A 144,179-nucleotide genomic window follows, 5' to 3' on the forward strand; every position below is an offset into this window, starting at 1 on the left:
AGGTGCCAGTGATGATGACAGACAGACAGCAGCCATACCAATGCTGAGGTCCCTCTAATGGGACAGTGATAGCTGGTGTGTTGCTGCTGAGCTGAGAGAAGGAATGGTTCCCTTCCTCTCACACAATCTGAGGCCCTCCCAGTGATCTTCTTCATTTGGGGTGCACCCCTCCACGTGGTGCACCCTGGGTTACGCAAAAGAGCCTGGACCAACCAACTATCCATCACTCAAGGTAAGTCTAAATGCTTCTTGCTTTGTGTCAGAATGATGTGGAGCTAGGTGTGGTCCACTGCTTCTCTTGTTTGAGAGTTGTGTTGTTTGGGGCATGGCTGGAGAGTTGGCATCTGTAGACTGCATGTTCTGTGGCTGGGAAGCTGGCATCTAGATGAGAGACCCAGAACCAGCATGCTTGTTGTGCTTGGCCAGCTCTCCCCACATTGCTTGGGGCAGGGCTGGAGAGCTGGCATCTGGGTTTGCTGCAGCCAGGTCTGCAGAGCAGACCTTGAGCAAATTGTGTTTTGTGTGGCAGTGACATTGGCAACTGGGTTTAAATTGGTTCCAGGCCAGCAGGGTTCATAGAGTAGATAGATGGATGAAGTGCATTTGGGTCCTGTAGAGATTCTCTAATGTGAAGTTAGGTATGGCTTTGGCTGCCCCAGGAATTGGACCCCTGGTCCAATTTTTTTTTTTTGCGCCTTTTGGGTTTTGTGTGGGACAGTGCCCTGAAGCTGCACAGCAGTTTGAGTGGCTCTGCTCAAAAACCCCTGCTCCTCAGAGCCACTTTTCCCACGATAATTACAGTGGGGGAAGTGGCTCTAATTGGTTTTTTCTCACCATTGGGAACAGTGTTCCTTTCGGGGTGCCCACAGATGGGTGCAGTCTTTTGGGGCCAGGGGGGTTGCATGTGGGGGAGTCCCCTGAAGCTGCCCTGCAGTTTTGGGACCTCTCCCTCAAACCCCCCTCCGGCAAGAGCCACTTTTCCCACAGCAATTATAGTGGAGGAAGTGGCTAATTGGCTTTCCCCAGCATTGGTGGCAATGGGCCTTTTGGGGAGCTCAAAGACAGGGACCCCCTGGCCCAATCTTGAGGGTTTTGTATGGGAGAGTCCCCTGCAGGTTCCATGCAGTTTTGGGGGCTCTCTTTCAAATCCCCTGCCCCCCAGTAGCCTCTGGTTATGCCCTATGTTGCCATTGAGTTCAATGGCCCATAGGGTATAATTGTGCGGAATGGAATGAGAACCCCTGGCCCAATCTATCCGGAACATGGGAACTTCATAGGGGAGAGTCCCCTGCAGGTCTCCTGCAAATCTGGGGGCTCTCCCTCAAACCCCGTCCCCTCCAGGCAGCTTCCAATATACCCTATTTTGCCATTTATTTCAGTGGCCCATAGGGTATAATGGGGCCGTATATTCGGAAATAGCCGTATAACTCCAGAATATATGGCTATTCCGAATATCGGTATTTGGAAATATACAGTATTCCGAATATTTTGGCCCCGTATATTTCCGAATCTGATTAATTCTGATTTTTTATCTCCAGTATATACAGCTATTCCGAATACCGGTATTCGGAAATATAAGGTATTCTGAATATTTTGGCCCCGTATATTTCTGAATCCAATTAATTCCGGATTTTTTTTTTTGCACACACTTCTACTGACTACATCAATGTCTGGAAATACCCAAAGATTTAAATAGATAAGTGAGAGAAAGAAGCTCCAAAATCACTTGATTGGCTTACAGCCATGGAACAATAATTCAAACTGACAAACCACAAGGACAACAAAAACCAATTCAATTGCCCTTATCGCTGAGCCCAGAAAAGAGCTGTAGATCTGGGTAGCATATGGAGGGGTGGGAGAGAAAGAAGCACAAACTGAAGTACATGGAAACAAGATAGGAAAAAAATGCTTGGCATCAGCTGGAGAAAAGCATTGCATGTATTTAAAGACTTGAGTCTTAACATGATCACCATCCTCTTTTTTAAAGTGCCTTAATGTTCTGAAATGAATGGATAATCAGTTAATGGATATTGCACTAGGAAAATCTCCTTGTATGAGATGATTAAGAGGCTGGTGTGACCACTGGAACATTATCCTTCCTAGTACTTCCCACATCATGTTTCCCTTCCTTAATAGCATTAAGACTCCACAGATGGGATCCAGTTTCTAACAGTGCAACCCTAGTATTACTATAGTCTAAGCCAATTGATTTGAGATTTTTTAGGGTTAATCAAAAAGTCCAGATCAAGGTGTGTGCATGTGTGCGCGTGCGCACTGTTTTCTTGTTTGTATTTGGAGGATATGATTTCACTGGAAAACAGGGCGACTCCCCTCTACAATAACATATCTTTGGTTTAGAAAATGTGTGTAATTCAAAGGTAGATTTTTGCTGCCCTCTGCTGTGCACTGTTAGTAAAATTCCCATGGAAAGCAATTATTAATTAGCCTTATGAATAACAAAATTGCTTTTTAATTACTGCTCAGGCTATAATAAAGTGTATAATACGAGGTGACATAATTAGAATTTCAGCTGGTTTGTTGTTTCAGCTAACACTGCAATGCTTTGCACAATACCTCTGAAGTTTATATAGACACTGTTACCAGGATCATTTTATGAGGCACAAGAAGTGGATTATGAAAGAACACTCCTTGAAATATGCTCTGTTTCCTCTGTGGAAAGCTGTACAGCTGTAGTGGGTTACACACAGCTCTTCTTGGTATACCTTTTCTGCTTCTTTTATGTGTCTTTGGCTGCAGTCAACACAGTTATTATGGAGTCAGTTCCACTGAACTCAAAGAGAAATATTTCTGGGTATACATGTTAGGATTGCACTATTTATCTGGGAATAAGTCACCACTCAGCTAGACTTCACTCCCCTCAAGATGGCTTATCACGGTAACATGCATAGCCTTGATGCTGGAGAAACAAATGAACACCAGTTCTGTCAAACAACTGAGTAACAATTTAAAGACCAAGCTGTATTTTTGTATATTTGTTAATATTTTTAATTTTAAAATTGACAGACTGTATTATTTGGCCTGTATGTTTCTATTTTCTTAACTTTCAATTACTTAATTCAAATCCGCACTTGTCATGAAGCTCACTGTAATACAGTATAACTCTCATAGGGACTATGAGGAGCATATTGCAAAAAAACATAAAGGCCAACAATAAAAATTTCTTCAAATATATTAGAAGCAGGAAACCAGCCAGGGAAGCAGTGGGGCCCTTGGATGACCAAGGGGTCAAAGGATTACTGAATGAGGATAGGGAAATGGCTGAGAAGCTGAATGCATTTTTTGCTTCAGTCTTTACTGTGGAAGATGAGAAGTGTTTGCCTGTTCCAGAACCACTAATTTTGGAAGGGGTGTTGAAAGACCTGAGTCAAATTGAGGTGACAAGAGAGGCGGTCCTACAACTGATTGATGAATTAAAAACTAATAACTCACCAGATCCGGATGGCATACATCCAAGAGTTCTGAAAGAACTTGTGGAACTCCTGACAAAAATATGTACTCTTTAATTGAAATCTGCCTCCGTTCCTGAGGACTGGAAGGTAGCAAATGTCACCCCCATCTTTAAAAAGGGTTCCAGAGAAGATCCAGGAAATTACGGGCCAGTCAGTCTGACTTCAATACCAGGAAAGTTGGTAGAAAGCATTAGCAAGGACAGAATGAGTAGGCACACTGATGAACACAAGTTATTGAGGAAGACTCAGCATGGGTTCTGTAAGGGAAGATCTTGCCTCAATAACCTGTTACAGACCTTTGAGGGGGTGAACAAACAGGAGGACAAAGGGGACCCAATAGATGTTGTTTACCTTGACTTCCAGAAAGCTTTTGATAAAGTTCCTCATCAAAAGCACCTTAGTAAGCTCGAGAGTCATGGAGTAAAAGGACAGGTCCTCTTGTGGATCAAAAACTGGCCAATTAATAGGAAGCAGAGAGTGAGTATAAATGGGCAGTCTTCACAGTGGAGGACAGTAAGCAGTGGGATGCCGCAGGGCTCAGTACTGGGTCCCATGCTCTTTAACTTGTTCATTAATGATCTGGAGTTGGGAGTAAGCAGTGAAGTGGCCAAGTTTGCAGATGACACTAAATTGCTCAGTGTGGTGAGAACCAGAGAGGATTGTAAGGCAGATCCAAAGGGATCTGTTGAGGCTGGGTGAGTGGGCGTCAACGTGGCAGATGAGGTTCAATGTGACCAAGTGCAAAGTAATGCACATTGGGGCCAAGAATCCCAGCTACAAATACAAGTTGATTTGGTGTGAACTGGCAGAGACTGACCAAGAGAGAGATCTTGGGGTCATAGTAGATAACTCACTGAAAATGTCAAGACAGTGTGTGATTGCAATAAAAAAGGCCAACGCCATGCTGGGAATTATTAGGAAGGGAATTGAAAACAAATCAGCCAGTATCATAATGCCCCTGTATAAATCGATGGTGCAGTCTCATTTGAAATACTGTGTGCAATTCTGGTCACCGCACCTCAAAAAGGATATTATAGCACTGGAAAAAGTGCAGAAAAGGGCAACTAGAATGATTAAAGGTTTGGAACACTTTCCCTATAAAGAAAGGTTAAAACGCTTGGGGCACTTTAGCTTGGAGAAACATCGACTGCGGGGTGACATGATAAAGGTTTACAAGATTATGCATGGGATGGAGAAAGTAGAGAAAGAAGTACTTTTCTTTCTTTCTCACAATACAAGAACTTGTGGGCATTCAATGAAATTGCTGAGCAGTCAGGTTAAAACTGATAAAAGGAAGTACCGTATTTTTCGCTCCATAAGACGCGCCTGAGCATAAGACGCACCTAGTTTTTAGAGCCGTTTGTGTGAATTTAGAGGCATTTGTGTGAATTTTTTGCAGTATTCGCTCCTTAAGACGCACACACTTTTCCCTCCACTTTTTTTGGGGGGGGAAAGTGAGTCTTATGGTGCAAAAAATACTGTACTTCTTCACCCAAAGGGGTGGTGGCGGCTACAAGCATAGCCAGCTTTAAGAGGGGATTGGATTAACATATGGAGCAGAGGTCCATCAGTGGCTATTAGCCACAGTATACACACACACATACATATATTGGCCACTGTGTGACACAGAGTGTTGGACTGGATGGGCCATTGGCCTGATCCAACATGCCTTCTCTTATGCTCTTATGTTGTGTGATTTTGCTTGATTATTTTGCTGTTGCCAATACAATATGGTACTGTGCATAATAAACTGGTTTGATTTGTAAATCTATCCAGTTGTGACCTACTAGAAGCTTTGATCTTGCTAGAATCTTGAAAAGAACTTAGGGCGCTGTGACCTACTGGAGCACACTGTAACAATAGAGTAGATGCTCTATATTACTATTATTAATACTACATGCTTTTTCTTCTCCATTTTTATCCAGTTTGGTGTAGTGGTTAAGTGTGCAGACTGTTATCTGGGAGAACCGGGTTTGATTCCCCACTCCTCCACTTGTACCTGCTGGAATGGCCTGGGGTCAGCCATAGCTTTGGCAGAGGTTGTCCTTGAAAGGGCAGCTGCTGTGAGAGCCGTCTCAGCCCCACCCACCTAACAGGGTGTCTGTTGTGGGGGAGGAAGGTAAAGGAGATTGTGAGCCACTCTGAGACTCTGAAATTTGGAGTGGAGAGCGGGATATAAATCCAATATCATCTTCTTCCTCTTCATCCTCACAAAAAATCCCACAATATAGGTTAGTTGGAGAGGGTGATTAGCCCAAGGGCAACCAATGGGTTCAAGGTTGTGCAGGGATTTGAAGCTGGGACTCCATGGTCATAAGGCTGCATCTTAATCATACCCCATTGGCTCTTATAGCATGAACTCTTGTTAAAATTTAAGAATATCGAATAGGTTTTCATTAAATCTAAAACTCCAGTGTTATGAGGCTCAAATAAGGATGTATACTACCAAAAATTAATATTATTTGGATTCAGATTTTGGGAATCAGTTCCATTTCAGTATTCCAGAATATTCAGGTTCCCCACCCCATCCCATCCCATTGTGGAATTCTGATTCTGGTTTTTTTTCCCCTGCATCATGTCAAAATGTATGGGGTCTGTTGGAAGAACAAATTCTAGGGGGCAGGAGTTGTCCCCCCCCCCCCGCCCAGACAAATGACACCAAAATTGCAGGGAAATTAATCCTTCCTGTCCACTCAATATCCACAAGTTTCAAGGGAATTAGATCAAGGAGTGTATTTCTACAGACCCCTGAACAGGGTGGGCAATCCTACTTGTCTCCACTGTTTCCTATAGGGAAAGAGGAGGGAATTACGCTTTCTCCAGGGCAAAGGCCAAATAAACAAGAGCAACCACCATCCAAAAGCCTCCAAATGCAAACAGAACCAACAAGCCCAACAGAACTAATGTCAATGCAGATAATCCCGGCAGAATCATGCATCAATCATGGGCCAGTGTGGCAAGTCCAACACAACCAATGTCAAACCAGAAAATCCAAGCCAAACAATTTTAAGCAAGGGACTTTGCTGCAATCCCAATGTAACCAATGTCAAACCAGAGAATCCAATTTGGAAACTCTCCCCCAAACACAATCCCTTTAAAAATTAAATTTCAAACCAGTTAAAAATTCTAAAACAAGCCAAAAAAAGAACCCCGCAAAACAGCACAAGAATTCAAACCCTGTTAAAAACAGTACAAAACAAAAACAAGGGAAACTATTTTTAAAACACCACAAAAAAAACATCCCCTCCACAGATCCCCCAGGGAAAAAAAATTAAAAGCACACAAAACCCCAAAATGTTTAAAACAAAGGGCAAACCCATCCTGGCCCTTTCCTGGCAAAGAACAAGAAGGTCTTCCGAGGGAGCTAGTAGAATAAATCCTAGACAGAGACAAACTAGAGCAGTAAGAGGCACACTAACATTTCAGAAAATATCTCCCTGAAATGGAATCAAGCTGCATTCAGGCTTGCTTTTTATCATCGTTCCCCATGCTCAGAAAGCTATAGGCTATGAGAGAATCACTGTGATCCAGCAGACAGTTGTACCCTAAAATGCATACTCATTGCCTGAGAATGCTGCCGTCTTCTCATTACCTGGGAAACCTGTTATACAGGGAGATAAAGGCCTGGGAGCCTTGGAAATCTAGCCCCAGATATTCCAGAATGTTTCCAGAAATATTTAGGGCCTGGATACTGGCACTGTAAAGAATCCTGAATATTAGCCCAGATAACCAAATATACAAAGATATTTTCCAGGTATTTTCCAGACCAGAAATATCCGAATGCACATCCATATGCTTGAAACAATGTTCTCTGGCATCTTTTCTGACTTCCTATCTCCTTAGTTACTCAGTGATTTTATTAGAGAAATGTCATTTCTCTCATAATATCTTCTAATGTTTAATGAAAATGGAGGAAATGGCCTGTGAAGCATCATCATCTCTCTCACATCAGAAAAATACTGTTGGCATTCAGTTGCACTACGCTGTGTTGGCTCTCAGTCTTGGTTTAATTTAAAGGAAAGGAAATGGAGCTGAAGGATAGCTGAAAGATCCTTAAGTAATATTTGCAATCACATCAATTTTCATTGAACAATATTTATTTATTTATTACTTTCAATTTATATCCCGCCCTCTCCGCAAGCGGACTCAGGGCGGGATATATAGCTCAGCTCAACTAATAGTATAATTTTGTAATGAAGGCTTGCAGGAGAATAAAGGCCCCTATATAGCTAGGGTGTATAATGCCTGCTACAAATTTAATGAAATTCTAAAATATTGATTTGTCCTCCCTCCCCCATGGTGTCCCTAAGTGGAGAAGTCCCTAAGTGGAGAAGGTGTCTCTTGCAAGATTATTTCCCTTTAGAGGAGAGAGCAACAAAGGCAGAGGGCAAGTTCTGAGTTTAATGGCATGTTTGACCAAAGTTTATTCCACTAGCATAATAAAAGAAGTTCCCAACTCGGTTCAGTGAAAGAAGCAATTAAATCATATCTGTCTTGGAAACACTGTCTCATATTCTCTTTCTCATGGCTATTTCAGTTTTTGTGTAGTAACTTCAAGTTTGGCTATCATATAGGGCAGCATATTTTTCAAAACAAAATAGAACTTTTTTCAGATGTTTGGGCATACTAATATAGTCAGGGCAGAGGCCTAATCAAATTGCTGAGTAGCTTGCCTAGTCCTGAATACTTTAATCAAATAAATTACAGGGTAGCTTTATCCAGTGTTGAAAGAGTTAATCAGATTGCTGGGCAGTTTAGCCAGCCTTTCCTCTTAATCCCTGCCCCCTCTGAAATTACAACTTTTGTGCAACCACCACAGTAGCTGAGTCACACCCCTTTTTATGAATGCCACTGTCTGTCACTCCAATTAGATATAACAAGAAGCCAAACAGCTAGCCTCAGCTATATATTTAGAAAGTAACAGTTCTAGTGCCAATAAAGGTTTCAATCCTAAAAATACATTCCTGGGATTAAGCCCCATTGGATAAAACAGGACTTGCTTCTGAGTAGACCTGTTTAGGATTGCTCCCAAAGTGTCTACAAGAAGTGAGTGCAGTGCCAACCTCTCAGGTAGAATAACCACGTTCAGTTTTGTAATGAGAAAGCTTTAAGACTTGGTGGACTATGAAGACAGGAAGTCAGCAACACAATGGGGACTATCTAGTGTATTTCACAATGTTCTTTCTATGTTTCTCTCCTTTCTGTACAAAAGTTGTATAATCATATCTTAGCAGTCAGGGAGTATGTTCTGTCCCTTGATAGGGATACACTGAGCAAGGAAATGAATAACAGTGATTAGTGTTTCTGGGGCCTGATACAGCCATCCCATTTCCATGCTGATGCCTCATCTGTCGTAGAGAGATTCCTGCTTTCCCTTTAACAAAGCCTAAAATGGTGGTTTCCTTATTTCCTATGGATTTTAGTCATAAGGCTACAGACAGGGGGCACTAGAGGCACTTGCAGTAGATGGGCATCTCCATTCTCCCCTGCCTTGGTGATCCCTGAGGCTTCCATTGTGATAAACTTTCTTGGCTGGCAGGTGATGGGAGTGGAAGGGCAAGTGGACAAAAAGCCAGCCCATGCTTTCCTCTTCAAGCCCTTCCTTCAGCTGGCTGGCAATGGTGGGGAAACTTGGAGTGGAAAGCCTGCCAGACTTGTTTTCTTGTCCAAGCTGCTCACCTCACTGCCTGGATTGGGGAGATTTGGAGCAAAAAGTACACAGAATGTGCTTTGTGCTCCAAACCTGTCTCTCCTCTGGCTACCACTAGTCAGTTTTCTACTTTATGCCATGACACTCTATCAGCTGGCTAGCAGTGAGAAGGCTAGGAAGCATATCCTGCATGCTTTCTGCTCCAAAACATTACTGTCACTACTGGCTAGCTAATGGGAGGTTTAGGGAAGAAAATGCACCAAATACACTGGGGTCCCTGCTTCCTCTCCATACCACTTTCCTTCCTGTTCCACAACTACCATCTCCCTCTCCTTCCTGCTGTTCTTATCATCACCATTGTTGTCATCTCTCCTTCTCCATAACTCCTGCCACCTTTTTCTCTTGCCATCCCTTCCTCCCCCTCACCCATTTGCAGAAACATATTCCATCTAGCTCTGGCCTCATTGCACAATTTTTCTTTTGATCCACACTCTTTGGCCAGGTTCAGAATCAGGGCTAGTTTGGTGTAGTGGTTAAGTGCACGGACTCTTCTCTGGGAGAACCAGGTTTGATTCCCCACTCCTCCACTTACAGCTGCTGGAATGCCCTTGGGTTAGCCATAGCTCTCATAGGAGTTGTCCTTGAAAGGGCAGCTGCTGTGAAAGCCTTCTTAGTCCCACCCACCTCACAGGGTGTCTGTTGCTGGAAGACAAGATATAGGAGATTGTAGGCCCCTCTGAGTCTCTGATTCAGAGAGATGGGCAGGGTATAAATCTGCAGTTTTCTTCTTCTAGATGCCAATTTCCTGGAATGTTATATCTAGAGTTTTGAGTTTGCCCAACTGCTTGTCCATCTATGAACAATTTATGATGTGGTGATTGCCTTCCACTGACAAATTAATCTGAAACAAAAATAGTAATCTTCAGATACTAAAAAAAAAACCCAACATAAAACACAGTAGGCATCTGAGGCTGTTTTTTTTTTTTTTAAAGCACTGGAAATTAGCACCATTTTATCTCTGTGTTAAAAGAATGGAGATCTTATAGGTCTAACTTGTAATTTACTTCCTGCTTGTTAAGATGTTATTTTATTACTTAATAAACAACACTAGTATACTTAACTTGTGGTAGCAATCTCTTTTGCAATACCACAAGCACTGATATTCCCAATTTAATATGTATAATTGAATTGGCATATACAGGTTGAACCAGGATCAGAATTGTCATAGATTTTTTGCAGTAATTACTAGCCTAGCCATAATTTATTGACTAGTTCACACAAGCAATTCATTGCTGGACATCAGATGATGGCATGCATGTATGAATTTCTTGTTAAAGACACCACCTCAAATACAATGCTTTCCCATTCATCACCATCATCATTATTAGGGCAGAGCAATATGTGATGAGACAAAAATGGGGATAAAGTAAATAAATAAATATAGATGGGGGTCTGAAAGCAACATTTAGGTTATAATCATAAAGAGGAGCCTGAGGAGGTGCATTGCATCCAGTGTCCAGCATCTGGAATAGATGGATTGGTTGACAGTTTCGTACTTAGAAGCTCATCTAGAAACCATTGAGTCAATGCAATCGAAATTACTCAGCATTGCAGCCTGGATGAATATGGGCCTCTCATTCATTTTGCAGTACATCTGTCAGTGCACATGTGCTACATTGCTTGGTCATTGCCCACAGAATCCTGGCATAGTTCTCACTAAGGGCTAGGGTAAATGTAATGGATGTACATGTTAAAATACAGAAGTGCCTTAATCATGTACAAAGTGTAGATATGCATCTCGGATTTTAAAAGAAAGAAGGGCAAACAAATAAGAAGTGCAGTACCTTTTCCACACAGGTAATATGCCTCAGGTTCAATGCTGTTGAGAAGTGGGTTTTCCCCCTACTTTCCCACAGCATTGCAGTTCATCTATGCACCTCCCAGGTTTCCCCATTTTCTCCAATCTCTCACAAGCCTGCTTTGCTGCAAAGTTTTGGGAAAGATCAACGAAGCCTAGATGGCTCCTGTGCAGGCATGAAAATCTGGATTTTTTCAGTCCTGCCTCATAGAGCAGCCATTTTCCTTGCCACAGTTCTCACACCAGCTAGCCCTCTCTTTCACAAACACACCCAAAGGACTTTTTAATTGGCCACTGACTAGCAATGTTTCTTCCATGAATTCTCTAGATGCTTTTCTTGCAAAGATATGCCTCTTCCTTAATTTTCTGTAACAAAAGCAACTAGAGACTTACCTTTAAAAATTAGAGGTGGAAATTCAGAGAACCTAGTTCATGTATTACTATGATGGGGACGGCTTGGACGGGGCTTGAATTGGAGCTGTGGTGTGTGCTCCTGCCAAGGGGACCTCAGTGCCTGGGGAGCACGGAGGAGTTCTCTCTGCACTTTGTGCTCACCGGGGCTGTTGATTAGTAGAACAGGCTTGGCTCAGCTCTGAAGAAGGTCTATATACAGACTGCACGCAGGCATATACTGTAGCACTTTAATTACAAGCACTTTATTCCTATTATTATCCTATTATTATTCTACACTATTGCCTATTGCTGATAACTAGCTATTTATTAACTATTTTTATGGCATAGCTGCTAAATTTAACGGAACCTAATTTATTAGTGGTTGATTGATGTGGGATGAATAAAATTGGGGGGATGCATTAATCTGGGGGAATCAAATCTAGGTATAATTTATTAACATTGAATTAATTAGCTATTAGGAAATTGATTTATTGGCTGACTGAGTTAGGAGTACAAATTGGAAGTAAAGATGTTTCAGAATTTAACTAGCTTAAGGGATAATCACTAGCTAATTGATTATCCCTTAATTAAGGGTTTTAGAATTAATCGGCCATTTGGGGGAGGTTAAATTGGCAGGGTTGATAAAGTGACTGGGGGAGGGGCTCTTAGTTAGCAAGGGCAGTGGTGACAGAGACAGAACTAGTACAGGATTACTACAGGTCATCTGACATTGGTTGGAAGTGATTGTGGAGACCAGTGGGGGGATGACCGGCCTGGGGATTCTAGTACTCCTGGGGCGGGGAAGATATGATGGTGGGAACAGACAGAAATGTAATTAAGGCGGCAGAGACATGTGGGTGCTCGGCCCCCTTCCAGTCTGTGTCCCATCCCAAGGGTGACAGGGGGTGGGGACAGGTTGAACTACCCACCTCCGTCACTGGTGTTATGTAATGCCAGGTCCATAAATAATAAGACCGCGATCCTTCGGGACTTCCTGTGTGAACAGGATATGGACCTGGCATGCATGACTGAGACCTGGGTACACGATGGGGAGATGGTAGCCCTCTCCCAGGTAGCCCCACCAGGATACTCAGTCTTTCACCAGTCACGGACTAGTGGGCGGGAGGAAGGAGTGGCATTATTCATATGGGAGGCTTACTCCTTCTGGGTGCTACCGACGCCAGAGATTGACGGCATTGAATGTGCGGGTCTGAAGTGGGATGTGGGAGAGGGTTTGGTGATCTGGCTGGTGTACCGAGTGCCTAACTCACTAGCCAGCGCCTTACCGTCCCTGATGGAGGCTGCAACAGGCTGGGCATTGGAACACCCAAGGCTTCTAATCCTGGGTGATTTCAACGTCCATGCCGATGATGCGAACTCCAATCAGGCGATGGACCTAGTGTCATCCATGGCTACGCTAGGACTCTCACAATTTGTAGCCACACCCACACATCAGGCCAGGCACATGCTGGATTTGATCTTTGCGTCGGGGGTTACAGTGACCTGAATTACTGCGGATGCAGTGCCATGGTCGGACCACTATGCCCTGAAGGCCCGCATGGATGTGCCACCCCAAACCTGTTTAGGCGACGAGCATATTTTAGCTCACCCAAGGAACCTAATGGACCGAATACGGTTCCAGAGGGAACTGCGAGATCCCTGGCCCCCTGGCGACTCGCTTGATGACATGGTTGAGCTATGGCAAAATCGGCTCACCATGGCCATTGATGAGGTCGCTCCTCGGTGCCCTCTGCACCCCTGTGAAAAGATGGCATCGTGGTATAATGTGGATTTGCGATCGATGAAACGGAGGCTCAGACGACTAGAGAGGCAATGGCGACGAAGCAACCAGAGCATCTTATAGAGAGTATATGAGATCCTATGAGATGGCAGTCAAGGCCACAAAGAAAGTTTACTTTGCAGCCAAGATTGCATCCGTGAATTCACGCCCGGCACAATTATTTAGTATTATTCAGACTCTTACAACTCTGCCACAAGGCAGACCAAACTATAGGGAATTGGAAATAGGCTGTGAGGCTTTTGCAACAATTTTCACGGATAAAGTCTCGTTGCTCTGCCGTGACCTCCCTGCAATAGTTGAAACAGTAAGTGAACTCGAGGCTCCATGCCTGTTTTCGGGATCGACTTTAGACAGCTTTACAACACTCAGCTTGGAGGAAGTTGACAGAATCCTCACAATTGTATGCCCAACAACATGGGATTTGAACCCTTGCCCATCCTGGCTGATTAAAGCTTGCCGGATGGAGCTTCAATATCCTGTACGGGATATTGTAAAAAGGTCCCTCTCAGATGGGCTTTTCCCAACACCTCTTAAAGAGGCAATAGTCGATCCCCTCTTAAAAAACCAACATTAGACCCGGCCGAATTGGCGCACTATCGGCTGATCTCAAATTTACCCTTTTGGGGTAAAATTATTGAGAGGGCAGTAGCGCTACAGTTGCAGAGCTTCCTGGAGGATGCTTCCATCCTAGACCCACACCAGTCCGGCTTTTGCCTGGGCCATGGGACACCTTAGTAGATGATCTCCAGTGACAACTGGATCGAGGCGGGTCAGCAATACTGTTGCTGTTGGACCTGTTGGTGGCATTCGACATGGTCGACCATCAGTTGCTGGTTCACCGTCTCGCTGATGCGGGGATTCAGGGGTTGGCCTTACAATGGCTTTCCTCCTTTCTCTGTGATCAAGGACAAAGGGTGGCAATCGGGGGACGATCATCCCAGAGGTATCCGCTTAATTGTGGGGTGCCTCAGGGGGCGGTGCTTTCCCTGATGTTGTTTAATATCTGTTTGCGCCCCCTTGCCCAGATTGTCAGGAGGTTTGGGCTGGGTTGCCATCAGTATGCAGATGACACCCAGCTTTATCTGCTGATGGATGGCCAGCCTGCCTCCATCCCAGAAAAACTGGCCCTGGTGTTACAAGCCATGGCAGAGTGGCTCAGGCTGAGTCCTCTGAAGCTGAATCCAACAAAGACGGAAGTCCTTTGTCTGAGTCACGGTGGCCTGGGAAGGGAAATCCCTCTTCCAGCCTTTGATGGGGCGCCACTGATATCGGCGCCTAAAGTCAAGAGCTTGGGGGTGCTACTGGAGCCCACATTGGCTATGGAGGCCCAGATAGCAGCTACTACTACGCCTTTTTCCATCTTAGGCAGGCACGACAGTTGGCACCCTTCCTAAAGCACAGCGACTTAGCAACAGTGATTCATGCAACAGTCACCTCGAGACTGGACTACTGTAATGCCCTCTACATGGGGCTGCCCATGTCTCAAATCCGGAAGCTGCAGCTGGTGCAGAATGCTGCAGCCAGGCTGTTACTGGGTCTCTCTATTTGGGATCATGAACAGCCAGGGCTGCGGAGGCTGCATTGGCTGCCAATATCGTTCTGGATTCGCTACAAGGTGATGGTTATTACCTTTAAAGCCCTATATGGCCGAGGACCTGTCTACCTTAGGGACCGTCTCTCCCCATACATTCCCCAGAGAGTACTTAGATCTGGATCACAAAACCTATTAGAAATCCCCGGGCCAAGGGAGGTGAGATTGAAGGCTACCAGAGAACGAGCCTTCTCTATTGCAGCCCCCCACTGGTGGAACCAACTCCCTGATGATGTTAGAGCCTTGCGGGACCTTGCCCAATTCCGCAAGGCCTGCAAAACAACATTATTTCAAATGGCCTTCAACTAAAGCACAGAGCTGCTCAACATCATGGTATGGAACTTAGCACAAAAACTGTTGTTTATAATTGTTTAGTATTTTAAATTGCAATTGTTTAATTTTAACTGATGTTATTGTAACTGTTTTTTACTGCTTTATGGTTTTACTGTTTTATTGTTGATATTCAATGCTGATAGCCACCCTGAGCCTGCTTTGGCGGGGAGGGCGGGATATAAATACAAAAAATAATTAAATAAATAAATACAGTTATAGTATAATGATATTCAATGTAAGTTTTTAGAAAACCTGAAAAAAACCTCAGTGGTGATGGGAGTAGCTGCCAAGAGGCAAGGAAAATGTAGGGAAACTTGGCCACGTGGAAGCCCTCTTGATGCTGTGCTGTACCAAAATCTGAAGCAGCAATTGGGGGATTCATTCAAGCCTGTCCTCATATCATATGTAAAATACCCTCAACTCCTCAGTCTGTGGCCTCCATCCTTGCTATAATGTACTCAGAGACGAGACGTGCAGAAGGCAACATACTTTATTAGAAGGTACATCACAGAACAGGGCAACGCGGGCCAGGACCCGCTTTATATACACTTTACCCAGAACAGCCCTCTAGCTGGCCCAGTCCAATCCTGGCCAGTCAAACTTCCAGCCACAGATCGTGATTGGCAGGGTCCTTTCGCGCGCTGCGCTAGGTGACCAGGGGACTTCCCCTGGTCGCCACGGTGGCATGGCTGCGCTGTGCTTTATTTCAGCACAAGACGCTACACTCCTCCCCCCTTAGTTAATGTATATAGTCTCGTAAGTAGGCTGGAGCCCTGCGCTCATGAGTCGATCTCCTTGGGGTCGCTTGTGGTGTCGGAGCGGCCCCTGTGGAGGGGATCTCCTCCTGTGGAGTCGTCTCCGGTAGCAGGTGGGCTGGTTCGGCTTGTAGTTCTGGATCGGCCGGCCTCGGGGGATCATACGTTGGCAGGGGCAGCTCGGGCGATGCCGGTACTGGTGTGTCCGTTGATGGCTCTTCCCCGCGTCCCGCTTCCTCCGCTCCGGCCAGTTCCTCCGGCAAGGTGCGGCAGCGCATCTGATCAATGTGCCGCCTTAAGATCTGGCCCCCCTTGGTCGCTACCTCGTATGATCGAGACCCCGTCACCCTCAGTACCCGACTGGCTACCCACTCCGGACCATTAGCGAAGTTCTTCGTGTACACCGGGTCCCCTGGAAAGAACCCCCACACCGCTTCCCTGACTTCGGGGGAACTGCGGACATCGGTGGCAAAGCCATGGGTCACGGGTGTAGCCTGTCTAACCGAGTTGTAAGCTTTCTCCCCATGAGGAGTTCCGCGGGGCTGGACCCTGTCACCGTGTTGGGTGTGATCCTGTTGTGGAACAGGAAGGCTGCCAGACGGTGGTCCCAGTCCCCTTGCACGATGCGACCCAGAGCCTCTTTAGTGGTTCGCACCATGCGCTCCACCTGGCCGTTGGTGGCCGGGTGGAAGGGGGCAGACCTTATGTGTTGTATGAGGTACCAGCCAAGGAACTCCCGGAATTCCCTGGAGGTGAATGCGGTCCCGTTGTCAGTAACCAGGGTATCGGGGATCCCGTGTGTGCTAAAGACCCTTCTCAAGGCCTTGACTGCAGCGGCCGTGGAGGTGGATGCCACCGGGATCACCTCCAGCCATTTAGTATAGGAGTCAACCAGGATGAAGAATATCTGCCCCTGGTATGGCCCGGCGAAATCTAGGTGTAGGCGGGACCATGGCCGCCGGTTTGACTCCCAGCGGTGGACGGGTGCGCTGGGCGGATCGGGCCTGGATTCCTGGCATGGTTGGCACCTTCTCACCCACCCCTCTATTTCCTCATCCATGCCTGGCCACCACACGTAGCTGCGGGCCAACGCTTTCATCCTCACTATTCCCGGGTGGGTCTCGTGTAGGGCATCTAGTACTTGTTTGCGCAGGGGGGGGACCACTACCCTGCTTCCCCAGAGTATGCATCCCTTGTAGGAGGATAACTCGTCTCTCCGAGATGCGAACGGCCTGAACTCACTTTCTACCATGCCCGTCGGTCACCCCCTACCCACCCAGTCCAAAACCCGCGCAAGGATGCGGTCCCTGCGTGTGGGCCGAGCCACCTCTGCGGCGTGGAGGGGCCGCTCGGGCAGGGACTCTAAGAGCATCACCAGGTGGGCTGGTGCCGGATCTGGGTCCGTTGAGGGAAGTGGCAGGCGGCTAAGGGCGTCAGCGTGACCCATGGCTTTGCCCGGACAGTGGACCAAGGTGTATGTATAAGAGTTTAGGAATTGGTTCCACCTCAGGACCCGCTGTGATACGATTTGTGGGGTCTGGCGGTCGGGGGCGAGGAGGCCCAGGAGTGGCTTATGGTTCGTTGCTATGGTGAAGCGCCTGCCATACAAGTAATCATTGAATTTGTGCACCCCTGCAACAATTGCCAAAGCCTCCTTATCGATCTGAGCATAGTTGCGCTCCGCCGGGGTTAGAGTCCTTGAGTAGTACGCGACCGGCACTTCCCTCCCGTCCGGGAGTTGGTGCCCCAAGACTGCACCCACCCCATACGGGGAGGCGTCGCAAGCCAGAACCAGTGGCAGGGCTTCATCGAAGTGGTGGAGCACCGCATTGGAGACAAGGAGGTCTTTTACCTCCTGAAACGCGGCAGCTTGCTTCTTTCCCCAAACCCACGGGGCTTGTTTGTCTAGCAGCCGGTGGAGTGGTTCTGCTATGGCTGCTTTGTGGGGCAAGAACGAATGATAAAAGTTCAACAACCCTAAGAAGTTTTGTAGCTCCGCCTTGCACGTGGGGGCAGGGGCTTGGACAATAGCCCTGGTCTTGTCCTCCGTCGGGTGAATCCCCGCTGCATCCACGGCAAACCCCAGGAACTCCACCCGCGGCACCCCAAGCAAGCATTTTTCTTTTTTGACCTTCAGCCCCGCCACTTGGAAACGGCGGAGTACCTCTCTCAAGCTGCTGCTGAACTCCTCTGCGTCTGGGGTGGCGATTAAAACGCCGTCGAAAAATGGCTGTACTCCAGGGATCCCTTTAAGGAGAGAGTCCATTATGCTCTGAAGGATCCCCGGAGCAACGCTAACCCCAAACTGCAACCTTCTAACCTTAAAGGCCCCCCTGTGGGTCACAATGGTCTGTGCCTCTACAGTCTTGGCGTCGACCGGTAGTTGCTGGTACGCTTGTGCCAAATCCAGCTTCCCAAAAACCCGGGACCCTGCTAGGGCCGCTAGAACGTGGCTGACCACCGGGACGGGGTAGGGGTTGTCCTGGAGCGCTTTGTTTATCGTGCACTTGTAGTCAGTGCAGATTCTCACGTCCCCATTAGGTTTCACCAGTGTTACTATGGGGGTTTCCCAGGCTGCATACGCCACTGGTTCTAAAATGCCCTGGGCTGTGAGGCGGTCCAGTTCTGCCTCTATCTTGAGCTTTAAGGCGAACGGTACCCGCCTCGCCTTGAGCCGAATTGGTCTGACCAGGGGATTGATCGGTAGGGTAATGGGCGGCCCCTTGTAACTCCCCAGGGATCCGTTGAAAACTGCTGGGAACTCCCGGCAGACGTTCTCAAAACTACTCGCCTGTACGTGCTCCACCCCCACTAACTGGATCCCTAGTGGTTGGAACCAGGCCAGCCCCAGTAGGGTGGTAAGTTGGCGCTTGACCACCAAAATGTCCAGGGGTCCCCTGAAGTTCCCTCTCTCAAGCGGCTGCTGAACTGAAGCACCGGCGGCTGTTCTTGGCCCGGCAAGCCCGAGCGATGTGGCCCATCTTCCCACAGCTTCGACAGTCCATGTTTCGATATGGACAGTCCCTCCTCTCGTGGGGGTCGCCGCAGCTGGCGCATTTGATGGTGGGAGATCTCTCCATTGCTCGCTGTTTCGTGGGGGCTCTTGGGTCCACTCCTTGTGGCCGCCGGAGCTGGAAAGCCTCTTTGTCCTTCCTATTGCCTGGTGCCATCTCTTCATGATGGACTGCCTCTCCACGTGGGTGGCTGTACGCTTTGGTGGCCCTCTCGAAGGCCGTCGCCTCGTTGAAGGCTTGCTGGAGGGTGAGCTCTTCCTTGGCGAAGAGCTTCTGCTGTAACCTTTCATCATGGAGGCCCCAGACGAATCGGTCCCTCAGAGCCTCTTCCCGCTTGTTGAAACTGCAGTTTCCGGCGATTTGGCGGAGAGCGGCCAGGTAGACTGCCGCCGTTTCCCCAGGCTTCTGATCCCTCTTGTGAAAGAGGAATCTGCAGGCAACAAAGGACGGTTGGGGCGAGAAGTGCCCTGTGAGGAGTCTGACGACCTCCCCGTATGACCTCTCCGTGAGCTTTGCGGGGGCAGAGAGGCCTCGTGCAATTTCGAAGGTTGCCTCTCCACAGACGCTCAACAGGACGTCCCTCATCCAGTTGTCGTCCGTGATCATGTTGGCTCTCAGGTAGCACTCGACCCATTCCGTGAAGGTTTCCCACCGTTCGGGGTGGTCGGGGTTGAATTCTGCAAGATGGCCCGTCATTACGCTAGGGTTCGCCATTGTGGCAGTGGGCGTCTCACTTTCTTGCGGTCCTGCGCCTTCCTCATCTCCAGCTAGGTAAGCTGTTTTCCCCGGGGGAAGCCTTCCTAGCCAGATCCCATCCTCGTCGCCAGTGTAATGTACTCAGAGATGAGACGTGCAGAAGGCAACATACTTATTAGAAGGTACATCACACTTTCCATTCTCATTGTATATACTTTTCTCCTCAGTCAAGCTCACATGCCAGAAGCATGCTTGTCTGAGAGAAAAGTACAGTTAGCATCATTTCAGTGGGGCCTAAAGATTTCCTGGAATTACATCCGATCTCCAGTTTACAGAGTTCCCCTTGAGAAAATGGCTGCTTTGGAGGGTGGAATCTATGACATTATACCCAGGTGAGGTCTCACCCCTCCACAAACCCTCCCCTCCCCAGGGTCCACCCTCAAATCTTCAAGAATTTCCCAACACAGATCCGGCAACTCTAGAGTAAAGGACTGGATGAGAGAGGCTACGGGAGGTAAACAACAGGTGGATGATTGTTGCATTCCTAATTTGCTTTTAGAATTGGCTCATCCCTTCTACTTTCTATAAGAATTGGCCAGCATATGGACCACATGGAAATGCTACTGTCACATCTAGATAGGTCCTGATGTTAACAGACTTTGTTCTGCTTCCACTCCAGTTGATGTGGAACTTCATCACTCATCACCTCAATCTGACTCAATTCTTCAGACTCCTTGAAAATAGTTGCTGTCCATGCTTTCCACAGGGAACAGAGAAGCAAAAAAAAAAAAAAAAATCATTGAGCTTCTCTGCCATCTCCCCATCTTCCTTTAGCAATCACTTTTTTCCTTAGACATCCAAAGGTCTGACTGCTTCTCTGGCTGGTCGTCCTCCTCCTGATATATTTAAAGAAATGTTTATCATTTGTCTTGATACTTTTAGCAACCTGCTCCTCAAAACCCATAGCTTGATCGGCTGCTCCAGGAGCCAATCATGGAGCTCTCACTCAGCAGCACAAAAAGAGAAGAATTGTCATAAGAGCTGAAGCTGAGCTTTCCTGGGGAGACCTGCTTTGGGGGGCTATAACTCAGACATTCCAAATCCAATATTTGTCAAACTTGGAGGGCAGGTGGAAGAGAGCCTGTTGAAGACACCCAGTGAGTTTTAAACCTCTCAAATCAAATGAACCATGAACTGGTTTAGGCAACCATACAATAATGAAACAAAACCAACCACCATTTCCTTGGTTCATGCCCATCCCTAGCTTCCAAGCATCCTCTAGGTAGGGATTTGACTTTCTTGTGTTTCCCTTTCAGTTTCAGTTTCCCTTCATTTTTTGTGAAATTCCATCTTCTGAAATCAAATGTTACAGTTTTGGATTTTAGGGGTAATTTTCCATTGATATGAATGCTGAACTTAATAGTATTTTTGCCATTGCTTCCAATTTGTGCAACAATAGCTACATCTCTCACCTGGTCTTAAGCCCTGCTCAGAACCAAGATCATTATCCCTCTGGTTGGCCCTGGGTCCAGCTGTTCCAGTGCATAGCCGTTTATGATGTCTAGGAATCTAATTTCTTGACAAAAGAGAGAAGAGATGCAAAATCCTGCAAACCTTGCCCTTGCTGAACTATTTCTCAGGATGGTGGAAGCCTGTGTTGCCAGGCATGATGGAGGAGATTAAGGAAACCTCATCAGCTGAAAGAGGTGCTCACATTCAGACTTGCTCATCTTCAAAAGACTGCATTTTTATTGCCCCTGCATTCCAGTGCCAACACCCCTTTCCTTCCTCATCCCAGGCAAAAATGTATACAAACTTACTCCTTAGCCCCAACTTTTGTAGCCAGTTTTGGCTTTATCCTGTTACCTCAACCTTATGGTTGCCCCTTCATTGCTCCAGTCTCAACTCCACAGACTCACAACTACTCCTCCCTCCCCTGCCTGATCAGTTTCAGCTCACAAAGCTTCTTGTTCACCATTGAGGACACCCTCTCTTCTTCCCCACTTCTCCTCAGGAACAGGCTTGTACATAAGAACATAAGAGAAGCCATGTTAGATCAGGCCAATGGCCCATCCAGTCCAACATTCTGTGTCACACAGCGGCCAAATATATATATATATATATATATATATATATATATATATATATATATATATATATATATATATATATATATATATATATATACACACACACACACATACACACTGTGGCTAATAGCCACTGATGGACCTCTGCTCCATATTTTTATCTAACCCCCTCTTGAAGGTGGCCATGCTTGTGGCCGCCACCACCTCCTGTGGCAGTGAATTCCACATGTTAATCACCCTTTGGGTGAAGAAGTACTTCCTTTTATCCGTTTTAACCTGTCTGCTCAGCAATTTCATCGAATGCCCACGAGTTCTCGTATTGTGAGAAAGGGAGAAAAGTACTTCTTTCTCTACTTTCTCCATCCCATGCATTATCTTGTAAACCTCTATCATGTCACCCCTCAGTCGACGTTTCTCCAAGCTAAAGAGCCCTAAGCGTTTCAACCTTTCTTCATAGGGAAGGTGTTCCAGCCCTTTAATCATTCTAGTTGCCCTTTTCTGAACTTTCTCCAATGCTATAATATCCTTTTTGAGGTGCGGCGACCAGAACTGCACACAGTACTCCAAATGAGACCGCACCATCGATTTATACAGGGGCATTATGATACTGGCTGATTTGTTTTCAATTCCCTTCCTAATAATTCCCAGCATGGCGTTGGCCTTTTTTATTGCAAACGCACACTGTCTTGACATTTTCAGTGAATTATCTACCACAACCCCAAGATCTCTCTCTTGGTCAGTCTCTGCCAGTTCACACCCCATCAACTTGTATTTGTAGCTGGGATTCTTGGCCCCAATGTGCATTACTTTGCACTTGGCCACATTGAACCGCATCTGCCACGTTGACGCCCACTCACCCAGCCTCAACAGATCCCTTTGGAGTGCCTCACAATCCTCTCTGGTTCTCACCACCCTGAACAATTTAGTGTCATCCGCAAATTTGGCCACTTCACTGCTCACTCCCAACTCTAAATCATTTATAAACAAGTTAAAGAGCATGGGACCCAGTACCGAGCCCTGCGGCACCCCACTGCTTACCGTCCTCCACTGCGAAGACTGCCCATTTATACTCACTCTCTGCTTCCTATTACTCAGCCAGTTTTTGATCCACAAGAGGACCTGTCCTTTTACTCCATGACTCTCAAGCTTTCTAAGGAGTCTTTGATGAGGAACTTTATCAAAAGCTTTCTGGAAGTCAAGGTAAACAACATCTATCGGGTCTCCTTTGTCCACAAGTTTGTTTACCCCCTCAAAGAAATGTAACAGGTTAGTGAGGCAAGATCTTCCCTTACAGAACCCATGCTGAGTCTTCCTCAATAACCCGTGTTCATCAATGTGCCTACTCATTCTGTCCTTGATAATGGTTTCTACCAACTTTCCCGGTATTGAAGTCAGACTGACTGGCCTGTAATTTCCTGGATCCCCTCTGGAACCCTTTTTAAAGATGGGGGTGACATTTGCTACCTTCCAGTCCTCAGGAACAGAGGCAGATTTCAATGAAAGATTACAGATTTTTGTTAGAAGATCCACAAGTTCAACTTTGAGTTCTTTCAGAACTCTCGGATGTATGCCATCTGGACCCGGTGACTTATTAATTTTTAATTTGTCTATTAGTTGTAGGACCTCCTATTAGAAAGGACATCTTTCCTTTTATAGGTTCATCCCCCCTTGAAGGCAGGCAGGTTCTCTCAGGAAAGGTTTTTGTATTTTATTTGCTGTTTTGAGTTGTTTTTTACCCCAAAACAGTGTGTGTAACTTTCATTTCAGTCTACCACACTGCATAGATTAATTTGGTTTCTTTTCTAATTATAAAATTAAAAAACAGTCAATTTAAGAGTCTATTCTTTACTGCTTCCAATATGATACTATATGCCTCAGGTTTCTAGACCCAATTCTGTTCAATATGACAAGTTGCTCAGATGCTGCAAAGGTATGCAGTCTTCTGAACGATTTGTCATCTGAAATAACTGAAAAGATTGCTTTATTCTTGAGTCTGGTGATCAAGTATCAATCGTCCAATGTATAGCTGTATATGACTGGTTTATTTTGTTATTTCTGTATCGCTCTTTTGCCTTATTTATAACCTAATACATGCCAGTAAAGGCTTGTGTTTGTTTGTTTGAGTCTTTCCCTCATATTTTTCCTAGTGTTGATCTGAATATGGACATTGGCACAGTCAGGCTGAGACCCCAAGTATACAAGAACCCAAAATACACACCTTCATACTGTGCAAGCTGGGGGATGCCTTTGCATATTACAGCCCTGACAAGTGTATATTGAACTGGATAACTTGATGTTGGATTAATTCTCAACCTGGCCTACCTCACAAACTTGTTGCGCTCATAAAGTGTGTGTTGGGAGTGACCAGGTATATCATAGGGGGAGAGGACTGTGAATATAATAGTGTTTATATTGCATAGGTCAAATCTAAGCTTTTGTTGTACTTTCAAATGTAATGCGTACAAATTTAAGTCAGAAAATGTTACAGAGGTTTTGCTTGCTGTATCTAGAATCCCAAGTGCTATGTACTGTACAATAAATTATGTGCTATACTTTTTAATTGCGTGAATGAACACACCAACCATCTGTTAGAGTATGTCCCACAGAACATTGCTTATAATTTCTGGCACTCCTGTTGAACCATTAATGTTTTAAATGACAAAGCACCATTTCCTGAAATCCATAATCTTCACCCACCTTTCACTCCCATGCCGAGGAATGACACTACATGAGGTTACAGCTGTTTATTGCTATTTTTTTAAAAAACCCTGAGCCTGAACTCAGCATGGTCCTTTATCATCTCTTTTACAGCCCCCACTCTCCCATTGCTAACAGCATGGAACTCTTGGTAGATCATTTCTGTGATGAATGCAGAGGCATGACTTCGAATACATCTCCAGGCAGCTGTTTCTCTCGTTTCGAGCTGCAATTAAAAGAGCAGAGGAAAAGGCTGGTGCTGTTTGCTGATACGTGGGCACTTCCTGCTACAGAAGCTTGCTGAAAATTAAACAAGGCTGGATTTCCACCCAATTTTTGCTCAGTGTAAGTTGTCACCTAACAGGTAGTCACCTAACTACCTGTTAGGTAATAGTCACCTAAAACAGGTGAGTAACCTAAAAGGTGAGTCAGGGAATCCTTTGGGTCTATTTCATTTGGTCCCTTGCCTCCTAACTGCTTCTTTGCTACACCCCTCCCACCTTCTGACTGGGATATAAGGACTCAGGGATATTCATTCCGACTTGTACCTGATGTCTGCAGTGCAACAGCTAGATTCCAGTGCAGTAGCACCCTAGAGCCCAACAAGATTTGGGGGGCTATGAGCTTTTAGGAATCAAATTGCCTTTCATTGGACATCTAACAAAGCAAAAGGTGTTTGACTCTTGGAAGTTCACACCCTCAGAATCTCATTGGGCTCTGAAGTGCTACTGGACTCGAACCAGAGGCAGGAGGCAAGCAGTTTGGGTGGTAGCGCATGGACTAGGGAACTAAACTATTTCTATTGGCTGGTTTAACACAATATTTTTTTAAAAAAAATCCCCAAATAGAGCATAATCAATGAAGAGGCAATGCATTAACTATTATTCAAACTGTTTGTTGTTGCTGTAGCAAGACAGAACCCACATTTCACAAAAAGGTTTAAGAGGCCAGTTGTCAAGGAGACCAGTGGATCCAAGAATGTACAATTAGTCCTGTTCTGCTTATAACATAGTCTTCAATCCAGATAAAGGTAGTTGAAATTAAGCCCCACTGCCACAACTGAATGGTTTGGAAAGGATTTAGAGACTCATTCTTTCCTCTGGTAATAAATGTCTGAGAACTGTATGAGTGGGTGTTCAAAGCACTTCTGCTACAATGTCTGTTGGGCCTAGTGATACTTTAGGTCAGGACTGGATAAACGACAATGAAATGGCAAAATCCTTTGTATGTTCCTAAGTGTGTCCCTAAGGTGCTATTGTACTCCAGTCTAGGAGTTCTACTGCAGACCAACATGACTACTCTCTGAAACCACCTTCTTTTGGTGCTCCATTATATGTATTTTAGGGGTGTGCAGGCAGCATTAGCACTATGCAGCAGCAACAGAAATAATGTGCTAGAGATCACGAGGTTAAGCAGGAGCATGGGTTGGGTCCACAGAAGGTGAATCAGAGTAGATAATGGTGTCTGAAGATTACATAGGGCTGTGGAGTATAAGAATCAGCCTTGTGAGGTTAGAAAGTTCAGAATCTTAGACTGGAACTATACATGGCAATGTCAAGGACAATACAAAGCTAATGTATGGGCTCCACCCATCAAGCTGCAATTTTGTGACTGGTGGTTCCCTAAGACTCTTCAACCAGCTCCTATAAACATAAATACTTTCCCTCCTGTCTTACACCATCCTCTACTGGCTGACAGTTGTCAGGATTTCTTTGTTCATGTTTGTAATGTACTGAGTCGCGAGACAAGTTGAAGGCAACATGCTTTATTCGGTGGTACATTACAAGAGAGAGAGCACGCGGGCTGGGTCCCGCTTATATACATTACCCGGAACAGCCCCCTCGGCTGACCAGACCAATCCTGGCCAGTCAAACTTCCCGCCGTACATCTTGATGGGCGGGGCATCTGGCGAGCCACATCCGGGGACCCATAGGTCGCCTTTAGCAGCGATCGCCATGTGGTACACAGCTTATGTTCAATACATAACAATGTTGCCAAGACCATAGAATAAATTAAGCTATTTATGGTTTTGGCAACATGAACAAAGAAATCCTGACAACTGTCAGCCAGTAGGGGATGGTGTAAGACAGGAGGGGAAGAATTTATGTTTATGGGAGCTGGTTGAAGAGTCTTAGGAGCCACCAGTCACAAAATTGCAACTTGATGGGTGGAGCCCATACATTAGCTTTGTGTTGTCCTTGACACAACCATGTATAGTTCCAGTGTAGGATTCTGAACTTTCCAACCTCCTGCTGGGTGCAGGGGTTCCCACAATTTCAGAGCCTCCAACCTGCCAGCACAGGCTTGGCCAGTGTGGGAGCCCTGCCCCTGAGGAGCTCTGATAGTGCCCGACATGCCTGGTGCAATTACATCATCCGGAAATGACATAGATCTTTTTTACACAGCCTAAGTATTCCGGTATGGCAGCTGGTCAGTTACTGAACAGTAACGGGTTTCTGTTGGCATTTCAGACAGACCCGATTCAGTAACTGGCTGCTACCGGAATACTCTCACCTTTTCACACAGTCCCGCGGCTGTCCCGGTAGTGAGGCGTGCCTGAGTCGTTACTAACAAAGAGCAGCTTCTTCCACTTTTCAACCCCTCCTTCCGGGTTGAAATCGCTATGGGGTGCTGTGTGAAATGTCCAGTATCTAACCCGGGAGCAGTTTTCGCGCCCTTTTTCACCCGCCGGCGCGCGATCTCCAGCTTTTTTTTTTTTGGGAACGTCGGCTAAGATTGCTATAGCGCTATAGCGCTATAGCAACATATCACAACAGCAGCACCATAGGGATGCCTGGATTGCATTAAGATGCCAGAGATCGCCGCCGCTGAAACTTGGTAACTTATCTTAATGGAGCCTAGCCATCTCTATGGTGGTGCTGTTGTGATACAATGCTATAGCGCTATAGCGCTATAGCGATCTTTGCCCCACGTTCCCCTCCCCCCAAAAAAGCCGGAGATCGCGCGCCGGCAGGCGAAAACGGCTGGCGCTGGTGGAAGCGAGATAAAAGCGGAACAGTGTGAAATGGCTTGCTTCAATCACGGAACCCTACTGGGAAAAAAACCATATGTCTGAAAACTCCCATCACTGTCTCGGATTACTGCAAGGCGGCACAATACCGACTCCCTTCCGGCTTCCACTGGTAAGTGTGAAAAGGGCCATAGTCACGCTGAGCATGTTGCATGGGGATGCTCTAGCATTCTGGTATAAAACTCTATGACACCATAGAGTTTTAGACCAAAATGCTAGACCGTCCCTGTGCAATGTGTCTGATGCAACTACACCACTTCTGGTTGATGTCATCACATTGTATGTGCAAAGTGTGCACGAGGGAAGTCCCCCCACTGGCAACCAGGTAGGACCTGGCAACCCTAATTTCATCTGTTCTCACCTTTGTTTTTCAGTGTCTTCTATGGTCTCTGGCAGCCGAATGTTTAATGTCTCAGGAAGGAGGAAGGCTGCTGAGCCACATAGCACTGCCATGGCACAGTATGTCACCTGGGGCAGAAGCTTCCATGCAGTGTCCAGCAGGAAGATGAGAGGAGCCACAGACCCACCCAGACGTGCCATGAAGGAACAATACCCCAGTCCTTTCTGTCTAGAAGAAAAGCAAAGATATATTCAAAACGGCATCAAGGAATAGGGTGAATATGTTGTGGGAAATCCCATTCCTTTATTTATTTATTTATTCTTGTGGGTTTGATTCTATATCAGTACACATTGGCCTGCAATGGTGCTTATTGAGAGTCAGGGCTTGAACAAAAGAATATTGATGCACCTTATTGGATACAGAGGTTTCCTCAATAGGAATTAGCTGTCAGAAGACATTGAGGTGTTCATTCACTTGTTTTAGACATAGACTAGAATCTAGAACAGGGGTGTCAAACGTGGCCCAGGGGCCAAATCAGGCCCCTGGAGAGCTCCTATCAGGCCCCCAAGCAACTGACTGTTGTCTGTTTCCTTCTCCCTCTCTCTTGCTTCCTTCTGCATCACAGTTTGCTATGCTAGGCTTGCTCAATCGCACAACAGCTACAGAGCAAAGCCTCAATTTTCTCCATTGGCTGCGGGTCCTCTCTTGGGGAGGAGGGGGGAAGGATATCTTCCTTTAGCAGGCTTTCTGAATCACACAGCAGAGCTACTGAGCCAAGCCTCTCTTCCTTCTGTTGGCTGAGGCTCTTCCCCCTCTTGGTCCTCTGGGGAAGGAAGGAAAGAGACAGAGCTTCCTTTGCCCAGTTCCGTAGATCCCATGGGAGAGATGCAAAGAAAGCACCTTTAAGACCGAGTGCTAATATTTTAACAGTGTTTTATTTTAAGTTTTTTTTAAAAAATCTTTGTATTTGCTGTGTCCTTTATAAAGTTTGTATATCTGCTACCTGGCATTACATTTTATGACACACGTGGCCCAGATTGGGCCCTCAAATGAGTTCAATACCTTTGATCTAGAGGGTACTGGGACAAACTAGCTGAATTACTTATGAACTCAAAGGTCTTTCCCTTCTTACCTGAGAACAGTGGGATATAATTCTGGTGTGTACAAGAAGATCACAGTGAAAGCAGCTTCAGAGAACCCTTTGCCTGTGATAGCTACCACAGAGCGTAAAGTATTCAGTGCTAGAAAAAGAAACATAGCATAAGTGGTAGATAAGAACTAAATAGTTCTTCTATTGGGTCAGTCAGTCTAAACAGTTGCATGTATGACACCTGAATTTGAATAAATACTGATATATAATTTTAGTAATTTGTTATAATTGCATTAATTTTAATTCTCTCTTGAAATAACTATTACTAAACTGAGTAATTTGTCTAGCTGAAATGAATTTGCTCCCAAAATTCTCTTCCATACAATCTGATGTTAAATTTATATTTGCCCAAAAGTCCATGAAATATTTGAGATTTGTACTTGACATTAACTGGTATTTGACTTCACTATTTGGCACCTGATAGTTGATGTTTGAAGAGGCCGTCTTACTTTCTTTATACTTTTTTCCTTCTCTCTAAGACTTACAGGTTGATGATAAAATTAAAAAACAATGCCTGGCATTTCAAGTTAAAGAAACCTGGATGGCAGGTGTGGAGAAAGAACTTTCCCTGCCTGAGAGCTACTGCCAGCAAGAGAAGACCCACCAGCAGCTTCATACGTAGTAAAGTATTTGACAGCTTACAAGATTTCCAGCTTGATGTCTAAAGTACTTAAGTCAGCCTTTGCAGGTATATGGGTCCTCCAGGGTTCATATTAACATCTCTTCTCAAAGGACTTCGTGCAGCAGAACCATTTTCCCTTGGATTTAAGGGGTGGGGGGTTCCCCCCACCCCTTAAAGCCAAGAAAAAACACTTATCAGTTTCCCTCTGCAGTGTGGGCTGAGTTCAGCCAGCGCTGGAGAGGGGAATCGCCATTATTCCTTGGCTTTAAGGGGGGGCACCTCCACCCCTTAAACCCACCCAAGGACAAACACTTGTCAGTTTACCTCCCTTCCCCACCACCCAAATAGCGCGCGGGCCAGGCAGCAGCAAAAACAGTCCCAGCTGTCTGCACTGGCCCTGTGCCCTATTTGAGTGGCGGTCTTCCCTTCCCCACCATTCAAATAGCATGCGGGCTGCCCAGCAGCAGAAGCAGTCCTGGCCTTCCAGTTAAAGGGCCAGCAGATCAGCTGATCAGTGGACACTTTAATTGTCATGGGGAAGACTGGGGGCTACTTCTGCTGCCCACCCCATACAGCATTTGGGTGGTGGGGAAGGGAGGGCAGCAGCAATGAGAGTGGCAGCGAGGGAACTGCCGCTCTCATCCCCGCTGCCCTCCCTTCACCTCTACTCCAATAGCATGCAGGGCCCTTTAACTGGTGAGGGGGGGAGGCTGGAGGCTGCTTCTGCCACCAGCCCCGCATGCTATTTCAGTGGCAGTTTTATTTGAAGGGAGTGGGAGGGAAGGCTATGGGGTGGGGCTGCTGAGTGCCCCCTGAAAAATGTATAGGCCCCCAACCTTCCAAATCCTGGCTACGGCCCTGTGTAGCATGATGCAGTCAGATGCAACTCAATTGCAGTTGTGTTCAATGGCTGACATAATTTTATGAAGCAACCTCCCTGAATACAACTAGGATCGCCAGCAGGCCTGGAGATAAACTTCCTGTCCCTTTAATAGAGGCTCAATGAGCAGAAATGGGCAGTGGAAGATTTTCATAGCATGGAGATAAATAATGTCACCTGATAGATAACATCTCATTAAGACTATCCATTCAAGGGCATTTTTTTCTTCAATCAGTTGGCAAGAGAAAGGTCTTTTTTCAGGAGAAGCTGTAAGGATTAACTTTTTAGAAGGGCATCTGGAGCCTCATAGAAGGACAACAGTACACAAATGGTTTTATGAATTCTGTAGCTGTCTTGTGGCACACCTTTGATTGTGTTTTCATTGTTATACTCTATCTCTTTACTCACTTTGGGTCACAGATTTCTAAGAGAGAGGCAGTCTAACAAATATAAATAAAACCAACATAATTTTTAAATGGAACCCTACTTACAAGTTGGGATGACAATGTTGGCTCCTATGCACAGCCCAGCTAGGATGAGTGTCCAGGCCTGGCACTGCTTTCGCCCAACTCGGTTCACCATGAAGAGCACACTCAGCTTGGCAGGAATCTCAATGACCCCAAAGACAAACTGGGTCATGTACATTCCCAAGCCAAAGCCTGTGATGTTCATGCTCATGCCGTAGTAGGAAAAGGCCACCCCAAACCTGAACAGAGGAGAGAGAAAGGGATGCACAGAGGAAACACAGACTCAAGCTCACAGACTCAAGCCCACAACGGAAAAAATGTCCTCACCACAAGGCCCCCATGCACAAGGAGATCCTTCTCAGCATCACTGTTTGGAACAGGCTAATGTATGAGGAGTCGCCACCTGAATTCTTCATTGCTGCTGCTGCTGCTGTTTTACTCAGGATCTGAGGAAGAGATGCTGGATTTGAATTCTGCATGTGTCCTTTCTTATAAAGCACATGAAAATAAATGGTGAATTCCATCTCCCTGCAGAAGTTTCGTTCTACAACATAAAAACTGAAAAGCTGATCAGTAAATCCACACCCTGCATTCGGAATATACCTTATGAAGGACATCATTCCAATTATGCATGCTTTTATATTCTTCAGTCAGCTTTTGTATTCATATGCTGAGCATGAGCTGGTTTTGGTCACAGGGGATGCAATTCTATAACAGGAATGGGAGTGGGGAAAGCCTTATGGAAATGGAGAGGTTAACAGCACAAGGAGGGAACCTTGGAAAGAGGGGCACTAACTAGCAGGAAAAGTTGTGCACTTGTGGAAACTGGAGGGAGGCTTTTGGGCTACAGCAGGAGGGGAAGTGAAAATATCATGCTCCATGGGCAGAAATCCTTCTCTCCATGGAAACACTGCATTGGATCCAAGCCAATATGTTGTGACAGGCAGCAAATGATACTTTTGCCATTTGCTCCTTCAGTCCTTAAGAATACTTAAAGCTTTTCACATAAGGCCAAACTATGCAATATATCTGACTATAAGTCAGGTTGTGATTGCCCCAGCCTGTTGTGTTTTTAATGCTAGATGTGATGGACTGCCCATAAAACAGGTTCCTTAGTACAGCTATTTCAGAGAACTGGGAGGTAAAGAGTTAATGCCTCACTGTAATGAAGAGTTTGAGAGACAGGCTGCTGCCTGTGTGCACTGGTCAGTGTCATCTGGTCAGCATCATCTGAGAAGAACTTTAAGAGCAGCCAAGTGCTGAGGAAAACTGTCTTTTGGGGCTGTTTCTTGTTTCTGGTGAGTCAGTAGCCAGGCGGAGTTGGTGTGTCTATCAGAGGGGATTGGACAAAGGGGAAACAACTCCTTGCCCTTATTCAATACTTCCAGAATATGAAGAAAAGTTCAAAATAGGAATTTTAATCTAAGCATTAGCCAGACTGAAAACTGTTTATTCATAGTGCTAAGAACTGAAGAGCAGGTTTAGCCGAAAAGATTGATCAGTAGGTTGCAACTGCCAGTGTGGCCAAACAGAAAAGGAATATTGCTTCTAGGAAACAGATAATATTTCCTTCTCAGTTATTCAACTCTGAAAGGACCCCTGGTTTGGGGGGAAAATGGTCTTAGATACCTCCAGAGTCAAAAGGAACATTATAATCTCACAGGGAGAGTGATAAGTATAGGAAAAAAGCGCTAGGCTCCAGGAAACTAAGTTAGTTAAATGAATCTTTAGACACATTTTTGCTGTGAAAAAATCACTATGACTGTTAAGAACCCAGCCTTTATGAAAATAAGTGTCAACAAATACTCTGTAGTCTTATAACCTGTAAATACAATGAAATTTACCTCATCTTTCTCATTCGCTGCCTATCCCTTACCCAGCCAAATCTGTTAAATAAAACTGTTATTGCATATTGAATTTTACAATGTCTCAAGTGTCAGTTTAAATCAAGGGATTATCGAGAGGGCTCCTGTTTATCCTCAACAAATCTCTTAGCTAGACAAAAGCCAAATAATTTATCTGAAAAAATGAGCGGGACACACAGAAGTGTAAAAAAAGTTTATTAACCCACGGTACTGAGGGCTGCTCAGTCAGAGTGAGGAATGGCTTTTTAGCGTTTTTTGCAGGATAATCTGCCTCTGATTAAAAGAAGCAGCAGATGTCTGTCATACCAGGCATCAGAATAAGGCATGGTTGCCATATGCTCACTGGGACAGCCCTTCCTTCCACTACTCAGATGGGTGGCAGGAGAAAATTGGGAGGGATGGGGGGCAGATGCCAGCATCATAATGCACTGGTATCTCTTCCGGTGCAACCAGAAGGAACCTCAGGACGTTTGTGGTGACCCATTTATTCAAAACTCTATGGTAAAATCAGAGTGAAGCTAACAGCAGACACCACTTCCTGACTAAAGCTGTATCTCCCTCTGGTTGCCAGACTCATGCTGACAACCCTAGAATAACGAGGCAGTAGAATTTTAAACCGGAGAACAGTTTTATAAGTCAAGTACTTCGTGTAGAGCTGCAGTAACAACTACTTTCTTTTTCTTAGTTCTTTCCCACTGTAGACACCAGAGTGGATTAAAGCAGTTTAAAACAGTAGCCTGGATTAGAAGAACAGAGTTGTCACAAGCATTCCACAGCACAAAGTGTTTTCCCTACAGCCAAATGGCAGCTGTGGGGAACTTACCCAAGCTCTCCAGGGCCTAATTCATGTGGTGCTTTTTGGCTGCCTTGGAGTTTTCAGAATGCTAAATTTCACATCCCCAATTTTAAGAAATTTGCATGCTAAATTTGCATTTTCTACCAATTTCCCCTTCCTGCTCAGGCCTCCTTGGTTTTGTTGCTCAGGGTCCTATATCCCTCAGGAACTGCATGTCACAGAGATCAGTGAGTTGCAGTGGAAGGGGAAAGGGAAGAAAGTTCCATTCCTCTCATGAAAAATGTTGTCTGGATCCAACCCTTGTTTTAATTTTCAAATATATATTAGTATTAAACTACATAGACATTTCTGGTTATGACTCTAAAGTACAACATTCACGGAAATCCTAAATTAAGGGGAAAGACTGGTAAATTTAATCACAAAATCAATCAAAAGATTTCCACAAAATGAATTCCAGGTATTTGAAATTTTAAATGAGTCAGTCTCTAGTATGACAGTTACAGAAATGGACATTCAGACACCACCAACCCTCTTCCAGTGAAAAAATATATCATACTTACATATTGATTCAATTATATGGATTTTTTACACAATTTTCAAAAAAGTGGGACACTGAGTGTCTCCAGCATAAATTTCACCTCGGCTACAGCTCAGTATGTGGCTTCTGGTGCACCCTAATGGTGCAACTAACTGGTTTAAAAAGGAAAAAAGAATGTCAAATCCCATAATTTATACAAAATTCTATTATCACACAGGCAAATTATGCACAGCACCCAGGATGAGAAGTACTAGATTACAATGGGGACTAGAATTTAGCAGATTGTCTAGCAGAATTTGTAATGTGGTAAGGAAGCACTGGCACATTGTAAGTGATATTGGAGGTTGTGAAATGCCACCACAAATAGGATTGCATCGCACTTATTCCATTAGGGATAAATTGGTAAGATCTAGAGAATACCAATCGGTCAAGCATACTCTTAAAGGGCACTTTGCTTGTAAAAGGTGTGCAATTTGTCATTTATCTATGAATGTCAAAGAGCATTATTTTGCTGAAAAGACTAGACCATTTGTTCTAAATCATTACTCTACATGTGCTACCTGCTGTGTTGTGTATTTGATCATCTGTGGGTGTGGCCTACGGTATGTTGGCAGCACTACTCGAGCCCTTAGAGTATGTATTCTGGAACACAGGAGCAGACTTAGGAACCATGTGATTGAAGCTCCTATGGTCAGCCATTTTATGCAAATGAATCATGACTGTGAAGATTTTTGTTTTTTCACCTTATACAAATATGAACAAGCAGATAGAAATGAAGACGTGCACAAGATTCTGCTGCAAAAAGAGGCATACTGGATACACCAGTTGAATTGCATTTCTCCATATGGACTGAATATGACCAATGATTTGACATGTTTTTTATGAATGGTCTTCTTTATAATATGAGTGCTGCGCATAATTTGCCTGTGTGATAACAGAATTTTGTATAAATTCTGGGCTTGACATTCTTTGTATGAAATATTTTGTATGTTGTATCTGCTGTGATATAGTTTGTGGTGTTTGTGTCTTTTAGCATGTTGCATTAGAAATATGTTATTTTACCTTTAAGAGGTTTGTGTAATGGCAGCTGTAAATGAGATGTTTGCCTTTTTAAACATGTTAGTTGAACCATTAGGGTGCACAAGAAGCCACATACTGAGCTGTAGCTGAGGTGAAACTGATGCTGGAGACGCTCTGCATCCTTCTTTTTTGAAAATTGTGTAAAATATCCATATAATATAGAAAAAAATAAAATAAAATTTTAAAATAATTGAATCAATATGTAAGTATGATATATGTTTTCACTGGAAGAGGGTTGGTGGTGTCTGAATGTCCTTCTGATATTTTTGTATAATATTTTCTTTTGTTAGTGGTCCCAGATCTGATGAAGACTGGAAAGAAACAAGAACTTAATTAATTGGCTTGACACCACACTACTTTGGGACTTAAATATACATGTTTTGGACATTTGGACTGATTTCTATATACTTCTTAGTAAATTGGTCACTAGCTTGCATTTTTTGTTGTGTTATAACATTCAGGTGGTGGCTGGAGATTTCCCAGAATTATAACTAGTCTCCAGCCAACAGAGATCAGTTGTCCCGGAGAAAATGTCTACTTTGGAAGCTGGTCTCTATAACATTATACTCTGCTGAAGCCCCCCCCCCCCCCCCGGGCTCCATTCCCAAAATCTCCATTAATTTCTCAGCCTAGAGCTGACAACCCTACTGTTTCATCACCTGAAATTTCTAACCAAGTTTGTCAAAGAAAAACCAGCTACCCCCCAGAAACAGAAAATACGGCAATCACGTAATGATATGGCTCATTCCAGTGGACAGTGAACAATGCTCAAAATGAACAATCTCCTGCCACTAAGAGTCAAAGGTTATTCAGATCAGGCCTATTTCCTTGTTCTTAAGAACATTAGAACATAAGAGAAGCCATGTTGGATCAGGCCAACGGCCCATCAAGTCCAACACTCTGTGTCACACAGTGGCAAAAAATGTTATATACACACATACACTGTGGCTAATAGCCACTGATGGACCTCTGCTCCATATTTTTATCTAAACCCCTCTTGAAGGTGGCTATACTTGTGGCCGCCACCACCTCCTGTGGCAGTGAATTCCACATGTTAATCACCCTTTGGGTGAAGAAGTACTTCCCTTTATCCGTTTTAACCTGTCTGCTCAGCAATTTCATCGAATGCCCACGAGTTCTTGTATTGTGAGAAAGGGAGAAAAGTACTTCTTTCTCTACTTTCTCCATTCCATGCATTATCTTGTAGACCTCTATCATGTCACCCCGCAGTCGACGTTTCTCCAAGCTAAAGAGTCCCAAGCGTTTCAACCTTTCTTCATAGGGAAAGTGCTCCAGCCCTTTAATCATTCTAGTTGCCCTTCTCTGCACCTTCTCTAAAGCTATAATATCCTTTTTGAGGTGCGGCGACCAGAACTGCACACAGTACTCCAAATGAGACCGCACCATCGATTTATACAGGGGCATTATGATACTGGCTGATTTGTTTTCAATTCCCTTCCTAATAATTCCCAGCATGGCATTGGCCTTTTTTATTGCAAACGCACACTGTCTTGACACTTTCAGTGAGTTATCTATCATGACCCCAAGACCTCTCTCTTGATCAGTCTCTGCCAGTTCACACCCCATCAACTTGTATTTGTAGCTGGGATTCTTAGCCCCAATGTGCATTACTTTGCACTTGGCCACATTGAACCGCATCTGCCACGTTGACGCCCACTCACCCAGCCTCAACAGATCCCTTTGGAGTTCCTCACAATCCTCTCTGGTTCTCACCACCCTGAACAATTTAGTGTCATCCGCAAACTTGGCCACTTCACTGCTCACTCCCAACTCTAAATCATTTATGAACAAGTTAAAGAGCATGGGACCCAGTACCGAGCCCTGTGGCACCCCATTGCTTACCGTCCTCCACTGCGAAGACTGCCCATTTATACTCACTCTCTGCTTCCTATTACTCAGCCAGTTTTTGATCCACAAGAGGACCTGTCCTTTTACTCCATGATTCTCAAGCTGTCTAAGGAGCCTTTGATGAGGAACTTTATCAAAAGCTTTCTGGAAGTCAAGGTAAACAACATCTATCGGGTCTCCTTTGTCCACATGTTTGTTCACCCCCTCAAAGAAATGCAACAGGTTAGTGAGGCAAGATCTTCCCTTACAGAACCCATGCTGAGTCTTCCTCAATAACCCGTGTTCATCAATGTGCCTACTCATTCTGTCCTTGATAATGGTTTCTACCAACTTTCCCGGTATTGAAGTCAGACTGACTGGCCTGTAATTTCCCGGATCTCCTCTGGAACCTTTTTTAAAGATGGGGGTGACATTTGCTACCTTCCAGTCCTCAGGAATGGAGGCAGATTTCAATGAAAGATTACAGATTTTTGTTAGAAGATCCACAAGTTCAACTTTGAGTTCCTTCAGAACTCTCAGATGTATGCCATCCGGACCCGGTGACTTATTAGTTTTTAATTTGTCTATCAGTTGTAGGACCTCCTCATTTGTCACCTCAATCTGACTCAGGTCTTTCAACACCCCTTCCAAAATTAGTGGTTCTGGGGCAGGCAAAAAGTTCTCGTCTTCTACAGTGAAGACGGAGGCAAAAAATTCATTTAGCTTCTCAGCCATTTCCCTATCCTCCTTCAGTAATCCTTTTACCCCATGGTCATCCAAGGCCCCCACTGCCTCCCTGGCTGGTTTCCTACTTCTAATATATTTGAAGAAAGTTTTATTGTTGGTCTTTATGTTTTTTGCAATATGCTCTTCATAGTCCCTTTTGTTCTTAGGCCCTGATGCCTTGTCTTACCTCCAGATTTATTTTGGCATCAAAGTCCTTTTGTCCATTTATCTTGGCACACCGCTGCAGATTTTTGTGAGCTGGTTTTAGCTTCCCTTTGGTCAGCAGCCATCGGGCAGATTCTGAAAGCCACCTGTTGGGGTTGGGGGAAAGGATTTGGAGTTTTCCTGTATTGCCCATATTCTCCAGCTTAATAAAGAAAACCAGTCACCTTCCCACTCTTTAATACAACAAAGCCCTGAACCATAGGTCTATCAATTCATGTATTAGCCACAGCAGACAATCAATTGCATCTAAGGGACAGTAAGGCCTTCAGGGAAGTATCTCACAATGCAGGAAGATGAGTTTGTGCTTTGCTTCAGCATGTGAAAAGACTTTGATCCACAGGATGTGTTTCCTAAAAGGCTTACAAAGATTCCCATATGAGGAAAACAAATTATTAATCACATGCAGACATGTGCAACTTTCTCCCGTTTTTTTTTTTATGAAAAAACCCAGGTTTAGTATCTTAGTCCCCAAATTGTCATGAGAAAGTCGGATCTCAAACCTCTAAAACATTCTGAACCTTGTACTTATTAAAAAGGCAGGGCCGGGTTAATGTAAACAAGTGCAGAAGGCAGATGTGGGTTTCCAAGTCCCAGCAACAACACATTTCTTGCAGTCTTTTCACAGCAATTAAATAACTATATTGTCTTCCTCCTCACACCCAGTTCTAGTTTAACCTGATATTAACGCTCTTTGGCAACAGAATAGTTTCATGGGCCACTGATGTGTATCATTTATTCAAGACCTTGATTACATTTAGCCCAAACTGCTGTATTGTTAATTTCTTTTTATATCAAATGGGTTGGATACAGATTAACAGATTAACACCTTTCTCTTCATGGGTACTGGGTTCACTGCCTTTTCCTGGAAGCAAGCTACAAGCAGCTGGAGAGGTCACATTAGGTGAGGCTTCTTCCTTGGTTGCCTCTGTACAAAATCTGTTGAGTAATGGACCTTTGACCATCCTGGAAATCATGCATGTCAGTGTACCATTTATTTTTTCATACATGATGTGACATAGGGACAGTTGCAACTGTGTACCTTCAAAGAATCATAAGCAAAACCATGGGAGATCCTGTGTATGCTATCAGATTCTCTCAATGCCTTGCATATAGAATAATAGAATCATAGAGTTGGAATGGACCTTCAGGGTCATCTAGTCCAACACCCTGTACAATGCAGGAAATTCACAAGTACCTCCCCCCTACATACACACACATGCGACCCCTGATCAAAGGCCTGTAGATGGCCAAAAAAAAAAAAAACCCTCTCCAGGATCCTTGGTAAGACTGGCCTGGAAAACAATTGCTGCCATGAATTCTCAAGACACTTTATAGGCTGATACAAGCAGAAATCAGCAGCCCACTTTCCCCCTCACACCTGCTGCAGCCTAATGATTATGCAAAGATTTCCCCCAGTAATGCATGTACATACAAGTGTATAGTGTTAACATCCACTCACCACATGGAGATAATTCCCAGTACACAAGGCAGAGTGGCTACAAGGAGGAGCCAGTGCCAATCCCTCACCAGATAGCCAACCAGAGCAAGGAACATGTTTCCAAAACTCCAGAAGAAACTAGTCATGATCCCAGAATAAGAACGATGCTGTATGTCCACCCATTCCATGCCTGGAATATAAAAGTTGAGCAAGAATCCACACACACCATTGCCTCTGTGCCAACCTGAACCTTGGGCTCTGTGGTAGTCTGATGATAGATTTTTATTTACAAGTCTTTATCTAAGCATTTTCTACAGCATCCATATTTGGGATTGGAGGGGCAGCATTCAGAAAAAGAGGGCTGGCATTTGGAACTAGCTATCTTTTCCACTTGTCTTTGCACTTAGCCAAACCTTACAGTGGCCATTTGCGCACAACAGTTGAAAGGGAAGCTATATAGGAACCAGCTGCAGATGCACTGGTCACCTGTGAGATAGCAGAAGGATCCTTACAGCAGGTCAAACCTTTGATCCTGCTAGCCCTATGCACTTTATTCTGATTTGGAAGAACTTCTACAAAGTTTCAGGCCAATATCATTCCCAGTCCTGCTGAGATATCAAGATATACAACTGGGAATTTAGATCCAGTAGAAAAGATATGCTCTGCCACCGAGCTATAATCCTTTCTAGGGCATCAAAGCCCTCGGAAGCCCTGCACTGTCTTCATACATTTCCAGACTTTTCCAGCAACCATTGAGAAACGTGGTTCTCTTTTTTTCAAAGGGAAAAGGCAGAGTTTCTGAGAATGTTGGGATCCTTTCTAGATACCAGATTCCAGGAAGTTCCTTGAGAAATCATGGACTTGGTGCTATTTCTACCAAAGATTCTGCCTTGGGGTTTTTATGTTACAGCCTCTCAGATCTTCCAGATTTGCTGTGCTTACCCAGAGGTGCAACGATGAGAGAGAGCCCACAGATAGCTATCCCAGTAAGAGTCCGTGTGACTGCCAGCATGCTGTACGTAACTGAGGCAGAACTCACCAGCCCAAAGATCAGGGTGCATACAAATGATACCAGGAGCATGGTCTTCCGGCCAAACCTGTTGCACATTGGAGAAATTGTTGACCGTTATCTAGGTGACAATAGTTATGGTTGTGAGCTATGGGCCTTTCAAATCTTTTCTGTGACTCCCCCTCCCCCAGGAAGAACTGTAGAGTATCTATCTGGATGAGTAGTAGCAACACTGGATGGGAAAGCAGCAGAGAAGATTCCTCCATACAGAAGAGAAAGAAACTACAGCAAAGGTTTTGTGGGAGCACATACTACATTCCTGTGTTTGTGAGTGTCTGTAGTGGTACACCTAGGGTTGTCAACTGGCCTGAGGAAATATGTTCTGTCCCTTTAACAGAAGCTAAATGAGATATTCTCAGAGGGTAGACTAAGCTGGTCTGCAGTAGAAAAGCTAGTTTCCAGTTCAGTGGCATCTTAGAGACCAACAAGTTTTTTGGGGGTATGAGCTTTTGAAAGTCAATATAAATGAGATGTTGTTTACCTTGTAATTTACCTACATGACATGAGCTTCAACTGCTCATCTCCACATATTAAGCTTTCCTTTGTTGTTAAACCTGTTGACAACCCTGTTAATCTCTTTCTACTAAGAATACTTTTTGGAACAATTTGTTCCTTATTTTTTTAATCATACCTTCCTTTCAAGAAGCTCATGATGACATATCAGGGGGGATTATCTCATTTTATATTTGTAATAACCGGTAAAATACATTACCTTGAGAGAGAATGACCAGACTAAGTTTGGCAGTCCCAGTTGTACCCAAGCTATTATGCAACATGGAGAACTACTTCTCTCCCTAGGTCCAGCATAGTCCGGTTGTTTGTAGTGCAATGGTGAATGGGCTACTTGGTCAAGCAGCTGCGATGTGAAAGCAAACAAATCTCCAGTTATCTTTTGGTGAAAAATGAGATAGACAGCACTGAGGGAACAGAATAATTAACCCTTTTCTCCCTCACCCAGTTCCTGAGAGAAATGAGCACTGCTAAGAAGCTGCTTGTTTCAGGTAAAGGAAAAAGGCAATCAAGGGGGCTGTTCAGATGCACAATATAATCAGTTGTTGCTGCTGTTTCATACCAGATTAAAAGTGGCTGATCAGACAGCAACATCTGCCTCCCAGTATTAACTCGTAGTAGCCCCCTCCAATCCTTCTCGGAACCGGAGTATTTTGTTACCTGCTCCTTTGCAGTGTTTTTTGAGTTCTCCAGTTTTACCTCATAGTTTCCCCATCTGGATAGTTCTTGACCAGCTTCCAGATGTCTGAAGGCTGTCCCGGAGCAAAAGGAGCCTCAGACATCTGGTTTACAGTCACCATTTTTTTTTTACTTCTAAGCGATATGCGCATAACTGCATAACCACATAATGTTTTAACCTACGCTCATAGTGCACGCATGCACATAATGCACATAAAAGTGGAGAAAAAAGAACTGCATGGTGCCGTCATGTGGACGGCAGAAGACAGTTTCACTGTAGAGTGATTCGAATTGCAGTATGGCAGTCTGATCGATAATATCCGGAACAAAAATATTCACAGAACAGAACCGGGTCAGTTTAACACGGACTCAACTGTGTGAACAGGGCCACGATATCCCCTCCATTCAGTTGCTTTTGAAGAAAATTAAAAACACCTGGACGTTTCAGTCATGAAGGTCTCACTTATTAGGGCGGGACTAAGTTTGAGGAGGGAGTGACCTGGTTTTTCAGGGTTGCTGTGTCTGGCTTTGAGTCAAGATGAAAGAGTACTGAATGGTGGCAGTTAAATTTGAAGGAACTCTATCTAGCTTTTTTTCCCCCTGTACTGGACTGTACTGGCCATATATCTGCTGCTATCTGTATTTGTTTCTTTTATTGACTCCATTTACACTCTGCCTTTCTTTGCAATGGGGACTGAAATTGGCTTACTGAAATTCCAGTCTTCCATTTCAGTCTTCCAGTATTCCAGACTGAAATTCCAGTCTTCCATTTTATCCTCACAAATCTCCTGTGTAGGTTAGGCTGAGGTTAGGCTGTGAAGTAAGTTAGAATGAGGGTGACTGGGCCAAGGTCACCCAGGAGGGTTCCCAGCCCCACCCCATCCAAGTTCCCCCACTTTTGCAGCCTCCTTCCCCCCACACTGGCCAGCTGACCAGTGAAGGGGAAACTCCACCCACAAATGCTTCAAAATGTGGCAATATGATGTCACCCAGAAGTGATGTCATCATGTTGCTGGTGTTGCACAATAATGCTCTCGGGTTTTGGCAAAACTCTATGGTAAATTTGGGCATAAACCATAGAGCTTTGCCCAAAACCTAGAGTGTCACTGTGCAATGGTGGTGTGATGATATTACATCTGACTGATATCATTATGCTGTGTGCACAAATCAGAAGATCCCTGAAAGGACCTTGGAACCCACCCCCATACCCCAGGTGAAAGGTAGGACCTGGCAAGCCTATCACCCAGCAAGCTTCCATAGCAAAGTGAGGATTCAAACTTGGGTCTCCAGATCCTAGACTAACACTTTAGCCACTACACCACACTGGCTGGCTGTCACACATATACATGCATGAAGAGCACTGCCTGTTCAACCAATAATTTTGGATGTAAACTGCTCCAAAGGCACCATATGTATCCAGCTATACTATCCTTCAAGGGAAAACTGTCCATGTAAGAGCCCATAACTTAACATCTTTCAAAGCAGGGGCCTGTGAACAGAACTGTGAGTTAAAACTTCCAGCCACATGCATAGAAAAGGTTTTGTTGAATTCAGTGTAATGCAACTTAGGACTGATTCCCAAACAGCTTTCAGTCTGTAATTTATATGTTTTGCAATTTAAAAATGTGACAGGAATTTATGCACGTTTTCCATTGGGAGTTGCCAGCCATGTATTGGAAGCCTCCAAGAGACTTGGGGGACAGAGCCTGGGGATGGATAGTGGCATTGATGTCAGGATGTCACTTTCAAGGTGAACACCTGGGAGCATTGCCGCAGTGTCTGCGACACTCTAGGACAGAGGTGTTGAACTCATTTGTTATGAGGGCCAGATCTAACTTAAATAACACTTGGTCAGGCCAGGACATATGGGCCATAAAATGTAATGCCAGGTACCAGAGATATGAACTTTATAAAGGACACAGGCAAAGCCAATTAATGACATTTTAACTGAAAATACAAAATACTCAAAACATTAACACTCTTACAGTATTTCCTTACAGTATCTCTCTGATGTCTGCCCTCCCATTTTCACCCCCCATTACACATAGCACTGGGACAATATACAGGGATATAATGCATAACCTTTGTCATCTGGCAATAGAGGTAATGACCTATTGTTCACAGGATAGATATGAGCCATGGACAGGCCAGTTCTATCCCACTGGATGTATGTTTGACAATCCTGCTCTAGGAATTCCCCCCAATGTATGTGGTAAAGAAAACAAATGTTAGAGGAAGTTCCTAATACTGTAACTTCACTTCCAAAGAACTTCCCTAATTGACACTGTGATATCACTTCCAGATGTTAGCCTAAAAGTGATGATATGGCATTTACACTGTTGCCCACACCCCTTTTCTCCAGCTGTTTTATTGAGCAAGCACAGAGGATGCAGCATAGGGGCAGGAGTTTGCCCACCAAGGTAAGCCTAACTCCATTCTTTACTGTGTTGAGAGAACAGCAAAAAATAATCTAACCCAATTCAATGCTGAACTAGAAAGCAATTATTTACAAGACCCATTAGGAAGATCAAAGGAAAAACTTAAGTGCAATGCAATTTTAAAATACAAATTTTCTTAATTTATCTTTGGGCCTAGCTTACTCCCGAGTCCCTGATAGGGCTGCCAAGCCCCTGGTAGGTGTGGGAGATCCCCTGCCCCTAGGTCCTGGTGGCCATGGCCATTTGGAGTGGCAGCAGGAGAGAAAATGTTTAAATTGTAGCTTTCTGTACTTACTGGAAGGTACTCACTAGAAGTGACAAAGAGCAGCTCTAGTAATATATGGTTTTACCATAGAGTTTCTGAAGATTCCTAGAGCTTCTGAAGATTCCTTTTTCACTTCTGATAAGAACTTCCAGTAAGCGTACAGGCTGCATTAAAAAAAAAAACCTCCCATGATGCCATGTGTATCCCCACAACCCTCCTATCAGTTGCCAGACCCTGCCTGGTAACCCTAGTCCCTGAATATGAAACCAATAACAATTAACTATTAGTAGCAAAAGTTATTATGCTGCTCATTTACAGTGTTGCAAAACTGTGTAAGTATTTAAAGATGCCATAATGTACTGTGGTGAAAAATGTGTTAAAACTATGCTATGTATCTTAAGACTTTCAAAAAGAATGATGGAGTTGGATTGACAATCTGGTCCATTTTTGTGCCTTTAACAGCAGCTTGAGTTGCAGAAATCATTTTGTGAAGCTTTTTCAGGACATGATGGTTAACCATCACAATGAATCCACCTCCTGGCAACATTAGCCTAGTGCAGAGAGCTAATGCAGCAGACAGAGTGTTGAACTCAGACTGAGTATTTTAATGGAGTTTGATTATTCAAAGAAGAGGGAGGCTTACCTTTAATGACTACGAATTTATTCCTAAAGCTACAGAAAACTTGGGCTGTCATTCAGATCCATCTTTAGGTATCTCACCTTAAACAGCACGTCCATTTTCTGGTACAAGTCAGATAAGGTCTTTGTAGCAGCTCTCCCTGCTGAATGGGAGAACTATCTATAGCAACACCAAGTAGACCCAAATTAAAATCCGTTTTTCATCCGTGAAGCTTCTGGCTGATCTTAGTGCAATGGTTAATATCTCTCAGCCTCATGTATTTTACAGGGTTATTACAAGTATAAAATGAGATAATCCCTCATTCATTCTGACCTCCTTGAAGGAAAGGTAGGATGAAATATAATGAATAAATCATTGCAAAAAGCTGGAGATTACAAATATCTGTGCAATTGCTTAGTGGGATCTTTTGCTAAGCAGAATTTTCAGGTGAACTTCAGAAAACCCGAGAGAGGCCCATATCCTTAGTTCCCATGAACAGAGAGTAGTGTTGTACTTTGGCACATTCATGATAATTTCAAAGGAGCAGTTGTTTTGTATCCATAAGAAAATGCATCCCAGTTTCCCATGACAGCCTGTGCTGGCTTTAGGGTTTAGAGTTGGCTTTAGGGCTCCTAAACTCTAGGTGGGTCCTGGAGATCTTCCAGGATTAAAACTGATCTGCAGACTGCAAAGAATAAATTCCCCTTGAAGGGTGGACTCTATGGCATTATACCTCTTCGAGGTCCCTTCCCTCCCTTGAGCTTGAGAAGCATGGTGTTTTGGAGAAGGGAGACAGTCCAGGTAGGATGCGCTATGATAGAGTACATGCTCTAAAGCAATCATTTCCTCCAGGGGAACTGATCTCTCTAATCTGGAGATCAGTTGCAATTCTTGGAGATCTCCAGGTCCTACCTAGGGGCTGGCAAGCCTAGATCCAAGGTCACCAACTGGGTTGCATGACAAATGGGGATTTGAACCAAGGTCTTCCAGATCTTTGTCCAACAGCCTGACCACTGTGCCACCCTCAGACTACACCTCTCCCCTTCATTTAAGTAAACAGCCTTCAGAGGCCAAATTATAAGTTGTTGCTTTACTGATAAACAACAGCCTCAATGATATGCCAACATTGCTTACAGTATCACCTGGCAGTGACTGTTGCAGTAGTTGCTACAGAAGGGGAGAAAATTTCCTGTTATGTAACTGAAATCAAGGCATGTGGGGGGTTACCTGTCCGACAGGTAGCCAAATATCACGGCCCCAAGGGTGACACCAATGAAGAAAAAGGTGGCAGCTGCTTGGTTCAGGCTCCTTTGCTCACAAACCAGGTCCCACTGGAACACAAGAGTCATAACTGAAATACTGAAATACTGAAATACTCTCCTGTTCTTCAGATATTTTGAGACAACTTTTTTCTTGCTCTTGACTAGCACAGGCTTGCTCTCTGACCTTTGACAAAGGGTTCCCATCTTTCTTTGTGGCCAGGCTACTATACTTTTACCTGCTGCATCCAAGGCAAAATTCATCTCTCCTTACTGAAAAAATGACCTACATTCCAGTCATATAAAGGACTCAACAAGTGCAAAATACTCACTACAAAAAACCCTACAGTGGCAGCTGATAGGCTTGAAAATCTGCCATGATTTTACAGGATTAAAATTGTATTGCAATATGAAAAGGCATAAAAATCCAGATTCGGACCAAATTTTGATAGAACCTGGTTCTGTACTGATTTCAGCCCTGGTGAATGAGATTCTGATCTAAATCCATCCCAACCCATTGCATTTAATATCCTGATCTTGACATTAAAAATATGAAGGGGGCTATCATAATAAACTGCAGGCCACTAGATATAATGCAGTCCCCAATATGGTCACATATGTACCATGGCACCAGCAAGCATCTTTCTTGGTACTGACAAATGTTTTTTAGAAAGTGAGTTGGACAAGAGTTGGATCTTTTGCACAGCATGGCTTCTGATTGGCCACTGGATGTCTGATTGGCTATGGAGAGTCCTAACAAAAACCTTTGGCAGCAGCTGCCAGCACTAGGATCCTTACTGCAAGACTGAAGGTAAATTGTGTCTAAACAAGGAAGTATTTTTAAACACCACCTCCATTTTAAAAGGCATCATGTTAAGTAGAGCCACTGAAATGTTCCTGTTACTGTTTTGCATCATATCACTCCCTGGCATTTTGTGGTAAGAGCCCCATGGTGCAGAGTGGTAAAGCTGCGGTGCTGCAGTCTGAACTCTCTGCTCACAACCTGAGTTCGATCCTGGTGGAAGCTGGGTTCAGGTAGCCGGCTCAAGGTTGACTCAGCCTTCCATCCTTCTGAAGCTGGTAAAATGAGTACCCAGCTTGCTGGGGGGGCGGAGTGTAGATGACTGGGGAAGGCAAAGGCAAACCATCCCATAAAAAGTCTGCTGTGAAAACATTGTGATGCGATGTCACTGTCGCTGTATCTGACAGGAATGACAGTTAATAGCACATGCTGTAAAAGTGAAACTAGATCTGGAAGCTAGATGATCTAGACGACAGCAGGTGGCTGGGTGCCAGAGGTATTGCATCAGCCAGAAGCTCAGTCAGCATGACACAGCAAGATGCTGATTGGCTGGTCAGTGTATAAATGTACAAAGTCATTATGGTGTGTGTGGGTTAATGGAGTTGGAGTTGCAGCGGAGCATACTGTCGGAGAGAAGAGTGATTGGTGTGTAAATAAATGTATATAGTGGTTTTACAGCTACTGTGTACAACCTTCATTCTTGCGTCGCTAAGAATCACCCTCTTGGACTCTAAGCGCATCGACAGGGTTATGGGCCAGGCATGCTTCCACTGCGCCTAGAAGACCTGAGAGAGGTGGTAAAGAAAGGACGCTGAGTTGCTCCAGAGGCTGCCTAGGAGGTGAGACCAGCAGTGGCTGAAAGGAGTCTGAGCAGGATGGCTATAGCAGCAGCTACCGTGCTGGTGGAGAAGCTCACCATTACCAACTACAACATCTGGTCGCTGAGGTTAGAGCATTTCCTGAAGAGAGAGGGGCTTTGGGACTGTGTGTCAGCTCCTCCCGCTGATCCCACGCCGGCAGAAGCCGTTCAGGACCAAAAGGCTCTAGCCACTATCATACTAAGCGTCTCAGACGACCAGCTGGTGCATGTCCATGGGCACCAGACAGCGAAGGAGGCTTGGGAAGCTCTTAAGGCTGTGTATATACAGAAGTCAGCCGGTTCGCTGATATCCCTGTCTCGGAGGCTCTACAGGAAACGTATGTGGGCCGGGGAGTCGATGAGGGACCACCTCGACGGTATGTCTATCTGTTTCCAAGAGCTAGAAGCAAGGGGTAAAGCGGTGGCTGAGGAAGATAAAGTCTACATAATATTGAGCTCTCTGGACGAGCGATACGATATGCTGGTGATAGCGTTTGAAGGGCAAGATGCCGACAAGCTAACTTTGCCTTACGTGACCGGCAAACTCCTGGCAGAGGAACAAAGGCAGCTGGAGAGCAGGAAAGAGCAGGCTGACCGCAAAGAAGATAAGAAGAGGTCTGTGGGAGCTGGTTCCAGCTGGCAAGCCAAAGAGGAGGAAAGAGCCTTGCAAGTGCGGAGAAAACGCTGTTATTTGTGTAACCAACTTGGACATTTGCGAAGGTCTTGCCCGCAGCAGCAACAGAGGAAGAGCTGGCAGCAGTCTTCAAGGACACAGGCAACTCTGGTAAGAACTGGTCCGGGACTGCAGAGTGTGCCATGGATTGTTGACTCTGGGCTACGCAGATTTTTTGCTGCCAGGAAGAACAGCTGCAGGACTGCAGACCAGCTGAGCAGAAAACAGTAAGCTTGGCTGACAGGAGACAAGCAGACGTGCTTTGCCAAGGCACAGTCTATTTTCCTGGACTTAATTATACTTTCACTAATGTATTGTGTGTGCCAGAGCTAGAGACCAATTTGTTGAGTGTCTCCGTCCTGGCAACAGCTGGGTTCACAGTAATGTTTGATAATAAGGGCTGTGAAAATCTTGAGAAAGGGTAAAAGGCTGGCTAAGGGAATACTAAAAGCAAATGTGTATGAGCTAGTGCAGACAGTGGGAAAGGCACAAACCATGTGGAATAAACAGCCACACAGCAGGTGCATTCACCGCTTGTATAGAAGGCTCGGTCATGCCAGCTATAACACAATTAATAAGACCCTGGAAATATTGCAAGGGGAAAAAGTGGATAAGTGCAATGCATTCCTAGATTGTAATATCTGTAAGGAAGCCAAATCAAAGTCCTATCCGGCTTCTAAAAGGAGTGAGCGTGTGTCTGAGAGACCGCTCCAATTAATACACGCAGATGTTGTGGGGCCGTATGCACCTAGTGTTTCTAAAAATAGGTTTGCTTTGGTTCTGGTGGACAACCACAGCAGGTTTGCGTGGGTGTATGCTATAAAACATAAGAGCGATGTGTTTGCAACTTTCAAGTACTGGGCTAAAAGGGTGCAGAAGCAATTAAATGCCAGGATAGCCTCACTTCAAACGGATCAGGGAGGCGAATTCCTAAGCAAAGACTTTGCCAGCTATCTGAGGCAAGAGGGCATAAAGCACAGAGTTGCCGTCGTCTCCTCTTCATGGGAGAACAGGGTGGTGGAACGGAGAGCAGGGGTACTCCAGAATATCTGCCACGCTTTACTGGAGGACAGTGGTTTAAAGCTGGCATACTGGGGTGAAGCCTTGAAAACGTCCTGTTATATCTCTAATCGTTTGTGGACAGAGGCTCTAAATGACATACCCTACAGGGTCCTGTATGGGAGAAAGCCAACCCTGGATCACCTTAGAATTTTCGGGTCTAAGGCATGGGTAAACATTCCTCTAGATAAGAGGAGGAAGGGAGGTGCTAAAGCCAGAAGACTTGTGTTCGTGGAGTATCAGAACGGCATGAAGTCCTATAGGTTTGTGGACAGGAATGGTATAATAAAGCTGAGTAGGTCTGCCTCGTTTTGCGAGGATGAGAATTGGGCCAAAATACATGCCAATGAAATGCCCAAAGAAACTAAACTGCAGCTGTCTCTGACAAGTGAGGAGGGGCAAAAGCCAGAAAGCAAGCAGGCTCCCTCACTGAAAAAGGAGGAAGACAGTGCAGGCAGTTCTGAAAGCATTAAGCAGCAGGAGACTTCTGAGGCTGTAAAGGGTGAGCCGGTTGAAATCAGGGTCTCTGCAAGAGAAAATAAAGGAGTGCCACCTAAACGATATGGCTATGATACAGATACATTACTTAGGCAATGGAGGATATTTGCCTGATGGAGAGCCCAGGTGCTATCAAAGTGCACTGGATTTAAACTTTGGTGCCTCTCCCAATGTGGGGGAAGGAGGTTACATATATGATGATGAGCCTAAAACGTATCCTAGTGTATTGGAACTGTTGTATGGCAAGTCTCCTAAAGAAAAAGGAGACACATAAGCAAAAGCCTGGAAAGAGAGGCTTTAAGCAGTAACAAAATAAAAGGGTTCAATGTGCAAATGAATAAATGCTAGAATGCAGAAAGAAATGCTGTAACATTAAAGACAAAACTTGCTGCTTCAAATGTATATTAAGCTGCAACTAAAATGTGATTGTAAAGCTGAAATGTAAACAAGTCAAACTGTAACTGTTAAACCAAAATGTAAAATCTTCAAATCTGTAAAATGTAGTACTGGAAAAAAATGTGCCTATATACCGGACAAGGTACGGTAATTTTTCTAACGGAGTGAGCCAACTGTGATAAGGGAGTGCTCAGTCTGGGAAGTGAGCCAACTGTGATAAGGGAGTACTCAGTCTGGGAAGTGAGCCAACTGATAAGGATGTGCTTGCAGGGTAATTAGCAGGCAGAGCACAGTGTGTGTGTGTCAGCACAAAAGGTTCAGAGAGTGATATGCTGAACTGTAACCAATGTATATATGAAGAAATGTAACTGTATGTATTAATGTTAAGAAGTGAACAATATGAATGTATAATATTGTGATGTATGGATTACAGCATGAGCCTATGAACTGAGGAGGGGTGTCGCTGTATCTGGCAGGAATGACAGTTAATAGCACATGCTGTAAAAGTGAAACTAGATCTGGAAGCTAGATGATCTAGATGACAGCAGGTGGCTGGGTGCCAGAGGTATTGCATCAGCCAGAAGCTCAGCCAGCATGACACAGCAAGATGCTGATTGGCTGGTCAGTGTATAAATGTACAAAGTCACTATGGTGTGTGTGGGTTAATGGAGTTGGAGTTGCAGCGGAGCATACTGTCGGAGAGAAGAGTGATTGGTGTGTAAATAAATGCATACAGTAGTTTTACAGCTACTATGTACAACCTTCATTCTTGCGTCGCTAAGAATCACCCTCTTCGACTCTAAGCGCATCGACAGTCACCTCAGAGTTTGTAGAATCTTTCGGGATCAAGTGCCGTGTTCTACTGGAGAAAGTTTTCCTTCCAGACGTTTCGTTCTCAGCTGCGGAGAACATCCTCAGTGGCGTTGCAGCCGGAACGTCTGGAAGGAAAACTTTCTCCAGTAGAACACGGCACTTGATCCCGAAAGATTCTACAAACCCTAATGATGTTACCAGCCGTGAAAACCTGAAATCTTTGATAGTCACCTCAGAGTTGGAAATGACTGGTGCACAGGGAACTACCTTTACTTTCACCACCTCCTTCAGCAGCCATTTTGTGGCTGAGCTCACTATCCTACAGGCTCAAAAATACCTATGTTTAGCAAATTACCAATAGCACATCATCCTCAGGCCATCATAGTTATGTTGAACCTAATGCATTGAGTCTAAATAGTTGCAAGTCTAATAATTAATCAGGAAATACATAAGATAAGGAACAGAGTTCCCAATACAGAGAAGAATTTTTTAAGGACCACAACAGACTGCTACAATGAGGTCCAAGAACTTATTTATGTGGACTGAGCCAGTCTTGTTGGATCTAGTTGTTAACTTGTCCAACAGAACACTTTCTGATATAGTGATATGAGATTTTTGAAGATGGGGTTTGTACTGACCTCTAAACATAATATGTTCAAAACCTATGTATATATCTTTAAATAATAAAATAATTTAAATTTCTGCATTCCCCCCCAAAAAATTGTTATTTATAAGGAAGGACAAAAGATATAATAGATTGCACATCCTGGACAGTGCCAAAGGAGTAGCTTTGTTGGTCTACAATAGAAGAGCAAGATTTGAGTCTAGTATCACCACAAAGACAGAAACAGATTGGGAGCCAGTGTAGATGGACTAGGGTTGCCAAGTCCAATTAAAGAAAAATCTGGGGACTTTGGGGGTGGAGCCAGGAGACATTGGGGTGGAGCCAAGAACAAGGATGTGACAAGCATAATTGAACTCCAAGGGAGTTCTTGCCATCACATTTAAAGAGACAGCACACCTTTTAAAATGCTTTTCTTCCATAGGAAATAATGAAGGATAGGGGCACCATCTTCTGGGGCTTATAGAATAGGACCCTCTGGTCCAATCGTTTTGAAACTTGGGGGGTATTTTGGGGAGAGGCACTAGATGCTATACTAAAAATTTGGTGCCTCTACCTCAAAAAATAGCCCCCCAGAGCCCCCAATACCCACGGATCAATTTCCTCTTATTCCCTATGGGAATCATTCTCCATAGGGAATAATAGAGTGCCTAGTAGACATTTCCCTCCCCCCCACGCTTTCTAAAGGGGGAGGGCCTCCAAACTAGGGAATCCCCTGCCCCCTCCCTCTCACACACACACACTTACCAGATCTTCCTCCGGACAACTCTACTTCCTGTGAAAACGAAAGCAAAAGAAAGGGAGGGGCCGTTCTCAGAAGCCCTTTCTGCTTCCTGCTTCCTGCCCAGCCTTAAAGGGGCAGACATTTTGCAAACGGCTCAGGAGCTCTACAACATGAAGCCTAAAGATATGTTCTCCCCCCCTCCACCCCCCACTCCCGCTTCCAGAGTTTTGAAGAGCGGGAGATGAGGCTGCGAACCCAGAAGTCTCCCGCCAGAGCGGGAGGTTTGGGAAGCCTAAGATGGACCAAGACTGGAATGATATGGTCCCTATAACCCACTTCAGTCAATATCCTGGATGTAGCATTCTGCGCCAACTGAAGTGTCTAAGCGCTTCTCAAGGACAGCCCCACACAGAGCATATTGTGGTAATCAAATCTAGATGTCACTAGGGCATGCAGCACAGTGGCCAGATCTTTTCTGCCCAGGAAAGGCTACAGCTGGCTAACCAGTCAAATTAAGAAAAGGCACTCCAGGCCCCAGATGCCTCCTGCTTATGCAGTAGTAGTCCAAGAGCACCCCCAAATGCAGACTTGTTCTTTCAAGGTGGAAAATAACCCCAATTACTACCAATTTGCTTCCATATTCAGTTTAAAGTGCTGGAATTAACCTATAATTGTTATTCTCTCACTTCACTGGTTTTGGTATTGTATCTCTATGTGTTTTATTGAATTATTTTATGTATTATTTTAAATGCTGCTTTAATGTTCAGACTTTTTTTAATGTTCACCACCTTGAGGACCCTATTTGGGTGGAAAGGTGGAATAGAAATTTTTAAATAAATACATAAATATTTTCACAATATGGGCCTAAAGTTGCCAACTCCAAGTTGGGTAATTATTGGATATTTGGGGATGCACCTGAGATGGACTGGGCTTGGGGAGGAATTTCAGTGGGGTACAATGCAATACAGTCTATCCTCCAAAGCAGCCATTTTCTCCAGGGGAATTGATCTCTGTAGTCTGGAGATCAGTTGTAATTCTGGGGGATCTCCAGGTTCTACATGGAGGTTGGCAGTCTGACCTTGGACTTCATATCTGTGAGACAACCTTCACTCTTATGTGCAGCTTTGATAATCAGTTCAGGATTATTAATAGTCCCTCCATTCACATGAGCAAGAACCATTTCTTCTTGGGCTTTCTCATTGGCTGTTGCTGTGCTATGGAATGGTGCTCTCAAGGAAGACCCCACCTCTGCAAAGATTCCAGACACTTTCGAGTGGTGATTATGGTTTTTATTTGCACTTCTGTGAACTGAGATTTTAGTTGATATAACTGATGTAAGCTGTTTTGAGCCTCATTGATCATCTGAAAGCAGAATATAAATGTTTAAATAAAGGAACAAATAAATAAACTTTCAGAAACAAATGCCCAATTCTTGTAGTAAAAATTATGCAGCTGCATTTAGTTATAATAATATGGATCTTACACAATTTTTTCTATTTATACTTAATACTGTAAACCTGTAGATGTGAGTGAGAATTGCACTTGTTTTCTGTTATGTAGGCTTGTTCCAGGTGGAGAGCCCTTTTGCTCCTGGGGCTTCTCTCTGTTTTCACACAAGTTGCCCTGGAGCTGCGAGTTGCTGGGGCACTCTTCCGCAGTAAGAAAGATCCTCTTTCAAGCAGTTTCTGCTTGCAGCGGGAGAACGGTGCACCAACTTGCAGCTCCAGAACAACTTGTGCGAAAACGGAGAGAAGCGCCGGGATTAAAAGGGCTCTCTGCTCAGAACAAACCCTAGTGCAAAATTGGTCTCGGATTCTTTTGGCTACCTGTGAGATTTGAAATCAGTCAACGAAATATTTTTATAGATTAGTTCAGTGGTCTGTATTCTTCCCCTACAGAAATGAGTGTAAATTCTCATAAGATTAGATCCTCTTTCTGACATGAATTTTATATAAATGAATGACGTGAATTGGATTTTGGCATATGAATCTCACAAAGCTTAGTTGTGTAAACAGGCAGTCTGAGGCCATTTGAACATTTATGCAGAAGGAGCTGATATAATTTAGATGTTAGCAGGTGTGTTAGAATCAATGCAGATAAAAATGCTGAGGGCCAAACTAGACAAGGTGCTAGAAAGCCATAATCAGAGCATCCATCTCTTTAAATTCCTATAAACAATCCTTGTGGAGGGAAGTTTTGACTGGACTATAGAACAGGAAGTTTTGACTGGGACTACAGAACAGGGCAAAGTAGGGTTACCAGGTCCAATTCAAGAAATATCTGGGGACTTTGCAGATGGAGACAGGAAACATTAGGGGTGGAGCCAGGAGCAAGGTTGTGACAAGCACAATTGAACTGCAAAGAGAGTTCTAGCCATCACATTTAAAGGGACCACACACGTTTTAAATGCCTTCCCTCCATTGGAAATAATGAAGGATAGGGGCACCTTCTTTTGAGGCTCATAAAATTGGACCCTGTGGTCCAATCATTTTGAAACCTGGAGGGTATTTTGGGGAGAGGCACCGGATGGTATGCTGAAAATTTGGTATCTCTATCTCAAAAAACAGACCTCTTCCAAGCCTCAGATACTAATGGATCAATTCTCCATTATACCCTATAGGGATCGGTCTTCATAAGGAATAATGGAGTGCCCAGCAGATAGTTCCCTCCCTCCCACCACTTTCTGATGACCCTGAAGTGGGGGGAGGGCATCCAAACTGGGGGATCCCCTGCCCCAAACTGGGGATTGGTTATGCTATGGTAAAGGTGGGGGAGAGTCTGCCTGTCAGGGCCCTTTTCAGAACGTACCTTGGCCATGCTCCTTGACCTAGTGGTAAAAACATATGGGAAATTAATTGGGATTTTATTGCTATGTTTTGTTCTAACAGATTTGTATTGATTTTTCCTATGGTACTGAAGAAAATACACTAATGACAAGATTCAATTTTTCTGCAAATTGGTGAGGTTTATAGATATTAGGTCTTTCTTTAGACTCACATAAGACATTGTTATGACAATACTGGTTGTCATTTATTAATCATGGATTGCTTAGAGATCTTGTTCCCTCTGGGTAATTCCAATGGTTGTTGGGCAGTACACTCAAATAATGACATTTTGATTGGGAGATTGTCTTAAATGTAGAATTTAACATTTAGTATGGCTTAACTGATTGAAAGATTAAGGCCTTGTCATATGTTCACAGTTGACAATATGAGTATAGCAGTTAATTTAATTTATTTGGTGACATTATCACTGCTGTATCCTTTTATGAGATTTTTATAAGGTCTGAAATATACATCTTTATTCTTTTATGATGATGTATGTAAGGATGAATGGATAGCGCTGATTCTAAGTCTAGGTAGCAGATATTAATAAGCATTGTTCCAACCTCAAACTTTGTTCCAACCTTGTTTGAGATGTCATTTTTATTTATAATTATTCGGGCACTGAACTGTATCTAATAATGAATTGTATTTTATGTACAGTCTCTGGCCCCACTGATGGACCTCCTGATAGCACCTGTGGGTTTTTTTGGCCACTGTGTGACAGAGTGTTGGACTGGATGGGCCATTGGCCTGATCCAATGTGGCTTCTCTTATGTTCTTGCTAGGAATAAGGCCCGTTGTGGAGAAAAAATACAATTGGCTCTAGAAAGAGGCTTTGGGTGAGTGCCCCTCACCCTTGTTGTCTTCCCACTCACCCAAGTGAAGGCATTCACTCCCTCCCCACCTCAAGCAGAGCTGATCTCTGCCATTTGGAGAACAGTTGTAATACTGAGTGATCTCCATCCCTCACCTGGAGATTAGGCAACAGTTGTTCCCCAGGAGGAAAGGCCTCTCCCTCAGAGGCCTGTAGCGGCAGCTTAGGAATTCCACCATAACTACTAAAGGCCTCTGGGTTAATGCCCCCCAGGCTTGCTGTCTTCCCACTCACCCAAGTGAGTCCCCCACCTCTAGGGGAGCTGATGATCTGTCATTTGGAGAGTAATTCTGAGTGATCTCCAGCCCTCACCTGGAGATTGGTAACAGTGGTTCCTGGGGAGGAAATTGCTGGTAGCATGAAGGCACCCTTGAACTACAGATAACACATCTCTCCCCATCCTGGAGAAAATCACTGCTTTTGGAGAGTGGACTGTATGCCACTCTATTCGCCTGAGGCCTCTCCCTTTACTGAGAAAAGTAGCCTGGGTTGCCTATCAACAGACTCTGGCTAGCACTTCCCAGGGGAAAGGAAACACACCTAGCAGGGCAAGGCTGTGAAGTGGAAGAGGCCAAATTTTTGCCACAGATGGTTGCAGGAAATGGTGGAGAAACAGTGGAGATGTGTTTCTGCCTGAGGCAAGTTCATTCTGGTGACTGGGAGAGCGTCTAGCAGTCTATAGTGGGCAGATGACACTGAGTAGAGCCAGGCCTGGGGCTAGGGGTGCCTGCACCCCTAAGCCTATGGCCTCTCATCTGCACCCCAGTGTTGTTTTTGCACGTGCAGAGTGCACGCTTACTCCAATGACATAATGATGTCATCAGGGCTCTCCCATCCCAGACTCAGTAGAGGTGGCGAGGGGACAGGGAGGGGACGGCATGGCAGTGGGCGCAGGGAGGCAAAAGGTAGCAGGTGTGGGGGGCAGCTGCAGGGAGGGAATGGCAGAGAGGAGGGGATGACTGCTGGTGTGGGGGGCCAGCGCAGGGAGGTAATAGTGGGCATGGGGGGCAGGTGCAGGGAGGGGACGGCAGCAGGGAGGGGACGACTGCTGGCATGGGGGAAGTGCAGGGAGGAAAAATGTAGTGGGCGAGGGGGGGTGCAGGGAGGCAAAAGGTAGCGAGGCGGGGGGTGGGTGCAGGGAAGCAAAAGGTAGTAGACATGGGGGGCTGGTGCAGGGAGGTGAAAGGTAGCTGGCATGGGGGGCTGGTGCAGGGAGGCGAAAGGTAGCGGGTGCAGGGAGGGGACGGCAGTAGGGAGGGGACAGCTGTTGGCACGTGGGAGCGAGCACAGGGAGATGAAAGGTAGCGGGCGCGGGGAGGGCTCTGGAAGGCAAATGGCAGCAGGAGGCCTCAGGCAGGTGGCAGCAGGGAGGGGACAGCAGCAGGTGCAGAGAGAGGGGGCACCTCATGGTACCCCTAAGCCAAGTGGCAAACATGCAATCATTTTTAGCATTTTTAATAGATGCTGCTGAAAATATAAATTGGTCAGTTTAATGACCGGACAATGGTCCTGGATTTCGCTACCCCTTCTCTAGTAAATGAGATAATTTAGTTCTTATATAGGGCTAATGCATCTGTGAGCTGCAGTGACTTGAGCCTGTAGCACAAATGAGTATTGTGGAAGTGCGAAGCTGCTTGGCGTGGTGTAATGCACAAGACAAACTTTGCCTAGGAATATCAAAGTGTTAAATAGTGAGTTCATCTGTGGGTAAGAACATAGCTTTTTTATTGAGAACACAGAACTGGGGAACAAACAGGCAAAACAGGCAATATATACAGTTGGGAAAGGCAAGACACACCCCTTGTAGTAGGCAGGCATCTGCTCTATTGGTCTCTCTAGGATCTTTCATTTGCATGTGCATTGATACATGCCTAGTGCCCCAATTGGCTGGTTCACACAGAACAGCCAATTGGAATGTAGGCATTTGGATCCTGGAGGGAAGCATGCTCAGGGCCGCTCGAGCCCTTCTGGTGCCCAAGGCAGCACAGCTCCGCCCCCACCCCTGAGTCTGCCACTTACTCACGAGTAGACCCGAGACAGCCACCTACTTGTAATTAGACTTGCAGCCATGCCTACTCATGAGTAGACCCGCAAATCAGCAAGGAAGAGGCTGGACGGGCAAGCGGAGGATGGGTTGGAGGTGGGATGGGCAGGAGGACGAAGGGAATCAGGGAGGAAGTAGGGAAGGCAAGTAGAGGATGAGAAGAAATGGGGAGAAGACAGGGCGGGTGGGAGGACAAAGGAAATCCGCAGGAAGGAGGTGGGGCGGTCAAATGGAGGATGAGAAGGGCCAGGGAGAAGGTGGGGCAGGTGGGAGGACAAAGGGAATCAGTGGGGAGGAGGCAGGACAGGTGAGCGGAGGACGAGAAGAGGCAAGCAAGGTAGAGGGGAATGGGTGGATGGACGGAGGAAGAAGCAAACTCGTATTTTGTCTATGGCATGGGGAGGGGGGAGGGCCAAATTCGGCACCCCATCCTGCTGGTGCCCTAGGCCACCACCTAGTTTGCCCAGTTACTAACACTCAGAACAGTATGTGACTTCAGAACACTGAACAGTTTAAGAGCAAGGCTCAATACATAACAAAATAATCTGGAATTTGCCTTACAAGTAATCAATGAAATTTAAGCAAAGTCAGTTTGCTTGGTGATTACTATTCATGTAAAAGTTCTCATCAGCATGCCTTGTATTTTCTCTTCCTGATGTATCTGCCTTCTTTAGGTTTTGCCCCAAAGTTCTTTGTGACTTTGACTTGATGATATGTTCTAGCTTGCCTGCTTCCATCTTCTAGCTCCAGTTAAAATTAAACAAACAAATAAATATAGAAACAATTTTTAAAGTTTATAAACAGGAATATTTTTCCTATGCTATTTGGGAGAGCTTCATCTTACACACTATTAATATATTTTTAAATTACTAATACATGTTTTAGGCCAGTGGTGGTACAGTAGTCAAACTCACAGACTAGGATCCTGGAGATCCAGGTTCAAATTCTCTCTCTGTCATGGAAGCTTGCCGGGTCATGCAGTGCTGGATTAAACTCTGTGGAGGCCCCTAGGCATTCAAAAACTTGGGGGGCCCCCTGCAAATTTATCTCAGAGTTGGAGCACCCACCCCGTCATCCATGGCCCCAACTGCAGCCTGCAGGCACTTTCTCAAAAGCCCCTTTAACAAAGCTGCAGGGGAGAGACAGAGAGAGGCAAAATTGGTGACAAGACCACCAGCAGCCACAAGTTGGACAAAGAGCAGCTCAGTTGCTGGCTGCGTATGCAGGTTTCGAGGGCTGCAATCAGGGGGGAAACTGGGCGGGGGGAAGCTGACCTGGGGCCCCTAAAGGTGTGGCGACCCATAGATCAGTGCCTTCTTGGCCTAATTGTTAATCCAGCCCTTGCTGAGTGATCCTAGACATGTCACAGACACTCAGCCAAACCTGACACTCAGCATTACACAGGCATTACGGTTGCCAAGTCCCCAGCTTCCCATAGTGGGGGACCTTCGCACACGCAAAGCATGCACGCTTCACGCTGCCATCACCCGGAAGTGACATAATCAAAATGGCCATTTGGGAGGTTAAAACAGTAGGTACCATAGAGTTTTAACCTCCCAAATGGCTAGAGCATCTGGGAAAACCATAGAGTTTTCCCAGAAATGCCTAGAGTGGCCCCGCATGGGTGGTCCCATTTTGATGATGTAACTTCCAGGTGACATCATCACACCAGCGATGTAGGGGGAGGTTCCCCCCCACCTCCCCAATGTGGACCAGCAGGTTGGGAACCTCCTGGGTGGGGGATTCCCCACCCAGACCGGCAGCCCTACACAGGCTTGGCAGCCCTACACAGGCTTGTTGTTATGAAGATAACATAACAACATAAATGAAGATAAACTTGGCAGCCCTACACAGGCTTGTTGTTATGAAGATAAAGATTTGGGTTCCCCTCAGGGAAAAAAGTTGAGTATAAATGAAGTAAGTAAGTAAGTAAGTAAGTAATAGCAATAAAATTGTAACAGAAGGCTGGTGTGTTATATATAGGGTTGCCAAGTTCAATTCAAGAAATATCTAGGGACTTTGGGAGCGGAGCCAGGAGACTTTGGGGGTGGAGCCAGGAGACATTAGAGGTGGAGCCAGGAACAAGGGTGTGACAAGCATAATTGAACTCCAAGGGAGTTCTGGTCATCACATTTAAAGGGACAGCACACCTTTTAAAATGCCTTTCTTCCATAAGAAATAATGAAAGATAGGGGCACTATCTTTGGGGGCTCATAGAATTGGACCCCCTGGTCCAATCATTTTGAAACTTGGGGGGTATTTTGAGGAGAGGCACTAGATGCTATACTAAAAATTTGGTGCATCTACCTCAAAACATAGCCCCCCCAGAGCCCCCAATACCCACAGATCAATTCCCCATTATTCCCTCTGGGAATCGTTCTCCATAGGGAATAATAGAGTGCCCAGTAGACATCCCCCCCATGCTTTCTAAAGCGGGGGGAGGGCCTCCAAACCAGGAAATTCCCTGCCCCTCCCTCTCTGACACACACAAATACTTACTGGGTCTTGTTCCTGCAGAACTTTACTTGATCTGAAAATGAAAGCAAAACAAAGGGAGGGGCCCTTCTCCGAAGCCCTTCCGGTTTCCTGCTTCCTACTCAGCCTTAAAGGCACATATTTTAAAAACGAACCTGCAGGAGCTCTAAAACTACATGGTGATTGTGGGGGGTGGGGCTTCCCCCGCCAGCCAGCTGGCTGGGGGGCGGGGAGAAGCCTGTGAAAACCGGGGATCCCCTGCTGGGACCTGTGGATTGGGAAGCCTAGTTATATATAAACATACATCTTTCTCCTTTGTCTTTCATTAAACATGTGGGATGGCCCTTTTCAGTTTTATTTACTGGAGTGGATCTTTTCTGCTAAGTGAGGAGACTTGCTTGTGTACAAGAAGGCCCCTCACTTAGTGGAAGAATCCAGTCCTATGTTTTTTCTCTTTCAGTACTGTGTTGTTTTATGAAATTATGAAATTAAAATTATTATTTTTTCCCTCTTACTAGTGCTTACTGAGGAAAAGATTCAATATGTCAATTTTTTAGGGATTTATATGGCATGGCTGAAGAACGGCATGATTTTATACTGTATTTAATAAAAGCAAAGCCACATGTTTCATATACTATCCTTGTTGACAAGTTGGTAAAATGTGGATTGGATCCTGTTACTGTTAGATGGACCTGTAGCTGGCTGACAGATCACACCCAAGGAGTGCTTGTGAATGGTTCCTCATCCTCTTGGAGGGGAATGACAACTGGAGTGCCTCAAGGATCTGTCCTGGGGCCTGTTTTGTTCAACATCTTTATAAATGATTTGGATGGAATAGAGGGAATGCTTATTAAATTTGCAGATGATACTAAATTGAGAGGGGTTGCAAATACAGTAGAAGACAGAGACAGTATACAGAATGATCTTGACAGGCTGGAAAACTGGACTAAAACCAGTGAAATGAATTTTAACAGGGATAAATGTAAAGTTCTGCATTTAGATAGGAAAAATCCAATGCATGGGTTATAGGATGGGGGAGACTTGTCTTGGCAGTAGTCTGTGCAAAAATTATTTAGGGGTCTTAGTGGACCATACGTTGAATATGAGTCAACAGTGATGCAGTGGCTTAAAAGGCAAATGCAATTTTGGACTGTATCAACAGAAATATAGTGTCCAGATCACATGAAGTGATGGTATTGCTTTACTTTGCTCTGGTGAGTATTGTGTTCAGTTCTGGGCACCTGGAGTATTGTGTTCAGTTCTGGGCACCACATTTTAAGAAGGATATAGAGAAGTTGGAATGGGTCCAGAGGAGGGCAGCGTAGATGGTGAGGGATCTGGAGAACAAGTCCTATGAAGAAAGACTGAAGGAGCTGGGGATGTTTAGCCTGGAGAGGAGACGGCTGAGAGGTGATATGATCACCATCTTTAAGTACTTGAAGGGCTGTCATATAGAGGATGGTGTGGGATTGTTTTCTGTGGCCCCAAAGGTAGGACCAGTACCAATGAGTTGAAATTAAATCAGAAGAGTTTCTGGCTCAACAAACAAACAAATGAACAAATGAACAAATGAACAAATAATAACATTAGGAAGAATTTCCTAACAGAGCGATTCCTCAGTGGAACAGGCTTCTTTGGGAGGTGAACATATATATGAACATATGAAGCTGCCTTATACTGAATCAGCCCCTTGGTCCATCAAAGTCAGTATTGTCTTCTCAGACTGGCAGTGGCTCTCCGGGGTCTCAAGCTGAGGTTTTTCACACCTATTTGCCTGGACCCTTTTTTGGAGATGCCAGGGATTGAACCTGGGACCTTCTGCTTCCCAAGCAGTTGCTCTACCACTGAGCCACCGTCCCTCCCCACAGGTGGTGGGTTTTCCTTCCTTGGAGGTTTTTAAGCAGAGGCTAAATGGCCATCTGACAGCAATGCTGATCCTGAGAATTTAGGAGAAGGTATTTGTGAATTTCCTGTATTGTGCAGGGGGCTGGATTAGATAACCTTGGGGGTCCCTTCCAACTCTATGTATTTTCTCTCAGTTTCCTTCAGTATATTTGGAAAAAAGTTTTCTATCTGATATCGAGGGTGTACTATATAAACTGCTTGAGTTCCCAGATATTATTTATTTCCAAAACTGTGTTTCAGCATTTTCTTTCGTCCTTGAGTGATTGTGGAGGGGCAGGAAAAAGATGTCTGAAATAAATTCTCAGCTTACTTCACGGTATGTGAGAAAGTTTTTGTAGTGAATGATTTGTACATCATTTTGTCAAGCTACATATTCTATTGTCTAATACAGCAATTGCTGTATTCTATTGTCTTTGGTTTACCTTTCCATTTTTTACCACTGGCTGCAGTCACACACAATAAATAATGCACTTTCAATGCACTTTCCAACTGGACTTTACTGTGTGAACTGACAAAATCCAGTTGGAAAGCACACTGAAAGTGGATTGAAAGTGCATTATTTACTGTGTGTGATCACAGCCTGTTTCTGTATCTGTGGTATACTATAAAATAATCTGTTTCAGTTACACAGTCCTTCAGTAGTTACAACAAAAGATCCCAATCTTTTATTTAAACTGACCTGCTTTTGGACAGTTCAGTAATGTGTTACTTCCACATTTTCTTGGCATTTCTGGGTATTACCCACCAGGGCCTTGGCTTCCTTGTTTCAGGATTTCTTTGGTGCAGAGGCTAACTGGAATGATTTATGACTAAAGTCTGAATAAAATAAGGTGACAAGAAAAATGACTGTTTTGAGAAAACAAAGAGGATGGTAAAGAGCATTAGAATGAAGAAAAGATTTTGTTATGTATGTTAAGGGATAATATATTTATGCAACAATTGTTTGCTTCATTTTTTTTAAACTTTTAAACTTTTTTTAAAACTTTACCTTTATTCAAAAAACCAGGATTGGTCTTGTTTTATGCATTACTGTGTTCTTGGAGTCTTCCTTTACTTTTCTTGTACCTAAACTAAAGAGTAATTTAGGGCTGTTACTATTTAGCTGTCTACTGCATTAATTTTTAGGGTTGGCAGGCCTGTGTTGGGAAATACCTGGAGACTTTGGGGTGGAGCTGGGAGAGGGTGGAGTTTGGGGAGGGGAGGGACTTCAACATAGTACAATGCTGTAGAGCCCACCCTTCAAAGCAGCCATTTTCTCCAGCAGAGCTGATTTCTGCCAGTTGGAGAGCAGTTGTAAAAGTGGGAAATCTCCAGGACCCACCTGGAGGCTGGCAACCCTATTAATTTTATTCTTAGCTGTAAACTTAATCTCCATGATTTTAATGAATAGCTGCCAATAAATATTATTTTTGAAGCCAAGTAGGTTACCTGATTGTTCTATCTGATCTCCAGGTACTTGTAGGGGAAGCTATTATCAAGTATATGTAGCATACTGGATTTTCTGTTGTAGACAGTCTTCACTTTCAATAGTGTGGAAGTTTTCACATTTTTTTCAAGCCAAACAACATTTTTATAACTTCACTGAAAATGTCCTTTAGCAGCAGTTACCAGAGAAAAAGAGTGGCCTTTGTGAATAGGAATGTCAGGAAATGTCCTTTCATTTAAAGATTTAGGCACCCTTCCAAACAAAAATGGCTATCACTTAATTATAGTTAATGTTCTTCTCTCCTTCTAACTTAACTTGAAATTTTGAAGTTTATAATCAACCTGCTTCTCAGGAAGGTGCCATTTGTTACATCATACCAGAGAGTGCAGTGGAAATTCATATTCCCCACAAACAGTTGGTGCAATAGAACTCAGAGTGGAATTACCGGGTTTAGTCCTAAAGAAGCTTTCCTGGGAATAAGCTTTTCTTTTGAGTAGACCTTCTTTAAAAAGGTAGTCCCCTGCACAAGCACCAGTCATTTTCGACTCTGGTGTGACGTTGCTTTCACAACGTTTTCACAGCAGACTTTTTACGGGGTGGTTTGCCATTGCCTTCCCCAGTCATCTACACTTCCCCCCCCCAGCAAGCTGGGTACTCATTTTACCGACCACGGAAGGATGGAAGGCTGAGTCAACCTGGAGCCGGCTACCTGAACCAGCTTCCGCTGGGATCCATCTCAGGTCATGAGCAGAGGGCTCCGACTGCAGAACTGCAGCTTTACCACTCTGCACCATGGGGCTCTTAGACCTTCTTAGGGGGATAGAAATTAAATAAATTAATACAAAGCTGAATATGGAGGACGGATAAAAGGTAGGCTGATGGGTGGATGCGAAGGAGACCAAGAAACAAAGGAAGGGGGCTTATGGGTGTTGTTTAGAGAAGGAAAAGAAGAAACATTATGGGGAAGAGGGGATGGGAAAAATAAGTTTGCCAACTTCCAGGTAGGATCTGGAGATCTCCAAGAACTGCAACTGATCTCCAGATGACAGAGATCTGTCCTCATGGAGAAAATAGCTGTTAGGAGGTAGACTGTATGGTCTTATACCAGATGAAGCCTGCCATGGAAGGAGGAACAGTTCAAGACAGATTCAGATAAGTCAGCTGGTGAGTGAAAAGGTGAGAAAGAAGCAGGTAAAGAGGAAAGGCTATGGGGCTTTCAGGAAAGGGAAAGAAGAAAAATTGTGTGGTGGGGAAAATGGGAATGACACCCCCCCCCCCCACACACACACACACAAATCCTTGCAGGTATCATGCTTTTTTCTACATATTTGGGTAACAGAAGTTTTTCAGCATCCAGGGTTTAGTCTCAATGGCTACATTTTAAAAGTCATTCTTTCAGTAATATACATGTTTTCACCAGCAAAGAAAATGGTAACTGTTTAACTGCCATGGCTGTCAATGATGAAACCCTATTTAACAAAGAATTTTCAACGTCTACTCCAAATTTCCATTTCAGGACATTTGGGGAGAAGCTTTGAAAATTAAGCCAGTACCTGCATTCATAATGGATATGAATGCAAGCCATTGGTGAAGATAAACAATATAACAATTTAAGCATTATTAATTTCCCTTTTTCTTCTCAAATCATTCAAAGCCATGTAGCTGTATATTGTTCAACCTGTCTACTTTTCTGCACAAGCTTTCCATCGGGCCATTCCCACAGAATGAGAGAGGCCATTCCCATAGAGATCACATTGGTTCAGGGAGAAGGGTCTGAGAGCACTGAAGGCATTTGTCATTTATTCCATACCACCATTGTTGATGACATCTTATAGAAGTATGCCAGCAAAAATAAATGGGTTCATCCAGAGGGAGTTTACAACCTATAACTAACAGTGGGGAAAACAAGAGATGGAAGGGAGAAACAAGAGTTGGGAGCAAATGTACTCATTCCTAAAACTTGGTAGCAGGCAATTCAGATGAGGATTAAAAGGATAAATCTACAGCTATGCAGGAAGGGTGGGTTCTGTTGCTGAGCACTGACCAGTTGAGAAATCACCCCAAATGCATAAATAAGCTGCCCAGAAATCTTTAGAAAGATACACATATAAACAAATAGAGATCTCTGCTTAGTTCCTTAACCAATTGCTTAGTGCTTTCAGATAGTTCCAATGCTGAGAGGAAGTAGAAAGGATTACCTGGGTGGCTATAGTGGAAGTGAACTGTGATTGATCATAGATCCATCCATACTGGCAGCTCTGGATAGATGAGGTATTGGATGGCATCTCAGTGGAGTTCCGCAGCAGGTGAAACTGAGGCTCAGAGAACATCTCACAGGAACTGAAGGCTCCTTCCAAATCTCTTGGAATGTTGATGAGTAGAACTTCTTCCTCAGTGAGGTTGATAAATTGCTCCTGATGTGGAATAGCACAGTGATGGGGTGGGATAGCAGCAAGGAAATTGTGCAGTAAGAAATGGAAGGGAAGGATGAATCTTGGAAGACAAAGCAGAGACAATGTCAAGATCTGAAATTTGCCAAAGCTTCCAGCCTCCTGCAAGATATCTTCAAAGTTCATCTTGACTAGGATACTTGCTCGTTCTTAGAGGATGAGATTCTGAAGGAGGGAACTCATGTAGATCTTCAGCTGCTTGAGAGCAATGTGCCATGAGTTTTCTCACTGTTATCTCCTTGGACTTTGTAATGTGGGTCATGCTTCTGCTCTCCACTGCTGGAGCCTGCGCCAAAGTTTTTTTTCTCCAGAAGTTCAGTATGAGCAGAATCACAATAACTGAGACAGGCAGACAGTTGGGGCAGGAATATGGCATGTGGATTAGGTTTATAAATTCTCCAACTCTAATAGCACAAACTGGGTCCCACTCAGTAAAAGTGGTTGTTGAAAAACAAAATAGCTTTAAGTGCTTATTTTCAGAGACAACTTTTTCAGCTAATGATCTGTCCCAACAACACTGCAGGAACTTTGGTTAATTATGATATGTAACCTGAGTATCATGCAGGGCTTTTTTTGAGCAGGAATGCACAAGAACACAGTTCCAGCTGCTTGGCACCAGGGTGTGTGGCCTAATATGCAAATGAGTTCCTGCTGGGCTTTTCTTACAAAACCCCCCTGTGTGAAACAATGGTGATGTCAGGGGTTGTGGCCTAGTATGCAAATGAGTTCCTGCTGGGCTTTTTCTACAAAAAGACAAACAAACTCTTTTTCTACAAAAAAATCCCAAGCAAATCTAGCCTTTTTGAGCCTTTGGCTATCTTCTTGATCTTGCAGACACAGGAGGTGGCGACAATCAAAAATGGCTGCCACCTAAGGCAGATCCAGTTATAAAATGTCAAGGCGTGAGGTGATGCATAAGTCTCAGGCAGAAGCTCTATATAACAGGATGACTTATAAAATGAACATATTCTTTTAAAATATTTTCTTGCATACACACAGCTTACTTTCAGTCATACAGTGAATATCCTCGTGCCATGGTGGTAGCTGCTGCTAAGCATTTTAAAAATCTGCACAGCCAATCAGATATCCAACAACCAATCAGAAGCTGTACTGGGAAAAAGCCCCACCTAAATCTGCCCATTTGGGGCAGGAGTGAGGGCTACTGCAAGCCAGCTGCCCTCACCTCATGCCAGGTGAGTGTGAACCAGGCCCACAAGTTAAGAGCCCTCATTCTGTGGAGTGCTAGGGATGCCAGCCTCCAGGTGGGACCTAGGGATCCCCTGGGATTTCAACTCATCTCCAGACTACAGAGTCAGTTCGCCTGGAAAAATGGATATTTAGAGAATGGACTCTATAGCATGGTATCCCACTGAGGTCCCTGTTCTTCCCAGGAGTCTCCTGACCTGGATATGCAATCCTAAATCCCCTTCATCCCCTACTGGTGACTGGAGAGGGCTGGCAACCCTTTGCTGTGAAGTGAGTGTACCCTCCTCTTCCTCCCATGTCCCTCTGTTGTGGGGAAAGGCTGGGTATTGGGTAATCTGAGAGGCCCATTTTGGCTTCTGGTATTACTTGCAGCATTGAAGGAAGTTCATAACGTATCTGTGGTGAATTGTACAGTTTTGTTGTACTAAAGAGACTTTCTTTAAGAGGTACTTTCTTGATTGTAAATTCTGTTTATATAATCTTGAGCATGTGCTGCAGCTCTTTGACAACTGCAGGCCTGCCTGCCTCTAATGTTCTTTTTTCATTTAGTGTGTCTACTTGCTTTGTTCTCAAAGTTAATCTCAGAGATACGTTGCATATTTGTGGAAGGTCTATGTGTAGTAATGCTTGATCAGGTTCTTGGTGCTATTCTCTTTTTTCAAAAAACAGAAGGGTTTTGTTGGCATAACTATGCATAGGCCTGTGGCATGGATTTGTTGGCATTACTATGTAGTGAAAATGACACAAGAATTAGATATTTCCAAACTTAATTAGGAATAATTTATTTACAAAGCTTTGGAAGATCCAGGGGAAAATGTAGACTGTGCAAAAGAATGAGAAAACAATTTCTGTTTACAGCTTGTCCACTTTGAGCTTAACTCTTCCTGTGTCCTTTATATAAAAATGTCAAAGGGGCTATAGCTGAAAACAACCTAGCTCTTTCTGACTCCCAGCACATTTTTCTTTCCTGTCTAGGATTTGGGATGGGGGAAGCCTTTTCTGAAGAGTTGGGAGGATTTCCTTACCAGCTTCTCCACTGGTGCAATTAGTCAGCATACATTTTTACTCTGTAATTGAACTGATTGGTGCCATGGAAAGCCAAATTTACAAACCAAGCTAATGCAGAAGCCTGTTAAGCAAATAAGCAACATAGCAAAGGCAGTCGAGAGAAGGCACAGGTCTCTAGTTCCTGAGACTGTTACAGCTAAGGTTGCTAGCCCAGTTGCCCAGCACTGGCATCCTGTGGGAGACTGTGAGGGGCAGAGCCCACCTGATAAGCATCATACCAACAACACAACAGCACTTACAGCACTTACAGCCAAATTGGAAGTGATGTCAGCATAGCAGCACACTGCTCTAGGTTCTATGGTTTAACCAATGTATTGGTGTGATGCCAAATTCCACCCCACCCCCATTTTAAATCTGCTACCCTGTTGAGTGATGGCAGGGAACAGGGGCCAGGACAGAGGGATTAGCAGGAGACCTGGTCTCTGTAGTTACAACACTGCTGTGCATACTGCTTGTAATTGTGCATTTAATTTATTATTGTGTCTTGTCTTGATGTACAGTGCATCGAGCCCTGTTTACAGGGGAAGGCAGCCTAGAAATTTAATTTAATAAATAATAATACCACATACAAAAAATGTTCTACAAGACATCATGAAATCCAAATGCTTTATTCTGCTGCATGCACAAATAGTAAATTTCAAAAGTGAAGATTTAAAAATAAAAGTCATACAATGATGTAATATCAACACAACTTTGATATTGCATAATAAGTGCAGTGAGTGTGGTTCCATTATTATATCCAGAATTTACTAACACCCAGAAGTATCAATTCCATTTGCTAGCAATTTGTTCTTAGGAGGCAACTTCATGTCACAGTCACTGTTGGCTTCCTCTTGTTGACAAAGAGGAACATCTGTGCTAATTGGACTTATAGGCCCAAGAGCAAGTTCTGTAAACATACTTTCTGGGGATGTTTTGGTCCTCAGGATATTTTTATTTCTGAAGAAAAGAATGAAAAGAGAACCAAACTTAGTGTGGTAACTGAAAGGTCTGAAGGAGATGTTTCTAAGCATTTAGCTTTGGTTCTTTAAGCTTACCCACTTATGACATAATATTGTGTACCAAAATGAAAATCCAATTTCTGCTCCAAGATTTAAAAAATTATGTAAATGATAGACAATTTCTATGCAGACATTTACAGTGTCTATTCAGTGGAAGACTGAGTTTGCTGTGACCCAGCAGACCTTTCATGAAATAGATTTCATTTTTGTTTACCCATGGGGAGTGTGATCTGCATCCTCAGGGAAGACTGGATGGACTGGGTGAATACTTGTTGGTTCTACACAAGCTAGGCCCCTGTGCACAGAGCCAGGGCTTTTGATGCCCTAAGCCCCTGATCCCCCTCAACACCTGTGGTGACAAGGGCAAGTGTGGTGGCAGTAGGGCAGCACAGTAAGGGAGAGCAGGCTCAAGTGCCTCGAAGCGCACCCATCGCCATGCTGCTCCCTCTCAGCCTTCCTGCTGGGTCTGTGCTTCTGCCAAAAGCAGAGTCTCAGGAAGGCTAAGCAGGGACAGTGGGGTGGTACGTGCATTCAGAGGCACTCAGAGCCTGCCCTCCATTGCCACAGAAGTCTTCTGTGGCAAGGGAGGTGGCTCTGAGCGCCTCCAAGTGCACCTACCATCCATGGTGCCCTGGCTCCCCTACCGCTGCCCGCCCACAGCACTCCTGATAGGTGGTGAAGAGCAGCTGAGAGGTGGGTTGCAAGTGCAACCCACCCTTGTGACCAGGTGGCCATGTACCTGTCCTACTGGGACATACCAGTCCTGCCTGTGTAAACATGAATTTCAACAGATGGATACCAAATGGAACTGAGGACAGATTGAGTGTACTGATGGTGAGGCAGAGAAGAATAGGCTGTTGAGTATTGTGAATCCATCTTTCATATACCTTTATTCTAAAGACCTGGCAGCCATTCTGAAGTTCACTGTTTGCTTAGACAAATATGCCTTTGGAATAGGTCACACCTGCGTGAACAGCCATTGTACAGTCTCTCATGGAACATTCTCAGCAGAATAGTTAAAACTTTTTTGGACCAAGGCCATGTAACTTTCACAGTATTTGAACATTTTCATTGCCAAGCCATCTTGGAGGAGACGACTGAGAGGTGATATGATCACTGTCTTCAAGTACTTTAAGGGCTGTCATATAGAGAATGGTGCAAAGTTTTTTTTTCTGTTGCCCCACAAGCTTGGATAAGAAGCAACGGGTGGAAATTCAATCAGAAATTTTTTTTGACTAAACATTAGGAAAAACTTCCTGACAGAGCAGTTCCTCAGTGGAACAGGCTTCCTTGGGAGGTGGTGGAGGTGGCTAGACGGCCATCTGACAGCAATGCCGATTCTGTGAATGTAGGCAGATCATGAGAAGGAGGGCAGGAAGGGTTGCACCAGTGCTTCGTTCTTGTGGCCCAGGAAAATGCTGGTTCACCACTTTTGGGTCAGGCAGCAATTTTTCTCCAGGCCAGTTTTGCCAGGGATTCTGAATAGATTTTTTTTTTCTTTTTGCCATCTTCTGGGTATGGAGCAGGTGTCACTGTGCATGTGAGTGTGCACAGGGGAGATACTTGTGCATTTCCTGCATTGTGCAGGGGGTTGGACTAGATGACCCTGGAGGTCCCTTCCAACTATAGGGTTCTATTATCTTAATTGTATCTTATTCTGAGTCAGTTGCTTATTGTCTTTAGGGATCAGTTTTAGTAGGGCTTGGGGACAGCCGGGCTTATGATTCCTTCTAGTTCTAGTTTACTGGAGAAAGTATTTATCAACCAGTTTGTGCATAGATTCAGTTTGACTCTGTCCACAAGTGAACCATGCATGTGCAAAAATATGAAGAGTCTTCAGCTGAAGTCAGCAATTGAAGAAATGGCAATGAGAAAATTCATATAAGCAACTAAACTGACCATGGAAATGCACTGTTTAGAGATTCAAAAAGAGAATGGTAAATATAATTTTGTCTATTTTATCCAATAGATATGGTTATCCTCCAGTAGTGAAAAAGAATAGCAATAAAGATATACCTTACTTTAAATTCCAGGAACCCTTGTATCACCTGACTCAGCTACTCACCTGTCATCTTCCACATCTTCAATAGTTTCTGGCAATTGTCTGTTGGTTGTTTCTGTTAGCAGAAAGGCCGCCATTCCAGACAACCCTGCCACTGTACTGAATATCATAGGTGGGAGGTATCTCCAGGTATCATCCAATAATATGACCATAGGAGCTAAGGAGCTGGCAATCCGTGCCACAAATGAACAGCAGCCAATGCCACTTTGCCTGCCAAGAGAAGAGGGACCAACATTACTATGCTACAAAAGCTTCCTCCTTTGAAGTCACACGTACGAGTGGTTTGAACTTGGCCTTCTTACCAATGTTCCCTCTAAGCTGCAGAATCTTATGAGCAAACATTCTAATTTATGAGTTACTGGCATTAAAAGTGTGAGTTGCTGCATAAATTAGTGTGCTCTGGGGTCATCCTTCCTGAGCTAAGACAAAAATGTGTGAGCTGGAGGCAAAAAAATCTGTGAGCTAGCTCACGCTAACTCAGCTTAGAGGAAACACTGCTTCTTACGTATTTAATAGCTTGATGGTAGTTCCAAGATCTCCCCCTACAATGGCCAGAGTGGCTTCCAGTGTATATGAATCAGAGTTTGCGGCCATCTCTCAAAGGTTGGCTGGTAGTCAAATGATGAAGATCATGAGAAGGAGGGCTACATCAGTACTTAGTTCTCATGGCTCTTTCTTACAGCAATTTTTCTCCAGCCCAGTTTGGCAAGGTTTTTGCCAACTTCTGGGCATGGAGCAGGGGTCACTGGGGATATGTATGTGGTGGTGGGGGAAAGTATTTGTGAAATTCCTGCACTGTACAGGGGGTTGGACTACATGACCCTGGAGGTCCATTCCAACTCTATAATTCTATGATTCTATGACACTGGATTTGTAGTGTTTTTCCTATCATGACTTTGTTTCCTCTGTCACAGAGTTGTGGAGGAATGACCTTCTTCATTGACCTTGATAACTTGAGCTGGTGTAGAACAGTGTTTAAGAAAGGTAACAAGCTGTGATCCAGGAGGTACAATGGTTTAACTTTCATGTTGCCATAAACTCATTAAGAGGTAGCCTTAGGTAAGCCATTCTCTCCTAGTCTCCCACCTGCAATGCAGGGTAATACTATTGCCCTGGATTGTTGTAAGAACTACTGTGATAATGTATGTTATGTGTTCTGAACATCAGAAGTACGGTACTTTTTAAAATTATAACTTGTCATGGTAGCTCAGGGGGACCATCAACTGGGCAATTATCTGTTTCAAGAAGCCCTTAAAACCTTTGTGTTCCAAGCTACCTGGAAGATATTTAGAAATGCATCAAACTCCCTTGGAAGCCGCATTAAAAACATTTACCTGGTTTGGCTGAAATATTGCGAAGAAAATTAATTTGATTTTTTCCATGTTGAGAAAAGATTAGATTTGGAAGGTGGAAGACATGTAAATAAACAGGTTTTTCATAAAGTTATATCCAGAGTTCACTCCTCCAAAAGAAAATGGATGTATCCTGAACTTCTTGGCACCAAAGAAAGGGGGAACTTAAAATAGTATATTCATATTGCATTATCAATGTTTCTCACAGAGACGGGTTTGTATGGTTTTCCTGTTGCTGCTGCCGCTACCAATACAGCACAGTGGCAATGGGGCTACCACATGGCAGATCTCTTTGCATTTTTCCTGCCTTAACCCCACAGCAGCAGTAACCATTTCCCCAACTCATCCCATCAAGGAAATCTTTCTGCGTTTTTTTCTTTAAAATCTGCATTTGCATATTGTAATAACATTATATCAGTCTGTATATCAGGTTCTTTTGAATTCACAAATCTCCACATGCACTATATTACAAAATGTAGCATGAAAAGAGACGGTAACTGAAAAAAAGTGGATTTAGTTTCCTTCTGTCCCCATCGTTTTTCAGTATGTGGGTTGTTGATTTCATTAAGTGGCTGAGGTCCTTACCTGAGTACAGTGGGGTAAAGTTCAGCTGTGTATAGGAAGACTGTAGTGAAAGAAGCTTCAGAGAAACCCTTCCCCAATATGGCCACAGCAGATCGGACATGTCCATGCACTGACAAAGGAAAGAAAAAAATATGATACCCAGTGTCAGTACAAGAAAAAAAAGATACATAAAGACAGGTCAAAAATATAACAAACAGTAGTGGTTAACTACTCATAAGTCTATATGCAGTTGCCGTCTATATGTCATGTGTTCAAATGTTAATAGAGTTCTAAGGTCTTCAGTTCACTGATTTACCGGAAGTGGGCTCTTATCTTTCCAATGATGCAATATGAGTCTTTTAGCTGCAGTAAGGGCACAGAGGGTCCATTTTTGTTGACAATTAGTTAGCCTCCAAGAGATGAGCAGATAGTTTAAAAGTATATAAGCATCCTCAAAAATCAATTAACATTCTAATACAAAACTGATATGAGCAATAACTTCTTCCCAGAAAAAATGAATAATTGGACATGCCCAAAACATATGTTTAAGAGATGTACCCTATAAGTTAAAACTTTACTCAGTTTACTGTCACTTTACTCAGTCCTTTGCTGAAGAGTTGCTGTGGTGTCCAGAGTATCCTAAGCATAATTTTTTGCTGAATAAATCTCAACTTAAGATCCAACGAGTAGGTATACACTTCAAGAATTGCCCTATTTTGCCATTGTTTTGGCAAAATAGGCAATCCTTATTCAATTAGTTTCTGAGACTCTGCATATTATATTTATTGACATTTTTTTCCTTTTCTTTTAAAAAAATATTTAGTTTTTCCTCTTGTTCTTTTTCCTATGTTTTTAAAGATGTTTTAAAAATATCAGTACAATAAACCTTACAGACTAACATTTTATTCCAGCATCAGTCTTCATGTACCAGAGCCTACTTCTACAGATGCTACAAGGACACAGGGACAGTTGGGGTTTGGTTTTTAAAGAAAAAGGTCAAGAGATTATGAAATTTAGGAAGTACAGAGGAGAATATAATTATTTAAATTGTTATAAGTATTTATTCACTTTTTATTTTTGAAATAATCTTTATTTATAATATACACCAATCCAACATGACACTGCATTAAACCAAAGACAAATACACATTTGCTACAGAGAAGATACAAATATAGAATGACATACATTAGAAAAATAGCAAGTTCCGACAATAAGTCTTATTAGGGACCACATTTTGCTGAGTCAAATATGACACTACTGGAAACCATACTGCTGTAAATTTTTCTTGATAATTTTGTGAGTTAGTCATGAGATGCCAACTAGTAATTTTGCAATGAACAAACATTCCCACACCTTATTTTGCCAGGATGTTAAAGAAGGTGGGCTTTTATCTCCCCATTTAGAAGCAATTACAATCCTAGCAATTGGTAGCAGAGTTGTAATCAAAATATTTCTGCTTTTGTTTCCAAAGCCCACTGGTAGCAAAGATAACAAGAGGATTTCTGGCCTGACAGGAACCATGACTCCTGTTATACAGAGATCCTTCGCTAGGTATACTAAACTTGGTAACACCTGTAGTGGGTGAGGAATCATAGACTCACAGTTACAGTGAGATAAGAATCCTAATTCTCTATTCAACCTAGTGGAGAGGTAAAGTTAAACTTTTAAATATATCCCAGTTCAGCAGTTATTCAAAGATCTGGTTGAGGTGAGTCTTGGGATTCTTCTCTCACTCAACAGACAGAAAGGAGGAATAGAAGAGAGAGTGGAACATTCAAATAAAAGGGAGTGAGAAGGACATGAAGGGGAAACAATGAGGGATGATGACTAGGCTGTATTCACAGCCTTAGTTAGGGATGTGCATATGAATATTTCTGCAACAAAATTGTATCCAAATTTTGCTGTTTTATTTTGGCTCAGGGATAAGTAAAATGGCAAAGGCATCCCTGAAATTTCAGGATTTTTAAAATTTATAGCCTGAAATCTGTCCCCCCTTCCCCAGTCAGTTTTGGAATCAATATAGGTAGACCTTGCAGGTATATAGGTAGACCTTGCAGCTGAGCCCAGATGCCAGGTCTACCACCACTGTTTTCAATCTGACAGACCTGGCTGCCTTTCTCCAAACACCAGCTCTACTAACCATTGAAAACTGTGGCAGTAGATCTGGCCTCTGAAGTCTGGATGCCAGATGTAAAGGTAAAGGTAGTCCCCTGTGCAAGCACTAGTCATTTTTTACTCTGGGGTGATGTTGCTTTCACAACGTTTTCATGGCAGACTTTTTACGGGGTGGTTTGCCATTGCCTTCCCCAGTCATCTACACTTTTCCCCCCAGCAAACTGGGTACTCATTTTACCAACCTTGGAAGGATGGAAGGCCGAGTCAACCTGGAGCTGGCTACGTGAACCAGCTTCCACTGGGATCAAACTCAGGTCATGAGCAGATGGCTCTGACTGCAGTACTGCAGCTTTACCACTATGTGCCATGGGGCTCTTGGATGCCAGGAAATGGCTAAATGCCTTTGCCAATCTGTTTGTCATGTTTTGTTATATTTGTAGTTTCACAATGTTTTTTGCTTTTTTATCTATGATTTTATAGTCATTCAGTTTTAATTTTGTATGATTTTACCATTTTAAATGCTGCCTTAGATTGTGAATAAACTTTAAACTAAAAATACCCCATATGTTATTTTATTTATTTATTTATTTACGTACATGTTTAAACTGCCCTCCCCTATAAATAGAGCTCCGGGTGGTGTACATCAAAGCCATTTACAAGTTTACAATTTTCAAGAACATAATTTAATTTACAGCTTAAAACAACAATATATGTAACCAATAGATGATGATAAACTGCCCAGAGTATGCCACTGCCCAGTGGGAGAGAGGCTGGGGGAGAGACAGGAGTGGCAACTGAATGGAGCCATTGCTGTCCTCAACCAAACACCTGGCAGAACATTTCTGCCTTATGTGCCCTACAGAACTGCATTATGTCCCATGGGGCACAGATGTTATTCAGCAGAGAGTTCCACCAGGCTGGGGGCAGGGCAGAAAACACCCTGGCCCTGGTTGAGGACAGCTGGATATCTCTCAGGCCGGGGACTACCAGGAGGTTCTTATCATGTGAGTGTAGTGCTTTTCAAGCGGCATACCAGGAGAAACGGCCCCAAAGATATGCAGGTCCCTGACTGTTAAGGACCTTAAAGGTAAGTACCATAACCTTGAAACTTAGTCATTTAAGTAAGAGTCTCAGGGAGGGTTCAGCATAACGTTGGCACAAAGCTGTTGATTCTTAGCTGATCAATTTGTTATGAGGCTATTTTTCCCCCTTCAGGAAATTTTTATGGTTGCATATATTTTAAGGCTTCAGTCCTTCAACCAAATTACACCTGTTCAAGTTCTACTGATTCTCTGCAGGTATATAGCTGGTTGCAAGACTGTATTCCTTTCAGATTTACACTGATTTTTTTTCCTTTTTCCTTCTCCTGCAAAGAAAATGGGACATCAGATGAAGCTTGGATTAAATGGCTAACAAGGCTACAAAGCTGGCAAATGAACCTCCCACCTGCAGGTATGGATGCGTTTAGTGCAATAAGGAATCCAGTCACAATCAGAGTCCATGCCTGACAGTGCCTGCGCCCAATGCGATCTAAGACAAAATAGACGCACACTTTGGCAGGGATCTCAATGGCCCCAAACATAAACTGTGTCACATACGGATCCAGGCTGAAACCACTGATATTTAGGGTGATGCCGTAGTATGTGAATGATACACCAAACCTGCAAAGCAAACAGAAGGTCAGCAACCATTAATCAAATCAAATGAAAAGATAATAATGTTTAAAGGTTAAGGTAGTCCCCTGTTCTAGCACCAGTCGTTTCTAACTCTGGGGTGATGTTGCATCACAACGTTTTCACAGCAGACTTTTTACGGGGTGGTTTGCCATTGCCTTCCCCAGTTACACTTAACCCCCAGCAAGCTGGGTGCTCATTTTGCCAACCTTGGAAGGATGGAAGGCTGAGTCAACCTTGAACTACCTGAACCCAGCTTCCACTGGAATTGAACTCAGGTCGTGAGCAGAGCTTGGACTGCAGTACTGCAGCTTACCACTCTGTGCCATGGGGCTAAAGCTGCTTGTTGAATGGGCACTGATAGGTAGATGATCATTGGTTAAATGAGCATCATTGGTTAAATGGCCAGTGGCTGCAAACAAGAAGACATACATACTAGCCATGATGTGGACTGAAACCAGAGTAAGATGACAGTAAGAGGTTCATGAGATGATGTGTATGACATGAGTTTGGTCAGGGAATCCCCCATCCTGACTTGCATCACATCTAACACCAGCAAAATAATATTCCCAAGTGCTGCAGGGATAGATTCAGCAGTGGAGGGGACTGTTTGTTCCACTGTGGGGCTCCAGGTGTAGTGGCCACAGCATGTGGTGTCCCCCCACTGCAGCTTGAAAACCCGTTGGAGAGGAAAGTCTGAAGCTCCTCCTCTTCCCATGCTATGCTTGTGAGCTGACTCCACCTCTGCAACATTTGGGAACATTTGTTCCTTTATGTTACATGTGACAGAAGTCAGGCTAGCCCCACTCCAACCCAACTTGTGTCATATGCAAAGGGTTTTTTTAAGCAGGAACACACAGGAATGCAGTTTGGGCTAGCTTGGTGGCGGGGGTGTGGCCTAATATGCAAATAAGTTCCTGCTGGGCTTTTTCTACAAAAACCCCTGCATGAAATGATGGTGACACCAGGGTGTGTGGCTTAATATGCAAAAGAGTTCCTGCTGGTTTTTTTTTCTACCAAAAAAAGTCCTGGTCATATGTATTGTCTAGTTGAGCCTTAAGGCAGAAAGATTTCCACCAATGAAATCGAGAGGTGAATTTCATCCATTTGCCTTCTACCATCACAGACCTCCAATTTCTTTCTCATGCTGTTCCTTGGAGTTCCCTTTATCCCAGGTATAGCATTTCAGGGGGTATTTGGGCTGCAGAAGGAGAAGGGAACTATTTTGAGGATAGAAATCCCTGTGGAAATCTCTGTCTGTTCAAAGGCTATTCTTAAAAAAAATTAATAGAATCATGGAAGGGACCTCCAGGGCCATCTAGTCCAATCCCCTGCACAATGCAGGAAATTCACAAATGCCTCCACTCACCCCACTTACTCTTTAAAAATACTAGCACTAGCTTTGTTCATTGGTGATTAGTATATTATCTAATCCTCTTGAAAAGAGGAAAGAAGCCCTTTGAAAGGGAAGGAAACCCTCTGCAGTCCCAGCAGCTACCACTAATTTCTGGTTGCTACAAAGCAAGGTCAAGCTTGGCTGATGTATGTATATAGTGACATGGACTAGGTTTCCTACCCTCCATACTAGCTGTAGAAAAAAGGAATCATCTCTGGAAACAGATGCTTTCTGTTAATGGTGGTGGCAATGGAAGAGAAGTATTGCTATAGCTTTAAACAGCTGGAGTGAAAGGATCACATAGATATACCAAAAATGTCACTGACATCTCCTCCACAACCCCAAGGGAGACAATAACACCAAAATCGGTTCATACCCAAAGGAATGTACTGCAATTGTGATGAAGGTTTTACAAATCACAATAAATCAGCACTGAAAAAAATGATATGACAACAGAAATATGGAATTGCCTTGGCTTGCATGCTATGCTGGATATAAAAAATGACCTCTTTTGTACATGAGAACAAGGGAGATGATAAACAAATGGAGTTGCCCCTTTGTATCTAGCTTGCCCACAGCAACACACATATACATAGATACACCTATATATAAGAAAGTCCATCCTGATAAAAATAAATACATAAATTTGCATTCTAATTCCCCCTGCAATTAGATGTAACAGCTTCTGAGAGATGATCTGGCTTCCTTCTCTTAGAAATGCTGGAAATAATTACAGTCCTCTAATCATATTTCAGAGCCCATACCATACAATAGTGGAACAAAGTGTAATCTTCCTCAGCTTAGACGTCTTCAGCAAGTGCCAGTAGAAGTAGTTCCATGACTCATCTGTAATCGCTGTCTTCTGCAGGACCTAAAATTGCAGCCAATGGTGCAGCAGAGAGAAAATACCTCTCAGAGTCTTGTGCGCCACTTTATGAAGACTAGATCCCATCCCAACATTACAGATGATCCTAACTATTTCCCCAGGCAAGGAAATCAGTATACAAACCTAGCATTTACATTGCTGTGACAAAACTCCCTGATGTAGATCCACAAATAGAGAGCCAACATGAATCCCTGTGGATATGAATGTGTGCAATACCAACTATGAACTTTCCCATGAGAACATAAAACATAACTGTCAAGTCTGCTTTATGCCTTATTAGTCTAGTCCCAAACTTTGGTTCAGGAAATGACTCCTGGGTAAAAACCATACTGTATTCAGATGCTGCTAGCTCCAGCTCTCCGTTCCCCCCTCCCTTCCTTTGTTATGTAGCCATGCTTTGCAACTCGAATATGGGAACAAGATTACTGTGCCTTCTCAGAGATAATCGGTGCTAAGGAAGTGCCCAAGGCCAGCCAGGCCTGAGAACGATAAAGTAACAACAATGTGTGAATGTGCCCCGCATAGAGTGTCCCACCCTAAGGAATTCCATGATTTGTACCTTAAATGTTTGCTCTTTGTATATGCTCGCCAGTCTCTAAATCTTTGTCTACAAGTCCTGCAACATGTTACAATAAACTAGAAACTTTTATCAAGAAGGTCTCGTTATTGAAACATCAGACTTGACAATAACAGTCCTGCTTGATCAGCATCAGCCAAAGTTCAGTCCAATCCAGAGTCTTGTTTCAGCAATGGCCAAACAGAAGTTCCAGGAAGCCACTTAGCAGGGAAGATCCAGGTTGGGGGATGCACTTTCAGCAGGGAGAAGAGACGGAGAAGATGGCACCAAGACCTCAAGGGCAGCTGGGTGGACACAGCCTCAAAGGCCAGTCAGCCATTCTGTTGGTGGGAAGGGTCTGGCCTGACACCAACACAGTTGAGCGAGGCTGGATGGCAACACTGGCAGCTATCAGAGGAGAGAATGTGCTCTCAGCCTTGTTTAGAGCTGGGGTGGGTTGAGGCTTGGAGTGTGGGAGCAAGTCTGGATGTTGGGGAGGCATTAAAGGCAGTGGTTAGGCACACAGTGGGGTAGGTGAAGGAGGGAAGCATGCCCTGGAGGGGAAGAGTGAAGTGAACTCCTTCCCCGGAAAGCCCACAGGAGGCATTGCCACAGTATCTTGCCAGGAATAAAGGCTACTTTGATCTCAGTTTGTTGTTGCTGGTGTGCTATTTATTGCAAGCAAAGAGGAGGAGGAGGAGGAGAAGGGGAAGAAGAAGAAGAAGAAGAAGAAGAAGAAGAAGAAGAAGAAGAAGAAGAAGAAGAAGAAGAAGAAGAAGAAGAAGAAGAAGAAGAAGATGATGATGATGATGATGATGATGATGATGATGATGATGATGATGATGATGATGATGATGATGATGATGATATTGGATTTATATCCTGCCCTCCACTCCGAAGAGTCTCAGAGCGGCTCACAATCTCCTTTACCTTCCTCCCCCACAACAGACACCCTGTGAGGTGGGTGGGGCTGGAGAGGGCTCTCACAGCAGTTGCCCTTTCAAGGACAACCTCTGCCAGAGCTATGGCTGACCCAAGGCCATGCTAGCAGGTGCAAGTGGAGGAGGGGGGAATCAAACCCGGTTCTCCCAGATAAGAATCCGCACACTTAACCACTACACCAAACTGGCTCTCTGCACACTTAACCACTACACCAAACTGGATAATAGAGTTAAGATCTATTTCTCAGACTGGTGTGGGTACCAAGCCTCCATGAAGCTTGGGATATACTGACCACCCATACCCCTAATCTAGGCAAAAAGCCCCTCCCTCAGTGTTCCCTCTAAGCTGAGTTAGTGTGAGCAAGATCACAGATTTTTAGGGTCTGGCTCACATATTTTTGTCCTAGCTCATGAAGGATGGCCCCAGAGCAAAATAATTTATGCAGTAGCTCACAACTTTAATGCCGGTAGCTCATAAAGTAGAATTTTTGCTCACAAGTCTCCTCAGCTTAGAGGGAGTATTGCCTCTCTCACTTGTTGCAGTTCCCAGGAACTGGTATTTAGGTAGCACACCATTTCTGAACATGCAAATTCTATGTACATAATGTGGCTAGCTACTTTTAATGGTGATTGTGGTGGAAAGTGTTGTCAAATTACAGCCGATTTATGGAGGCCCCATAGAGTTTTCAAAGCAAGAGACATTCAGAGGTGGTTTGCCACTGCCTGCTTCAAACACACATTCACACTACCTACCCACAATATTCATACATAACATGCTGTACAAATAACACACTTATACACATACATATGCTGCAACAGCTGAGCAACACTTTGCAAGTGCTGCCTTCTCTTCCAATGTTCCTGCTCTTCTCAACATATGTTAATATAGGAAAAGCGTATTAGTCATTGCCTGTGGCCATGGCATTCATGAATCAATTGCTAATTATCAATTCTTGTTCCTGAAGGAGGGAGAGGTCCTCTTGCAGTCAAAACAATTGATCATGTAACAAAATGTATTATAATTAGCAGAGCAATTTCAAAATTAAGGTAATAAAAATCAGATCAATGAGCAATGGTTTTGACTAAAGAGAAAACAATACTTAAGCCTCCAGTCTCGATAAATGATAATTAATCATTGATTCAGGAATGTCACCACCAGCTCTGTGTGTACAGGATATAGTTATGCTAGAAGCAGAGGAAATGAGCAAAATTTAAAGAAAGAGTAATTATGAGAAACTTAAATCAGGTAAACCACAACGAGCAAGACTTGCTGATCTGAGCTCTGTTGCTGGGCCCCTCCGCCATTCCCACAATGAGCACCAGCCAGCAGGAGGAGGCTGCACATGCAGGGGAGCCAGCTGTGAAAACGGGGTAGGTAAGGAGTGGGTGGGATCCAAGGGCATCTGGAACACATAGGGCCAAATACCCGTGACTATACTGAATGCAACCCCCTCTCTCCACAGGGCCCAGATGCCTGTCCTGGCATGGTGCCCCTTTCTGCCTCTCTCTCCTCAGTAACCATCTGACACATTCGCCTACTGCCAGCACTCTGCCTGGGTAGCACAGCAATGGCGGAGAAGGTACTGTGTCTGGTGATATGAGGCATGCATCAGTGAGCTCCATCTGTCAGACAGCCCCTCCTTGGATCATTGCCACCTGATCCAGCAGGGCTCTTTTTATGTTCTTAGGATGTCAGGGGGCACATTGAGCATGAGAATATGGGAACATGTAGGATGCAGGAGACATTTTGGCACCCAAGTCACCAGTTGGGGTGATGCATCTCCTGGCAGCCTTGGAGGGTGGCGGCGTGGCAGCCAGAGGATGAGCATAGCCCATTATCTTTCCACCATTCCATGGGGTTCACCACCACCCCAACATACCACTTCCCCATCCACAATCCCATGTCCGGGAGACTCCACCTGCAGGGCAGGCTGGTGGCAGGAACCAACCCCCAACAGTGTGGCTGGAGCTTGGCCGTAGGTGCATGGGCAAGGGCTTGAGGGGAAAAGAAGCCATGAGCTGCTTCACTGCCCTCTGCAGTCGAATGCCCCTGTGGAGCCCTATATTGCACTGAGACAGCCAACACAGGGAGATGCTGGTGTTGGCAGCTGGAACTCCTGTGGGCAAAATTTAAGGCTTTTCCAATCCCCCTCCCCGAAGTTTTCTGTCCTGTTTTTGACATTTGTTTTGTCCCCTTGAAAAGTGGATGGGGCAACAACAACTTCAGAGATAGGAATTCCCACGTTCTGTGAACAGTAGATATTCCACATCATCAGTTTGTGGGTTCATTGCTGCTGGTAAAGGACATCTGAAGAAAGAGAATCCTTTCAGAGCTTCCAGGCCTTATGATTAAGATGCCAGAGGTTGTGGAAGGAACCAGACATCCATATGGTGCACATAGGGTGAGTGCTCTTAGCTCTGAGAACACTGGCCCTCAGGATGAGAAACAGGAGGCACAACACCTTTAGCAGTGTTTCTTGTTATAGTCACTGTTTTTGGCAAGAGGTCAGCTGGAATCCTGAAACACACAGTGGCCATGACCCTAATCCTGTTTTGCAAACAGATTCCTATAAAGTCCATACTCGGTGGCTCTCTTTTGCTCCAGCCTCTTGTTTGCATATCCAAAGTAGCCTGAGATTGCTGGGATCCACCCAGCCCTTCCAGCGCTCCCTATTGCCAGCATTGCTTTGAGTGGCAGAAGACAAACAGTGGTGGTGGCCTGTTTTCAGTGCTTAATACCAACAAAGGCAGCCCCTAGTGAGCTCAACAGGGCAGACCAGTCCCTCTCATTGGTCCCTCCAGTGTTACACCTTACTTGGTGATACACCCGTGTTTGGGTCAGTCCACTCCCTTAGCCCATTTGGCTGCCCCTTAGGATAGCACTGTGAGTTCTACAGCTCTCCTGACAGATGAAAAAGTGAGTACTTTACCTATTCACTACTACCTGCTTTTCTGGAATATGTAGGATTGCTTCATTAGTGCCTTCATTAGGACTGCAAAGCAAGGGGCTTGTTATAACACAGCCAGTTTTCATTCCCAGGCCAGTGCCTATTAATTATAGCATTACTAGTATTTTTTCATGATCACTGCACCTGGCTCCTCATGAGTCACCTAAATAGCACCCCCTTCCTTGCTTAGAGGTTGCTCTTCCTCCAGCCTTCAAACTGGATTATTTTTAGGTATTCACTCACTTCCATGCTTATCTTGGAGTGGAAGTCCTTCTTGCCATTGACTTTGGCACATCTAGAAAGGTAGGAGTGTGCTGACTCCACCTCCTTCTTCGTGAGAAGCCACCGGGCAGATTCGGGGAGCCACCTGGTCAGGGACAGAAAAAGAAAGTTTGATTATTGTACACTGGGCAGTTTACGCATTAACATTTGCCAGAAGAATGTGCATCTGAAACATGCACATCTTTCATGTGCAGATTTCTCTGGGCATTCCAGCTGCACCACAGCTTTTAGAAGTGCCAGGCACTTGTACACCCAGATGGCTTTGGGTTCTGTAGTGTTTGATATTGCTTCTGGAAATAGCCAATTTTAAGTGTAGTATAGTGGTTGAAGTATCAGACTAGAACATGGGAGATCTAGGTTCAAATCTCCACTAAGCTATGGAAGTGTGTTGAATGACCTGGGACTTGACACACACTCACAGACTAACTTACCTCACAGGAGATAACATGAAGGAGAGGAGAATGATGTGAGCCACTTTAAGTCCCCGTTGGGGGGAAAGTTGGCATATAAATGAATGAATTAATATTTAAATGAACTAATCATATGGCAACAAGTATGCCTTTGCCACCAAGTAAACATTAAACTGATTATTGCAATACTTCTAGAAGAAGAAATAAATACAGTTCAAAGATTATGAGTGAGAAATGACCCAGCAGAATGAATCGCAAAGACAGAAATCTGGATGTAGTCCCATTTCAAGAGATTCTTCTTCAGTATACAAATATCAAATAGACAAAAAATATTGTTCAGACTTCTTATAAATAATGCATTTGCTACAATATGTAACAAAGACATTAAAGCCAGATTTTATTTTTGAACTCAGTTCACTGACCAGGAAGGGCAAGGAGTATAAAAAAGAAGAAGCTGGGAAAGACTGAGAGAGGATGAACTTGACAACGTGGGGTTGGCAATATATGAAAATGTCTGAAGTTCATGGTGGGTATTGAAGTTTAAAAGAGTTCCATGTCCACTCACCACCAAATGACAATACTGAGGAGGCAGGGAGAAGTAACAGCTAGCAGGAGCCACTGCCAGCTTCGGATCAGATAGGCCAGCAGTGCCAAGACTATGTATCCAACAGACCAGGAGATGCCACTGATGGTGCCACAGAAGGTGCGATGCTTGATGTCTGTCCACTCTACAGCTGAAAGATAACAGCATACACGTTTGGGATTCAATTCAGCCTTTATGTGAGACAGCCAGTAACTGTCAGTTCGATTGTCAACTACAGCAAAGAAAGTGGCTGCAGTCACACACACTGAATAATGCGCTTTCAATCCACTTTCCAACTGGATTTTACTTTGTGAACTGGCAAAACCCAGTTGGAAAGTCGGCTTATACTCGAGTATAAGCCGACCTGAATATAAGCCGAGGCTTTTAATTTTACCCCAAAAATCTGGGAAAACTTATTGACTCGAGTATAAGCCGAGGCAGTTACTGGTAAACCTATGGTACCTTTCATATACCCTATACAGTGAATTGTTTTACTTCGTGGCTGGTGCTCCCACGGCTCCCGCCTATGCACTCATCTCGAGTCCCCCTCCCTACTGGCCGCCTCACGCCCGCCAATAACAAAAGATACATGATGCGCAAAAGGAAATACTTCTTTACTGAACCATTAATTAAATTGAGGGATTCACTGCCAGGGAACACAGTGATGGCTACAGAAATAGATGGCTTTTGACATGGGCTAGAAAGATTCTTGGAGGATAGGTCATCAGTGGCTACCAGGCATGGAGGCTAACGGGAATCTTCACATCCAGAATCAGTAAACCTCTGAAACCCAATGCTAGGAGGCAACATCAGGGGAAGCTCTTGGCCTCTTTGTTGGTCCTCCAGGGCAGCTGCTGTGTCAAACAAGAAGCTCAACTAAGAAAGACCAGACTAAGAAAGTCTGATCCAACAGAACGGGGGAGGGGGGCAGTGGCTCGATAGTAGAGTATCTGCTTGGCATGCAGGAGGTCCCATGTTCAATCTCCATCATTTCCTGTAAGAATTCAGGTAATAGGTGATGTGATGGACCTCATCCTGGGACTCTAGAGAGCTGCTGCCAGTCTGAGTAGACAATACAGACTCTAATAGGCCAGTCATGTTTCAGTATACGGCCGCTTCATATATTCTCATGTTAACTAATCAAAAGCCCTTTTATATGGCCTGAACCCTTTGGGCAGGAGAACTGTATTGCTTGCCATTGATACTTCAACAGATAACCTCTGATTCATGGTTGTGACACTTGTGCAACAACACAGGAATCACAATAGCAATGGAAACCCTATTTGGTGAAGCAATAAACACATTTTTAAACAAATGAACATATACAGTAAATGCACAATAACAGATGCTGAATGTACGAGGAAGGCTGAAATGCAGCAATGTGCATGACAGCTGATGTGTGACTAGAGAGTAGGAAGAGCAGAAGAGCAGATATCAACAACCTCCAACCACTGAGCGAATGCTCAAGTGTTTCCTGGATTCACTTCTCGTTCAGGATTTCTCACCTAAGATCAAGGAGATGATAGATATTCCTGTGAGCCCCACCCCACAGAGTGACCTCATGACAATGAACATCAGGTAGGACCCTGAAAATGCAGCCATGGTTCCAAAAAACAGCGTGACAGCAAAAGCAAGCAGAAGAATCCTCCTCCGGCCAAATCTGGAGGGGGGGGGAAATCAAACCAGAACACTGTTATCATTATCCTTCTTGAGAGCATAACACAATTTAGTTATTTATTTGATTTATAGACTGTTCTCCCTCAATGGCTCAGGCTGGTGTACAGCATTTCAATAAATACATATATTAATCAATAATAATTAAATACAATTTAAAACAAATTAAAACAATAGCAATCACAAATAATATAGGTGGTGTTGTATACCCATTTATACCCTTCCCAATAAAGAAGGAGGAGGAGTTAGAGGAGGCCAGGCTCGATGTCAAACTATTTTTGTTCTCAGCCATAGGCCTGGCAGAATATCTCTGTCTTGCTGGCCCTGCGAAACTGCACTAAGTCCTGTAGGGCATGTATGTCACTAAACAGAGAGTTCCATCAGGCCAGGGCCAGGCCCCAAAAGATCAAGGACTGGAATAGGGCTGCCAAGCTTCTGGGCTGGGCAGGGGTTCTCCTGCTTTGGGGGTTCCCAATCTGCTGGCCTGCAGTGAGCCAGTGGGGGGTATCCCCGCCCAACATCACCTGTGTGATGACATCACTTGGAAGTGACATCATCGCACTGATAACATTGCACACTGGCTGCTCTGGGCGTTTCTGGGAAAACTCTATGGTTTTCCCAAATGGTCTAGCAATTTGGGAGGAAAACTCTATGGTACTATAAAATTTTCCTCCCAAATTGCTAGAGTGTCCTGGGAAACCATAGAGTTTTCCCATAAACATCCAGAGCAGCCGGCATGCAATGTCGCTGGCACGATGACGTCACTTCTGAGTGACATCATCATGCCACACACGCAATGCATGCGTGAAAAAAGTCCCCTGCCAGAGGCCAATGTTTCCTGGCAGGTCATGGCAGAGTGACAAGACTTTATTCACAAAAAAGCTTGCAAAGGCTTCACAGTGAATGGCCAAATTACTTGACTTTTGGGTTCTCTCTGTAAGAGAAGTTCTCATTACTTTAAATCTGGGATGGCCAACAGTAGCTCTCCAGATGTTTTTTGCCTACAACACCCATCAGCGCCAGCCAGCATGGCCAATGGCTGGGGCTGATGGGAGTTGTAGGCAAAAAACATCTGGAGAGCTACCATTGGCCACCCCTGTTCTAAATAATTGTGCTGGACAAGAGCTTTTGGATGCAATGGAGACTGTGAACAGTTCCTTTTTAGCAGTCTTTACTGCTATCTCATAAGTTTTCATAAACGACCTAAACATAAGAACTGCCTTGCTGGATTAGGCAAAAATATTTTAATCTTTACTGCACCATTCTCACCATTAAGATTTGCATTCAGATAAATGTTTGGGACGGAGGGAAGGAGGGCGTTTGAGATCCAGCACACTCCCCTCAACAAGGATCTACAGTTTAAAAACATGCATTCTTTGTTGTAAATAACTTGTGTGGAGTAATGTTTCACCTTCAGTACCCTATCTATAGACTGGGAGCAATAGGAGCAACCTAACATGAAGCGGAGAGATCTGCAAATGAATCTGCCAAGTATGTTCCAAATTGGCAAAGAGGATCTATTAGGGATAAGAAAGGGGGGGGGGGGATTGACTCAGATGGCAGCCAAGACATGAAGAAGGAGAGAAGAACACTCCATCTACCACATCTTCCCCTAGTTTCCAATAATCTCCTGCAGCATCGGTTTGTTCTGATTGAAAACATACAGGAAGTGGAACAGATAGGTGCTCCTCCGTGGGTCACTGACATCAGGAACATGTTGGGGGGGGGGGGTGAACTACCCTGTAACTTCTGCCCTTTCTAGCATCCCTGTAATACTGTTTCACTTTCCTTCATCTAAGAGACGTTTCCCACTCATCGAAGAAGGGGACGAGGGGGGGGGGGCAAAGCCTTACTGTTACAGGCAGCTTTACTGTTAGAGGCTGTGAAAACCCACTGAATTTAAAATTGCTTTAAAAAGATGGAAGTTTTAATAGAACACCTGCAACAGAAGAAACATCTTTGAAAAATTCAAATCATCTGCACTTGAAATCTGGTCGGCCCTGGCACTTTATTCTTCCCCAGTCCTTGAGCGCTTGAAGTCTGAAATTGACATGATGAACTGAAACTGACATAATGAACTGAAAGAAAGGTGTAAACTTGTTCTCTTGCACATTTACCTTGTTTTTTGGAATTTATAGTGATATTAATGATTATATTGTTTAAGAGGTAGTTGACTAATAACATATTTTTGAAATAATTTTCAGTCTTCTTCGTTATTTTTCCACAGTTTTTTGCAGCTTTATATTACGTTTCTGTTCTGTGGGACTCTAGGTTTCACTCACCACAATCCCCAAGTGGGGGCAGGGGACCCCGGGTTTGGAGGCCCTCCAGAGCTTCAGGGTCATTGAGGCGGTGGGAAACAGAGGGAGATGTCTGCTGGAGCATAGGGTATAATGGAGAATTAATCCCAGAGTATCAGGGGCTCTGGATGGGCAGTTTTTTGAGGTAGAGGTACCCAATTTTCAGCATAGCATCTGACAAGTCTCCTCAAAATGTTCTACAAGTTTCAAAAAGATTGGACCAGGGGGTCCAATTTTATGAGCCCCAAAAGAAGGTGCCCCTATCCTTCATTATTTCTAATGTAAGGAAGGCATTAAAAAGGTATGTGGTCCCCTTAAATGTGATGGCCAGAACTTCCTTTGGTGTTCAATTGTGGTTGTCACAACTTTGCTTATGGCTCCATTCCCAATGTCTCCTGGCTCCATCCCAAAGTCCCCAGATATTTCTTGAATTGGACTTGGCAACCCTATGGCAAACCCCTTCTGTTTGTCTCTTGCCTTGAAAGCCCTGCAGGGTCGCCATAAATTGCTGCAACATGACAGCACTTTCCACCACCATGTCACATTACATGAGCTTTTGTTGGTTTTATCTGCCCCAATATTGGGGGGGGGGGGATCAGGTTAGGAAGATAAACAAACACTCACCTATCAGACAAGTAGCCAAAGAGTACAGATCCAAGGGTAACTCCAATAAAGAAGAAGGTAGCAATAGCTTGGTTTAGGCCTTTCTTCTCACACACTAGGTCCCACTGAAACATTGGAACCAATATCATTAGAGCTTAGACTGGCAAACTCTAACTTTCCTCTAGTCAAAGTTGAGAGATGTTATGTGTCTCCATGCTTCTGATTCCTCTGGTCTATAGTGCTGATCATCACCTTCCTTGCGGAGAACTATGGAAGGCAAATGTAGGCCTGCACAATTTGTAACCAATATAAACCAGCATGGCTGTAGATTTAAGGAACCTCCTGTTTTTTGCTACTTGCCTGGCACTATGACAATTGATCTAGATTGAGCCCCCTGGCAAGTCACAACGGCTGCCTTCATTTTAGTGGTACAGGTTGTGCAGACAAGCAAATTATAAAAGGTAAGGAGGATCATGTGGCTATAGGTAGCTTCATGTAGCCAAACTTTACAAAAGGCAGTCAGTGCAGTAACTGTTCTCCTTTTGATGAGTATATCTATGGCATCAATTGATATCTAGAATATGCAGTGCTGGTATAAAAACTGTCCATATATTAAGGGATCTTTTATGTACTACTGGCAGTTTCTTTACATGTAGTTCTTTACATATGATACCACTGCCATACAGAATCATATCTAGAAAATTTCATAGTGGGCATAAGAACCTACACTAATTGTCACGAACTTTATTTATTAATTTATTTATTCACATTTCTTATCCCAGACGGGCTAAGGGCAAGTCACATCAGAGATAAAACGATTATAGAAAAAAACAAAAAACATAAAATCAAACAGACGAATTCACAATTAAAATTAAATAATTACAGTTTCAGATGGCATTCATTTAAAAAACCTAGTCCCTGGTTGAACAATGAATAGATGATAATGATCAAAGCAGTGCTAAGTGGGCCAGTATGTGGCAGGGAGGTCATATTGATGGTCAGTGATGCCTACCACTTCAATTAAAGGCCTGGCAGAACAGCTCAGTTTTACAGGCCCTGTGGAATTGCAACAGATTCCACAGGGCCCAGATCTCCAGTAGGAGCTTGTTCTATCAGGTAGAGGCCAGGACAGAAAAAGTCCTGGCCCTAGTTGAGGCTAGATGGACATTCTTTGGGCCAGGAGAGTGTAAAGTTCTCCCTGGGACATATGGGGAAGAGGTGGTCCCTAAGATATGTTGGTCCCAGGCTGCTAAGGGGTTTAAATGTTAGCACCATTATCTTGAATTGGATCTGGTACTGGCAACCAGTGCAGCTGGCAAAGCGCCAGCTGGATACATGCTTATAGAGGCATTGCAGGCAGCAGGCGCACTGCCGCATTTTGCACCAGCTGGAGTTTCCAGAGCAGGTTCAAAGGCAAGCCCGCATATAGTGAATTGCAGTAATCTAACCTGGAGGTGACCATTGCATGGATCAATGTGGCAAGATCCTGAGTGGAGAGAGAAGGAATCAGCTGCCTGACCTGTTGGAGATGGTAAAAGGCAGACCTGACAACCGCCATGACCTGGGCCTCCATAGAAAGTGAGGTATTCAAGGTAAATCCTAGGCTTCTAGATAGATATTTTAGGGTCTATCTGAATGTTAGCATCTCCACTTTTCAGTGTGATGGCTTACCATGAATAAAACCCCCTACATTTCTTTCAGAATCACTGTTAAGATGCTCAAGGAGCATCAAAGGTGCAGTTACAAGCCTCTCACTCCCTGCACAGGGCTTAGCCTCTTCTTTTGATACTGAATTACTGCATTGCTCTAATTCCTTCATCTGCAGAACAGACATATGTTCTCTTATTTATTTATTAAAATATTTATAGCTCACTTTCCCAATAAAAACATATCCAAATATAATCACATAAATAAAACTGTGCAGTGAAATCAATCAGGCCAGAAATAATCTTCCCTCCCCTCCTCAAAGGATGAGACAGTAGAAGACAACTGAGAAAGCAAAATATAACCACAGAGGCATAGAGAACAGAGCAGAATCAGATTAGGCCACAATTAGAAATGGAGGGGAAATCTAACAAAAGATTCAACATGCCTCCACAAAGAATTTAAACATTTGATCAGAAAGCACTATTTCAAATCTCTTCTCAGCGTGAATGTTGTTTGTTGCATTTGCTCATTAATGTCATAAACTAAAATGTATCTTAATGACTAATAAACTTGTCCATACGTACTTTAAAATGCATGATTATATTTGTGTCAGTGTGTGACAACAGTGCTCTTCTATAGCTACTGCAGTGGCATGGGTTCGCTTGAGTTCATAAAAATGGCTCTCAGCACAAGAAACTGACAATGCAATCCTAAACAGAGTTAAACCCTTCTCATTAAATTGAAGGTGTGTAACTCTGTTTAGAATCGCACTGCAGATCTATGCTAATGCGGTCTGAACTCACTGAGGCTCCAATGGGAAAAGATCTTGGTGTCATAGTGGATAGTGCAATTAAAGTGTCAACCCAGTGTATTAGGGATTATTAGGAAAGGAGTTGAACATAAAACAGTCAATATTGTACTACCTCTGTATTGATCTATGGTGCAGCCTGATTTGGAATACTGTGTGCTGTTCTGGTCACTGTATTTCAAAAGGGACATCACACAGCTGGACAAAGTACAGAAGAGGGCAACCAAGATGATTAGAGGTTTGAAGTGCCTTCCTTATGGGGAAAGGCTGAAGAGTTTGGGAGTTTTCCGTTTAGAAAAGAGACAACTAAGGGGGGCATACAGAGATTTATGAAATTATGCATGAGGTGGAGAAGGTTGACAAATAGAACTTTTTCTCTGTCTCCCAAAATACTAGAACTTGAGGGCATCAAATGAACCTGATGGGCAGTTGATTTAGGGTGGACAAATGGAAATACTACTTTACACAGAGAGTGATTAAAATGTGGAATTCGCTGCCAGAAGATGTAGTGGTGGCCAGAGGAATAAACAGCTTTAAAAGGGGATTAGATAGAGTCATGAAGAATAGGTCTAGCGGTGGCTACTACCTATGGTGACTGAGGGGAACCTCCATATTCAGAGGCACTCAGTCTCTGAATCCCAGAGCCAGAAGGTAACATCAGGGAAGGTCTCAGTCTCTATGCCCTGTTATTGGCCCTCCAGAAGAACAGATTGGTGACTGTGAGACTGGATGTTGGACTGATGGTCTGATCCAGCAGGGTTGTTCTTATGTCAAATAAGTAAAATAGTAAGATTGGTAGCCATGAACTTTCCCCTTTTTAACTATCCTGAGCACTGAAATTCCCAAGGCACCCAGAGTACATAGGAACCCTCTTCATTCATAATCGCCTTCCTTCCTCCTATACCCTTTTTTTGAAATTGATTGTTTTGAGAGTTTAATTTCTTAACTTTCATTTATTCAAACTTTTCTAGTTCTTATGATTGAGAAAGAAGCTGGCACTAAATAGATTTTTAGGATGCATCCCTAGGAAACCATGAAGAAGAGGAAATTTAATTGGCAATAGCAACCAACTCCTTCTCTATAGCAGGGGTGGCCAACGGTAGCTCTCCAGATGTTTTTTCCCCTACAACACCCATCAGCCCCAACCAGCATGGCCAATGACTGATGGGAGTTGGGGCTGATGGGAGTTGTAGGCAAAAAACATCTGGAGAGCTACCGTTGGCCACCCCTGCTCTATAGAATACAGGAAGCAGTTGAGAGGTAGCTTTCTAATTACCCTTCTGTGCTGTCTGGATTCTGTTCTGACCTGGAATTTTGTATTATATAAAAGCAGGGATCCAGATTCACCTGGGTCCCATTTGTGGTCCTATGGGGAGGGGTAAGAGCGAGGGCAGCCTTTTGCTGGGTGAAGGGGGTGGGCCAGGGCCAAGCACGGGAAGCAGGAGCCCAGCCCAATGCTGGCCTTGTGGGCTGTCTCTGGTGTGGGTCAGAGGGCAGGGGTGGCCAGGAGGGACTTAGGACACAGCACCACTGGCACCTGCCCTCTTTGGTCATTGGATGGCTTTTTATATTATACAAAAAGGATAAACAGACCATGCACTGTGCATTTTTTGGCATACTAGATGGTCAACAGTTTCAGATACACTGTTTTATGGCACATTGAGACAAAACCAAAATTGCATGTTAGAAAACTCACTTATCCTGTTGGCATATCAGATTTTGTAATATTGGCTTTTGAAACAGTGAAATAGATTATAGAGACATGATGAATGTGTAAATCTAAATTTCTACAGAAAGTGTGCAAATGAAGCGAGTTTGCATATTGCCTTTGTAACTGTTTTGCACTAAAGTCCACAATTACCGATAATCTTGATCGAGGCAGATCTCTGACTTCTGTGATTTCTGCAGGCATAACCCACACCCCTTCAAACATGCACTAAAACTTGACTGATGGGGGGGTTTTGCTTGGTTTTCTCCTTAGAAAGCCAAATTCTGTGCCCAATGCTACTATCTGCATTTTTTAAAAGTTCCCTTAAAACTGTAACATGCAAAGAGCCTGTGTTAATTAGTCCAGACTCCAGGAGTTCAGCCTGTGTTGTTAATTCTATAGGAATCCCGTTTTTTAAAAAAATTCAACACGTTGGGGACAATTGCCCAACTCATTCCAGTGCCCCTTCCAGCTGGCAATTCATCCTGCCTGAGTTTCAATGTTTTTACTTGCAAAAGGGAAATAGGCATTCCACTCTGATCTCATTCAGTTGGATCCACTCAGTCTTGCCTATTTCCCCTTCTTACTACAGTCTCCTTCAACATTTCATGTTGTCAGAGGGGACCCTTCTTTCCTTTGTTACCAGCAGAAAAGCTGATTGGATCCAACCCATTGGGAGGGGTTTCAATATACAACATCAGATTGGTGTTTTCTAAAAACCACCCATAGTTTCAAAGACTTAGGTTTATGAAGCAAGAGTATAAAACCTGTCAGTGGATAGCCTTGGGATAACAGTGGAAGATAAAATTTTGGAAGGAACTGGACCTTTATGTTTTTTTAGTAATCTCCTGTAAATAAATAATGAATTTATTATTATCCTACTCAGGATGTGGCAGCTCATCCTCTTGCTCCACAATCCCAAAGGAAACAGCATGGCTTGTAAACAGGGGTATACCAAATGCTTACCTCAGTAGCTGTGGTTGATACATACTGTGAGTGATCGTAGACCCATCCCTGCTGGCAGCTCTGAATGGATGATGTGTTGTCCATATCCTGGGAAGAATTTACCAACAAGTGATACTGTGGTCTAGAGAACATTTTACAAGAACTTAGTGTCCCATCAGGCTCTCTCGGGAGGCTGGTGAGGAAAATTTCATCCTGGCTAAGGTTGGAAATGCCAGTGACATTTGAGATAATGCAGTGATGAGATGGTGAGGCGGAGATGAAATTGTGCAGTAGGAAGTGCATGGGAATGACCAACCTGGGCAGACAAAGCATCAGGTAAAGCAGCATCTGATATTTCCCAAATCCATCCACCTCCAGAAGAAGTTCCTCAAATTTCATTATTTCTTGCAAAAAAAATTGGGGACACAGAAGTTGGAGGAGCTGAATGACTGAACAGAGGAGCTGGAAGAAGTCTGGCTGCTGGTCGATTAAGTACTTTAAACAGGCAAATTAAATATGGTTAATTTAGCAGCCTTACAGACCTAATGTGCATCTAGTCATGCGATTTGAGAGAGACAAGCCTTTTATAATGAGCTCACAAGATCTGTTCTGTATTCTTCCTAGCTGATCTTGGGAGAACACACAGTCATAAGTGGAAAAGGGAATGGATAGGAATGTGCAGTGATAAGCAGCTCCAGAAAGAACCAGATGCAGCTATATTCCATGCAGTGGAGCTCATAAGGCTATAGAAATAATAAAGAATCTGTGATTCTGTCAGCTCTATGATAATAATTTCAAGCAGGTTCATAATGAAGACCTCAAAAATGGCTAGACCACAAGCATTTTTATAAACAAACCTTTGTACATTTACTTTTTATAGTAATCTGTGGAACATCAACAGCCTGGGGAAAAAGACACAACCAATTCATCTAATTTATGAATTCTTCCATGCCTGATCACTTGGAGGCAATTCTAGTCACTGGAGATCAGATGAGCAGTTCAAACTTTATTTAAAGCACTCCTGTTAGAATCTGTACTCAAACTTTGCTTTAAAAACATAAGATTCAACACCTACACATTAGTGTATTACAGCTTATTTGGTCTTTACCCTTCAGTTATAAAAACTGGAATGTGCATTTTCTCTGTGGTAGAATGGTGGAGTCTTCCTGAAGAAGCTAAGAGCCAAGTAGCCCTTTAGACTTACACTGTTGATTTCTGGTCATATGCTTCATGTCCTTGTTTTCCTCTTTAAGTCAGAGCTCCCACTCACTAGGGTTGTCAAGCCCCCATGGTGGTGGGGGTCCCTTGCCACCATGCCCCGTCACTCCACCACTGGTCAGCTGGCCAGTGGGGGGAACTTACTCTGAAAAAGAGGGAGGTCTAGCCAATGTGCGGCAACACACCTATGTCATTGCCCAACATGACCTGGAAGCGACATAACGTTGAGGTGATGCTCTGGTATTTCGGCAAAACCGCTATAATAGAAGCCAGATTTACCATAGAGTTATGTGTCTCCTTGATACAATGATGTTACTTCCGGATCATGTGGGTAATGATGTAGGTATGTCACTGAACATTGACAGTTTGTGTACATAAGCTAAAATGTGCCACAATCATGAAGATGGGGGGTAGATCAACTTTAACAGCAAAAAAGAATTAATGTCTGAGGAAGTGTGGGATGCCCCCATAGGCATTTCTTTCCCCATTTGGGCTCTCATGCTGGAGTGCAGCTAAGAGAAAAGCAATCAAGGAGAGGAACTGCTGGGAGGTAAGCCTCAGTGACCTGTACACATTCTGTCAAGAACAACACATAACACAGGTTAATAGTATCATAAGTCAAAGTCACAATGGGTGAAAAACTCAGATCTAAATCGAGTGCAGAGATACCTGCCTTCATATGACCTGCTGAACTGTGTGTTGTAATCATAGACAGGTTCAGTAGCCCCAGCTCAATTAAAGAACATTAACCAAAAATGATCTTAATAAGAAATTTTAAGTTTAGAGCTAGAGTAATCCTCAGAGGGTAGGTGGGACATATAAAGCTCATGTTTTGAATATATCCTACAGTTTATTTCATAGCAACGTGGCCTTCTGAAACACAAACTACTTCCCAGGATTTCTACAGTAGCCATTTCAAATGGAAGCTGGAACTTTTATGTTCAACATCAGTTTCCCCTGACACACTTTTCCCTCGGGCGAATAACCAATTAGGCAAGCTCCTTGCTTTCTTTCTTCCACTCGGCTTAAACATCCATATGAACTAAACATAGCCTTGTAACTTTCAGAGAATTTTTGCCAAGTTTTAACAACATTTTATGTGACACATCCTTTTTTTTTTAAGTCAGTCATTACTGTAATTCTGAAATTCTACACTATTGCAGTAACCTAAGGCAGCCTCTCCAGCATGATGGGCACATGATACTCACATGTGCTAGTGGAAGAGCAGAGTTCAGTGTGGTTGCTTCATTATCTCACTGAAACCATGCAGCCCCTAGTAAATCTCACCTTCACCTTTGTAGGAGCTGCCTTATGTTTTATAAAGCTGTTGTGCTTGCTTGATCTGTTGCAAGATTTTTGTTTGTTTTGTATGCTGGTTTCCCTTTGTTTTTAAGGTGAAGGCATTTGACATTTTGAACATGTCTATATTACTTGAGTGTAAGACTCTTTTTTGACTAAGTGGCAGAGTAAAAATGATTGAATAGATTTTTAAAAGAAAAATCCAATAGTTTCTTCTGTTTGGAGGCAAAAGTAGGCATCAGAGGGCACTCATGGCTGCCACCAAGACTAGCAGTCTTAATCTGCTTGGTAATGTTTTGAAAAAGAAGAGGTATAATGATATGGAGGATTCTCAGGTTAACAGCAGAGCATATGCCTTGCATATGCAAAAGTTTCCAGAGTTTCTGAAGATGCCTGAGATTCTGAATGTCACAGTGCTGACCTAAATGGACCAGTGTTCTAACTTGGTATAAGGTTGCTGCATGCATAGAGCTGGCTACATCAGATTTCCAACAGTTGCCCATTCAGGAAGTGTATAGGGCCAGACCTGCTGAGCTTCAGCAAAAGATCATGTCCCCTCAAGTGCATTCTCTGGGCTGTAGAACTCATTGCCATGATATAACTTGTCCCTCCCTACAGACACCTCATCTTTTGAGGCCTCAAACTCACCCCACTTCCAGCCCTTCATATTGTACTCTTTGGAGATTATCATTGTTAGCAGTTCATTAAATAAATGGGAAAAGACACATCAGCGAAAAGGTAGGCGAGCTTTTTAATGGCATGATCAAGAGTTGCCTTTGAATAACAAATCTAATAATGACTGCTGCTTCTCATACAAACAAGAAATGACATCCTCTTTTTTTATTAAATCATAATCCGGAGTTACGAAAATGCCAGGTGGATCTGTACACAGACAGCTCTTCTGTGATGCATGCCAGACTGTTATGGCTGAGAAATTTGCCATGCAATTTTAAACCAGATTTTTAAAATGATTTCTTTGTTTGCAGTTGTACATTCTAGTTGCAATGTGTAAAACATTCTAGAGCCACTTTCCTAAAGAATGTGAAGAAGGTATGTAGAGAGGGTTTACCCTGGAGCCTACTAATGTTTTAGGCCAGATAGCAGAAGTCCTGTCTCCAAGCCAGAATATTCTGCTTCGTTGAGTGAGAGACAATCTTCACATACAGCTGCTCCTTGCTGGGACATTTTCAAATTTAAGAATAAGTCCTATCATTAAATACCAAGGCAACAGTACCTTCATTTCAGTTCCAAATTCAGTCCAAGTGATCAGCCACATAGGTTACATTGCACAACACAGTGGCTTTTACAGGTTACATAAATCAAATCCTATTCATTCATCACTCAAGCTGGGTTATTCATGCCCTCTTACATCTTTTGGTTGACATTCATGGTGGAACATCTTGCAGCCATTCTACAACTCTACCTAGTCCAAGTTGCAAAGGTGCACACATGCCCACTCCTTGCATTCACTCCAGCAACCAAAAAGGTGAGAACATTCCAAGAGAGACTGAGCCTCCCACAAAGTACTTGGTTGTCCTGATTATTTTTTAAAAAAAATCCTCCAAGATCTGCAAATACTCTGCTAGTTAGGTTAGCAAGCTCTTTCCTGCTTAGCTACAAGGATAAGATGTAAGGAGACTGATAACTCCTATTGGAAATGTTTGTGTCCCAGAGTGCATAGCAGAATCACAAATACAGCCCACATTAGTGTAAATGTGGGCATGAACTTGCTTAACATTATACAGAACCTCTTTCTCTTAGTTTACAGTTTCCTTTTGCATAATAGTCACACCAATTCTGCTAATTTCTATAGGCCAAACTAGACATTATGGTAGACACTGCCTTTGGAAACAGCCCCACTTCCTGGGGTCTCATTCTCATGTACACTGCCCTGAGCTCTGTGGGCAAGGGGCAGCGAAAAATTGCACTAGGTAGTAAACCTCATACGTGTCATAATGCCATACCAGTCTACATTTTCCAATTCAGTCTCCATATTATTGGCTATTAATGTCAAGGGATAAGAAAATGTAATATCCCATGATTCACAACATGAGTGATGTTCCAGTAGACAATACTGCATTAGAGAGGACCTAGATATGCAATGAACTATTTTCAGCAGAAGCTACACATAACATCTTCTTTGTGGCTGTGAAATCACAATTTGCTTAATTCTTACTGCCTTTTTGAAAACAGATTCTGCCTGAGAAGGAGAAAAACTTTGCAGAAAGGGTCTGAAACAATCCCCAATCTCATCTGTGATTAAATTCATAGAATAGCCCTAAACTACTATTCCTGGTCTAAGAGTCTTTGGCAACCCATGGTCACAAAGACGTGGCACCATTCTGACCCTTCTATTATCCAGCAGAAAATGCAAAAAGAAAAGCAAATGTAACTTTGCATCACCAGAGAAATCTGCTAAGGAAAAAAAGGGGGAAGGGGGAAAAAAAGACTTCCAGCAGTGAAGCTACACTAAAATGAAAATGTAACTGATGGGTGACTTGGAGATACTGATCTGCTGATTAAATTCTTGGTCATTTGCTTTATGTGTTCTTGGAATTTTCAGCTATTTTAATAATCTTTTCTCTTGTCCTAAAAAGAACAGTTTTACAGTTCCTTCTGTATACTAGTTTAAAATATGCTCTTTCTCTTGGTTCCCTCCCTCTCATTCTTTCCTTACACATGTTCCTTTGTCAGTTAGTCTTTAGATTGTGAAGCAATGGGAGGGAATCAACTTTCTAAAAAATAAGAAAGCTCTTTACAAGTAAGCGATGATGAATACTGGGAAGGGTTATGGGTACAGCTGAAGAGACTTCCCTCCACTGATCCCGTTGTAATGGCACCAGGACAGAGATCTCATCTGTACAGATTAGTTGAGGTTTCAGCAGCTGACTGATGGAAATTAACAGCTGCTCAGGGCATGATCTGTAGGTAACAAAAATGGCACACCCAGGGTACTGGCTTGATGGGAAAAGCATCTATATATGCATAGCATGTTTGCTGCTTCTATTGGTTACTGTGTAAATTACTGTTAGGAGCAGCTTATCCAAGATAGGAAAAAAAGCAGAGAACCATCTATGGAGCCCATTCCCAGGGCTTAATCTGGCTGCATAAAAAGTTCTGGGGTGAGAGAGTCCAGAGGCTGCTTTGCTAACTGAAGCTCAGCTCAGAGATGCCAAATTTCAGAAGCAAAATACAAGTTGGCAAGGATTAAAGGCTCCCAAGGGTAGACTAAAAAACGAACAGTGTATTTCAAGAGCATTCAGTGTATTTCAAGAGCATTTGCGGTTGGTTTTGGTTTTGCATTCTTTTGTAGCTGTGTTTAAAACATTCTTTTTACCTTTGTTTAAAACATTGCTATAATTGCCAACAGCCACCCTTTGTACCATCCCTAACAAGCAGGCCAGTTAAACTGATGTGTGTTGGGCGGATTGTCTCTTCCTTTCCTCTTAAGTACCACTGCTGTGACAATTCTGCAGAAAGGAATAATAATACTAACTATGATCATATGGCAGTGTGTATAGTATAGCCAGAAGATCCTAAAATTGTCTGGCAGCCAGGAATTCTAGCTCTTTTAGCATTATGCACTACTGGGTGGCGAGCTAGACTTGTTTTTAAGGCAAGAGATGTTTCAGAGGTGGTTTGCCATTGCCTGCCTCTGTGTAACAGCCTGCTATTCCTTGGAAGTCTCCCATCCAAATACTAGCCAGAGCTGACCCTGCTTAGCTTCCAAGATCTGACAAAATCAAGCTAGCCTGGGCTATCCAGGCCAAGGATTGCAGAAAGGATAGCAAGATGGAATGAGAAAAACAGCTATAAGTGGGAGGTAGGTGTGACACTGGGCAATAGGAGTTAATGCTTTCCCCCAAAGATCCTCCTGGAGAGCTGTTAATCTCAGCATGTGTGTGTGTGTGTGTGTGTGTGTGTGTGTGTGTGTGTGTGTGTGTGTGGAATGAAAGGCATCTTTATTGTCATTGCCACCCCCCTCCCCAGCTCCCAGTATTAATAATCTATGGGAGCAGTTTCTATGGGGAAAATGGTATGTGGCAAACATTTACTACCCTCATGAACACATAGACCCAATCTAAATCCTCTTCCAGGTCCTTTTTAAGGTTAAAAAATATATTGAGTGATCTGATTGTAGATTCCCCATGCCACATGTAGTCTAAGCCTTATGTGCCAAGAGACCGGCCAAAAGATTAATATTATGGATATTCCAAAATTACCAGCACAGTGCCACAAAGGAAAAGGGGAGCATGAGGTAAGAAAGCTATGAAGTTCTGAGGTGTATATTAGACAATGACCGATTTCCCACTAGCTTTATGCCACTTCCACTCTCCTTTTCTTGGCGGGGCTTCCATTGGATTTCACACTATCTGCCCTGGGGCTGCAGCTCGCTCCGCCTCTTTCGTGCAGCAAACAAGAGCCTCTAAAAACCAGTTTCTGTTTGCCATGTGAAAAAGGTGAAGCTAGTTGCAGCCCCAGGGCAGATAGTGCGAAATTGGACGGAAGCCCCACAGAGAAGAGAAGCATGAGAACGGCATAAGGCTAGTGGGAAATTGGTCAATAAGTGGAAAGAAGTGATTTCAAAAATACTGGAAACGGCAGAGATGGACATTTTGACAGACCTGCTGAGAGTAGACAGCAAACAAGATTTAAAAGAACCATTCTATAAATGGGTCGAGACATGTACAATGAAAGGGCGATAATGATGGATGGATGAAATTGTACTTCAAACTAGTATAGAAAGACTATGTCAATATAGAGATTGTTAAGGGAGTAATATTAAGATTTATGTGAAAGATAATATGTTAATGGAGAAATAATATTGGAATGTAATTTTTTTCTTCTTTTCTTTTTCTTTTCTTTACCCTACCCACCTTCCTCCCTCCTTTTCCCTTTATTTGAAAATAAAAAATTGTTATATTTAAAAAAAAATGGAATTTATGATGTGGAGTAATAATAGCGTCAGTGTTTGGTTGCTCTCTACTCCTGGAAAGAAGCCTTATGAAAGTGATTGTTGACCCTGTATTCATTTTCTGTTTTTTTAAACAAATCACTCTTTATATCATGGTCTAAAGGAAATCTCTAGCTACTGTTGATGTCCCCCGCCCCCAACAACTCACTGTAACTGCAACACCACTTACTTACATTCACCTCTTCTCCAAGGGATTTGGAAACCTCCCCCTCCCCCCGGGCGTGCACACACACAAATGCACACCCCAATTTCCTGCCTATTCAGCCCAACAGCCATCCTGATCCTTAATGGATGTTGGTTTGAGAATAAATTTATATCCTCCACAAATAGAAGGAAAAGTAGTCAATTGCCTTATTTGCCCCGTTTGCTGTATATATCACCCTTCAACTGTAGCTATGCTATTCCCCTCCTCTTTGTGTACCATATTTGTACTTAATATGCCTTACACATCACAAGGCACTTCAACTGTATTTTTTCTCTCTGTGTACCATATTTGTACCTAATAATGATCCTATAAGGATGGTGGATTATAAATTTTCTTTCCCCCTTCCCACCAAATACCTATCATAATGCTTAAAAAACAAAAGGGATGCATCTTAGCCATGGTAGAAGACATTTCTGCCACCCAGACAGAGGGGACTGATGTTTTCCAGTTGTCCTCCTTCCACTTCAGAAGCCGCCCAGCCACTATGATGTTTACAGGGGTTCTCTGACCCCGCCCCCCTTCCCAGAGCATGACTTCCAGGAGCACCATAGACTACAACAGAAAAGAGAGGTCAGAATATTCACTTCCTTAAGCACTGATAGCACCACCCCTAGTAGTTAGGATATAGTTGTATCTAATTTATGGGGCACAACTTGCAGTGAGCTGTCATTCGTTTCAAAAACAGGGCTTGCCCAGAAGAATTTCTGGCTTCCCAGAAGACAGGGAAGTGTTTGCTATTCAGATTTCTATAAGTTCTTTCTAGGATGTGCTTAAACTACTGATCAGGTGTTCTTTCAGTGAGAGCCAGTATATGCTTTACCATTATCACAATACCTTTGCAAGGTAATTTCTCTACTAGCATCATCCCCCATGTGGTTCTGGCATGGAGATCTTTAAATGCAGCTTGCATAGAAAATACGTTGCTAGTGTGGAAACTCAGTGTAATGTGTTAGAACCACACAGAGAGCAGCACTACAAGGTTGGGAAGAAGAAGAAGAAGAAGAAGAAGAAGAAGAAGAAGAAGAAGAAGAAGAAGAAGAAGAAGAAGAAGAAGAAGAAGAAGAAGAAGAAGAAGAAGAAGAAGAAGAAGAAGAAGAAGAAGAAGAAGAAGAAGAAGAAGAAGAAGATGATGATGATGATGATGATGATGATGATGATGATGATGATATTGGATTTATACCCTGCCCTATACTCAATCTCAGAGTCTCAGAGCAGCTTACAATCTTCTTTACCTTCCCCCACACACAACAGACCCCCCCCTGTTTGGTGGGTGGGGCTGAGAGAGCTCTCCCAGAAGCTGCCCTTTCAAAGACAACCTTTGCCAGAGTTATGGTTGACCCAATGCCATTCCAGCAGCTGCAAGTGGAGGAGTGAGGAATCAAACCCGATTCTCCCAGATAAGAGTCCATGCACTTAACCACTGCACCAAACTGAATGAAGTGTCATGTTGCTTCAGCTGGTGGCAACATGACAGAAGTGCAGAGGAGCCCTGCATGTAAATTAGCTGTACTTATTTTCATTAGGCAAAAGTCTATTTTTGCCTAATGAATGTTAGGTATGCCAATACAATATGTTCACAGCTACAGTGGACTAGGTAAGGCCATTGCAGACAATTCAGACTGACAATTCAGTATGCATGTATTTGGCCCTTTCCTCAATACAAATGATTTATTTTCTGTGGATTAAGCTGGAACAGCACTGAAAGACCTTTGCCATGGCATTTGTAACCTCTGATTGTCAGTAAGAACCGTACCTTTTAGAGTTTGCAAAATCTCGCCATCCCTATCAGCTGTCTCCTCAAGCACATCAGCTATAGAGGAACCATGGCAACCTAGACTCCTTTTGCTAGTGAGGCCATCAACAGTCTTTGTTGTCCCTGATTATAGACAAAAGAACCACATTAACTTCCTTTCCACTTTCTTATTGCTGCATGTGTACAGGGCCAAACCAGATGTATGGAATTCCCTGTGCTGTTTTTTTTCTTTTTTAAAACGGTACATACATGGAATTTGAGTCCAGGAGCACCTTAAAGACCAACAAGATTTCCAGGGTATTAGATTTCATGAGTCAGAGCTCCTTTCATTAGCCATATGGGGGCTCAGTTTCAAAAGGCTGAGAGGTTCCACATTTCCCTGTGCTGCTTTCCAACCTTTAAATGGCCCCATTTGCTTGGGGTTTTTTCTCTGCACAGAACACAGAAAGCCCCCAAGTTTAACGGGAGTTTCCACACAATGGGTTGGGTCTAGACTAAGGTGGCAATTTTCACCAATTCCCCCTTCCCACTGCAGACTCTCTTAATGTAGTTTGTCAGAGTCCACATTCTCCCAGGAACAGAGTTTTGTGGAGACCAGTGGTCTGCACTGGAAGGGGGGAGGCAGGAAAGTTTCAAGGCTCACGGGCCTCCCAGTTTCCCTTTGAGCTGAATCAAATGAAAACCCCTTTTGATCTAACTCATAGGAGATGTTGTAGAGTGGCTGCAGGTGTAGTGTCCATACGGATGCTCTACCTGTAGCCAACACGGGGAGGGTGCAGAACTAAACTCTGTCTTCTAAATGGCAGAGCTAACATCTGCACCCCCCTCCCTTTGGCCCTCAAAAGGATTTTTTTTCCTTTTACCCTCTGAGCTACACAGTATAATTCAGCTGAGAAGGGAAAAGGAGCAGATGTCAAGCTGTGGTGGTATCCATTGCAGTTTCCACTGCATATGTGCTTGTGCACAGACACTACAGAGAGAAAGGGGGAACAGTGCCAAATCAAACCCTGCAGAGGCCCCTAGGCAGTTGAAATCTTGGGGGGCCCCTCACAAATTATCTCAGTCTGAGCACCGGCCCAGCCACCCATGGTCCCCGCTGCACCCTGCAAGCACCTTCTTAAAAGTCCTTTTACTACGCTGCAGGGGAGAGGCAGAGAGAGACGAACTTGGCAACAATGCTAGCAGCAGCCGCACCAAGCAAGTTGGGCAAAGAGCAGCTCAGTTGCTGGCTGCACGTGCCGGGGGGAGCTGACCCAGGGCCCCTAGAGGTGTGAGGGCCCATAGGCCAGTGCCTACTTGGCCTTATTGTTAACCCAGCTCTGAGGGAGAGGGGCTGGTAGAAGCAGCAAATGGCTCAGGGACAGAGCGTGAGAATGCTATTCTGGCCTGCTCAAGTCAGAACAGCATGGGAGGAAGACTTCCCTCACACTATCATCATATTCTAAATCAGACCCACACATGACTGCTACATTTATGGGAGAAGCATTTAGTTCTTGGAAAGTTCAGCATCATATCTGTCTTGGTCCACAGCCCCAGTCATAGGGGTGCTGCTGTTCTGTGACTGACTCACATTGCTAGGACATTCACATCCAGCCCCCAGTTGCATAGAAGTATATCACAGAACCCACAAGGCAGGGGCATATATCTGAAGGTCTAGATAAATTAAAAAATAGGGCAGTAGAGAAGACAGGCAGTGCACTGTGACTTGTGGAGACGCTCTAGGTTGTGGTCACAGACATTTCTTGGCTGAGGTTCCTAATGGGTTTTTTTTGCACTGCCTGTCTCCTCTACTAGTAATTCATTCTGTCTACTAAGAAAGTTCCCAACTGTAGGTTGCACTCTAATATAGCTGACTCAGGGCATAGAACTAAGGGCATCCCATGGTCTGGAGTTCCTGCAATATCCATGCACCTCTTCTAAGTGTAGACCTTTTACACATATGCACACATTCTTGCATAAGCCCATCTAATAGAGCTATGCAGACAGGAGCAGGCATGATTTTTAATGACTGGGTCACCAGAGGCAAGAAGCCCTGCCCCAATGGAGGCCCTGTGCAAACCCGTTTACCTTCTACAACATACTGAATGGTTGCCATTCCCTCCTAGTGGAAAAAACCACTCATTATACATTGGGGCTAAGAATCCCAGCTACAAATACAAGTTGATGGGGTGTGAACTGGCAGAGACTGATCAAGAGAGAGATCTTGGGGTCATGATAGATAACTCACTGAAAGTGTCAAGACAGTGTGCGTTTGCAATAAAAAAGGCCAATGCCATGCTGGGAATTATTAGGAAGGGAATTGAAAACAAATCAGCCAGTATCATAATGCCCCTGTATAAATCGATGGTGCGGTCTCATTTGGAGTACTGTGTGCAGTTCTGGTCGCCGCACCTCAAAAAGGATATTATAGCTTTAGAGAAGGTGCAGAGAAGGGCAACTAGAATGATTAAAGGGCTGGAGCACTTTCCCTATGAAGAAAGGTTGAAACGCTTGGGACTCTTTAGCTTGGAGAAACGTCGACTGCGGGGTGACATGATAGAGGTTTACAAGATAATGCATGGAATGGAGAAAGTAGAGAAAGAAGTACTTTTCTCCCTTTCTCACAATACAAGAACTCGTGGGCATTCGATGAAATTGCTGAGCAGACAGGTTAAGACGGATAAAAGGAAGTACTTCTTCACCCAAAGGGTGATTAACATGTGGAATTCACTGCCACAGGAGGTGGTGGCGGCCACAAGTATAGCCACCTTCAAGAGGGGTTTAGATAAAAATATGGAGCACAGGTCCATCAGTGGCTATTAGCCACAGTGTATGTGTGTATATAACATTTTTTGCCACTGTGTGACACAGAGTGTTGGACTTGATGGGCCGTTGGCCTGATCCAACATGGCTTCTCTTATGTTCTTATTATATATGGGAACAAATTTGCAGTCTGAGAAAAATCTGCCCTTCATGCCAAAAGTAGATGGCCCAGACCTTCACAGACACCACAATGAGGTGCACACCCTTTAAGGTCCCTGCAATATACAGTATCTCCCACTATACTCCCTCCATGCATCATAATGAAGGGCATTTTGCTAGTAATACAGAATGATCAAATGCCCCCTGCTGATTGCACAGCATCAAATTTAATAGTGAGTTCTGTATTGAATCATATTATAAGACTGCTGCATGGCTTTGATCTGCTAGCATCACACAGGCCTCTGTACAAAGAAGGAACTTGTTTCACTCACTCATTAAAAAAAAATGCTGGCATTTAGACAGCATGGCAACTACGGGACCTGGCAATAGGGCGAGCCAACATTTGTTAAAGACCCTTTAACTGCAGCCTGACACAGGCAGGTGAAGCTTTTTTCTCACATGGAGATGAACAGAAGGTTTTACTGCCCGAGTTTCTGCGGGGCATGCCACATTCAAATCAGAGAAACAGGAACAGTAAAAACATTACCTACACAAAGGGCCATAGGCAGAAACACTTAACCATAATTTGCTTCCTTTAGCTATAGACTGAAAAAGAATTTTGCAAAACCCTGACTTGCATTAGCTATGGATAATAACTGCACAGAGCAAACTATGGTTAAAGCAGTAGAACAAAGTAGTTTCTCCAGCCTCTCTGCTTGTCAGGCAGCCAGGCAGGTCTCCCTATACCCTAGGAACAATAGTTTCACTATACATCATTAGGGTTTATGCAAACAAACCATAGTTAGTGCCAACTATGGTTAAGTGTGCGCTGAGGCACAATGGGACAACTACTAGGTTGAACTGCAGGATTGAAATATATATATATTAAGAAGACATGTATCCATTCCTTGCTATGTTATAGGCTGAACCATCATGACGTTTTCAGCTAAACTTTAGGAAGAACTTCCTGATAGAGCAGTTCCTCAGTGGAAGAGGCTTCCTCGGGAGGTGGGAGGCTCTGGAGGTTTTTAAACAGAGGCTAGATGGCCATCTGACAGCAATGCCGATTCTGTGAATGTAGGCAGATCATGAGAGGGAGGGCAGGAAGGGTTGCACCAGTGCTTAGTTCTTGTGGCCTAGGGAAATTCTGATCACCACTTTGGGGTCAACAATTTTTCTCCAGGCCAGTTTTCTCCAGTCCTAGAGATTTTTTGCCATCTTCTGGGCATAGAACAGGGGTCACTGGGTGTGGGGGGGGGCGGTACTTGTGAATTTCCTGCATTGTGCAGGGTATTGGATTAGATGAGCCTGGAGATCCCTTCCAACTCTATTATTCTAGCTTTCAGAAAATGTGTTTACAGAAATTATAGCTAATCCAGCCCAGTCACTAGCAAGCTGTTTAAGTGAGCAATCATTACACCAAAATCTAGAGTAACTGCCTATGCAGAAATGCTTGCTCATGTAACTGCAAATACGCATGACAGAAAAATAGTCCTAGATGGTGATGTGAAAGGCCCCACTGACTTCTCAAAGTCAGTTTGAGGAAAAAACTAATACTGAATATAGGAGGCGGAACCGTTTTTGAGCTAGTCTTTGCTGTGACCTTAAATGACCTCAACCTAGAGCCACTATTTGCCTGAATGCGGGAAACATACAGGTCACCTACATGTTTCCCTCAGTGGAACAAACAGTGCTCAGGGGGATGCTTGATTCTGGAAGAATGGCACAGAGAGAAAGTGCTGACTCTTTCTCCTGGTAGTTCTAATCCAAATGGGGAGAGTTGCGGCTAAATAGCAAATTATTTGCTGGGGGAGGTGGGGGTCAGTTCAAGAATTTTCCAGCCTCTCGTGTGATTTGATAGAGTCTTTCCCAGTTAATGCAGAAGGACTTCCAGATCCTTCTGAAGATTGTTCTGTGTGAGCTACCTCTTAAACACCCCACCCCCCCATGACCATCCTAGTGTTTGAATCATATGCCACTTGGTCACAGAGAAATCAAGACACCCTTGAATTCCAAAAAAGGTAATCCAAGATTGTAAACCAGAACTGTATGTGTTGTTTGAAATTCTGTACAAGTACAGAAAATCCACAATATTTAGTACTGAATGCAACATTCTATTCCCTGAGAATTTTAAAAATAAGCTTCTAGTTCTTATGGTTGCATAGCCTCAAGGCATTGAAACAAGATCTGTCAGTGGGGAGTTCAGGAGGATTTCTAGTGGGCTTCAGTATCCCACAGAGCTCCTTGATTCTCCCCATGGCTAACAGAGAATAAGCAAATAAGCAAAACATGTAAATATACTTAGTTTGCATACTGTATAAAAGCAGTATCTTTTGGTACAGAGTTTGGGTTACTAGACTCCATGACTTTTTATCTTCAGCCCAGAGAACATGCAACCCTGCACAATGGGGTCAACACAACCATTTAATAAGACTTGAATAAAAATAATGTGTGTGTCATTAAATGGGAGCACGCTATCACCTCCCATGTGAATCAGATTTCAAGGGTTATGTGGGAACTAACTGGGGCATGCAAAATGATAAGACTGAGTGGACCATTGAAGAGTTTAGCATGTGATTATGTTGACATATAATTCCTTCTTGAGGAGGGAGGGTTTCTCCTTCTCTTCCTCTTCTCAAGCAGCTTGGGGAATGGGGATTTGAACATATCATCAGAGAGAAATAAGTTCAGCAGCTTCTCTCTTTCTACCCTTCCTGCATCCCAACCAAAACACAAGGGGGAAAGCTCACAGAGAACTCCAGGTAACATATAATGTAAAACTACAGATACAAAACTCTCTTATAGTAAGATGAGAACTACAGTGATGATTAGAAGCACACTTATGTCACTACTGGTAAAAAAAAACCCCAGGTGACATGGTGGATACCCTAGCGTTTTGGAAAAATTCTATGGATTTACTCCTTTTCATTGCCCATTTCCTCCCATCATCACACAAGGCACCAGTGGACAGCAAGACCAGATATCAGGATGCCTCCCCCTACAGTAAGAGGGCTGGTATCCATAAGCGGATGATGCCAGTTAGCTGGGAAGGAAACAGGCCACGCTAGTTCCAGAACTACAGGGAAAGAACAGACAATATAAGCAAAGCTGGTGTTAAAACAGTGGGGATGTAATGCCATCAATATGTTCATGATATGCCTTCAAGTGGCCTACAAAAATATTGATACTGGCCTAAAACATGTATTGGTTACAGGAATCTGTTCAAGTAAAGGGCCCAAAAGTTTACCTGACATAGAGGAATATGGGAAACACTGTACAGAGATGAGAGATACAAGACAATTAATACCAAAGAGGAAAGCCAAAAATGTGAGGAAGGGAGAGAAGGAATGGACAGAGCTCAAGACCTGGTGTGACCCCAGACAGCTTCTTGATCTGCCACTTCTTATGGAAGGCTTCAGAGAGAAGAATGCCACAGTTATGTTGCATTATCCTCCCAGGTTTCAGCCTGCCTCAACCCACCCAGGATATACACTGGTTTCATCTGGTGTGGCTTGACTATAAATACCCATAGCATGTACTTAATAATTGATTTCTCTTTTATAGTCTTCTTGTGACTTCTGCCCTTTCTGGTCCTCCTGCAACATCTGCCCCAACATTACTTCCTAAATTCCTGTTCTATTCGACTCACACCATGACTACCCCACATTCTTGGTTGACCATCAACTTGCTCTCATATAATGTGAATCTTTACAGTATAACTCAAAACATGCCTCCACCTTTCATATGAGTGAATAGTAACTACTGCAACCTACCTAACAGGACCTTAGAATTTACTGTGGTTTGAAAACCTTGGGGCATCAGGTATGGCGTCATACTATATGAAAATGTCTCAGAAAGGCAGGAAAGACACAAGGAATTGTAAAACAGGGAAAGAAAGCTGTTTGGGATGAGGACAGGAGGAAAAGAAGCCTTCAAAGTCGGGACTAGAGAAACACTGAAGAAGAAAATGGGAGAGAAGGACTTATCTACTAGGAAGGGTATGGCCAAGTGCAAAAGATCAAAAGTTACACACAGGGAAATAGCCAAGAGGTAGAGTTGCCAGGTCCAAGGTTGTGACAAGCATAATTGAATTCCACAGGGAGTTCTGGCCATCACATTTATAGGGACCACACACTTTTTAAATGCCTTTCCTCCATTGGAAATAATGGATAGGGACACTACTTTGGGGGCTCCTAGAATTGGACCCCCTGGTTTGGTCTTTTTGAAACTTGGAAGGTGTTTTCAGGAGAAGCACTAGATGCTATACTGAAAATTTGGTGCATCTAGCTAAAAAAAACAGCCCCCCCAGAGCCCCACAGATCAATTCTCCATTATACCCTATGGGAATCGGTCTACATAGGGAATAATGCAGTGTGCAGCAGGCATTTTCCTCCCCCTGCCCTCCCCCCACTTTCTGATGACCCTGAAGTCGGGGGGGGGGGGAGCCTCCAAACTGGGGGATCCCCTGCCCCCACCTGGGGATTTAGACAAAACAAAAAGGGGACTAGCAACGGAAGATTGCAGAATAGGAGTAACTGTGCTAATGAATCAAAAATATCACAACAATAAGGCTGCTTAAATGCACTTCTAAGTAAGCATTTATATCATAGAGTCAAGCAATTGCTGATACTTCTTTAAGAACATACATTAGATAACAAAAATGATGTACAAAATCAATTTATATGCATCAACTAGGGTTGCCAAGTCCAATTAAAGAAAAATCTGGGGAATTTGGGGGTGGAGCCAGGAGGCTTTGGGGGTGGAGCCAGGAGACATTGGGGGTGGAGCCAGGAACAAGGATGTGACAAGCATAATTGAACAAGGGAGTTCTGGCCATCACATTTAAAGGGACAGCACGCCTTTTTAAATGCCTTTCTTCCATAGGAAATAATTAAGGAAAGGGGCACCATCTTTTGGGGCTCATAGAATTGGACCCCCTGGTCCAATCTTTTTGAAACTTGGGGGGTATTTTGGGGAGAGGCACTAGCTGCTATACCAAAAATCTGGTGCCTCTACCTCAAAAAATAGCCCCCCCAGAGCCCCCAATACCCATGGATCAATTTCCTATTATTCTCTATGGGAATTGTTCTCCATAGGGAATAATAGAGTGCCTAGTAGACATTTCCTCCCCCCCCCACGCTTTCTAAAGGGGGGGGCTCCATACCAGGGAATTCCCCCCTCCCTGCCCCCTCCCTCTCACACACACACACACACAAACACTTACCATACTTGGTCTTCTTCCAGCAGAATTTGCTGGCTGTGAAAACGAAAGTAAGGCTGCACAGGAAAAGAAAGGGAGGGGCCGTTCCTGTTTCCTGTGCAGCCTTAAAGGGCCGTTCCTGTTTCCTGTGCAGCCTTAAAAACGGATCCCAAGCTGTAAAACATGATGCTTACAGGTATGTTCTCTCTCCCCCGCCCCCAGACTTTTTAAGAGCGGGGGAGGAGGCTGAAAATTCGGGAGTCCCCAGCCAGGGCGGGAGGGTTGGGAAGCCTAGCATCAACTCATAGGGCGTTTTTGCACTCACCTTCAGCCGGCGCGACCCCCCTCTTCACCGGGCAGGATCTGCGCGGATTTCGCACTAAATGCCGCGGAGCAGCCGGAAGAGCCGGAAACTCCCGGTGCAAAAGCCGCTCAAACGTAAACCGCCAAAAAGCAGTTTCCATTTGCGCGGCTTTTGCGATGGGAGTTTCCAGCTCTTCCGGCTGCTCCGCGGCATTTAGTGCGAAATCCGCGCAGATCCTGCGCGGTGAAGAGGGGGGTCGCGCCGGCTGAAGGTGAGTGCGAAAACGCCCATACAAAAAAGCCTGGTCCGCTGACTAACACAGACCCTAAAGTCCATATTTTGCCAAGGTGCCAAAGTTCATAACTCCAGAATTAGTAGTATTGTGACACGATTCCAGTAAAGTCATGTTTCGATGGCAACTCTTCTTCCGACAAAAATCACTCTTTCTGGAACCACAACTCAATACATTCAAAATGCATGTCAGTATCCAAGGTAGCAGTTCTCTTAAGCGGCCATAGCCGCAAATAGTAATTAAAACCTGGAACCAGTGCTCAGAAACTAGACGCCAAGCTGCTGGTCAATTACTTACTTAGGGTCTGTGTTGGTCAGTGGACCAGGCTTTTTTGTATGAGTTGATGTATATAAATTGATTTTGTACATCATTTTTGTTATCTAATGTATGTTCATAAAGCAGTATCATCAATTGCTTGACTCTATGATATAAATGCTTACTTAGAAGTACATTTAAGCAGCCTTATTGTTGTGATATTTGTGGTTCATTAGCACGGTTACCTCCTAGCCCACCTAGGGGATTGGCAACCTACCAAGGGGGAAATGGGGATGTGGAATGGAAAAGCACAAGGTTTGTATGAGGAGCAAACAAAGAATGTGGGCAGGTAGAGAATTAGATACAGGGGGGTGATGGGGAAAGTGGAGTTAGAAAATTATCACACAGTGCTTCAAAAACAATAAAAAGCCATGACAAAACACACACACAAAAGGATTATCATAGGAGCTTGAGTGCCATATCAATGCAATTGGTCAAAAACCAATGCAGACTGTATGCTGCAGTCCTTACTGAATCAGAGTTTGACTTAGTCTGATGTTCCCTATGCAAGGGTAGATGTGTGTGTGGGGGGGGAATGACCCTGGAAAAGGGTCCTATCCCCAGGGCTTTTCTTGTAGAAAAAGCCCAGCAGGAAATCATTTGCATATTAGGCCATGCCTCTTGGTGCCACCATTGTCTCACACAGGGCTTTTCTGTAGAAAAAGGCCAGCAGAAACTCATTTGCATATTAGGCCACACCCCCTGACACCAAGCCAGCTGGAACTGCGTTCCTGTGTGTTCCTGCTCAAAAAAAGCCCTGCCTAACCCCATCCTGCCCTGGTCTCTCTCTCTTACACACACACCCCCCCCTGGTGAAACCACACAACACAGCACTCTGGTATCATGTAAAGGGCTGCACCTTCCTGAAATTGTTAGTCACCCTAAAAAGAAACCTCTGAAGGAACTGACCTGCTAGAATTCAAACAGCCCTTTATGCTTTAGTCAAGTCTGGCTCTGCAGTGAGAGACTGGAGGCAATTGCTTTGGGTGGTAGATTGGAGTGGGGCAGTGCTCTCTAGTCCCACCAACTGCCAGCCAGCTACCTGCCTGCCTCCTAGCCCTGTCTGAGAGCTAAATTTGATTATTCTCTTCCCTTCTTGCTCCCCTGAGCCCTTTTTAAAAGCAGTGCAACAAGCTACATGTGCACTTCCTGAACTGTCACAAAATACCACTTCATGCAAGAGTTCATCCACCATTTCTGGTGCTTGTTGACAGTGCAATCCAAATGGTACCCAAACTCTTGTAAGGAAGAGGAATCTTGGAAGAGCTTAGGAAGTCCTGTCTTATGGTGCAGGTACAAGTTTTTTTAAGCAACAAGAGCAGCAGCAAAGTAAGGAAGGTTATCTCTTCAGTTCCTCAGTGGGAACAGTAGCAATAGTGGTGAGGCATTAGTGAGAGCAGCAAAAAAGAAAAGAAAACCTTGAGCTGCACCTAGGGGGAATCACTATGAATGGGTGTTCTTTAGTATAAGAGACTTGGCCCACATTTAGAATGTGTTCCAAAGGATTTCGTGAGCTACCATTTCATTACATCTATCTGTCCTAAGAAAACAGCAATTCAAATTCAACATTAAACAGTTCAGATAGAAATTCATGAATGCTAACAAAGAAAAAGAAAGAAAAGAAAAGCCATTTTCAAAGGAAGTGGCAGTTTGAAACAAATCTCGTGGTTGCTGTGTTGCTTTTTGCCAAAGTTAAAAAAAATGTGAAGCATGAAAAGGTCTCCTTTTGGACGGCCTGCAACAGCCTGCAAAAATCAACGGAATCTCATGCACTGTACAGAGATTTATGAACCCCCAAAATGTGGAGCTTTGGGGTACAAATACAGTGTAAAAAGAGGGAGGGAGGAAATACTGTGAGAATGTAAAGTGTTCACTATTGAAACTCCATTGCAATGACTCTCTTAGAAAACATGCTGCAGATCCAGCTGCACAAACACAATTAGGTGTTTCTGCCTGCATGCACACAGAAATCTGGAATACAAACTTTGAACAGGTCTGGCTGTTTTGATTCCCATCCCTCTCCAGGAATTTTGAAAACTAGAATCCTTGTTGGCCTTCTCACAGGACTACAGTTCCCATGGTTCCTTGAAAAGAAAACCATGACAGTAAGATTGATCTTTTAATTTTACTTAGTTGTAACATGCTCTTAGTTTCCACCCGTTGAACAAATTAACTCTTAATACAATATGAAGACACCCACCATTTCTCTAGTGATGTGAACTGTGATCTTAAGCACCTTTTGACAAATAGCTACCAGAGATTTGCTCCTCTAATTGAGTCCTGAACTCCAAAGGAATGACCAGTGACTCCTTCTAAGGAAGCAAGCACAGCACCAGCAATCCTTTCTACTTGCCAAATAAGCAGCTAAAATCAGCTGCTAGTAGTTAATTTAACAGCTGGGGGATATCTGAATGGGTTGACAAGGGTCCCAGCTAGGTTTGCCAGGCCTGTGTTGGAAAATACCTGGAGAGTTTGGGGGGTGGATTCGGGAGAGGGCAGGGTTTAGGGAGGGGAGGGGCCTCAACATGTTACAGTGCCATAGAGTCCAGCCTTCAAAGCAGCCATTTTCTCCAGGGGAGCTGATCTCTGGAGGCAATCCTAGTCCCATTCCTTCTTCTATATCCTTTCCTGGGAGCTGTGGGGGGAAAGGATACCCAGAATGAGCTAACACTCTATGAATGCCTCTGCTAAGGTATCTTGTTTAATGCATCCTCTCATGCTGCTGGCTCTAGATTCATGCAGATGTTAGCACATCAGCTTGCTTCCTGATTTTAAGCTTTTCAGAACCACAGCAATGGCTCATTTTTAATGCAATCCATGTTCCTAAAACCTGCACCCTTAAATACAGCTTTGTATAATTGCTGTTTCCTGGCTCTGCCAGCACATCCACTTCTTCTGTTTGTTAGGCAGGAGCAAGGAAAGAGGATATATGAAACTGTCCTTCCCAAATCAACCAAATACAACAACTTCATCAAAATACTCACAGTGTACTAGTGAGTGCCAATCTGCTAATCATCTCCTCTGATGTGTATTAGAAAATAATACACACCCCAACCAGCAGCCAATTAGAGCTTCATTGCTGTCTTTCCCAAGCAAGTAGATGCCACCATCACAAGACAATTGGACACAGGAAGCCCAAGAAAAGGTCCAAGTCCTGTAGGAAAGCGGTAGTATCTGATTCCCAGAGCCTTGCATTTGGATTTAGAGGAAACCCTGCATGCTGGAACCATAATCTCCATAGGTAATATTTTGAGATTTAGAGGTAATTTTGTCTGCACCTGACTCTATTCCTGCCAATGAGACCACCCTAGAATGCTTGCACCACCACTTCATGAATAGTTAATACATCGCTGAACCAATGTCCCTCCCCTTCAACATGTATTAGAGCAGCTGCTTACTTGCAGGAAAAGAATCTCTTTCCCTAACAGGCTCCTCTCTCCTGCAACACACTCATCAAGCCTGTTGGCTAAGAAAAGCTATTCCAGATATCAGTTCCACATAATGCACCTCCTCTCCTCACAGGCCATAGTTTCAGTCACACATTCTCCTTGCTCAGTATTTAAGGTGAGGCAATCGCTGAGTTTGGTTTGTGCCAGGGTAAAAAATACAACATATGGATAGATAGGCAGCAACTGTCAGAGTCACACTTCGGAAGGGGGAAGGGGATGGGGACATTGGGTCATCCAGACGATCTAGAAGTTCACCTCTTCCAGGTAGATGCAGCCCTTTAATCTTTCCACTGCTTTTGGCCAGTGCTTTGTAAAAAGCCATCTCCCCTACCAACCTGGTCTCAGGTCTCTCATGAGGAGACTGTGGTATTGCTAACTGAGAAAATGAAAATACGGCATGAGAGAAAAGAGGGTCAGGCACTAGGCAGTCTGCTGGAGTCATTGCTTGGTGATTGGCAATAGCAAGCAAGCATGAGCTGGCCAGGAAGGTCTCAGCCAGGTTGGAGCCAGATTGAGACAGCGTGGGTATGTGGGCAAGTGAAGCACTGAAGTACGGCTAGCTGCTTGTATTTCCAACATGTAAGGCTGTGCTGCGGGCATCTTGAGTGTATACTATACGCAGAGGTTTCTCCAGCCTGGCAAGATGGTAGGTTGGTAGATCAAAATGGTTGACAGCAGCAGATCATTATCTAGCAGTAGCTTTGCCTTCCTGGGATACCTGTCTTCCTTTGGTTGCTGGAGTCTGAGCCTTCCCTCTTTGTCCCTTTCTGATCATGCCTGGTGACACGGGGGTGTCTCCCAGCAGCCCTGCCTGAGCTCTGGATGGAACGGTGGAAGGAGGTGGGATCCGCGGAAGGGTGGTCCCTGGCCTATGTTGTCGGGATGGAGATGGACTTTCCTTTCTGGACAAGGACTGGCTTTTGGGGGAAGCACTGAGGTTTCTTGGAGGGAGAACTGGACTCCTAGGTGGCGCACGGGTGACTTTCCTCAGACTGCTCCGCTGGGGAGGTACAGCAGGACTTGGTGTTAGTTTTATTCGTGAGTCAACAGATACATTCCCAGATGGTCTTTGCCCCTGAAGCCTGCAAGAAGAGAATGAAAAGAAAGAGGAGACAGGACTTTTTATGGCCAGACTTCAGCTACTAGTTCATATTAGATTGACAATTGATAATGCATAGCTAAGGTAGCACTACAATTGATAATATATAGCCATAACACTGAGTTGAACCATGGCCAGGTTTTCTGTTGACAGCAAAGAAAAAGAGGAGCAGTCAGGCATTCGATGGACGCAACTAAGTTCTCACACAAAGTGGGACTAGAGCCTTCCTCATGTTATGGGGGAGCAAGCTTCCTCCAGGCACACACACATTTCACCACTAGGTAACGTCTTGTGCAATCTTTGCACTTGATACTAACACACAATAATATAAGGCCAAATCTGTGAGATTCTTCCTCTAAATATCCTATACCAGTTTACACAAGGAGCTGTGATTGGGACAGCTGCACAATGGAACAAACATTCTGCTGCCCTTTCATAGACAAACATCTGGATGTTTATCCTTTTTCTAAAAAAAGTATATTGTCATTTGTGAAAGCCATTCATTACACACCAGTATTCCCAATATCACTGCATTAGAATATATAAATCTCAGTCATTAATCACCAGCTGACTTGCACGGATTTTTAGACTTCTAAACATTTTAGACTGGAGGGTCTTCTTGCAATTGCTTACTCAGTACCCACTAACTTTGGTAATATATTTGCACAGCAAGAGTAGTCTCTTCTGGAGGTTGAAGAGATCAGCAGTGGAAAAAGTAAATACCTCATCTAGTACTGTTCTGAGCCTGGAATGTCCCCAGAAAATGGATTGTCTTGGGTCCCAGATAGCAACTATCCTCAGCTCTTTGGTGGCTACAGAGATATTGGAAAGGATTTTTTTTAAGTTGTATTGCCACAGCTCATATACATTCCACCAAGACAGTCAGCCTGTATAGCTAGACTGATAGATCTCCAGTACATAAGCAGATACCCTGTCACTGCTAGTCAGTAAGAAGGGACCCAATGATGAGCTAAGTGGAAGATGAACTAACTGGAAGAGGTGATGGTCCAAATTAGCCACCTTTGATCATGAAATCTGCTTGAGGGGGAATTAGGGCATTACTCAAGAACCTTACCTGTTTGCCAAAGCTGTGTCTCCTGGACTGCTACTTAGTGCTGGTGGAGGATGAGCTGAAGGACTCCCATATTTCAATTCTATCACAGGTGGCTTTAGGGGCATGATAGGACGAGGGATTCTACTCTTCATATTTAAACTTCTCTCTTCCCTCTTGGCCAGGGGAAATTTCTCCTGACTCCCAATTTTCCTTGGGACAGAATCATCTGAGTCGTGGGTGTCCTCCTCAGAGCCAGTGGCTGAAAGGGTTTCTGAAGCTCTCCGTCTCTCATCACTGGAGGAAGCAGAAGATGAAGCTCCTGAAGCCAGCCTAAGTAGACGGTTTTGTCTTTTCTCCATCACCAAGCGTACCAAATCCTGCTGTTTCAGTCTCTTGTATAGCCTCTCTTTGCCTGAGTGTGATGCTGAAAGGTCTGAACCAGTGTCCTCTTCTGAGAGCAAGATGGGAATTCGGCTTTTGTACCTAATATTCAGGGGCTTTCTCAAACTCTCCTTTGAAGTATCAGGGAGAATTTCAGTTTGTTTAAGGTATTCTGTTGCATAAATTTTCTTTTCAAAGCCAGGCTCTTCTGAAACCAGTTTGTCAGCTTCTTCCATATCTAATTCATGGGAAACTTTGCCTTTAAGTTCCAACTCATCCTCCTCTTCTTCCACTTTAGTGACACCATTGAGAAGTACTGCCTGTTCTCCCATAATTTCAGAGGATGTTTCGACGTGATTCACCGAGAAAGCACAGCTTTCCATTTCTCCCCCTTCCAGGCCTGAATTCACACTCCCATTTTCCACCAAGACCTGGTTTTCCTCCAGCTGTTCTTCAGCAATTATCTCTTCAAATTGCCCTGAAAGGCAGTACTCCTCATGCCTCATCAGGTGACCTCCGGAAGACATAATGTTTAAATGGGTCTTTTCAGCAATATGGACAAATGTGCGCTCAACTTTGGTAAAGGGGGAAGAAGTTGTGGCTGCTGCAACAGGAGGCTTTGGTTCTGACTTAAGGATGGAGGAAAGGGTTCCTGGCTCTGACACATCAAGCTGGCTTCCCATGGGCTGTGGTCTCTCACTCTGAGGTGTCAGTGCAGCAAGAGTTCCAAGATCAACATCAGGAGCCAAGTCTGCATTCACAGGGGATTTCTTTATGTCTCCTGGTGAAAAGAGAACTAATGTTTTGGAGCCTTCCTCAAGTTCCAAGTCACCCTCTGCAGCTGAAGCTCGGCCCTTGGATTCCTTTTGGTCATCTGCCAAGAGGGTCGATGGTGCACCTTCCTGACTGCGCTCAGTACTCTTCTGGCTCACATCACTGCTTGAATCACTATGCATGTCAAGCTCTTCTCCTAACTCACCAACATCATCATCTTCTTCTTCTTCGTCCTCTTCTTCATCCTCCTCCTCCTCTTCTTCCTCCTCCTCATATCTGCTATTTGCTTCTAAATGGGCTGCAGGTGGTTTATAAGGAGCAGTTAAGATAATATTTGAGAAATCCACCTTCTTTATGCGTTGGAGAATTCTAGATCTTTCCCTATTTTCTGACACATCCCTTTTGAAGTCTTGATAAGGCAAACTTAAAGGCACCACCTTAGGGAGACCATTCATCTCGAAAGGCTTCAGTGTGAACACCTGGAACAAGACATAGAAAAACAGTGTGGTTATCTTGGAGAACCTTAAAACTATGCAAACAATGGTGTATTATGCGGTGCTGATCTCATCACCATCTCTTCAGCAGAATGAAATAGAACCAGAGAAGACTCTAGACAGAATGAAGCAACAAAAAACAAACATAGAGATTTGAAGAGGTCTCTACAGAGATTAGTGTGCCTTTAAACACATTGGAAGGTACATTACCACACAACATTAAACTCAGGGCTGCACTGACTTGGGTAGCCCAGGCAAGCCCAATGTCATCAGATCTTGGAAGATGAGCAGGGATGACTCTGGCAAAAACTTGAATGGGAGACCTCCTTGAAATACCAGAGCTGGAGGCAGGCACAGCTTTATTCAGCCACCTCTCTGAATATTCTCCATGCCCTCAGTAGGGGTCAGTCACCTGAGATCACCATGAATTCTAGGTACATACACACACACACACGCACAAACATGCACATAAAAATACAAAAAAAAAATTAAACCCAAAGTCTAAGGAGCAGTTTATTCCCTCCTCAGTTCATTCTCTTTAGTGCTCTCTCTTAAGTGCCCAGCCCTCAATGCTAATAAGAGGGAATAAGAGATTCCCAGCTCAAGCTAAAAACAAGCAAGAAATAATACTTCCCCTCTGCCTCCTACTAGTGTGATGTCTGATGAACACAAGACAACAATGCAAAAGTTTATCATTCAATTAATGAACTAGTCAGTCTCAGGGCCATAATGTAAAACAAAATGCACAAACACACACAGAACTGGACAGACAGGAAGACATACACCAGATGTAATCCTGTAAAAAGAAGGGATAAACATAACAGTAAAAATAAATTGTATAGTTCATAGCAATTTGTAATGGGCATATAAAACATGAAGGATGGTATAGAACAAACTGTTTTACAAATGGCTAGATTTCTCCTGAGTGGAGATATCCAGGGATGAGAGAAGCATATTACAAGCATATTAAGCATATTGCAAGGTACATTACCACACAATATTAAACTCAGGGCCACCCTGATGTGGATAGCCCAGGCAAGCCCAATCTCATCATATCTCAGAAGCTAAGCAGGATCAATGCTGACAAGTACTTGGATGGGAAACCTACTTGGAATTCTGGACAAACACTTGTCAGGGGTGCTGTAGGCTGTTCCTGCATTGAACCGGGGGTGGGGGGGGAATTGGTCCAGATGACCTGTATGGCCCCTTTCAGTTCTGTGATTCTATGATTCTATATCATGAAGAAGAATACATTTTTCACACTTCTCAGAACTGAAGAGCTCAGAAATGTCTCAAGAAATAAGGAAGTAAATTTTAGATGGACAATAGGAAGAACATTGTCAGTGATATGGTCAGCCTTTAGGAAGCAGATTATTAGGCTGTGTGAAACAGGAACATTTTCTTCCCTTAGTATGTTGCAAGCTTCCTCCAAGTAATGGGGAATATATGTCATCTGCCAGTCCTCCATTCTGAGACTGCTTGTTTCTATCCCTACAAGGATAAAAAATTATTCTCCATGGGCAAAGACCAAGGAAGAAATGAGGGACAATTCCACATGGCCCTGTTAAATATAATCAAGAAGCCAGCATTTTGCTGATTCCTTTTCTTTCTTTTTTTTTGCAAAGAGATCAGCTCTGTAAATGACCAGCTTTAAAACTACCCAGTGGCTTAGGTTTCAGACTAGGGATGGGCACGAACTAAACCACTAATCATAATTCATGCCAAAACTGGTTCGTCTGATCCCATCACACCCAAACACATGACAAACCACCTTTTTTCTTGGCATGTCATTTGGTTTGTGTTTGCTTCTTTTCCAGACAGCATGTGCACTTCTGATCAATTTCCACTAAAACTGACTAGATGCCATAACTCTGTTCTCCCCCCCCCCCCCGCACTTCTAGTCAGTTTCACAGGAAACTGAACAGAAGTGCAGGGGCCGGAATTAGGATTGCCAAATCTGACTCAAGAAATATCTGGGGACTTCGGGGGTGGAGCCAGGAGCAAGGGTGTGGCAAGCACAATTGAACTCCAAAGGGAGTTCTGGCCATCACTTTTAAAGGGATCACACTCCTTTTAAATGCCTTCCCTCCGTTGGAAATAATGAAAGATAGGGGCACCTTCTTTTGGGGTTCATAGAATTGGACCCCCCGGTCCAATCTTTTTGAAACTTGGAGGGATTTTTTAGGAGAGTCACCAGATGCTTTGCTGAACATTTGGTGCCTCTACCTCAAAGAACAACTTCCATAGAGCCCCAGATACCCATGGATCAATTCTCCATTATACCCTATAGGAATCATTCTCCATAGGGAATAATGGAGTACCCAGCAGACATTTCCTCCTTCCACCCCACTTTCTGATGACCCTGAAGCGGGGGGAGGTCCTCCAAACCAGGGGATCCCCTGCCCCCACCTGGGTATTTTAACATGAACAGGAAACCACAGCATACAGATAATTAGCAAACTAGGAAAAAACATTGCGTACAAGTTTACACACAATTATGCTCCATCAATAAATACATTTATATCACCACATTTTCTGAATACACTACAGTGTTTTACATCACGTCTAGTTAATTTCAAAGTTCAAAGTTCATAAACATAAATTGATATCCAATCTGGATGCTTCAACTGAAAAAAGGAAGGTACCAAGTCCTGCTGTAAATGTATCTCTCCAGTCACAGGTAGTACCGTGAAGCCTTTTCTATTTCTTCAAGGCAGCAATCCTCTTGTTCAACCACACCGGATTTTGAAATTAACTAGAAGTGATATAAAACGTTGGAGTGTATTCAGAAAATGTGATGATATAGATGTATTTATTGATAGAGCATAATTGTGTGTAATGCTTATGTGCAGCATTTTTTCCTAGTTTGCTACCCACCTGGGGATTGGCAACCCTAGCTGGGATAGTGGAGCTGAAGCCTCTAGTCAGTTTCCAAGCTTTCTGGAGGCGAAACCAACCAGAAGCTGCAGGGCAGCTCCCTTTCTTTCTCCAGCTCCTATGAGAGCAGTTTACTGGGGCACCTGCTTTGCGGCCTGGAGCTTGGCCCTCTGAAATCCATCGGCACAAACCACAGTTCTGCCTATGAAAGCCTAGAGATAAGGAGCTCTGAGGCCTCTCAACCAGGAAGGCAGCCAGGCATGTGCCAGGGTCCCAAGTATGCACATTGCAAGGTCTGCAAATGGACTGAGAGCCTCTCCCCACTATCTGCAACCCCTGGGAGAACTTCAGACACTGATTGTTATGGCCTTCCCTGTAAATGTAATTGTGACCCCAGAGACCACTTGAGATAGGGGTAGCAAATTGCTGCTCCTGCTCTCCCCACATTCAAAGCTATTTTGCCCACAAGATTTCCTCTGGGCCTTGGTGTTTACTTTAGGTACTGTCTATTGGGGGCTGATAGGGGAGGGGTGGTCTGCCTCTGTGGGCTCCTTGTGGTGGTGGTGGGATCCATCCCATGGTATTTTATTCCTACCAACTTGATCCCACTGTGATTCCAATACCTGATCATCCCTCAGACTTGATAGAAATCCATCCTGTTGTTTTCTTTCTCTGAAACTCCAGAAATCTGACCAACTTTTACTTTTTGTGTATTTGTTGGGTGGCTCTTTCCTTTCTTTCTCTTTGACAATCCATCCTTCTCTAGAATCCCTTTATGTAAGTCAGTATTAATTTATTGACCAGGTAACATTTGGAGAACTGGTAGATGGGGGGCAGGAGGTCATGTTAAGCAAAGCAGCACACAAATTGACTAAACAAACACATTCTAATTTTTCAGCTTTTATTCAGCCTGCCACATGGTACAATTCACCTGAGCCTGAAAGCACTTCTGTGCACACCTTTCTGGGAGAGTGAAAGCCTTGTATGCAGTTACTACAAAATTGGCAAGAAGGAACAGAAATGGTGGACACCAGAGCAACTAAAGCAAAAGAAAGGTACCAGAGATACGGTTCAGAGAAGGAATTACAGCAGAGACTGGGGTTACAAAGATAAAAAAAAGTAAAGTTTGGCTATTAGGAGCTGTGGTGTCATAATAGGAACTCACGGGTTCAGGCATTTGCTGGAGGAAGGGACTATATGCAATTCCAGCTGGCATTTTTAGATGACAGCCTATATTCCTCCTGGCCAAAAAGCCTGATGACATTGGAGGGCCAATTTGTTGCACCATCACATCTTCTGTCCTCCTTCAGCCTAAGCAATTTGTTGCTGGGGAATGCCACCAGCTTAGCAGCCTTCAGCCAACTAGTTTAATTTGCCTGTGGTCCAAGATGCCAACCTGCTCTCAGGCCTGAGCACCTGACAGTACCAGGGCAAAGAAAAGAGAGAACAAGCTGTAGTGGAGAGAGAAAAGGGTGGTTAATAGACAATAGGTCTAAGAAATAACACTGGGCTGAACAGGTGCTAAAAATGCTTTATGCTGTCAGTGTACTGGTACATCTCTCTTGGATTTGAAAAAAATATAAAAGGAGCATTTCCAAGATATTTCAAAGTACAAAAGGCTCTCTCAGCTCTGCAGTCTGGTTTGATACTCTTGTATGTTTAACGCTGGTCAAGTGTAGTAGCAGTGTCAAAGGGCTAGCTGCCACAAATTGCTGACAGCATCAATCTTCAGTAGAAGATAACTCTGCACTCTACTCATTAGCAGTGGTCATTTTGTAGAAAAAGAGGTGCTGGAGCTCATTAGCACAGCTCCTTTGCATTACTCATTTACATATGCCACACACCCCTGACATCACTAGAAGCTGTACTAAATTATATCAGCTCAGAGTCTACCTTAAAATGCTTCTTGAATTATAATTGTCAGTGGCAATCAAAGACAGGATTAAAAATCCATCAAATGAAGCTCACATTGTGCAGCTATACTCAGAAGTGGTCAGAGGACCACATTTCATTTCTGGGATAGGACATCCCCCTGGTGGAAGACAGGGTCAACCACCAGGAGAAGGAGCATCCCCTGGCAGTTCAGACTGAGCACCCTGAAAAGTAAAAGATCCTTAACCTCTGGCACAAACATAACAAAGCTGTTAGTAATGTTTGGCTGGGATGTGGTATCAGCTACAACAAACAATAAAATGACTGAACAGCCAGGATGGCAGACTGCTCTCTGGACATCTTCAAGCACAGGAATGGACAACTAGCCTGAAGTAACCTTCATTTCATAGGTGGCCAGGCAACAGTCTCTCTTAGAAGATATATAAACATTGTGTCACCTCATGTTGGGGCTTCCTCCTTGGGATATCAACACCCTTTGTAGTATATTCTTCCCAAATCCTGAATCTGCACGAGAGAAAATTCACCTTTCCCTGTCTAGTGTACCTATTTGGTGGGGTAGGGCGGGATATAAATCGAATAAAATAAATAAATAAATAAATATTTGTAGAAGCCCACATAGTTCTTCTACAGATCCCTTCTACAGAGGACTGGCCAAAAAGGCATCTTGAACAGACTGCATGTTGATACCTTCTGGAAGAGACTAGCTCAGAGATTGCTGGATTGCACCTATATGGTTGCCAAATTATAAGAATAAGGGAGCCTTGAATACCCTTTTCCCAATGAAAGCTTACTCAAGCAAAAGTAACAAAGGAAAGTTAGTCTAATGCTCTGGGTCCTGTCAAGATGAAACATGAGCACTTTTTATGTTATCTGTGTTTCTTTCCTCTGATAGGTAGGTCTGAAACAAAAATGCATGATTCCAAACCCTTGAATGCTGGTGTGACTGCCACAAAATTAAGACTTTTAGAATATTTAATACACAATTTGCTAGGAGTAAAGTGTAGATGACTGGCCATGGCAAACCACCCTATAAAAGTCTGCCAAGAAAGTGTCTTGAAGTGATGTCAACCCATGGGTCAGTAATGACCAGGTGCTTGCACAGGGCACTACCTTTACCTTTTTATTTAAGTCAGGGATTTTTAGTCAAGAGCTCAATGGCTATCAGGGAGCAATTCAGTTTACAGGCCAGTAATCTGTGAACGAATGAGTCTAAGGATGGCATGGCGGGGGGGGGGGGGGAGGGGGTCTCTGTCTCCATTTTATCTTCACAATAAACCTGTGAGATAAGTTAAGCTGAAAAACTGGTCATGATTCCCCAGCAAGCTTCAAGTCAGAATGGGAATCTGAACCAAGACTTCCTCGGTCCTACGTCAGTCTAACACAATATTACAGGAATTCCTTAGCTACAATGTTTTGGGAACCCCGAACGACATACGCTTGGTATGTCACTAGTACTGTGTTGTCTCTTATGTCCACACTACATATTACCTCAACTATGTGCTCACCTAAGGGACTTGCATCCATATGACAGTTTCCTGTGGGAACTCAAGTCAGAAGCAGCATATGGCCTGATTCAGATCAGGAGGAAGGGCTCCTGTCTTCTTCCTGGTGCTGTTTTCCTGACCCAAAATGGCCCAAGGCATTATTTACCCAATTAGAGGGTTGCACTGAATGCTTTCATGTGTAGCCCCTGCCCTCTAGGGCAAACAATACTTTTGGGTTGATTGCCCCCACTCCAGCACCAGAGTTCTGAACCAAATTGGGTCCCTGCCCAATGGAATTGAGTTTCCACAGGGAGCTTGTAGGGGGTGCTCTCCTGCAAGTGCTCATGGCAATCACATGGTAAACAGCTCTGGTGAAGCTGAGCAGGCCTGGATCTGTTCAGTTCCTGGAACCTAGATATGATGACTTAAGTTCCACGATTGAAGAAAGGCAGGGTATAAATGTAAAAATAATACAAATAATACCAGTGCTTGTAGAGAAAAAGTTAGGCAAGCTAAAGCTCAGTATGAGCTTAGGCTGGCCAAAGATGCTAAAAACAACAAAAAAGGGTTCTTTTCTTACGTTCAGAGTAAAAAAAAAGAGCAAGGACATGGTAGGCCCATTGCGAGGGCAAGAAAGTGAAATTGTAACAGATAATGAAGAGAGGGCAGAACTGTTCAATTCCTACTTTTCCTCAGTCTTCTCTTCTAAGGGAAACGGTGCTCAACATGGCAAAAACAACATATAAGGAGGGTATGAAGTTCCAACCTAGGATTAGCATAGGGGTAGTACATAAACACCTAGTTTCTTTAAATGAAACTAAGTCCTCAGGGCCAGATGAACTGCATCCAAGGGTTCTAAAAGAGCTTGTGGATGTAATTTCTGAGCATCTGGCTATTATTTTTGAGAATTCTTGGAGAACAGGAGAGGTGCCAGAAGATTGGAGGCGGGTGAATGTTAACATTGTTTATCTTGATTTCAGTAAGGCTTTTGATAAGGTTCCACATACAATCCTTGTTGACAAGTTGGTAAACTGTGGTTTGGATCCTGTTACCGTTAGGCGGATCTGTAACTGGTTGACAGATCGCACCCAAAGAGTGCTTGTGAATGGTTCCTCATCCTCTTGGAGAGGAGTGACAAGTGGAGTGCCTCAAGGATCTGTCCTCGGACCTGTTTTGTTCAACATCTTTATGAATGATTTGGATGAAGGAATAGAGGGAATGCTTATTAAATTTGCTGATTATACTAAATTGGGAGGGGTTGCAAATACAGTAGAAAACAGAAATAGGATACAGGATGATCTTGACAGGTTGGAAAACTGGACAAAAACCAATAAAATGAATTTAACACAGATAAATGTAAAAAACCCAATGCATGGTTATAGGATGGGGGAGACTTGTCTTAGCAGTAGTATGTGTGAAAAGAATCTAGGGGTCTTAGTGGATAATATGCTGAACTTGAGTCAACAGTGTGATGTGGTGGCTAAAAAGGCAAATGCAATTTTGGGCTGTATCAACAGAAGTATAGTGTCTGGATCACGTGAAGTGATGATATTGCTTTACTCTGCTCTGGTAAGACCTCACCTGGAGTATTGTGTTTAGTTTTGGGCACCACATTTTAAGAAGGATATAGACAAGCTGGAACAAGTCCAGAAGAGGGTGACAAAGATGGTGAGGGGTCTGGAGAACAAGTCCTATGAAGAAAGATTGAAGGAGCTGGGGATGTTTAGCCTGGAGAGGAGGCGGCTGAGAGGTGATATGATCACCATCTTCAAGTACTTGAAGGGCTGTCATATAGAGGATGGTGTGAAATTGTTTTCTGTGGCCCCAAAAGGTAGGACCAGAACCAATGGGTTGAAATTAAATCAGAAGAATTTCCGGCTCAATTTTAGGAAGAACTTTCTGACCGTTACAGCGATTCCTCAGAGGCTTCCTCAGGAGGTGGTGGGCTCTCCTTCCTTTAAACAGAGGCTAGATAGCCATCTGATAGCAATGAAGATACTGTGTTTTTAGGGAGAGATATTTGTGAGTTTCCTGCATTGTGCAAGGGGTTGGGTTAGATGACCCTGAAGGTCCATTCCAACTCTATGATTCTCTGATTCTAACTGAAAAGTTATTTCTGAAATAACAGCCATAGAAATTTTAGAAAGTAGGTCCCCCTTGGACTGCCTGAATGATTTCTTCCTTGTGCTCTTCAATCAGCTGCAGGAATGGCTAAAGGCAGCAGGAGGAATTATACACAGGATTTCCAGCTGCCACACTGCAGACAGGACATGTGTTCCACATGCCTCTAGGCACTGGACTCTTGGCCTAAAGGCTTCCTCTGGATATGCCTGCACATTAGGTTTATCATCAGCTTTCTTTACTCCCCTCTTTTTGTTTTTTGCAGACTGATTGAAAATTTAGGGACAAATCTTCCTCTCAGCCTATTTGATGGCTTGTCAGTTGAGCCAGTGCAAAATAGTGTTGCACTCCCATGCTACATGCTGTACTCACAGGCACCTCAGTTAATATTCTACCCAAGTCAAAATCTTGCTGGCCTCGCTGTGCAGGGATAATGAGTGCATTCCACATCCCTGTCTGCTCAGACATACCTTTGCTAATGTGCTCTGTGCATGTATGGGAATGCATACTCCTCAGATCTTGTTCTGGGATGCCAGAAGCACTGGACTGATAGTCCAGAATTTGAGCTAGTGATGCAATCCTTTGAGCTACAGCAGTCGGCTCTACATTGAAAGTGGTTTGCATCCATTAGGGAGAAAATCCTGTGTGGCTCCCAAAAAGCTATGCTATGAGACAATCTCCCTGGACATCACAGGAATACCTGCCATCTCATAAGAGGCGAGTGACTTCCTGAATTGTTAGCTATTTACTGCTGGAACAGCAGAAGAGCCCTGGCATGAGACCTGAACTGTGCTACTATTTATTTGCAAGACATCATCATACCCAGAAATTGTATTCATTCCATAACTTTTTGCCTGTTCAAGGATAGCTCAGTCAAAGCTTCTTCTGTTGTCTTTCTTGCAACAGGAACATTGTTTGTTGCCAAATCCAGGATCATCCTCAAATGATCTCTACACTGTTGTGGTTGTAGAGAGTTCTTTTCCACATGTAGCACAATCAATACTTTCTCAGGCATTTGACTATGTACAGGAATCCTGACTTCACAGAAGGCAGCCTTATCAAGCTATCATTCAGGCAGGGGAATATGGCTACCCCCAACCAACAGGGCTTCAAGGCTTCCATAAGCATCCTAAGGAGGAGAAATTTGTAGCCAAAAGGATGGTATGGTTTCTTATGAGATGCAAAATGAATAATCTGGGATAAGGCCTGACTGCTGCATGAAGATATGTTTCAGTCTTTCTACAGAGGTGGGGTAATCTCCCTTTGAGACCCTTGCCACTATTTGATTTTAACATTTGAATCTGAAAATGTTTCTTTTGAATCTGTTTTTCAACTCTAGAATGGACCTTGTATCTCCAGTCTTCTTTGGAACAATTAAAAGAAGATACCTTGGAGCATCTCTGGGAATCCAAAACAGGTTCCTACAACCAGTAGATACTGCCAGCACTCTTCAGTGCTTTGATGTGATTTTCTGAAGTTTTTAGTTGGATTAATTTTACCAGCTCCAATACATACATGTTTGCAAATGACTTCAGCATCCTGGCATCAATGAAGGATTCCTTTCACATGGACATAATGCTGGAGATGTCCTCTGATGCTGAAGGAGATTAAGGCAGGCTAACATCTGTTCAACATTTTTGTTTTTTGGAGAGATGAAGATGTATTCAAGGAGGCAGTTACTTGTGTTTCAAGCGACTGCAGTCAACTTCTTCACAGCTTTCCTCTTCTGCTTCATCTCCAAAAGGATAATTTCTAGAGAAGCTCCAAATAATTTAGTCCCCATGAAGGAAGAATTCACAAACTAAGACTGAGCCAGTATCCAGATCCCAACTTTTAATTCACCAGTCTCTACAACTCACATTGGATTAGAGCTCATATTATTTATGTTGGGAGATGAGTCAGCTAACAGACCTACATTTAAAGATATTTCCTTGAGTTTATCTGATCACCTCAGATGTAGCAGGATCTGCTGCAGCCAGTTCTTCTATCATCAAATAACTAGAGAATTAGCAAGTGACACCCAGAGTCAAAGTCGCACTAGCTGTTCACGGAACCCTGCAAAGAACAGTAGGGTTATCTTCTGGGAGGATATCTGCCTTTGTCCCTCCCCACAGGTGAGATGGTCAGAGAACCTTCCCTTTGGAAAGCTGAGAACCCACTGCCAAGCAGCCTTGTTCATTAGAACTGCCAGAAAAGGTGGCGACTGCAAGCATTTTGTAATGTTGGTCATCTGATAGGATCATAAGCATAACAATTCCTTAGAAGAACTGTTGGAGAACTTAAATAAAGGTGCTGTGAAGCAGCTCTTGTTCTTACCTACAATAGCCCAAATGCTCTGTGTTTCCTCTCCCCTCATTACACAGAACTTTTTTAATTTAGCAAATTCTGTGGGCAAATTCTATGACAGAACAATTGTACCTAGGGTATGAGTATAGCTTGCTGTTGCTAAACAGGTCTGAGTCTAATCCTTGCCTGGCTGGAAGACAGCCTTGGGTTCCATGATTTAAAAAAGATGGACTATAAATAAATAACTAGATCCAAGATAAGTGCCATGGTCCAGGATGCACATCTTGGGACTTCTTACTTTATTTATACCCTACCTTTCTCCCCAATAGGGACCCAAAGTGGACTGCATTGTTCTTCTCTCCATTTTAGCCTAACAACAACCCCGTGAGATAAGTGAGACTGAGAGTGTGTGACTGGCCCAAGGTCATCCAGAAAGGTTCCATGGCAGAGTGGAGAGCCTTCCTGTTGCCACCAGAGGAGGTGCTATCTGAGAAGTGAAAGGCAGCCCTCTGGTCACACACACTGGTATAAGCATCAGCAGAAGATTTCTTCAATGTGTATCTGAAGTTGCATAGCAACACACAGATCTTAGCTCCAGTGAAGTTCAAACTCAAATAAAAAACATCACAAGGTTCTGCCTTTGATTCTTTAATAAGGTTTTGGTAGTATACAAGCTTTTTTTCTCTCCGATTGTCTGGATTAACATACATGGATTTAAAAAAGGCACAAAATCCATTGCACAGCTTCGGTTTAGTTTTTTGTTTCTGTTTTTTTTTTTAAAGATGAAGTTGCTTGTTATTTGTGATTTCAAGTGTAGGATCTTACAGTACTCTGCAGCATTTACAGCGTGTTCTACATACAAGTAATTCAGTGCATGCTTTTATACAGGAGACAGAAGTCATATTCTCTCTCATATTAGTCTCTCTATATACACAAATAATACAGTGTTTTTATTCTCAAAAAAAAGCTTCAACTATTTTCTTCTTGCATGCTTGGTGCGCCCAGAATAGTGCAAGCATATTATACAATTTTATTGCAGTACAAAAGGGCAAAGAGTGGGCTTATTTCCATAGGTTCTACCAAGGATTAGACACAAAGAATAAAAAGGCTCAAGGAAAACAAATTTTCAAACCCCTTCAAGATAGCTTGGTCCTTCCAGACTAATTCTTGTTCTTCCTTAATGTAGCAAGCAATTCTTTCAACAAGAAGGGTCTCCTGGCCTTGATGGCATGGCATAGATACTTGCTGATCAGTGTGCGTTCTCCGCAGTGACTCTAGTTCCTGAGTTTTTCATGAAAGGAACTTCTTGAGGTTAAGAATCAGCTTCTTATGCAAAACCTAACCTGGCTTTTTGAAAAATGCACTGCCACAAAATGTCACAGCAGATTTAAACTTAACAAGACAACGGACTGGTATATATGTAATGTAGCTGACCTCTTGAATGCTGAATTGCACGCTACCACCCAGAACAATTTTCCCCTCTTGCTTTAACTGTGGATAAAGGATCCCTCGGCACTGGAACTGACCATAGTTAAAGCTAACCAGGTTCCAGTTTTCCCATACTCTGGTTAAGAGGCTAGCTAACCTTTTGTAGCTAACACCAGAGACAATCTATAACTGGACTATGGCTAAGGTGGGGTGGGGGTAGGAATTCACCCTGAAGGGCAGGGGACTGAGTGTGCAATCCCACAGGCCCCTCCTGGTCTCTTAACCACAGTTAAGAGAGTGACACCTTTAGAGGCATTGCCTCTTTAAAGTGATGTATGTTTAAAACTTATGCACCTTTATGTTCAAGTAAGTCTCTCTGAATCCAGTGGTGTTTACTTCTGAGTAAATATGGCTAGGATCAGGCTGTACACCTCTGAACAAACATGTTCTGCCTTTTGGGAACTGAAACATCAGAGATCCAACCTCTGCACCCCTTTATTGTCTAATTACAAATATTAAAATCACACTTGATTAGCAATGCAACGGACCAAGGAAGAACATGCTGGCCCTGGCCCCTGAGGTTTTATCTCTCTCTCTCTTTGGAAGCTGAAAGGCCTGAGAAACAGAAAGCAAGTTATCAAAGTGATTTCAGGCATTAGAAACTGGAAGAGGCCTTAGCCCTGAGAACTGCAGCTGGCAAACCAACACTGTAAAATCCAGCTTTCTTGAGAAATTACTTTATTGAATACTGTCAGGGTCTTAGCATATCCTGGAAGCTGCACAAACCTTTGACAGGAGAATAAATAGAATTGCGGGTGGGGGTGGGAAAAGGGTAGGATGTAGAAATTTTGGAAATTGAAGACCCTGTATATTAGCTTCTTTGTGAAATCAAGGCACAAAGGCCATCCACAAGAAGTAAGGGCACCTTTCTGGCACCTTTCTAGTTTGCAAAACCTTTGTGTTCTAAATATCTGTGCTGCAAACATACTACACTTTTCTAATATGTCGCCATAAGGAAGTTATTCATCACTTTTTTGGCTTTTGTAGACTGGGGGGCAGGTCCATATGACAACTATACTGGTTCAAGCCTTGGAGTACACAAGGAGGCATACAGGAAGTACCCCATGGTCAGGAAGTTTCTTTCCTCTCTTCTGCTCCCTGCCTGTGTTCACAATGGACAGCCAGTTCAGCAGATTGCATAAGCATGTAGCTGGCATTTATGGCTCTCTCAGCCTGTCATACAGTGGACCAACAGAAGTTGAAGCACTCTGCTGTCTGGGCTGCAGGGATCACAAAAGGTGAACCTTTCCTCCGCTGGATTTCCCTTTATTGGATTGCACACTGCATAACCTTTCATGTGTTGCTATATTCTAATGTGTAACAGATTTACAAAACCAAAAGCAAACAGGAAAGGGGGAAACTTTCACAGCAATTGTTCTTGTCCCTGGCTAGGAAAGCAACTTTGCAGCAGCAAGAAAGACGAAACAGTCAAACAGTCTGAAATCAAATCTGGCTTTTCTCAGGAAGGACCAAAGCAAAAGGGGAAGCAAGCAAGTGTCCCATGAGCATCCTTCTTATTCCACTGGTCACATGGGGGCAGCTTTTGCAATGTGTATGCATTTCATGTAGGCAGACCACCTGTCTACACTTACAGTTTTGATAAGGAAGCTCTGTGATTTCTTATAAAGAAGATATATAAGCCAGGTGCACCAAGGCAACAGGACTCAACAGAAAACACACCGTATAGTAAAAAAATAAAACATAGAGCAAGTTTGTATCTGAATGTTAAGTTGCATGCAGGTGAATGCAAAAAATGGAGATCATCTTTCAACCCCCAGATTACATGGTTTAGCAGCTTGTTTAAAAAAAGTACATTCATTAGAAGATCATTTCCTCAATGGTTTGAGTAGTACAAAGAAGGACTTTCAGTACATCAAATGAAGAGTTAGAAATGTTTCCTATAAACGTTATCTTTGTGCTGTCTTGTGGAATTGCTAATGCAGATCTATACACTATAGTGACCCAGACAGAGATTAAATGGTAGAAGGAATCTAACGAGAAATGGAACTGTAACATCGACCAATCATTTACTTACTATGGAACATTGCACACAAAAAAGAACACCCTACCAGATTCATACTAGTGTGAGGAAAGACAACATCCAGTACACAGGTGGTAGCACCACACACCTTCGATCAAGCACTCTTGTACAATAAGACAACCAACAGAACACAGAATGTGAGACAGTGCAACTGAAACTAAGATGGTCTAGGTCAGTGAAACTATTTGTTATAATCTGCAAGTACAGGGTTGGGTCCACCCAACTTGAAGCCAGATCCTATGAGAATCAGCACTGTGCCAGCAACTCAGAGGATCTAACTTGATAGTTCCAGCACCAGTGGATGCATATAATCTATGCCCTTCTGCCAAGTGCTGAGATGAGATGGTTGCAAGGGCAGGCACACCGTTGCTTGCATCTTGCCACAGTATGGGGTGTCATACAAGGCAGTTATTGACAGGGGCAGGATCAGTGACAGCACTATACATAGCATCCAAAGGGAATCTGAACTCCTCAGTAGCAGCCCTGCCTTGTAGTTGTAGGGAACAGGAAAGAACATTTTTGTTAGCGTGTGTTCTGACAAGTGGTCTACAGTGAGACAACACTGGCCTCCACGCCACATGTGAAATCTCAAATAGGTGCTTCAACAAAACCATTGACCGTGTCACCGCTGATGAAATGGGCTTTTCAGCTGTGCGACTAAACTTCTTTGTTTGTAATAGTCCTCTTAGAAAAGGGGCCTCTCGTATTAAGACACTGCCTTCCTCACTCAAAAGGCCTGTGTTATACTATGTTAATAAAGCTTGATCCACCAATTGCTGTGCATGGGCCTCAGACACAACATACATACATCCAGTCAATAGCCAGATGCTCCAACAATGGTGCAAAACAGCCAGTCAAAAGCCAGATGCTCCAACAATGGTGCAAAACAGCCAAGGGGGCAAGTGGGGGAAAAGAGAAGTGTTATTTGGCTCACATAGCAGTCCAGCATTTCCATAGCCTATTAATGTTCAAACCCATCACTGGCCTGCTACTGAAGGAGAAGCAGGTGCAATGGAGGGCAACCAACTGGGAGGGGGGAAAGTCACACTATGTTCTGAAGAATGGAGGAAGTCTGCACCAGAGTTCTCCACCGCAGCTTCCTATCACCTTCACTTGTCCTTTGGTTTTTCTGCTGCTCTTTATACGTGCACACAAGACTGGGAGAGGAACACAGGTACGTGATGAAAGACAAATTAGTTCAAGCAGCATGTTGGGATGCCTGCTGTTTATTTGAAGCAGGTATTCTAGCCCTAATACTTGAAATAAAACAGGGACACTGCAAGCCAAATTTTCTTCATGGGTTGGTGATAGGATATGATGTCCACTACAATTTCAATCCCAAGAGTATGAGAGATATTGCAGGAAAATTAGCATGGCTTTAACAAGGTACTAGCTTTACTGAAACAAAGCTGTTAACTGGGAATCTTAGTGATGGACAACACTCAGGGTAAAGTGTGGATGGCACCAGTTGAATGCTTTATGTCTTCGGACATGTGTACATAAATCTTTAGAAAAAAATCAGAGATGTTTACCAAAACAAAACATTGAGAAATTCATATATTTGCTGAGAATTAACAATTTTTTTAGGATGTTGAAGCTCTTATACCAGAAAGCAATCCACTTATATAAGCCAGCTTCTTCATAACTTCTTAATTAATTCATGGGAATGAAACCATGTCCTTCCTTATTTAAATTTTCTTGCACTAAAGAGTTAAAACAAGCCCATAATGGGACATGGAGGAAGCACCATAAAAAATAAGGGAAGTAGAATTGAAGCAGCCCATGTCTTGATGCCATCTTCAGATAATTACACAAAATGTATATTCTTAAGAAGTTTGGGCTATTTCACATCAAAGGAGGGGGGGGGAATAGAAGCAACTTCTCATCTTACTAGCATGAACAATGACACTGAACTCACAGTAGTGAGATCTATGATCCAGTTTCATGTAGACTTGGAACAGAGATCCTGACCTTCTTTGGACTTTAATAACCCCCAGATGATTTTTCTAGTTAGAATATCATCCCTTGGGTTCTGCAGATTCCATCTCATTTGCACTCATCATCCTTTCATCCTCCCTACAATATTGGATTTATTCTCATTCCACAGTTTATCATAAACTGTATAGCAGCATTGGGGTTACTGAATCATACTACCCTACTCTTCCATCAGAGATGGACATTTCAACAGCAGAAAAACTTATGAGGGAATAGCTATTTTCAATAAATTAATATTATGCATATGCATACATGATCTTTGTAAAGCACTTGAGAACATTTGGAATGAAAGAAGGGTAATATATATTATATCTACATTATATAAAGTGTGGAAAGAGACTGGCTTCCTGTTGTCTTACAAGCCACTCTGCCTTTAAACTATCAGCTAAGATATCATGACATGTTCAAACACACTGCAGTTTCTGAGAGGGAAGTGTCACTCAAAAAATCATGGGCATTACTATAACAATCTTGGGCATTACTATGAAGAAAACTAGAGGGTAAAAAAACTCAAGGAGGAGATACAGGAAATTTGAGTATGTTATTAATAGGAAGGTGCAGAGTGCCATTAGGGTTGAAGGGCTGAGTATAAAGGATCTGGAGGGAGAGGAGATGAAGATAAGGGCAATGAATATGCAGGGTGTTGAGAAGCAGCTCATAGGAAAAGGAGAAAACTTCACACAGGGTCTTGAGGGAAAAACAACTTCACACAGGGCATAAGGAAAAGAGGAACTATATACTGTTAGAAGAAAGGAGGAGATGGCACTAGGAAGACCAGACTATGTGCTAAAGAGCTGTGGGCACAGGAAGGCTAAGAAAGTCAGCAGAGTTCTCATACAGACTTAGAACAGGCCAAATCTTAACTGTGGTCTCTTACAGGACATTGTTCTGAATATTTTATGAAAAGTAACTTCCAAATTAATTGCCATCTGCAGTTTTGAGAAAAGAAACAATGCATGAAGACAAAATGATCTGTCAAGGTTGGCAGGGTTATCTGGTCCCCTTGGTCATTAGTGTTGAGGGGGCAGGGCAAACAGTTCTAATTCCAGGTCAGGAAATATCTAATGGAGCCTTGGGAGGGGGCATCCCCCAGAGGTATAATGCCATGGAGACCACCATCCAAACCAGCCATTTTCTCCAGGGGAAGTGATTTCCACAGACTGGGTATCAGTAGTAATTCTGGGAGATCATCAGGTTCCACCACTAGGTTGGCAACCATAGTCTGTGTAAAGATACTTTGGTCTAGGGTTGCCAATCCCCAAGTGGAGGCAGGGGATCCCCTGGTTTGGAGGCCCTCCCCCTGCTTCAGGGTCATCAGAAAGCAAGGGGGGGATATCTGCTGGGCAATCCATTATTCCCTATGTAGACCGATTCCCATTGGGTATAATGGAGAATTGATCTGTAAGTATCTGCGGCTCTGGGGGGACTGTTTTTTTTTTTTAGGTAGAGGTACCAAAGTTTCAGCGTAGCATCTGATGCCTCTCCTCAAAAATCCCCCCAAGTTTCAAAAAGATTGGACCAGAGGGGTTCAATTCTATGATCCCCAAAAGAAGGTGCCCCTATCCTTCATTATTTCCAACAGAGGGAAGGCATTTAAAAGGTGTGCGGTTCTTTTAAATGTGATGGCCAGAACTCCCTTTGGAGTTCAGTCATGCTTGTCACACCCTTGCTCCTGGCTCCACCCCCAAAGTTCCCAGATATTTTTTGAATTGGACTTGATAACTCTACTTTGGTCTTTATGACACACACTGCAAAAGAGTGTTGACTGTCATGTTGACATTCTGATTATCTAGAGATCTTTGAAAAGAAAGGCTGACCAAGGCTCTGGACCTTACATATACTCTGCTGAAGAAGAAGAAGAAGAAGAAGAAGAAGAAGAAGAAGAAGAAGAAGAAGAAGAAGAAGAAGAAGAAGAAGAAGAAGAAGAAGAAGAAGAAGAAGAAGAAGAAGAAGAAGAAGAAGAAGAAGAAGAAGAAGAAGAAGAAGAAGAAGAAGAAGAAGAAGAAGAAGAAGAAGAAGAAGAAGAAGAAGAAGAAGAAGAAGAAGAAGAAGAAGAAGAAGAAGAAGAAGAAGAAGAAGAAGATGATGATGATGATGATGATGATGATGATATTGGATTTATATCCCGCCCTCCCCTCCGAAGAGTCTCAGAGCAGCTCACAATCTCCTTTATCTCCCTCCCCCACAACAGACACCCTGTGATGTGGGTGGGGCTGAGAGGGCTCTCACAGCGGCTGCCCTTTCAAAGACAATTATGGCTAACCCAAGGCCATTCCAGCAGGTGCAAGTGGAGGAGTGGGGAATCAAACCTGGTTCTCCCAGATAAGAGTCCGCACACTTAACCACTACACCAAACTGACTCTCAAGACATTCTTGGTCTTCATTTCAAATCAAGTTTTGTCAGTGCAGTATTGTGACCTTTGAGCTGTTCGGCAGGGAGAGGCTTCCCTGCTGCTGAGGCTTTGCTTTAGGGTTGCCAACCTCCAAGTGGGGCCTGGAGATCTCCTGCTTTTGCAATTCATTTCCAGCTCGCAGAGATCAGATCTCCTGGAGAAAATGGCTGCTTTGAAGGGTGGACTCTATGGCATTGTACCATGCTGAGGATCCTCTCCTCCTCAAACCCCGTCCCTCCTGGATCCACCCCCAAAGTCTCCAGGTATTTTCCAATACAGACCTGGCAACCCTAGCTGCAGTGCATTCTGTATAAGCAAAGCTATGATAACTAGAACTGGAGTTTTCCATATGATGCCAATTAAAAATGCTGTACAAAAATACAGAAAGGGTTGTATTAAACAATCCCGTTTCACTGCTGCTTTGTACAGGATATAGTTTCTGATTAGAGATTAGTAGTCTTATATTTTAGAAGAAAGCCCCAGTCCAAAAGCGACTTTCATAGGATTGCTGCCCCAGAAGTGCAGGGCTAATTTGGGGGTCTATAATTTGCATGCACAGAAAAAAATAAAAGTGTGTCACCTATGACCTGGAAATATACCTTCTGGCTCAAAACATGCTAACTTTCAGCCAGACACTTCTTAGCTCATCTCTTTGAAATGCCAGACATGATGGTTTGTTGAACTGCGACTGTAGCGGTGCCACACTAGGGAGGGCTGAGGTGAGATTGACATCCTTTCGCTATGTTTTAAATAGCATACAATTCTCCCAGATGCACCTGTATCTCTGGCTCTACATGCTGACCATTGTTATGAAGTTCATAATTCAATGGGCCTGTGCACTAGGTATGCATGTCAAAGGCACAAATCCATTTTCTTAAGGGAAAAAATGAAAGATTTTAAACTTGCTTTTGATATAGCTATTATGAGGTATAAAAAGTACCACATACTTTTAAAATTCACAGTAACTTTGCAATTTAACTATGAACTTACTGAAGAGCAAGCCTTGAAACCCAGCAGAGAATCTTCTTCCCTCTTCCCACAAACAGTGACCATGATAAGGTTGCCAGCTTCTGGTTGGGGACTGGAGATCATCCAATATGACAAATAATCTCCAGACAACAGATATGAGTTCCTTGGGAGAAACTGCCCATTTTGGAGGGTGGACTTCATGGGATTATACCTGATGAGGTCCCTCCCTAGGCTCCACCCCCAAAATCTTCAGGTATTTTCCAACCCAGAGCTGGCAACCCTACCTATATTTCAGATATTTTGAAGAAAGCACTTAAAGCCTCTGAAATACAAGCCTGACCTTGCCTGTGCTACAAAGGAATAGTCTCCTTCACTGAGTGAGCTAGCTTCATTTTCCTGCTATCCCAGTGTGCATAACAAAGAAAGGCAGGAGGTATGTTACCCTTGCTGCAACAATAGCAGCAAAAAATGGCAGCTACAGAGGTGCTTGTGGGACTCTGTTACCCGCCTGAGGATCCTGACTCATGGGTTAAAGAACTCTCCACTAAAACAGTGTGATTCTAGTTTGGTGCCGCCCATTCTAGGGACTGTTATACCTGACAGTGTCGATCAAGTTCCAGAAGAGAAAACAGGGTCACCCACAGCCAAGCCAGAGATTTCTGCATACTCAGGAATTTCCCAAGCATGTAGAAAAATGTCTCTGCATTTTTAAAAATGCCTGCAGATGATTGAGCACAATTAGAGACAATGCTGAGGTCAGCTGAACTTTAGTGCAGGCAATGGGGAGATAAACCTTAAGAGAATCGGCTTGCTCAAGCCACTAAGAACATATAGAATCCTAGAGGGAGATATTTGGGTTGAGAAGAAATTCCCCAGTGGCTTATTTCCCCCTCCCCACCCTTTAAATGTGCCCGGAGCTTGGCTAGAAAGCCATTACTAATAAGAAGACTTGCTAAACTACTCCTTGCAGCAGAGGCCTGTCCATTTCAGAGACCACACTGCTCTTGATCTGAGTGTACACGATCCAGAGTCATATCACCTTTGAATCAGCTCTCAGGTAGAATTTCACCACACCCACAGAGAAGTGCATGAATTTGCACACAAAGTAAGGAGGAACAAGGATAAGTCTCCTCCTCATAAATCTTTCTGTAAAAGTCCATCTGGCTTTAACAGACTGCTGTAACATTCTTCATAATTATTTCTCTATGGAGGACAAACATTACATGAGAACCCAACTTCTCTCCAGGCTTACTATAACTAAGGACTCGGATCTGGAGTGTGGGGGGGAAGTATAGCAATCTCACCATTTCATGCTACAGTCTGTTTCCTTGTCTCAATTTCATTTACACGGAAAAGAGAAGAACATTATTGCCAACTCATAGTTACATAATCATAAAATCTTGTGACCCTCAGCTTTGGTTTTAGTGAAGAGAGATTTCTATTTGCCTTGGCTGCCCAAAACCCCTTGAAAGTATAGTTGAAAGAAAGCTCCAATCAAGAGACACTGGTGTTTTTAAATATATATATAAACTTTTTTTTAACAAAAAAAAGCCAATTGTGATTTAAGATCCCTCATAACAAATACATCATTAGCTAGCCCCCCAAAAAGGCTAAAAGAAAAAGCTGTGTGGCACAGAATACAAAACCAACTGCTATCCTAGACTTCTTTTCAGAATTTCAAACATTCCATTTCCTTCCACCAGGAACTAAACTCCTTTAGCTGATGGCTTTTGTTCTGCAGTTCGTATCAGCATCACCAGCACCTCTCTCCTGCTTAAAAAGATCTACTTGCATTTGCTTCATAATATCCCATTTTCCATAAAGTCAGAAGGAAATGGAATGTTTAAAATTCTACATTCATTTAGGTCAGCAGAAAATTTGATCCTGCATGATGATTCACATCAACAGGGGTCATATCCTGCACTGGAATGGGCAGGGGGTTGTATGGCCTTTTGACAAATTAAGTCGCCATTGAGGATGAGGCTTACCAAGTTTCATCATGTGACAATGACTCTTTCTAGCCACATAATGGATACTGAAAGGAAATGCGGTTCAAATAGCTAAAGGCAAGCACTACTGTAGCCAATTAAAATATTGCCTTTTCATCTTGTCTTATTACACTGACTGATCACACTCTTCTTTTCTTAACCAAACAAGCAGTATTATTGGAATAACTAGGAAAAGGTATAGGGTTGCCAAGTCCAATTCAAGAAATATCTGGGGACTTTGGGGGTGGAGCCAGGAGACTTTGGGGGTGGAGCCAGGAGCGAGGGTGTGACAAGCTGAACTGAACTCCAAAGGGAGTTCTGGCCATCACATTTAAAGGGACGGCACACCTTTTCAATTCCTTCCTTCCATAGGAAATAATGAAGGATAGGGGCACCTTCTTTTGGGGCTCATAGAATTGAACCCCCTGGTCCAATCTTTTTGAAACTTGGGGAGTATTTTGGGGAGAGGCACTAGATGTGATATTGAAAATTTGGTGCCTCTACCCCAAAAAACAGCCCCCCCAGAGCCCCAGATACCCACAGATCAATTCTCCATGATTTTGTATGGGAATAAATCTCCATAGGGAATAATAGAGTTCCCAGAAGACATTTCCTTCCCATCCCCCTGCTTTCTGACTACCTTGAAGCGGGGGGAGAGCCTCCAAACCGGGGGATCCCCTGCCCCCACCTGGGGATTGGCAACCCTATAAGGGTATTATATCTTCTGGTTCTCCAAAGAATCAGTATAATCACCAGTTCCTGCCGAAAAGGAAATCTAATCAAATCCAGACTAGGCAAGAGGCAGGCAAGCAGACTCTAAGATCCTGAAACCAGGGTGAGAGGTGGCTAAGGATGAAAACTGTTGCTATACCATCATGCCTGCCAGTCAGAGCTGGGGAAGAATAAGTGCAGGTGGGTATATGCAGGAGGAATAGACTAAAATAGTTACAGAGTAAAAGCAAAGCCTCAGGGGACCAAGGGATGCAGTTTGTACGTGACACACAAGCTGGAATAAAAGTACTGCAGTTAGGGCTGTGTAGGGATAGGCAGCTGTGAATCCTCCTCAGCTCCTGAGCTCTTGACTCAGACTTCTCATGCATGAATCAAGAGCTGAGTAAAATGTGAGGGGAAGGCCTCCATATGTGGCCAAGCATCACAGATCAACACACACATTTGCACAGACTTATTTTTTTTCTTTTTAAACTGGGAAGACAGCTGGATGTGCACTGCCTCTTTCCTCAAGCCCTGCAGTCTCTGTCAGTTCACTGAAGCAGCCCTAAAGTCACCACTCCACAGCTGCAGGTTGTCACCATGGAGCCCTAATGTAAACCCTTTAGCACATTAATGTCCACTGTTTGTATTCTTATCTTAAATCGTGATGCAGCCTCTAGCCCAGCATGTTGGAGAATTAGAAAAGTGGGTGTTCTTAAAGGTCTCTGCATTTTCTTTCAGAGGGGCTTAGAAGTTACAGTACCTTTTAGGCCAAAGTTGTCTGGGATTCAGTATTGCATTAAATGGTGACACACGGGGCAGATGGGCTCTATTATTGCATTACAAAGGCTGCTG

At 43.8% G+C, this 144,179-nt stretch overlaps 3 protein-coding genes across 5 annotated transcripts in view; all 3 read right to left on the minus strand.

Moving 5' to 3' along the window:
- Positions 1-24,396: 24,396 nt before the first annotated feature.
- On the minus strand, positions 24,397-66,891 carry LOC132587341 (solute carrier family 22 member 7-like). Its single transcript, XM_060259619.1, has 10 exons — positions 66,386-66,891; positions 46,161-46,264; positions 40,297-40,451; positions 39,376-39,544; positions 37,879-38,002; positions 31,166-31,284; positions 30,863-31,077; positions 28,852-28,960; positions 27,741-27,947; positions 24,397-24,574 (listed from the first exon to the last, which is right to left on the minus strand). Exons 1-10 carry the CDS (start codon positions 66,761-66,763, stop codon positions 24,505-24,507), a joined length of 1,650 nt encoding a protein of 549 aa, XP_060115602.1. The 5' UTR covers positions 66,764-66,891; the 3' UTR covers positions 24,397-24,504.
- A 2,714-nt stretch (positions 66,892-69,605) lies between these two features.
- LOC132587351 (solute carrier family 22 member 7-like) lies at positions 69,606-95,811 on the minus strand. The gene is made up of 10 exons (XM_060259631.1): positions 95,387-95,811; positions 90,279-90,382; positions 87,186-87,340; positions 85,663-85,831; positions 84,649-84,772; positions 79,839-79,945; positions 77,452-77,666; positions 73,912-74,020; positions 71,978-72,184; positions 69,606-69,850 (listed from the first exon to the last, which is right to left on the minus strand). The coding sequence occupies exons 1-10, from the start codon at positions 95,762-95,764 to the stop codon at positions 69,661-69,663; spliced, it is 1,758 nt and encodes a 585-aa protein (XP_060115614.1). The 5' UTR covers positions 95,765-95,811; the 3' UTR covers positions 69,606-69,660.
- Positions 95,812-117,540: 21,729 nt separating this feature from the next.
- Positions 117,541-144,179, minus strand: part of TTBK1 (tau tubulin kinase 1) — a 132,104-nt gene continuing 105,465 nt past the window's right edge. For 2 of the 3 annotated variants that reach the window (XM_060247895.1, XM_060247910.1), the window contains 2 exons: positions 119,451-121,063; positions 117,541-118,358 (listed from right to left, as the gene is read on the minus strand). In XM_060247895.1, coding sequence (XP_060103878.1) covers positions 117,962-118,358; positions 119,451-121,063 — 2,010 coding nt within the window. In that variant the 3' untranslated portion in view covers positions 117,541-117,961. The remainder of the gene's footprint in view (positions 118,359-119,450; positions 121,064-144,179) is intronic. The other variant, XM_060247902.1, reaches the window with a different exon arrangement.

This window comes from Heteronotia binoei, chromosome 1, assembly GCF_032191835.1.
Source record: "Heteronotia binoei isolate CCM8104 ecotype False Entrance Well chromosome 1, APGP_CSIRO_Hbin_v1, whole genome shotgun sequence".
NCBI lineage: Eukaryota > Metazoa > Chordata > Lepidosauria > Squamata > Gekkonidae > Heteronotia > Heteronotia binoei.

Coding starts and splice junctions, on each gene's coding strand:
- LOC132587341 (XM_060259619.1), bottom strand. CDS start 66,763: ATGAACTTTGAAGATATCTTGCAGGAGGCTGGAAGCTTTGGCAAATTT. Junction 40,452..46,160: donor TTTGGCTACCTGTCGGACAG/GTAACCCCCCAC, acceptor AATGTGCAACAG/GTTTGGCCGGAAGACCATGC. Junction 38,003..39,375: donor CTGGGAATTATCTCCATGTG/GTGAGTGGATGT, acceptor CAACCCCAACAG/GTGGCTTTCAGAATCTGCCC.
- LOC132587351 (XM_060259631.1), bottom strand. CDS start 95,764: ATGAAATTTGAGGAACTTCTTCTGGAGGTGGATGGATTTGGGAAATAT. Junction 90,383..95,386: donor TATCAACCACAGCTACTGAG/GTAAGCATTTGG, acceptor CCAATGTTTCAG/TGGGACCTAGTGTGTGAGAA. Junction 74,021..77,451: donor AAACGCATCCATACCTGCAG/GTGGGAGGTTCA, acceptor TTCCTTTGTCAG/TGCATGGACATGTCCGATCT.